The sequence below is a fragment of the Corythoichthys intestinalis genome, chromosome 19 (genome assembly GCF_030265065.1).
Source record: "Corythoichthys intestinalis isolate RoL2023-P3 chromosome 19, ASM3026506v1, whole genome shotgun sequence".
NCBI lineage: Eukaryota > Metazoa > Chordata > Actinopteri > Syngnathiformes > Syngnathidae > Corythoichthys > Corythoichthys intestinalis.
Window position 1 is genome coordinate 13,871,946 of NC_080413.1, and position 144,179 is coordinate 14,016,124.

Here is a 144,179-nt window from a genome sequence, read left to right on the forward strand (position 1 = left end):
CTGAATTGCACTTTCATTTAAAAATATAAATATTTATTTAAAAAATAAATGAGGATGTAAGTACAACAAAAGAACAATTGGCTAACTTGTATAGCAAAAGCCTGCTAGCATAAAGGCTATATAATGCTAACTTTTTTTTTTTAACAATGCTCTTAGCAAATCAGTCAAACATAGATTCTCGCAAACAAAATAACTAAATATACCTATAAACTAGGGCTGTCAAAATTATCGTGTTAACGGGCGTTAATTAATTTTTTAAAATTAATCACGTTAAAATATTTGACGCAATTAACGCAGATTACCCGCTCAGACAGATTTAATGACGGTACAGTGAAACGCTCATTTGTTAATTGTGTTTTATGGAGTTTTGCCGCCCTCTGCTGGCGCTTGGGTGCGACTGATTTTATAGGCTTCAGCACCCATGAGCATTGTGTAAGTAATTATTGACATCAACGATGGCGGGCTACTAGTTTATTTTTTGATTGAAAACTTTACAAATTTCATTAAAACGAAAACATTAAGAGGGGTTTTAATATAAAATTTCTATAAATTGTACTAACATTTTTCTTTTAAGAACTAAAAGTCTTTCTATCCATGGATCGCGTTAACAGAATGTTAATAATGTTAATGCGATCTTGTTGATTTATTGTTATAATAAACAAATACAGTCCTTATGTACCGTATGTTGAATGTATATATCCATCTTGTGTCTTATCTTTCCATTCCAAAAATAATTTACAGAAAAATATGGCATATTTTATAGATGGTTTGAATTGCGATTAATTACGATTAATTAATTTTTAAGCTGTAATTAACTTGATTAAAAATTTTAGTCGTTTGACAGCCCTACTATAATCTACATTACTAATGCGTTAAAAAATCATAGTAGCTCAAACAAAAACTTACCTTATGTTGATCTTAACAGGGAGCAGCTGGATGTTAAATGAGTTATGTCATACTCACTGTTGCCACCAGGGGGCAGTGTATCCACCCAAATTAATATAACTAAATGCAAACACTTTCAAAACAAACCATTACAACACCAGTCTTATTAAACGAATACTCATAGCAGCAAAATTTGATTCGAAGCTTTTTTCGAATCGAATTGATCGATTAATGGTTGCAGCACTACTAAAATCTATGTAACATATGTACTTATGCACACTTTAAGATCAGAAAATATACAAAGATCATCCTGATATTTTTCATTTTGTCAATGTTAGAAATGGTCCAGGCTAAACATCCATCTTGCTTGCTATATCTATTCTATATATGATTATATTTTTGCCTTGCTATTGCAATTTTCTCCATGCAGTAAAACATAATCATGGTCAGGATTTTGATGTACTCAAGTGAAAAAATATTATGTCTCCCACTTTTCATGAAATTGGGTGAGTTGGTAGTCAACCTTTGTCTTCCTTGCAGGAATGTCTGGGTGACATGATACATTTTCCTCTTACCCGGTGTCACTTTGGAATTCAGTTTCAACTAATGGCTAACTTTTTGACAAACACAGCTGAAAACTGTCTTGAGGCTAAGCTATGCTAGTTTGTACTGTATAGGAGATTAGGCAAAGACACGTGGGCTCTGTATACAAACACTTAAAGTAGTGTACTTGCACACTAGGGCATGATGCCCAATTCACGTTTTTTGTTAATTACGTTTATTTATTTATTTCTGTGTGTATAGCTGTTAATCTTTCAAAAACATGTGACTCTCAGTGTAAGTGAGCGGCGCAAAATACTGTTGACCAGGCAAGTTTGAGATTCCTGCTGTATGGTCATTTTTTTCGCCTTGTAATACATGTTGATTTTTCATTGTCTTATATTGGCATTTTTACGTCGTATTATTCATATTTTTGCCTTGCTATATATATATACGTCCATTTTTATGCCTCGTGATTTAGATATTTTTATGCCTTTTCATGACATTACATGGTCATTATCATGTGTTCAAGCTGATGTTCCCAGATAAAAGTTGGATCAACATTCCGCTGTCGAGCTTATATCATTGAATCAACTTGTGCACCGTCAATTAATGTTGTTTCAACGTTGAAATCCTACACCTAAACGTCATTTCGATGATTTATAATATCGGAACAATGCTGTATCAATGTTATTTTTTCGACCAAAACGCCCGCTCATCCATAATTCAATGACTTTTCAATCATATTTCCCAGTCAATCATAAATCAACTATTTGTCAACATTAGTTCATCAACTATAAAACAATGTTAACCCAACCATCACCTGACATAGAACAACGTTGTTTTGATTTTGATGTCAACCATACTGATGATTTTGATGGAAAATCAACGTTTATTCAATTCGGTCTGCTATCTGGGTTCATACTCGTCAATAGCAGTTAAGGAGTACGTATAGGGAATGAGTTATGTGTATATATTACACCGTGAAAAATGTGCTTTAACATATATAGGAAGTAGGGGAGTGATTCTAAACGACAACGATAGGTTTGAACCGTCGTCCCAAAGTGATTGACAGGGGACCAATCCTGGTAGGGACGTATGAATGAGAGCGTCTCCCGCTTGTGTTTACACTCTGCCTCCTCGGTAGTGAGCTCCAGCACGCCGCGGGACCGCTCGTAGTATCGCGGGGGCCGAGGGGATGGGACGAGGGGGGCTCGCGCACAATCTCCCGTGACCAATGAGCGGGGTGCTGTCAGGGGTAACCGCACGTGTCAGCCACTCTCGGCCAATAAAGAGCGGAGCGAGGCGGACCACAGGTGCGCGCCTCTGCGTCCCCTTGGCACGGCGCCCCGGAGATGCTGGAGAGAGACGGCTGGCTGCCCCGTGGCGCGCACCGCTCTCCCGTCAAAGGCAGCCGACTCCCCCCTCCTACTCCCCACTCGGGCGGTGATGGCGACCGCCACGTCCAACCACTTTAGCGTCCTCAGCAGCCCCGGCAGCCCGCCGCCGCCTCCTCCGCCGCCGCCGCAGCAGCAATCGGAGCCCGGGACCATGCAGCAGCAACAGCAGCAGCAGTACAGGGACGCGCACGCCCTGCTCCACAGCGACTACGGCGCGCACCCGCTCAGCCACGCGCACCAGTGGATCGCGGCGCTCTCTCATCACGGGGACGCCGGGGCCCCGTGGCCCTCCAGCCCGCTCGGAGAGCAGGACGTCAAGCCCGTGCTGCAGCAACAACAGCACGAAGGAGACCGCGCAGAGGAGCTGCGCGACTCCGGCGGCGACGCGCAGCAGCAGCAGCAGCAACAACGACACCCCCACCAGCCCGCGCATCACGACGCCAGAGCATGGCGCACCGGCAGCGCCGCCATGGCGACGTCTGAGGGCCAGGGGCTCCTGTACGCGCAGTTCGGCATGATGCCCGGCGGCGGGGAGCAAGGCGGCATGCATCACCACGCGCACCCGCACGCGCACCATCACCCCCTGGCTCGGGACGACGAGCAGCACAGCCACAGCCCGCACCTGAGCGACCACGGAGGCGGGCCGCCGCCGCAACCGCAGCCGCCGCAGCACCACCAGGACCACTCGGACGAGGACACGCCGACCTCCGACGAACTGGAGCAGTTCGCCAAGCAGTTCAAGCAGCGGCGCATCAAGCTGGGCTTCACCCAGGCCGACGTGGGTCTTGCCCTAGGGACCCTTTACGGCAACGTATTCTCGCAGACCACAATCTGCAGGTTCGAGGCTCTGCAGCTGAGCTTCAAGAACATGTGCAAGCTCAAGCCGCTGCTGAACAAGTGGCTGGAGGAGGCCGACTCCACCTCGGGCAGCCCCACCAGCCTGGACAAGATCGCCGCGCAGGGCCGCAAGAGGAAAAAGAGGACCTCCATCGAGGTGGGCGTCAAGGGTGCCCTGGAGAGCCACTTCCTCAAGTGCCCAAAGCCCGGCGCGGCCGAGATCAACTCGCTGGCGGACAGCCTGCAGCTGGAGAAGGAGGTGGTCCGGGTTTGGTTCTGCAACCGGAGGCAGAAGGAGAAGCGGATGACGCCCGCCGGGGGGGCCCTTCCGGGCGGGGACGACGTGTACGGGGACAGCCCCCCGCACCACGGCGGACAGACCCCGGTGCAGTGACCCACAATCAAACTGGCTGTAGGACACCACTAGTGACGGGATTTACAGTGCGGACGGAGCTCCCCGATTCCATGGCGACTATTATGGGATGTATTCTTCTTATCGTTATTATTCATTATTATTACAGGACGCCGTGGGAGCCAAGCGAAACGCCTTTTGTGCGTCACTCTGCCAAATCGTCTACACACACACTCTCTCACACACACACAGAGAAACAGAAAGGCGTCGTTCGTGCAGGACGTGCCCACGGGGGGTGTGGGAATGTTCTCGCGTGGGCTGGAAGAACCGCAGTGAGGCAAAAGTGGGGAAATAAACGCCATCTTTGCGGGGAACAAAAGCAACAGGGCTGCCTGCACACATAAATACAAGCCAGCAACAGCACTATTATTATTATCCTCATTGTTATCATTCGATAATGTTATAAAGTTATATATATATATTTTATTTAAACTTTTCATTTTTGGTCGATATTTAACCTTTTATAGGGTGCTCATTTGAACTCATCATCTGCCATTGACGGCGCTAGACGTCCAATCTAGGCTGGCATCGAATGACAGTTATCATCCTTCCCAATTTAGATTAATTGGAATTGAGTGAAATCCTATAAATAAAAGCTTTGGTGTTCGCATGATAATAAAAAATAATTTAATTATATTTGGGACCTGGTGTCTACATATGTAGACATGACATTTTGGGTCATGTAGGCCACACTCGTATCCCAAATGTTATTATTGTGGCCTAAAATGTGAATTGCACATATGTGAACGTCAGGTCTTTATGGGCTGAAGTTTTTTTTTATTACCAAAAATAGTCCCTGGCCTTGTATAGGGTTAAAAAAAATTAATTACCAAAAAGAGTCACAAATATATCACCTGCTTGCAAGCCAGCAACAGCCCTATTAATTATGGTTTTATCATCATTATTGGACCGACATTATAACGATTACTAACGTAATTCTTCTATTTGCATCGTCATTTCAATGCAATAATTGCTTGAAAATATCAAACTATTTTTGCTTGGGACCACATTTATATTTGAATCCAACAAGACCGTGATAGTTATATCATATATAAATAATGATTATATCAGCATCAATTCAAGGAAATCAATTTTATAATAATGATGATGATAATAATGATAAAACGCTTTTTGTCTGTTTGTTATTTCTGTACTTTTTTTTCTGTGAGACTCTAAAAGCAATCCAGCCCGTTTATGCCTTCCTCTCCTATGAAGATGGAGGACATATTAAAAACAAAAAACAAAACACACACACACAAAAAACTATTTAAAATTAAGCTGAATTTGACTCTCCATTCAGCCTCGTTTGTGGGATGTATCTCATTCGTTTTTGTTTTTGTACAGGAATCGTTTTGTATATTTGTCAGTCTGTGCCAACACACACACACATACACACGTTCTTGTGCTACTGTGATTTTCATAAGCTTACCTGGTGAGGATAAGGTTATACATGCAGGTTTTAATGGCCCTGCGTTAAATGTGGAAACTCAGACTTGAGGACCCTGTCGTCTTTTCAATATGTGTGACGTCAACAAAGCTCTCTGAATGTATGAACAGAATTCCCCAGCAATGTTTTATAATAATCTTCATGATGGAAATCGTAATAATAATAAATATTGTAGGCGGGATTTTTTTTTTTATTATTATTTTTATTTTTGAGTCCTCTGCTGTGGCCTCAATGCTTAATTTGAGTTTCTGCCTGAATACAAAAACCAAAAGAAAACATTTATCGACCTGAAATCTGTGACGAGGAAGAAAAAAAAAGGAGAAACAAAACGACAATTGCACAATTTCTACATGCTTTTTTGTCATTAAATCCTATTTGTTTTCTATAACAATTTAGTCTGTGGGTGGTTTTTAACCTAACTTTGTTTTCATGTTGGTAAAAATTGACTTTCAATACATTGGGATTTTAATTTTAATTGGGATTATGAGGGAAAGTGGCGAATAAAGACATAACTCTGTGCTTTTTAAACGAATTTAAATTGGAAATGTTGATTTATTCAAATTTTTCTTTCTATGACGTAAAAACATGTTTTTATTTTAGTTTTGGTTTTGTTTTCAAATCCATAACAACTGCCACTATTGACATATAAGCAAATAATTATTCATTGATGGCAAAACTGGTAACGGGAAGAACAACACGTGTTTTTCCTGGCATTTGTAATGTTTCTGACGTATTTCCGCTGTGGTTTGACTCACCTTGTCGTCCTATCACATTACGTCATAGATTTGCATGGAGCAGGCAACGAGCGCCATCTGGTGGAAGATCAAGATACACCAAATGTGAGTTTTGCCAAAAGTTCAATGTTAAAGGGAACCACGGATAGAAGGACATGTAGTTCTTAAAAGCTAAATCTTAGTACGAGTTATAATAATTTGATATTAAAACCCCTCCTAATGTTTTTCTTTCTATAAAATTTGTAAAATGATTTTAACTAGTAGGTCGCCACTGTTGTTGACGTGGCAGGGTGGTGAAGTCACATGGCCACGCTGCCGGAATTCACCATGTCACTCTTTATTTATCTAAGGTAGTGATTTAAATACGCCACAAGGTGTCAATGGTGAGTTTTAAATTAATTAGGGATCAAGCTAATGAGTGCGTTTTGTCCCTTGACTGACGCAGTAGTTTTCCTTGAATCCACAATGGGGTGTAAGGCAGAGAGAAAGGAGAGTGGACACAGGTGTCTGCACCGTTTATTGGCATAAGCTAAGGCAACTCCTTCACAACAAACATAAGTACCATATGTGAAAAATACAAAACAATACAAAAATAACATTCATACCTCTCGAAAAATAAAGCTCACAAAAAGAAAAGTGCTTCAATCTGCATTAATGAGGCCCTATTCTTACAGTTAAACAGTAATGCAAAGAGAACTGGCATTCGCAATCAAAACAGATATGCAAAATCCACATAAAACTTACTCATACTTTGGTCAAACTTTATTTAACCATTTTAGCACCTCGTTTAGCTCAACAAATACACTAGATAGATAGCAATATTTTGTCACAATATACAAACCATGATGCTTGTCTTGTTTGTTGTGAAGACAACACTCCAATGAACGTAAATCACAGTGGACCCGCACTAAACAGGAAACTACGGCATTAGTCGAGGGACAAAACGCAGTTATTGGCTTGATTTCTTATTAATTTAAAACTCACTATTGACACCTTGTGGTGTATTTGAATCACTACCTTACAATGTTAAAGAGTGACACTGTGAAGTACGGCAGCGTGGCCATGTGACGTCACCGCCAGTGTTGTTAATAACGGCGTTAGAATATAACGGCGTTACTAACGGCGTTATTTTCTTCAGTAGTGAGTAATCAAATGAATTACTTTTCTCATCTTGGCAACGTCGTTACCGTTACTGAGGCGGGAAAGGCGTGCGTTACTATGTTGTTTGACTGACGCGAGAAAAGTCTGAGAAAGACGGACTCACGGAGACGAGAGAGCAGATCAGGAGTGGGGTGGAGGCAAGGGAGGGTGACGCCGTTGCAAACGCGATGCTACTATGCTAGGTGGCTCCAATAATACCTGACTGTAACCGATAGCCTACAAACTATGCCCACATGATGCTTTGGTAGATATCACATACATACAGAACTAGATGCAAATGACAGACACGGCTGCATTAGCAACATGTATAATAAAGAACTAGATGCGTTAGCAAATAGCCGCCATCTTAAAGCAGTAGACTTCTCAGGAAGGCTCTGATGTAGAGAACATTCCTAGCGAACCTAAGTAACTTTTTATCTAAAATGCTCCTAAATTGGTAAAATCTTGACTTAAATCTATCTTTAAATGATGAAATAGTTATAAAACTTACAGTCAAAAGTAAAAAGAAGGGAGGTAATGCAATAACAGGAGCAATTTTAACCACTTTAACGGTTGATTCCCAACATTAAATGACTTCCACACATAGCAAAGGTTACTATCTAGTTATCGCAATATCCGCAATACCCCTATGTTTAGTTAAGTTAAGGGTAAAGGATTGGGCTAGAGCCAATTGTCCCAAAAAAAACCTTTAAATTCACATTGTGTGACCTGTTTTTTTTTTTTTTTTTTATCACCAGTTACTTTACCAAGTAACTCATTACTCTTACATTCAGGTAACTGAGTTACACAATTACTTTTTGGGAGAAGTAATTTGTAACTGTAATTAATTACTTTTTTAAAGTAAGATTAACAACACTGGTCACCACCCTGCGACGTCAACAACAATGCAAGCTACTAGTTTATTTTTTTCATTTAAAATTTTACTAATTTTATTGAAACGAAAACATTATCAGGGGTTTTAATATCAAATTATTAACTCGTACTGACATTTATCTTTTAAGAACTACACGTCTTTCTATCCATGGTACCCTTTAAGAAGTAGACTTTTAACTCGTTGGCTGCCATTGATGGCGAAGGATCGTCGTCAACGGCTTCCTAATAATTACTTTGTAATGTGTTTATCGTATTTCAAGGCTTTTATTTTCTTTTTAGTTTGAAACAGGATGTGCTAGCATATTTTAAATTATCTGAACATATACTGTTTTGTCTAATATAGATCAGTCGTTCTACGCAGAGGATAAAGATAATACAAGAGTAAAATTTCACACATTTATTCTGTTATCTCTACATACATTCAGAACGTTTACATCATGATACACAGCATTGTCTTGATAAGGAAAGCCATTTTAACATTTAGTCCATACCCAGTTGGTATGGAATAAATGTGCTTTCCACAGTGTATTTACAGTTCATGAGATGACATAATGCACATAACATTGAACAAGACAGTGTAATATGGCTTCTAAAATCTACAAGCAGAATAGGGTGCCTGGAAATTTTTGATTTTGCTCCCCCATGACACAAATGTTGATTTGGCAGTTGGCGAGGAAGGAAAGCTTAAAAGTTTACTCTTGATTGCACACAGCAACAAAACGCACAGAAACACAAATAATCCAAGAAATACATTTTTTTTTAAATGATGGCAAAAAATTCAGTTGACCAAAATGAAAAAAAAATACAAAATGATATGAAAACATATTTTAAAAATGATAATTTAATATGCACTTAAAATACATATAGAACAAAATATACTTAAGGCCCTGTGTGAAAAGGATGGCACAAGGCAATAATGTCATTAACATGAACTAAAAAGATAGATGGAACTGTTGTCAATTCATGTATGTAAAGTCGCGTACATCTGCTGAATGACAGAAGCACAGAACGACTCATCCTAGCACATCTTCCTGTTGCAGTTGTCAATATGACACTTTCAGTTGGTCTAGCTTTGTTTATACTGGCGTGTTTCGCATCAAAATAAAACTCTATTAAGGCCCAGCAATCGCAATTTGGATCAAGTTGTACACCTTTCGAAGGTGAAAAAAAACCACCAAAACAGGGAAGGGGGAAAAAAAAAAACATGAAAAATATAAATTGAAATCCTACTTCAAGGTTCCAACACGTGAAATTTATGACCTTTTTAAGACCACTTAAATTTCACAACTAATCTAATATCAGTTACTCCTAAAATGTCTCTGGTACAATTTCACACAATGCATCATAATTGAAAATCTAAGACCTACCAGATGAAATTCAATACCTTTTTAAGACACTATGTAAATTGGTTAATTTAGGACGTCCTTGGAGCATGTGGGAACATTTATACTTATAATAACATGAAAAAAAAATGATTTGGTTCTGTAGGTATTTTTTCTTTGCAAATGAAAGGAATTTCAGTGAAGATTTAAAGAATTCATTGTAGTCTTTGTGGTTGGAAAAATAAACAGAAGGGGCTTGTCTAATTCCGTGTGGGAACGTATTTACACCGTCACGAAGGGACCAAATATATTTGCAGACTAGGTATACTATGATTATATACATATATTTCAGGGCTACAGACTAGTTGTTTTTTTTAAACTAAGAGCACCCAACCTGGAACATTAAAGATGCGCAACCGAAATCAATTTTCAGAGTACAGTGATCCCTCGTTTTTCACGGTTAATGGGGACCAGAACCTGCTGCGATATGTGAAAAACCGCGAAGTAGCGCCCCCCCCTCCCTCAATTTTTTGTGTGTGTGTTCAATGTATTCAGATTTAGCATTGGAAACAGATACATATAAGCAGGTGTGCACATATTTTTTGCCCAGGTTCTCAGAGGAGGACCTGGAGATGTGACTTGGTCCTCAATGAGCTTGAGAGCCGACCCGACTGATGCGATAAAATTATGACAAGCTTTACTTTGAGCCAATTACCTTTAATTAATCATATTAACAATTAATGCTTGATTATCAACTGGCACAACGAAATTGCCATTACTTTGAAGTGAAATGTAAAGAAATAAACATAAAAGCACTAATTCAAAATAAAGAGCATTATGCGGCTCCCACATTAACTCCAAGCCTTTGTAAAAGTGGGATGTCCTCCTCATAAGAGCTCATTGAACGTGCATGTTTAGCTTTGTGAAATGCGAGCAAAAACACGTTTGTCAGTGCATGGCGCTGTTCTTCATTAACTTTATTCCGCCACTTGTCCATAGGGCGAGTGGGGTCCTGTCTGACATCGATAGTTTGCTTAATTGCCACATGCTCTCTGTTTTTTTCATGCTTTTCAAAGTTTGGATGGCTGAAATTCTTTGACCCTACATAAAATGCGCTGCTCTTATCGGCGGCATTGGGATTCTCGTGGCAAATTTTGTACCACATTTCCATGCGAGCATCATTTGGTTGTAGCCATGATACCTCCTGCAGCCACTTTTCAGCAAAAGTCCTTTTTTTCGGTAGCTCCGGTGACGTCTCTGTCGTCTGTCTTGTCTTTTGACGGGGATGGGGAAACATGGAAATAATTACTCAGTGGAGCCTGCCTCTTTGACATTTTGAGAAGTGATTTTTTCGTGTCCGTCGCAAATACAGTGGTCAGCCATCGGTACGCAAAAGCATAGGGAAGCCGTTGAGGGCCAGCGCGTTTGTCTACATCCAGTACGCAATCGCGCATGCGGACCAATTATGTGCACCCCTGCATATAAGACATGTTTTTTTCCACTGTTCCCCCCCCCGAAGTATAATAAAAAACACAAAAAAATAAAACCGTGTATGTATATATATTTTAAGAAATTGATTTGAAGCACTCCAAATGTAATAATTACGATAACTTTTAGGCTTGTTACTGTCTCACCGAATTATCTTTAAACAAGACTAAAGTAGAAAAATGCTTGTCTTTATTAAATGCCTCATTGACTGAGTCCACTCAAATCCGCTCAAGCTGCACACAATGAGTTGCCACAGCAACTGTTTAACAAGCTAAACGATGATTGACGCATGCGGCGCTTTGAAGTTTCGAAAGTTCAAGCAAGATCAAACCTTAACGTCTGTCAATCATCGTTAAGCAACTCCAGTGTACTGCCAGACCAAGGGGCAGTTTACATGGAGACTCTGCGACACAAAGATGCAATGACTGAGTAGCGGAATTGCCTCGCGTGCATATGGTGTTGGCGAAGACGAAAAATTTTGAATCCTGCCTCCAAAGTGGAAGAATTCGATTGCAGGGGCTTGAGGGGGGCTTGCTCCGCATGCATATCAAAAGCTCCTGCCGCACGGGACCCGCGCCGATAAAGTTAGCACTCGTACATGTAACATTGGGCGTGCACAGCGGAGCTATTAAACATTAAAAACAGCAAATGACGGAACGTCTGCTTTAGTTTACTGTTTTAATAATATTTTTAAATTTAAATTTGTTGAATGTTTCCTTTTTTTTGCCTTTTGGAGCAGAAGGAAAATGCCATTGCTTGGAGTGGGCAGGCATGTTTTCTTCCGGGCTGAGGAGCTTGGTGGGGTCAAAGTGCATCATTCGCTGTCGCCTTGTAAATCGACACTGCCCCCCAGGGCCTGGCATTAATACTACATCGTTTTCATGCGGAATTGCGACATTGTTCGAATGGAGACGGAACCATATAAATGCAAATTTGAAATTTTTCGTCTTCTCGGAGAGTCACCATGTAAACTACCCGCAAGAAAAGCAGCAGGAGGGAGAGGGAAACTACGTGATCTGATCGGGACAGCTCATCCGTATTTTTTTTTTTTTTAATTGAGAAAAAAATCCGCGATGGACTGAGAGCGCGAAGTAGCGAGGGATCACTGTACTCAAATTAACAATAGCTTTTTTTGTGCATGACCACCAACAAAGCAAAAAAGAACAATAATGTTTAAATTAGTTTAAATCTGCAAAGTATATACTCTGGAGCCCTGATATACATATATAAATGTACGTATTTACAGTGATGAGCAAGTGTCCATACGAACGACATCTCGTCTGCACAAGAGGATGCGGTGTCATCGGCTCACAGGGGGCACACAGTTGCCATGGTTACGCTAATGTGACAAACGCACACACAAAAGTAGCTGCGGCGCAAGACGTCATTTTCCAAACTGGTGCGTTTTTCCAACTTTGGTCAACACTTGAGCGGCTCCATTTCAGAACACTCCGTATCCATGTCCGAGTCGTACAGCGACACGCCCGTCGGGTCGCTACCGGGCGACTCGGGTCGCGTGTGCGCCGTGTGGGACGAGCGCGTGTCGTCATCCTGGAAGGTGTCCGTGCGAGAGTAGAGGCCGAGGTCGGAGGGCGACACACTGCTTTCTGACGTGTCGCCGCGGAAGCGCAAGTCCTCCAAGTCTACGAACCACTCTGGCCAGAAGCGGCGGCGAATTCGCTCGCAGTACATGGCCAAATTGATAAGCTCGCCTGGATGAAAAAGACGTACAAATTGATTTGTAAGATTAATTTATAAGATTGTAACTCTATTAATTTCTGACATACCTTTGATGAGCTGTTCTGGTCGTGTTCCAGGTAGAGTCCACATGGCAGGCGCTAGGTGCCCGAACACCGTGGCGTCGACTGTTGAAATCTTGGAGCCCATAAGGTACTTTTTATTGCCTGCGACGTATAAAAACGATCATTCTCTGCCAGATGCTCACAGTCAAAATGCGTTGGCATCGCCGTCAATGGCACAGAAACATGGTCGCTAACTACCATCCCTCCTTGTTTAAATGGATTGAATGTCTATCGCAATGACAACATTTTAGTGCTCGTTTTGACCACAGGAGGGCGGTATTGTACAGTTTAACCCTAACACTATGTTCATAATCACTCATTATTTACCCCTTTCAGGGACGGTGGACAGCTACTCAAAAGTTGTCACTTTTACCTTTCATAAAGCAAATGACTATTTTTGGTAATTTATATAGTGTGGTGACCCTTTATTATATATTTATTATAATTCACCCACAGAACTTGTGTGTACATTTGGCCGAGCGCGTTCCGGCTGAGTTGAGAGTTCACGTGAGTTCACAGAGAGCAGCAGTGTTACTAGCGGCTGGACACAGCAACACGAGCTAACAAGACCCTCAACATTTCAACCGCTACAATAGCCTAGCATACATTTCTGACCATTCAGATCTTTAACCCTTTATAAGTGACTATTTTAATCATTTGCAAATACTTAAATATTAGCAAGTATATACTAGTCGTTCTCCAAATATTTGCATATCGTGATAAAGTTCGTTATTTTCTGTAATGTACTGATAAACATTAGACTTTCATATATTTTAGATTCATTACACACAACTGAAATGGTTCAAGCCTTTTATTGTTTTAATATTGAGGATTTTGGCAAAAAAAGTAAAGAAAAAACAAAAAACCTTTTCTCAAAAAAATTGCATATCATGAAAAGGTACTCTGAAGAAGCTACTAACCTAATCATCTGAATCAACCAGTTAACTCAAAACCCCTGCGAAAGATTCCTGAGGCTTTTAAAAACTCCCAGCCTGGTTCATTGCTCAAAACCGCAATCATGGGCAAGACTGCCGACCTGACTGCTGTACAGAAGGCCATCATTGACACCCTCAAGCAAGAGGCTAAGACACAGAAATTTCTGAGTGAATAGACTGTTCCCAGAGTGCTGTATCAAGGCACCTCATTGGGAAGGAAAAAGTGTGGCAGGAAACGCTGCGCAACCAGAAGAGGTGACCGCACCCTGAGAAAGATTGTGGAGAAGGGCCTATTCCAGGCTTGGGGGACCTGCAGAAACAATGGACTGAGTCTGGAGTAGAAACATCCAGAGCCACTGTGCACAGGCGTGTGCTGGAAATGGGCTACTGGTGCCGCATTCCCCAGGTCATGCCACTTTGGACCTGAAACAGCAACAGAAATACCTGACCTGGGCTACAGAGAAGCAGCACTGCACTGTTGCTCAGTGGGCCAAAGTACTTTTTTCAGATGAAAGCAAATTTTGGATGTCATTCAGAAATCAAGGTGCCAGGGTTTGGAGGAAGACTGTGTAATGAATCTAAAATATATGAAAGTCTAATGTTTATCAGTACATTACAGAAAATAATGAACTTTATCACAATACGCAAATTTTTTGAGAAGGACTAATACATGTCTATATAGCTATATATAAATATATACTGTACATTTAAATTATTATTGTATTTTTATCATTTTATAATTATGATGTTTTAAAATTAATATGTTAATAACTAAATCAGTGAAATTTAAATGAATAAAAGCAGAAATACATACTGGTTACGACCCCGATTAACACTCTACAACAGGGGTCGGGAACCTATCGCCATAGCCAGATTTTTAAAAAAAATTTAAAAATAAAGTTTTGTTATACTCTTTTGCGCATTGCGCAAAACGGCGACGTTCACCGGTCATACGCTGGTGTTGTGCAATAATGTGCAGACGTGACTTTTGCGGCGGATGTTAACTTTTTTAATGCTCCGACAACACTCCTGCACTTCGCATTAGAGATCATCAAATAGCAACCTAGATGTGCTACGTTAGATCCCCCCAAGTCCCATGCCATTGGCTGCGTGAGCCCAGGGTGATCATAGGACATGTAGTCCATATACTACAACCAGACTACAAAGCCGGTTCGCAGTAATTTTACTGGGAAAGTGGCAAACGTCTATCTATCTATCTATCTATCTATCTATCTATCTATCTATCTATCTATCTATCTATCTATCTATCTATCTATCTATCTATCTATCTATCTATCTATCTATCTATCTATCTATCTATCTATCTATCTATCTATCTATCTATCTATCTATCTATCTATCTATCTATCTATCTTACAGGCAACGCAGATGAGGCAAGACACTATTCAAGTGGGGTTGCCGTATTTTGCTGTCAAAAATAGCAACTGATGTGTGCGTGAGATCAGGAAGTAAACTTTCCTCGTTTTCAGTTTCGTTTTCCGCGTTGCCATCTAATTTTAGAAACCCTTTTGAGAATACAGTATGGCAAAAAGAAAAAAAGACGAGGAGTATCGTACTTTTCAGCAGGACATAAGGCATAAATGTGGCACCGTTTTTTTCTCCCGCTTTGGATGAGTCAACAGACGTAAGCTATTTATCACAGTTCAGCGTGATGTCAAGGTTTTGACTATGAAAGGGACAACAAGAGGGGAGGATTTATTCAAGTCCTTCACTGATTTTGGTAAAGAAAAAAAAATCTACCAATGGATAAAGTTGTTTCGGTGTGCACTGATGGTGCTCCGTGCATAAGTTTCTCAACGCCTGCATGAAGCATACATGAAGTGTCAACCAGACTACAAAGCTATCAACAAAACCATGCAGCACCAGAAGTCACATTAAGGGTAAGAAATACTTATTATTGATTGGCAACAGCATAACTATGTTATTAAAAAGAATTCAGAGACTTACTGTACTTTAAAAGTGTTGAAGTTACACAAAATGCACACATTACTTGTATTTTTAGTTTTAAACAAATTGTATGGCTCTCACGGAATTACATTTAAAAATATGTGGTGTTCATGGCTCTCTCAGCCAAAAAGGTTCCCGACCCCTGCTCTACAAGTTGATATTAATTTTTCCATAGTATTTAACTCATTGCATCCCATTAATGTCGCTAGAGGTCCAATTCATGTGCTATTTACTTGACTGTACTGGTAAAAAGAAAAATAAATCCTTATTTGTGCATGAAAGTGCGAAATAAAAAAAATAATTTCATTATAGAACACATATTTTTAAATTAGGTGTATTTTTCTGTCACTGACTACACACATTAGTGAGAAGTAAATAGATAGTTTTTCACCTAGCAGTGTTGCCAGCGTGCGCATGTCCTTCTCCATCATGTCATAGACTTGTTCCTTAGAGAAGCGTCCCATGCCGTGCCCGTACATCTCCCGCTCGACGATGCCGCCGGTCACGTGACTCAGGATCCACTTGAGCGCGTCGCTCAGCGGCCCGCTCACGGACAACATCTTTCTTGTCTCCTCCAAGTTGTCTACCCACTGGCAGTAAGCCACAGTCCTGCAGGTGAGAATCAGATTTCAACTATGGCTGGGCACCAATTTAACGTAATCGTGATTAATACCATGTCACTAACATCAGCTAGTAGAAGCTCTAGGGAGAACAAAGTTGACATCCTTTAAAATCAACACTAGCAAATACGAAATACAGTGGTACCTCGAATGTCTCTACATACATTCTTGTTACGAAAGAAATACAAAAATACAGTATGGGCTGCTACTCGCAGTTCCCAGAGTTTACTGAACGTAACATATAGCTGCTCTGCTATTGGCTATTGCCTAGCATCTTCCTGGCATCCAATTGTCCAATTGTAAGTGTGCCCCAGCGTCTTTTTTATTCGCTCCTCGGGCCATGTGGTGTTCCGACAGCTTTATGTGAGTGTATTAACGTTTATTCTTTACTCGATTCTTTGTTTTTTCATTATGCTCAACTCTCATTTTATGTTTATTGTGCAATAATCTAATTGTAACATGTATTTGTTACACGTTTGGATGCATTTTTATGCTTTATGAAAGATTTCTGTCTGAATTTTGGAGGGCCTGGAAAGTACCGTATTGGCCCGAATATAAGACGGTGTTTTTTGCATTGAAAAGACTGAAAAAGTGGGAGTCGTCTTATATTCTGGTCTAGACATTATACCCATTCACGACGCTAGATGGCGCCAGATATCACTGAAGCGAATGCTGAACTTGAGGAGTAATGTTCTTTCATGACAGATCTCAGCTACTCTCAAGTTTAACCAGTTTGCATTATTTTATTGCAATGTTTTTCCTAATTCAGATTTGTTTCAAGACTACAGTTAAAGTTAGATCTCACTTAATGGTTAATGCAGTTATTGCAATTTTGTTGTTTTATCACAATAGATTATTTACATTTCATGGTTTATTTACATTTCAAAAAACAGAAGCCATTCATTTACGAATGAGATTGCACTTTAGTTTACATATGTAAATGTTCAGATATTAAGATTTGAATGAGGCAAAATAACGTGCTTTTTCCCTCAAATATATTGTTATAATCATTTGTTTCCGATGTACTGTAATTATTTTCTGTATAAAAATGAATTTGGTGTTCAAAAAGTCTTTTTTCAAACTTAAGTCTTGAAAAAGAGGGTGTCGTCTTATAATCAGGGCCATCTTATATTCGGGCCAATACGGTATTAGAGCGTTTACATGGAAAACTCGTCCCTACTTATGAAACTTTTTAACTTACAAAACTACTTCCAGAACCAATTAATTTCATAAGTAAAGATAGAACTGCACTAAGTGTGGTCTGGAGGATATATTGCAGCTCCCTTAGGAAGTGTAAAAATAGGCTAAATATTGCAAACATTTAAAGGGACACGGATAGAAAGACATGTAGTTATTAAAAGATAGATGTTAGTACAAGTTCTAATAATTTGATATTAACCCTTCCTAATGTTTTCGTTTTAATAATATTTGCAAAATTATTTTAACTAGTAGGTCGCCATTGTTGTTAATGTCGCTTGGCGGTGACGTCACAGGACCACACTGCCTTACTTCACAGTGTCACTCTAAAACAAAAACAAAAAACGTGTCTTTAATTATGTAAGGTAGTGATTTAAATACGCCACAAGGTGTCAATGGCGAGTTTTAAATTGATTAGGGATCAAGCCAATGAGTGCGTTTTGTCCCTTGACTGACACCATAGTTTTCCTTTAATGCACAATGGGGTGTAAGACAGAGATAAATGCGTTCAGATTCGTAGCTCGGACGGCCCCGTTTATTGGCATGAGCTTCAGCAACTCCTTCACAACAAACATAAGTATCATATAGTGAAAATACAACAAAAATAATATTCATATCTCTCAAAAAATAATGTTCACAAAAAGAAAAGTGCTTCAATCTGTATTAATATGACCCTATTCTCATACAGTTAAACAACAATGCAAAGACAACTGGCATTTACAATCAAAATAGATATGTAAAATCCACATAAAAGTTACTCAGACTTTGGTCTAACTCTATTTAAACATTTTAGCAACTCGTTTAGCTCAACAAATACACTGAATAGCAATATTTAGTCACAATATACAAAATATGATGCTGGGAGTCATTATCAGAAGTCTTGTTTGTTGTGACTGACTCTACAAGGGCGTCAGTCGAGGGACAAAATGCACTCATTGTCTTGATCTCTTATTAATTTAAAATTCACCCTTGACACCTTGTGGTGTATTTAAATCATTACCTTACATAGTTAGAGTGACACTGTGAAGTATGGCAGCATGGCCATATGACGTCACCGCCGTGCGACGTCAACAACAATGGCGAGCTACTAGTTTATTTTTTTATTTAAAATTTTACAAATTTTATTAAAACGAAAACATTAAGAGGGGTTTTAATATCAAATTATTGGAACACATACTAATTTTTATCTTTTAAGAACTACATGTCTTTCTATCCAAGGTACCCTTTAAAGTAGAAATGAACGGGGCGATATTTTGTTGACGCGGATGTCTTCCACTAACTCCAGTATATTTGTTGAATCTGCGCATGTCAAAATAATTTGGTCCAAAGTTTGATGCTTAAACCTAAAAAAAACGCATCCGATCAATATTTTAATCCAACCTCTGATTGGATTAAAGACGTTTTGTCCGTGTAAAAGTGGCCACTGTCACATACATGATGCATAATGTAGCATCACAAGTGGTAACTAAGGCTGGTCGAGTTAACTCGGAGTTAAAACACTAATTAATTAACATTGATAACTATTTTAATCTCACATTAACATCGAAATCACCGAAGATTAAGCCTTTTGTATGCTTCTTCAGAATGTGATTCTGAACAGATTCAGTTGAGAATATACAATAGAGGAGTTCCAAAAAATCGATGATTACATGCATCACGATTCGACACGTGACGATTCGATTATTATTCATAAAGGTTCAAAAACGATTTTTCCTTATAACTTTATGACAGCCGCTCATAGCAGAATGAAATTCAAGACACGTTTGCCGCCCGGACACCGTTAACGGACGCATGCACAACGTTTTGATGGATGTTGCCGGTTACTGGGAGAGAGATTTACTCCTTTTTAAAAGACTTGAAAATAAATTTGTGTATGAGACAGGCAGGTATGAGACAGACGGTTGCGCTTCTGTGCGCGTTATTTTTTAGAGTGAGAGGGGAAGAGAGATAGTTTGTTGCTCCTTGTCTTTCAGATGTCCAGCAGTAGTTTTAAGGCACTTCAATTGAAAATGTCCTGAGTGTGTTGCTAAGACCTGTGTGCGTCTATAAGAGGTGAGTACACGAACCCTCTTGTACGGTTTAGCCTTTATTGTTGTTTTTGAGATGTTAATCGTTAGCGCCAAGCGCTGACCTAATTAGCTAATTCACTAACGTGTATTTCATATGCAGAACGTGTAAAACCATGATGAAGTACAGCGGTAACACTACAAACATGCGAAATAGTACAGAAATCTGTTGTTCCAAGTGCTGCCTGGGAGCCGACAGGCGTGTGTGCGAGTGGGCGGGCAGGGAAAGAAGAAAGTGCGCACGCTGTAATGAGTGTTTGTGTGGCGATATTGGAGGCTGCCAAACTTATGTGCCCGGCAATAAACACCACAAGTTAAAAGTGATCAAGAGCTGTTTTGATTTCCACCTGTCACTCCAAGAGTTACACAAGGGAGGTAACACTGTGAAAATTTTATTTCTAAATTGTTTCGAAAGACACTTTGTTTGTGTCCAGAAAATGTGAAATTCATCCCACCAGTGTAAATTTTATTGTATTGTCGAGAGAAATAAGTACTCCCATTAAAATGGTTAATATTTTTGCACTTTCTTGTAAAAAATAAATAAATAAAAAAGCAGCTTAAGGGCAGCTTTTTGTTGTATGGGCATGTTTCCATCGTTCCTGTAGAATCATAAGGATATTTTAAATAAATGATGGACATAAATTATTATGGCTACTTTATTAATCAGTAATGTACGATGCATTGATAATCCATAACCGTGATCATCGTCAATACTGCGATCATCGTTCAAAAATCGAATGGTAGCATCCTGAATCGTAATCGAATCGAATCGTGGGGAGCCTAAGACGGCACACCCCTAATATACAATACAAAGCAACAAATGGAATGGATGCCTCTCACCATTAATAGCACTGAAATGTGATCGTTTACTACTCACCAGTAGAAGTGCTCCTCCACCATTTTGGAGACGGCGCGGGACACGGCCTTCTCCTGCGGTGTTAAACTCTGATTAAGGTTGACGCCCAGCCGCTCCTCCAGGAAGTCGATGATGAAGTCTGAACCGCACGCGCGCTCGTGGTTGTATTCGATCCAAGGCATCTTGCCCTGCGGCGACAGCTTCCCGTCGAAGTAGTTCTGGGCATCAATGTGAGTTTTAGCCTTCCTAAATACTTTCAAAAGTTGTTTAGATACATAAATAACCATATAAACCTGGTAGGGCAGGTCCACCATGCGGAGGTAGGTCTCCGTCTTAAGGCAGAAGGGGGACAGCGACGGGGCTCCGCTTTTGGGTCGGGAGAACTGATGCAGAATGATGGCGTCTGTGGAGTCCAACTCTTCCTCTTTTCTTTGATCACAAAGAAAACATTTAAGATGTGACAGTAAAACCATCGTGTTTGTCCTGTTGCGTTGATTGACAGCTCTTTGGCTTGTCAAAAATAATAAGCAACAGTCCCGTGACACATGACAGTGTACGGGTCACGTGTGTCCTCGGTCAGTGAACACGCAGCAGTGTGGAAACCGCACGTGTAGTATTCCCAGACGAGAAAAGGAAGTGAATTTGGATGAGTTAGGGACAAATTAAAATGATAATATAAATCTTTGACTACTGTCAATATAAATGTCAGTCTTTTACTAACTACTACAACACGTACTCTGTCATTACACCACATATACCCTCCAAATTTTCAATACTCTTTTTAAAACTGCCCACATTGAAAATCACAGATATTACAGTGTAAAATATGATATGGGGGATCAGTGGCGTCGTTAGGGGTGTTTTAGGAGCCCCCCTATATAATTTGTTGTTTTTTTTAAAAATAAATAAATAAATAAATAAAAATACAAAAAATGCTGACATATTCACTATAAAGATGCCAGAATATTAATTTATTTCAATAATCATATAACCTGTCATTATTAACTTAAATATGATCATAAATAGAGTAAGCTTAAGAGTAGAGCTGGGAATCTTTGGGCACCTAACGATTCAATTATGATTCAGAGGCTCCGATTCGATTATAAAACGATTATTGATGTACCCCCCTCCTTTTTTAATTTTTTTTTTTAATGTTTTATACATTAGTTCCAAAATTGTTCAAAAATCCTCTTAGGCTAAACCAAACTACTATTTCAGTATCATGTTAACATATTACAGTAAACAAATATACAAAAATAACAGTAAATAAAAAACTCCAGTCCCCATTCTGTATCAGCAGCTTTAAACTATATTCAATTAATTTAATGTGGTGAATCAACTGTTACAGTTGTTAAAATTGCTCCCGTTATTCCATAATTTCCCTTCTGTCTACTTTTGTCAAAGTTTTAACACTATTTCATAATTTAGAGATAGATTCAAGACAAGATTCCGCCGATTTAGGAGTATTTTGGATAAAAAGTTAATTAGGTTCGCTACAACAGAGCCTTCTAGAGAGGTTGCCTTGTGTTGAATTGTGCTATATAAATAAATTTGCCTTGCCTTGCCTTACCTTTAAGATGGCGGCTGTTTACTTACGCCGGAAAGTCTGTCATTTCGCATCTCTGTTCAATAATACATGTTCTAAAACCAACGTCGTTTGTCATTTTGCATCTAGTTCAACATATATATGATCTCTATTGTAGCCGTATGTTTGTAGCAACTAGCTACTTGGCGTTGTATGTAGCGGCTGTCAGCCGCAGTCAGGTATGATTTTTTTTTTATCTAGCGGCATGAGTTGAACATGATATTTACTCTCGGTCCGTTCCTCATTGCGTCCTGAAGACCGCGCTGACTGTGTTTTACTTCCGCTTTACCTGGTATAATTCAATAATTGGAATTTGGATATTTGTGAATCGTTCTCGAATCTTCCACGGCCGAATCGCGAATAATCTAAGAATCGGAAATTTCGCACGCCTCTAGTAGAGAGCCCCTTCAGTGCGTCACTATCCAATCCATTCCACTTGTTCATATAGAGAACGCCCACATCGCTGAAAACCCAGTTCGCGTTTTACCTGTGACTTAACTAGCTAGGTACTACCTTTTTTTTCCCGCAGTCGGTCTCTGCGCACGTCTTTTACCTTCCTTGTTTTGCGGTCAAAAGTTACATCCCAGCTCTAAAATAACGCTGCTATATAGCTGCTGCTAGCTAGTTAGCCTGAAATGAATTGTGAAAGTCCTAGTAGAGTTAAGTGTGCGCTCTTGTTGCCACTATCTTTGGGGTGACTTCCTTCTGGAGCATCAGCTGTGTTTCTCACTTTACGCAGATGAGTACAGGAGCTGAGCTCATTCACGTATGATTATCATCAGTGGATAGTCATAATAATATACTGATAATAATAAACACCCCACCACCTTTATTGACATGTAGCAGTCAGAGCAGAGGAGCAAAAAGGGTGACGGGGGAGACCTCTACTTCAAAGGTGAGTAGGAGAGTAATGATTAGAAAGTGAAGATTATTATATATAGCGTGATTAGAAAGCCAAGATTATTATATATAGCATATCCCCCACCCCACAGACACACACACCCGTACACAGACATGTACAGTAAAGGCCAAACGTTGGGACACAACTTCTCATTAGTGTGTTTTCTTTATTTTTTTATGACTATTTAATATGTGTTTAATAGGTTATGTAATTTGTGTGAATTACAAATATTTGGGAACAAACAATTGCTCTGTTGTGGGTAAAAGTCATGGCATTAGCCTCTATGATTAAATGTATCTATATACATATGGCGGAGAACACAGACAAGGCTGAAAAAGCAGTTTCTGCTCTTGCACTCCTCTTTAAAAGAAACTGCTGTATTTTAAGCCAAAAGAACTGTTGTGTTTGATAGAACAATATATCTATATGCTGCCATAGCAGATTCATGGCACATTAAGCCCCCGAACTATTTTTAATTTGTCCATTTTAACCTGAAAACCTAATTTGTCCGTCTTGCCCTGGAAACCCCTGTTTACAGACGTTGCGCAACCACTTTTGTTTCAACCCAGCCATAAAACGAAGGTAATTAATTATATTTATTATTCAAAACATCTGTCGTTTTTAGCTTTGAATAATTAATTGATGTCTCATATTTCGGTTAAAAAAAAAACGACTTAAAAAAATTATTCACTCCCATATTTCAAACTTTTAAACACATTATGTCACAATGAAAAAAAGTCTTGACACTCAGTGATACATGCTACAGGGAGTTTTTGGATATAAACAAGGTAAGTACGCGATAATATGCATTAAAGTTATGGCGTCTGTAATTCTGCTCTCGCGTGCTCTCACCTCCACATAGGGTTTAGCTGTTTAAAAAACATTTTTTTTTTTTTTTTAAAATACCCTCTTGTTCAAAAATTTTCCTTCCCCAGAAAGTTGAGATTTTAAGCTTTCCAATGATGTATCACACATGCATATCAGACAATTTTGAAATTTGGCCAAATTGGGGGTCTCAGAGTGGAACTTCAAGTCACCTGAGTGTTTTCTGCCATATACATATACTACATATAGTAGTGTATATATATATATATATATATATATATATATATATATATGTATAAATTATCAGTCTTTGTTAGCTGTTTCTGAAGTTTTGTGTTTGTACGCTACGTTCACTTACATCCTGTGTAACTCCTGGGAGCTAAGCCCCCCCACCCCCTCCGTTTTTAAAACCTAGTGACACCCCTGTGGGGATCACAGGTTGACAAAACTACTCCAATGCATATTTTGTAGGCTATTGGTATTCTGTGTAAATATTGAAAATACTTACATGCAAAAAAATATGATTTAAAAAAAAAAAAAACTCGTTTAGCTCATTAGTTGAATGAATTCACACCTCCTAGTCAAAATGGATTGGACGTCTAGCGCCGTCAATGGCAATGAAACAAGAGTATTCACAGCCAGTCTTCCCGGTTTCAATTATATGGCCATCAATAGCATGCAATGAGTCAAATACTATGTGGGGAAAAATACACTTTAAATGCACGAGCTTATTACGTAGCGTGTGAGCGCCCGGGGGTTCCGTTATGTCACAGCCGCCCACTCACGAGTCCATATTCTCCACGCAGTCTCCGCTTTCACCCCGCCCAACCTTGACGACATTAAGTAAGAACAGCCCCACCCCCCACCCCCCTGTGTTGTTACCTGATGGCCAACAATTCGTGCAGCAAATAGGCAGCGGCGGCTAGCAGAGCCCCTCCGGTCAAATAGAGCGTCTTCCGCCACCACGAGTCGGAGCCTAAAGCCGACATGATGGCGCCGCGCTCGCCGCCCAGGGGAAGGGCGACGATGGCCCCATAAAACGGTGGCTTCCCGCCGGCCGAGACACTCTGGCTCCGGCCGAGGTCAACCGCGCACGACCGCGTCCAGGCAAAGCCCACTTGCCAGCAGCAGCACATTCTCGTGGCCGTCAGCGGCCGCTTTCCGCCTCGCTGTCGGCCTCATTGGTGCCGCGGAGTCCGGGCGCGGGGCGACGGCGGCGGGAGGCCCACGGTCACAACAAGCACCCCGGCCGCGGATGGTACCCGCAGCGGGTTCCTCCGCATCCTCCGTTACACCACCCCGCTCTTCCTCCTCCTCCTTGAAGTGACTGTCAGTGTAAATGTAAATACGTCAATCGGGCTGCTTCCGGTTTGGATTTTCGCAGTAAAGCTCCAATCTGGACATCAGCGCAGTCACGAAGCACATTGGTGCCTTTGTGGTGTAACGGCGCTACACCTTTAAGATTTGTCCCGTGAAATTTTTTTTCGAAGATTGGACGTCTAGCGCCGTCAATGGCACCCAATTTAATGTAATCGTGATTAATACAATGTCTGTTACGTCAGTAAATGGCGGGAAAACACAGACAAGACTGAAAAAGCAGTTTCTGCTCTTGCAACCCTCTTTAAAATAAACTGCTGTATTTTAAGCCAAAAAAACTGTTGTGTTTGAAAGAACAATATGTCTATATGCTGCCATAACCATTCATGGCACATTAAGCCCCCGAACTATTTTTAATTTGTCCGTTTTACCCTCAAACCCCCGTTTACAGACGTCGCGCATCCGCTTTTGTTTCAACCCAGCCATAAAACGTTGGTAATTAATTATTTCTAATTTAAAATGTCTGTCATTTTTAGCTTAGGATTGATGTCTAATATTTCGTTTAAAAAAAATACTTCAAAAAATTATCACTCACATATTTTAAACTTATAAACAAATTACGTCACAATGAAAAAAAATGGTGTCTGTAAAAAAGTCACAGATATCTACCTCATAACTGTCGCTTAATTGTATTTTTTTGCTACTATCGCACTTTCTCCGATATCTTACATGATAAATAATCGATCCAAACAAAGGAAAATTGAAAAACAACGTTTAAAAGGGTAAATATATGAAAAAGAACATCTCGACCACTCCTTGATGTCAGCGATTTCTGCATCGCGGCCCTTATTATATTACCATGTTTCACCCATAAAATCCCAAAAAAATCCAGCTGTGGCCATTCACATCTGTGTCTTGACACTCAGTGATACATGCGACATGGAGTTTTTGGATGGAAACAAGGTAAATACGCGATAATATCTCGTTAAAGTCATGGCGTCTTTAATTCTGCTCTCGCGTGCTCTCACCTCCAGATAGGGTTTTGCTGTTTAATTTAAAAAAAAAATTTTTAAATGCCCTCCCGTTCAAAAATTTTCTTCCCCCAGAAAATTGAGATTTTAAGCTTTCCAATGATGTATCACACATGCATATCAGACAATTTCGAAAATTGGCCAAATTGGGGGTCTCAGAGCAGAACTTCAAGTCACCTGAGTGTTTTCCGCCATATGCATTTGTTATGCCTGGAAGCTAGTTGATTAAAAATGAGTACTCTGTAAGTGTAACAAATAATTCAATATCATTTTACTGAGAGGACTGACTGAACGCTCATGTTTCAGTGCCATTGTCAGCGGCAGGGGAGCCAGGCCCCCCCAGTGGTCGAAACGTGTCATTGCATGTAGTTGACTACATATATAAAAGTTGTAAAGCAATAAAACTGCTATAAAAATGAATTGATTGAAAATATTTTTTTTGATTCAAGCAACTTTGAATGATTTAGACACAAATATTCTACCCATAATATGGCCCAAACACAAAAATAATTGCTTCAATCAAAGAAAACTTTTTCAATGAAAAATTAAGTGTTCAAATGCAAATTTTTCAATCTCAAATATTTTTTCGCATTCAAGAACTTTTTCTATGATTGATTTTTTTCTTTTATTGATTGAAGTGATTTTTCTTTTTGTAAATATATTTTTTATGAAGCAACATCTTTTTTTTATTGAATAAAAAAAGACAAAAATGTCCTAGCCAAAATGTGGCCCAAACACAACTCAATATTACTTCAATCAAAAAAGTTTTTTGAGTTTCAAATTTATTTTTGCATTCAAACATTTTTGATTGAAGGGGCTTTTTTTGGGGTTGAAAATATATATTTTGATTGAAGCAACTTTTTTTGATTGAATAATAAAGACACAAATCTACCCCCATATGGCTCCACCCAGGGGATACAATTTTTGACTGGGGTAACTACATTGGCACGACACCGGCGATCGCACCATATTCAATGGATGATGATCTTGGCGAAATGTATTGCCTAAGCAGCCTGATTTAGAATTACCCTCAAGAATGGTGGGAAACAAACAACGCTCATTGTCAACTTATTATTATGAATATTCTTGTTAATTAAGTTAATTTTATTGCTGACACTGCGTTTCGGGGTCATTAACATGTTGTGCCCCCCCCCCCCCCCGCCCCATAAGTCAAACTCCGCCTATGATTGACAACCCTCAACGTCCAATTCAATTTGACTCGGAGGGTTGGCAGACATTTATTGGCTTCCAGTGAGTCAAGTACAGTGGGTAATTACATTTACTTCGTTACATTTACTTGAGTAAAATTTTGAGAAAAATGCACTTCTTACAGCAGTTTTACCACGCAATACTTTTTACTTTTACTTGAGTAGATTTGTGAAGAAACAATACTCCTTCTCCACTACTTTTGGGCGACATTAGAGTCGTTACTTTTTTCTTCTTCATTCTACATATTGATTATTTTTGCCAGAGATGCCGACAGTGGTTGTCTCAGTTTCACCAATGAAGAAACACTGGTTCCATTATAGCAATCAGAAGTAGCAATGTTTTTTTCCACTAGAGGACACTCATGTTCTTTTGACGAGTCATAGAGTTGTTCTAGTCTGAATTTGATGATTTTTTGTTATCTTCAGTGGAGCCTCCAGAAATTTTTCATAGGGGTGGCCAGATGGGGCCACTTAAAATCTTGGGGTGGCACACCAAAACTAAAAGCCATAATTTCATCTTTTCATTATATTATTGCAGTAAAAAGGTTAGGGGAAAACTATCAGAAAGACTTAAGGACACGGCTACTGATATACTTTGGTGTATTGTGCAATATTTGATATTACTAATGATTTAATATGCATAGTCCATAACCATCCAGTCAACATTTTGTGTTCCACAACAATTGTATTTTATTGTGTTATGTATATATTAGGCATAAGATGTACATTTAACTAGGGCTGTCAAACGATTAAAATTTTTAATCGAGTTAATCACAGCTTAAAAATTAATTAATCGCAATTCAAGCCATCTCTAAAATAGGCTATACAGTATGTATGTATGTATTTTTCTGTAAATTATTGTTGGAATGGAAAGATAAGACAAGACGGATATATACATTCAACATACTGTACATAAGTACTGTATTTGTTTATTATAACAATAAATCCACAAGATGGCATTAACTTTATTATCATTATTTCAGTGAAAGGGATCCACGGATAGAAAGACTTGTAATTCTTAAAGGATAAATGTGAGTTTGTATATTGTGACTAAATATTGCCATCTAATGTATTTGTTGAGCTTTCAGTAAATGATCCTGTAGCGACTTAACTGTTCTGCCAAAATGCATGATGGGAGGTGGTGCAACCATGACTGTGTGTGGTGGCTGCAAATGCTATATCTTCTCTGCGTTGGGTACACTACAGGGTGTTAAGAAAAAGATAATCTCCTGTCATTCTTCCCTACGTCGCTTCCCACAATATTTATGGTTGCTGTGGGAGAGATGACAAAGCTTTCGCCTATTAAAAGCATGGCCCCAATGAATATTTGTATGTACTCCACCCTGCCTCTTATCTCTGTATATAAGTAAAACGGCGCCATTGTAGGCTGTTTGCGGCAATGCGTGAATGAGTCGTACAGCGAATGTGTTAATTGCGATAAATATTTTCTATTGGGTAATTTTTAAAAAATTAATTACCGCCTGTTAATGTGATAAATTTGACAGCCCTACATTTAACAAAACAAAATAAATGCATTCATTTGGGATGAAATGCATAACTGATGCTACAACAATCTAACGACATACTGGCAAGCGGGGTGACCAGTGGGGTGGCCAACCAATTTATAGGGGTGGCCGTGGCCACCCCCTGGTGGCGCCACTGGTTATCTTTTTGGCATAATATGGTAATGTAATACATACGTTATAGTACAGTATACTAATATAAGTTCATATAGATGAAGTGCGGAGAAAAAATACCATGACAGTGATAACTGTACATACGAAGTTAATTCGTTCAAGGACCTTGTTTGTGAGTCGAAATGGTTGTATGTCGAACAGGATTTTCCCATAGGAATACATTATATTTCTATTAATTCATTCCACAGCCCAAAAACCTACACTAAATCCTTAAGAAATACTGCTGGTACTATTAAAAATGGCTATGACACATAGCAAAACAAATAAATTATAAAAATGACTTTCAATGTTGTCTTGAGAACACCGTCATCTGCGGCGGACAGTAGGCGTTTTGTGTAGGATAAGTTCTGAAATAAATGATAAAAACCTGACGAAGCTGGCGATTTTTTGGGCTGTTACCACAATAATAATTGTCACCTTAACTTATAAAGACTGGCAAACGGAGGTCGGAGGAGGACCACGGAGATGTAATGTTGAGCCAGTTCACGGATGTGCACCCCACGCTCATGTTTTTCGATAATTTGCATCATTTCAATGGTAAGCGTCACATTTTACCTTGTTTCACCATTTGAACTAACCTTTTTAAAACCTGTTTTCTCTCACAAGAAAATCCATGCGTTCAACTGTAGTGCTGTGGATATAGAAAAAAATGGGAGTGTCAAATTTTACGTCGGATGTCGAAAACATCGTGTGTCGAAGCAATCGTATGTTGAGGTACCACTGTATTTTAAAAAATCAGACATTGTAAGCAGTCACTCACAATGTTAATTGAGTATTCTTTTCAATGGATACAATTCGAGTCCATTTTTGGATGACAACTTTTACTTTGGTAATATGTAAAGTGACGCTACCCCTGGCGAAGTGACACAATATTGTACATCAAACATTTTATTATCATATATTCAAGTAGACAAAACAGATTCAGGTGACGGAATATTCCGCTTAAAGTGAAAGAAAAAACAAAAAAAGCCCTTTTTTAAAATTAGAGACTCAAGTGAACAGTCATGTGGCAGATGGACATTGCCAGAAGGGAACGCTACGTTTCTCCCTGTGCCTCCAAAACACATGAATAGTAATGTCATTTAATATGAAGCAACACAGACGTGCGCCAAATAGAAGTCATTCACGAGGGAAACCAACAGGCCTCATGAGTCCGATAGAGCCAACTTTTTTTGTTTCCACCAAAAAACCTAACGTGTGCTCCCTGTAATTTCAGCAGCTTTCATTTTGTAAGGCTTTGTACCTGGTTGGTACGCACACAAACGCACAAACACCGCAAATCTACATTGACACATTTGTGCACAGGTTAATGATTCCACGATTAAATAGACATTAAAAAAATGTACAAAGAAAAAAAGCATGAAATATAAGAAATTAAAACAACAAAGTGGAATTGTCACAAATGAATGTGGGCATATTTAGAAAAAAAAAAAACAGTTGGATTGAAAGAATCACATTATTCTAAGTGAACAATACTACACACCCTGAGCAATTCACACACTCACACATACGTGTAACACACATTCATGCAAACACAGACGCACCCAATTGTGATCAAGTTTAGTTGTGTGATGTTCTAGGACGTAACATCATTTGAATCATCAAAATTCATCTTGACTTTGCGTCAGAAGTCCTAAGCGCTTGTTGTTTTTAATCTTCCCAAGTCAGTCGGCTGGCCGGCGCTATGATTGGCTGTACGAGTTGCTTTGGTTGCCGTTGGAGCTCTGATCGTTCTCGCTGTGGAGGAAAAATAAGAAACACTGAGTTTTTGCATTTAGTCGTTCTGTGTTGATATACGGAACCTGTTAGGCGGCGGTTTGGGTTTGGGCATCTTGTTGAGCACGGCGGCGATTTCCTTGCGATCATCAAAGTTCTTCCACTGGTCGTACAGTTTGAGGATAACACGGATAATCTCCAGAATCTCAAAAATAGAAAAACATGGATGATGTTATTTGGGTCACAAAAGCCTAGTAATGTAATTTGGCATGAATAAACAAAAAAAAAAGTCTAATGTGACAAGATTGCAGCTGCTTATATTTTGTTTATATTTTCCATTTTGTATGTACCACATTATCATATAGCTTGTGTAAATTTTGTTATTCAAAGAAAAAACTTTAAAAACATTAATTTAAATGTTTGACTTCATCATTTGACATACTTTATTAAATGGAAAAATCTTAAAGATGACACATTTTACATGGTCATATAAGTTGAATCTAGTAACTATTAGGGTTGTTCCGATCATGTTTTTATGCTGCCGATCCCGATATTTCCCGATCCAATTGCTTTTTTTTTTTTTGCTCCCGATTCAATTCCAATCATTCCCGATCATTTTTCCCGATCATATACATTTTGGCAATGCATTAAGAAAAAAATGAATAAGGCTCGGATGAATATATACATTCAACATACATTACATAAGTACTGTATTTGTTTATTATTACAATAAATCCTCAAGATGGCATTTACGTTATTAACATTCTTTCTGTGAGAGGGATCCACGGATAGAAAGACTTGTAATTCTTAAAGGATAAATGTGACTATGTATATTGTGACTAAATATTGCCATCTAGTGTATTTGTTGCGCTTTCAGTAAATGATACTGTAGCCATTTAACTGTTCTGCCCAAATGCATGATGGGAAGTGCAACCATGACTGTGCGTAGTGGCACCAATCGATATATCTTCTCTGCGTTGGGAAATAACATTGGGTGTTAAGAAAAAGATCAACTACTACCTTTCTTCCCCACATTGCTTCCCACGATATTTCTAACTGTTGAGAGAGGGATTGTAAGGCTTTAGCCAATTAAAAAAGGCTCCAAAGGCTGCCTAAATTCTCTCTACTTATTTTACGCTGCCTTTTAGCTCTATATACAGGTAAAACAAATATATATATATATATTTAAAAAATGCACGTCCGATATTTTTTTGCCGATTCCGATACTTTAAAAATGACGCGATCGGACCCGATCGATCGTCTATATAAAGATTAGGGGTGTCAAACGATTAAAATTTTTAATCGAGTTAATTACAGCTTAAAAATTAATCGCAATTCAAACCATCTATAAATTATGCCATATTTTTCTGTAAATTATTGTTGGAATGGAAAGTTAAGACACAAGATGGATATATACATTCAACATACGGTACATAAGTACTGTATTTGTTTATTACAACAATAAATCAACAAGATGGCATTACCATTATTAACATTCTGTTAAAGCGATCCATTGATAGAAAGACTTGTAGTTCTTAAAAGATAAATGTTAGTACAAGTTATAGAAATTTTATATTAAAACCCCTCTTAATGTTTTCGTTTTAATAAAATTTGTAAAATTTTCAATGAAAAAATAAACTAGTAGCCCGCCATTGTTGATGCCAAAAATTACTTACACAATGCTCATGGGTGCTGAAGCCTATAAAATCAGTCGCACCCAAGCGCCAGCAGAGGGCGACAAAACTCCGAAAAACACAACAAGTACACATTTCACTGTGCTGTCATTTTAATCTGAGCGGGGCATGTGCGTTAATTGCGTCAAATATTTTGTGATGAATTTAAAAAATTAAGTACCACCCGTTAACGCGATCATTTTGACAGCCCTAATAAAGATGCATTTTTGTAAAAAAGTTCGCATACAGTATTTGTTACACATTAAAATTATAAAATTTAAATGATGAAACTTCATAATGAAATGGAAAAAAATTTCAACTGCGACAAGATACCACACAAGTTGATAGAAAACAAAAACTGCAATACCACAATTTTTGTTAAAATTTACAAAAAAAAAATACCACCAGTTAAGAAGTTCACACATGCCATTAACAAATAGCAGTTATATCACACGTATGTTGAACATCATGTTCTTTGACCGACTTGTTGTTTAAATATTCATCCCTACTTAATTATATATGATCAATCTTTGTGCGTGGGACACTCCAAGCCTCTCCCATTTCTCTATTTTTCTCTTTTTCAGACACATACGCCAGTCTCACCTTGTCCATGTCCACTGAAAGCTCTGCAAACCACTGCCTGGCGTCCTTCTGCTGCACCACGCAGGCCACGTGCAGACAAGCTTTTGTGAATGTAAACAACAACAAGGTCAACATGGCTCATGGGAAACGAGGGGATGCGTGTTGTACCTAGGGCGATCATGAAGGGAGGGTAGAGCAGACATAGGTCGGTCCTGTACGTGTCATTGACGATGCGCCTGGTGGGGAAACAAAAGCTACAAATCACGACAAAAATGCACTACACTAATGCAAAACACTAGAAAGGAGGAGCCACCCACCAGGCCAACGGCAACAGCATGTCCTCCTGACCCATATCCTGCACGTACTGCAGGAGCGGGCGGTACGGGTGGTACACAATCAGGCAGCAGTCCTAAAACGACAAAAATAAACCCATTTAATCCCTTGTCAATGTAAATTGAATCTTTTAATCAACTCACCATCAACTCTAACAGGTAGAACTCACACTCTAGTATCTGTAAAGACAATTATGACCATGAGTTATAAGTTGTCATAACTAGAAATAAAGTCAACCAATGTTATTCTATTTTCAAGTTTTGATGGAAAGCTAAAAAAAAGAATTTACATGCCAGTTAATCCAACTCATTTAATCAAGTTCACAATATTAACTTGATAAAAATGAATTATAATACTGTAATTTTCAGACTATAAGCCGCCACCCACCAAATTTGACACAAAAACGCCATTTGTTGATCGAAAAGCCGCACTGGACTCTAAGCCGCAGCTGTCCTCACTGTATTATCGGATCTTTACACCAAAAGATATTAACTGGTAACACATTATGTGACAGCGGTATCATAAGACCAAATGAACCACCAGGAAGCATTAATTAAGAAGCTTCATTTGGCCATCACTGCGCCCTTGGGGGGAGACAGTCAACCTCTGCTGCCACCTGTTAACACTGTTGTTGTCCAGCATGCCTCCTGGCCTGCATTGCAGCGCTACAGATGTAAATAACAATCTAAATTTATGTTCTGTGCTAAATATTTCTTCAGTTACTGTTCCAGTTGTTTCATTAATTGCTAGTTATGGTATTTGGTAACACTTTATTTGACAGTAGCGTCATAAGACTGTAATAACTGTAACTGTATAACTGTAATAATTATGAAATTACTCTGCCATGAGCATTAATGAATGCTTATAATAGATGTCATTTTGTTTCATCCTGCAAATTATCTCACATTTGAATGGATGTAAAAGATCCAAGCAGGACATAAATGGAGTTAGTGACATAAAAATACCAGATGACACTTAATGACATCTATTGTAAGCATTCATTAATGCCATGATAGTGTCATGCCATAATAATTACAGTCTTATGGCTGTCTTATGGCGTCGCTTTCAAATAAAGTATTACCTATTAACCCAAATAACTCAATTAATAAGCTGCACAGCACTATAAGACACACAATTCAAAATGAGGGGAAAATGTAGCAGCTTATAGTCCAAAAATTACGGTAAGTCGAAATACATTTTTTAAGAATTTGACTTACTGTATGTCTTTGTTTTGTTTTTTGTTTTTTTGCAGTATAACTTTTTTTTAGGGCTGTCAAACGATCAAAATTTTTAATCGAGTTAATTACAGCTTAAAAATTAATTGACCGTAATTAATCGCAATTCAAACCATCTCTAAAATATGCCATATTTTTCAGTAAATTATTGTTGGAATGGAAAGATAACACACAAGACGGACATATACATTCAACATACTGTACATAAGTACTGTATTTGTTTATTACAAGAATAAATCCATTAACATTATTAACATTCTTTCTGGTAAAGGGATCTGCGGCTAGAAAGACTTGTAGTTCTTAAAAGACAAATGTGAGTACAAGTTATACTAATTTTATATAAATTACTTAGAGATCTAGCCAAGGCAAAGTCTGAGTAAGTTTTATGTGTATTTTCCACAGCTATTTTGATTGGGAATGCCAGTTCTCTTTGCATTGAACGCTTTTCTTTTTGTGAAGATTATTTTTTTGGGAGATGGGAATATTATTTTTGTTGTGCTTTCACTAAATTATACTGTAGCGACTTAACTGTTCCGCCCAAATGCATGACGGGAAGTTGGGCAACCATGACTGTCAGTGGTGGCTGCAAATGGTATATCTACCCTAATTTTCGCACTATAAGGCGCACCTGACTATAAGCCGCAGCCCACCAAATTTGGCCCAAAAACGGCATTTGTTCATAGATAAGCCGCACTGGACTATAAACCGCAACTATCCTCACTGTTTTATTGGATATTTACACCAAAAGATACGTAGTAACCGGTCACACTTTATTTGACAGCGGCATCATACGACTGTCATAAGACCACCATGAATCTTTGAAACAATTGGCTGCAAAGCTTCAGAGGGACAAATAAACATCCCAGTCAAAATGGATTGGACATCTAGCACCGTCAAAGGCAGCCAATTAGTTTATCTTGTCTCAATACATTATACAGTCATAACCACACGCTCTTGTCATTTTGCGCTCTATAAATAAAGGTTTACACATATGTCTCCGTGGCTTGTGCTTTGACGCTATGTCGAGAGATGTCTGACTTACGTGATTCATCCTGTATGGGAACTCCTTCGGAAAGGCGTAGGAGAATCGTGTTTTCACTAGTTGGAGGGGGAATTATGAAATATTATGTTAACAAATGTTATGTGAGCAAAATGTGTGTGTTTACTTACACACAGATGTTGCCGCGGAGATTAGCCTTGTGTTGGAAACAACTCCAAATTCCTACAAAAGAAAAAAAAACTTCAATCACAAGGTTACAAGTTATGAAAAAAAAAAGGCACGCACTTACCTCCACTTTTGATGCTAGGAAAACACATGTAGGTGCCATGAGAACAGGGTCAATACTTTTCAGGGAATATCTGAAAATTATGTCTTACAGTGTTAATATCACACATGATTTAAGATAATACTTCGATTATACCAGTACTTCTCAAATAGTGGGGCGCGATGCCAGGGGGGGCGCATGTGTCCTCGGGGAACATGCTTTCTTCTTTTTTTTTTTTTTTTTTTGCCGTACTGGATTAAAGTGTACTTGCACATCCACTCAGTGGGTGGCAGTGGCGCTCTCATTTTCAGAGTGCGTGCAGTATTTTTGAACTAAGGAAGAGCACTCAGCACACAGAAAACAGATATGAAGAGCAGTGCGCCGCCGCCGTTTTCGAAAACCGTTTTCCGACCGGACTCACTCACGCAGCGACCCACTGTCTTGTCCGGTTCTCACGTCGCCGCTCGAGAAGTGCCATTTTCGGCTTGGGATCGTCACGACGACCGCCCTCACCTACGGTTCTACCTCGGCCACAGAGAATGTGCTTTTTTCGTGCCGTTTGCCTTTTAGCTTTGACTTTTAGTACAGTGGGTGATGAGGAAAGACCACTGTTTACTGTGTCTAAAAATAATTATGGCGGACTGCCAGAAGCCAAATCAATTAAGACGCCACTTAAAGACATTCGACCCCAATCTCATTGATAAGCCGCTTGACTGTTTTTCAGCGAAAATGTGCCGAATATTGCCAACAATCGTCCTGCTTTGTCAGTGTTATATCAGTAAACCAGTGAGCATTGTTAGCATGCTCATTGCAAAATGACTCCACACCATTGCAAAGGAGGTAATACTGAGTGTGAGCAGCAAAAATAAAAACTGTCCTTCTGTCCACGGACACTCTTTTTTTCCTTTATTCATTTTTGTTTTTTCGGTCAAATTTTTTGGCATACTGTCCTCATGAGTGAATGTTTCTAATCAATTTGAATTTGTTATGATTTACGGATTTTATTACATTTTATTTTTCTGTATCAAATGGTCAAAAATGTACCTTGAGTGTATTTTTACAGTTTGAATGTGACTTTTTTTTTTTTTTAAATTCAGGCAAATTGATGCACGTCGAGTCTTCTCTGTTACAAACAAAACAATGTTAATAAAGCTATACTTTATAATAAGTTGATCTATGTTACTTTTTTTCTTTATCAGAAAAAAAGGACACAATGTTAGGCAGATGCGTATTTATAATAGTAATTTTATAGAAAAATAATACTATTTACAGTGGCGGCAGAGAGTTTTGGGGGGGCGCGAAACATTTACGTCTTGCTTGGGGGGGGCGTAACAGAAAATAATTGAGAAGCACTGGATTATACTAAGGTTCACCTTGCATAGAAGCGTTTAAAGTAGACAGTCGCAGTGGCGATAACCTGTTGCCTCAGCTTCAAATGTTCTCCCAAAGCCTGAATGACTAAAATAAGACAACATGGACATTGTCTTATCACATTAATTCAATAAAAGTTTCAACCTTAAATGACTGATGGTGCACACCATTGGCAAAAAAGATCTGCAGCTTCCAGTATTCCTCCTCCGAGAGGAGCTTGAGGTCCTTCTGACGTTCCTTTGTGAGGTCCTGCTTGTCCAGCACCCACTGCAGACTTAGAATTTTAGGGTAATAAGAAAGAATGCTCAATATTTCAGTGCCATTGATGGCAATAAACGTCCAATCCATTTGGACTTGGAGGGCAGCAGTGATCAAACAAAACATGATCGTTCAATAGTAACCATCCTAGTTCAAATGGATTTTTTGTTTATTACTGTCAATGGCAGTTAATTGTACATTTGGACTCGTAGGAAGGCTTTAATGCCACAAACCTGACACTAATAGTTAAATATATAATTTTCATTACAATTGAAAAAGATAACGGTACGACTCAAATGTGGGTGTTTGTAATTTCTTGTAGTAAAAACAACAACACAATAAAATTATTTCGCCGTAGCTACATAAGGCACTACATGATGGGGCGGAAGTAATTCTGATCACTGTCATTAGTACCAAATAAGCGACAAATATTGACATAACCACTAGTAGCCATTTTTTGCTGTTACTACGCGCAAGTGATTGTTTAAAAAAAACAGATAGTCCGAGTAAAATAGTCATTTACTTTGAAAAAATAGAACACTATTAAAATAATAACATTTTACGAGATTTTACAAGAAGAGAATTTTGTTATGAAGGAAGAGTTAAATGGCGGCGGTGGCGGCTAATGCTAGGCCATGCTAAAAAGACGGCGGCTCCCGCGATAAAAACGTTTGGAGTCCGTTTCGTTAGCTCAAACTTACTAGTGAGAACTTTGCCAGAAGTTTCCAGCCATTGCGGAAGAGACGAGGTAGAAGATGACACTTTAAATAGGCGTTATTTTTCTGCTAAGAAGTAGACGCCGGAAACAGTGGAGTAACGAGATAATATTTCCGGAAGAAACGAGTGAAAACAAAGTTCCACTTGGAACAATTCCAGCGATAGAAATATTTGTCAGTGATGGTTAAATCCATGGACGGCTATGCCAGTCAAATCAAATGACATATGTACTTGTCAATTCCAACTTTGGATATACACTGCTGGTCAAAAGTATTGGCACCCCTGCAATTCTGTCAGATAATGCTCAATTTCTCCCAGAAAATGATTGCAATTACAAATGCTTTTGTTAGTAATATCTTCATTTTTTTGCTTGCAATGAAAAAACACTAAAGAGAATGAAAAAATTAAAAAAAATAAATCATTTTGACTTTTACACAAAACTCCAAAATGGGCCTGAAAAAAGATAGGCACCCTCAGCCTGATACTTGGTAGCACAAACTTTAGACAAAATAACTGGCAACAACCCCTTTCGGTATCCATCAATGAGATTCTTACAATCCTCTGCTGGAATTTTAAGCCATTGTTCTTTGGCCAACTGCTCCAGGTTTCTGAGATTTGAAGGGTGCTTACTCCAAACTGCCATTTTCAGATTTCTCCACAGGTGTTCTATGAGATTCAGGTCTGGACTCTTTGCTGGCCACTTTAGAAGTCTCCAGTGCTTTCTCTCAAACCATTTTCTAGTGCTTTTTAAAGTGTGTTTTGGGTCATTGTCCTGCTGGAAGACCCATGACCTCTGAGGGAGACCCAACTTTCTCACACTGGGCCCTACATTATGCTGCAAATTTGGTTGGTAGTCTTCAGACTTCATAATGCCATGCACACGGTCAAGCAATCCAGTGCCAGAGGTAGCAAAACAACCCCAATACATCAAGGAACGTCCACTATGTTTGACTGTGGGGGCCGTGTTCTTTTCTTTGAATGCCTCGGTTTTTGTCCCTGCAAACTCTATGTTGATACCTTTTCCCAGAGAACATTCTTCCAAAACGTTTTTGGCTTTCTCAGGTAAGTTTTGGCAAACTCCAGCCTGGCTTTTTTATGTCTCTGGGTCAAAAGTGGGGTCTTCCTGGGTATCCTACCATAGAGTCCTTTTTCATTCAGACACCGACGGATAGTACAGGTTGACACTGTTGTACCCTCGGACAGCAGGACAGCTTGAACTTGTTTGGATGTTAGTCGAGGTTCTTTATCCACCATCCACACAATCTTTCGTTAAAATCTCTCGTCAATTTTTCTTTTCCGTCCACATCTAGGGAGATTAGCCACAGTGTCATGGGCTTTACACTTATTGATGACACTACGCACTGTAGACACAGAAACATTCAGGTCTTTGGAGATGGACTTGTGGCCTTGAGATTGCCCATGCTTCCTCACAATTTTGCTTCTCAAGTCCTCAGACAGTTCTTTGGTCTTCTTTCTTTTCTCCATGCTCAACGTGGTACACACAAGGACACAGGTTGAGTCAACTTTAATCCATTTTAACTGGCTGCAAGTGTGATTTAGTTATTGCCACCACCTGTTATGTGCCACAGGTAAGTAACAGGTGCTGTTAATAAGACAAATTAGAGAAGCATCACATGATTTTTCAAAGAGTGCCAATACTTTTGTCCGTCCCATTTTTGGAGTTTTGTGTAAAATGATAATGATTTAATTTTTTTTCCCCATTTCCCACTTTTGTTTTTTCATTGCAAGCAAAATAAATGAAGATATTACTACCAAAACATTTGTAATTGCAATCCATCTCTGGGAGAAATTGAGCATTATCTGAAAGAATTGCAGGGGTGCCAATACTTTTGGCTAGCAGTGTCGCCATAAATTCCAATTGCACTTGGGAAAAGGTAAAATACCAGCAGGCTTCATTAAATTTGAATGAGTAATTGTTATTCTAACTAATTATCATCATGTGCTTTTCAGCAATAATAATAATGTAAAGCAAAATTCACATCTGAATGTCACATTAAGTCAACTCCACATTTAGTTATGAGGTCAGTCTGCTTACTTGGCATAACCCCGATAGATGCTTCACTTGCAGGCAATGTCATGCAGCTTCCACATTCCTGCAGAATTCCAGGGAAGGGCACAGGATAAAAGGACCACCCTCCTCAAAGGTTCCTTTCAAAAGTGTGCGAGGCGTTCTAAAGTATCAAGATGTCCTCCTACCGCCGTCATTTTGAGAGCACCCTACCAACCACCTACCAACTCCAGGTGTTTCAGGATGTCCAGCATCACTCCGCAAGCCAAAGTGGAGCCAAGGGGCCATCTGAAAACTCCCAACTAATCAGGTTGCTCACTTATGTAGGAAATATTGAGTTATTATTTATGTGCGTTTTCTTGGCAGTGCGAACAAGGCAGCCAAATGCTACAGTGCATCCACAGGATTTGGACACAAACTGGACTTGGACGTAGCTTCGACTGAGAACGCGGCTTTCAAAACAACGCGCACCGGTGAGAGACGGGAGATGGTGGCCCTTAACGATCGTCTAGCTGTATACATCGAAAAGGTCAGATATTATCCCGACTTGTTTGTGAATGTTGTAGCCAAACATGGACTTTTTTTCCCCCCAATGTAGGTTCGTTCGCTGGAGTCCAAAAACAAGATGATGGAGGCTGAAATTGAGGCCCTGAAGAGCCGAAATGTCCGCCCGTCAGGTCTGAGGCAGCTTTATGAAGCCCAGCTGAGGGACCTTAACCGGGCTGCAGATCAAATTCGAGTTCAGAGGGTGAGGAAGACAAAAATATTTATAAATGCTATGGAATTGGGAACTCATCTAATCACGTTGTCTGTGTAGGATTTGTCTTTAGCTTCCAAGGAGGCCATATTGGGCCAGCTGGACCTGCTGAAGACCAGATATGACGAAACGGTAGAAGCTCGGAAAAACGTGGAGAGCGAGATCAACAAACTCCGCCCGGTAACACACTGAAGACTATTTTTTTAATCTACCGTATTTTCCACACTGTAACTCCACACTAAAGCCTTACATTTTCTCAACGACAGTGCGCCTTATAATCTGGTGCGCCTTATATATGAATCAACATTGAGCCGCAACAGGTCTCACAGCAACTCGAAGTGCAGCTAATGGATGCATAACCATAAGCGGAGTTTGACTTTTGGGGTGGGGGGGGGGGGGGGGGCAACATGTTAATGACCCCGAAACGCAGTGTCAGCAATAAAATTAACTTACAAGAATATTTATAATAATAAGTTGAAAATGACCGTTTTTTCGTTTCCCATCATTCTTGAGGGGAATTCTAAATCAGGCTGCTTAGGACAGCTATACTTTTCTCCAAGATTGTCATCCATTGAATATGGTACGCCCGCCAGTGTCGTGCCAATGTAGTTACCCCCGTCAAAAATTGTATCCCCTGGGCAGAGCCACTGCGCTGCACTGATTTGCTTGATTTCCGTGTTTTGGGGATGTACTTATCTACGAGGTTTTAAAACATGGCCCATCCATAAAAAAATTTTTTAAAAACTTTTTTTCTGTCTAATGTAACATATGTACTAAGCCTGAACGATATATCGTTTAAACATTGCCATCGCGATGTGTGCGTGCGCGATAGTCCCATCGCAAGGACGTGCGATAGTTTTTATTTTTTTTAATCCACATACGCCCTACTTTCTGCTCTACGCACAGCCTCGCACCCTCCCTCTTCCAGCTCTCTGAACCTCAGTCACTGCAGCACTTGCTTATTAAAGTTAACGATGCTGGTATCTTTGATCTTGCCAAAGAAGCAGACATCACAGCGCAGCAGCTGTCAATCATCGTTTAACTTGTAAAACAGTTTCTACAAGGAAGCCGCTTTGGAATGAATGTGTGTGTGTGTGGAAACGTTTGAGACATATAAATTAAATACCAGAAGTGCTCATGAGGAGTTTGTAATTTCTACATGTCCACCAAGAGTCACAGCTAAGGTAGATAAACAGAAATATTAAATAAAGCCAAGCATTTTTCTACTACAGTACTTTATTCTTGTTTAAAAATGATTTGGTTGGACAGTCATGTTTAAAACTCATCATAATTATTACATTTGAAGTGCTTAAAATCATCATACTTTGGGGAAAAGTGAGAAAAAAACATGCCTTATATGTATCTCTTTCCAATGCTAAATCTGAATAAATACATTGAGCACACACACACAAAAAAAAAAAAAAAAAAATTGTGGGGGGGGTGCGCAACTTCACGGTTTTTCACTTATCGCGGCGGGTCCTGATCCCCATTAACCGCGAAAAACGAGGGATCACTGCACTCTGTGGTCATTGTGAGTCATCCAAAGTCTTTCCAAACAGCTATTCAAGTCATGTAGTGAAAATTTCCTTAAAAAAAAAAAAAAAAAAATTTATATCGCAATATAATATCGCAAACCACAAAAAAATCGCAGCAATAGTTTTTTTCCAATATCGTTCAGGCCTAATATGTACTAAATGTAAAAAAAGGCAATGTTTTACTGAGCTTTCTTGTAGGATGACTTGTAACATTTATTACTGTAATTCAACTCCTGTATGGAGTTACTCCAGTTTTATAAACGTCGACGTCCAAAATATATAACTTTTGTTCTTTTCTAGCTTCAATTAATTGTTTAAGTCGACATAACCCATAACTAATGTGTGTGTGTGTGTGCGCTCCCGCGGCCAGGGAATACAATTTTTCACGGGAGTAACTACATTCGCAATACACCGGTCGTGTGGCTCTGTTTTACAATTAGTGTCTGTAGTCGGGCAAATTGAAACTCCTCTCACCATTCTGGCGTTTCATGGTCCACATTCTCAATCCTTGGTTCTTGCTCAGTAGTTTTTGTCGCTTTTGAAAGCCTTGGTTTGAATAAGTTATGTAACTTTCTTGCCTCCTTAGTCCTCGGGTGGTTTTGGCTAAGCAAAGCAAATGACCGTCTAAGGTGCTAGTCACATGATCTGTTTGAAAAATAATTTTGACCCATTATAAAAATCTTTTTTTGTTCATTTCATTCTTTTTGTTGTTTGCTTTATTGCTTTACAACTTTTTCGACAATATTTTACCAGAAAATTCTTAAAATCATACATAGGAAAGTCAATTACATGCAATGACACTTTTGGCCACCGGGGGGGGCGTGTCTGGTCCCCCTTAAACTCCGCGTATGTGCATAACGTAACCCTAACCTCTACTGTAGCATCTATTTTTTGCGCCTTATAATGCGGTTCACCTAACATATGAAAACACTTTTAAAATAGGCCATTCCGTAAAGGTGTGGGGCGCCTTATAGTGTGGAAAATACCGTATTTGAACTTTCAAAGCCCACCAATTTTCCTTGAATTTTCAAGTTTTGATGGAATACTGATGGAAAAAAAACAACTAAATCAGTTAAGTAGTTTAAACTCAACATTTGAAGTATATGTAGGTATAATAAATTGCTCATGGGAGCGGAATGCGCTGACAACTGAGCACCTAAGCTCAGGTGAGGCTAAAGCTATCACGTCTCATGGAATTTTTATATTTTACAATACATACTTATATATACTTTATAATACCTATAACAGGTGGTGGACAAAGCAACATCAGCACAAATCAACTTGGACAAACAGCTAGAGAACTTGGAGATGGAGCTTGCTTTCTTACAGAGGGTTCAAAAAGAGGCAAGTCTCTCAGCTCATACGGATTTGACGTCTGTTACCATCAATGGCTGGAAAGGTGTTATTAACCCATTAAATATTTAACTTTTGTCTTATTTGAAGGAAATAGAAGAGCTGTTGCAGAAGATTTACACATCCAGCTCCAAAATTGACCTGACTTTCGGAGTACCGGACCTTTCGCTGGCTATCCGACAGATTCAGTCTCAGTACGACTGCATCGCAGCGAAAAATTTGCAGGTGGGCTTTCCACAACGTTGCGGTCCCCCAAAAAAGTGATGTGGTTTCTCCTGCAGGAAATGGACACTTGGTACAAAGCGAAATTTCAAGACTTGACCCACACGTCCGCTAAACGCCTTCACGGCGTGAGAAGCTTGAGGGAGCAGATGGGAGGTTATAAGAAAGATGTGAGGAAATATTTGGTGAAATTTGGAATTTATCCATCTTTGACTAATGTGTGTTTCTGTGCGAGAGAAGATTCTCAACAAAGAGCAAGAACTTGACGCGATGAAGACCAAGAATGCCAATTTGGAGACTCTGATCCAAGATTCTTCAGCGAAATACAAGAAGAAAGAGGATGAGCTACAGGCATGTAAAAACTAAAGCTTGGACAAGTTGACTCACATATTAAATAACGGCGTTAATTATTTTAACTGTGCATTAACTCTTTGTTAGTTAAGATTAATATTTCATTAAAAGAACAGTGTATTTAAAATAAAAGTGTGCCAACTACTACTTTTGAATTCATTACTATACAGAATGTGATTAATCGCAATTAATCTGTTATTTTAACTGCATATTAACTTAAGTCTCCCATTGACGGTGTTGGACACGAATGATCGCTGCCAGCCTCATCCAGTTCAAATGGATTGGACGTCTATCGCCATCAATGGCAGCCAATGAGTTCATATAAATTTATTAATTAATATGGCAGTATATTTAAAGTAAGTGAGCTAATTAGTATTTTTTAAAATTCATTATTATACATACATAGCCGTTAATGTATTGACGGGACACGGGGTCGATTCACAGGGGGTATATCTCCGTCAAAGCTGACCGAGTGGAAACACAAAGAGCTTTTTCCGTTGAAAATTCTTGTGAATAAATGCTTAAATCCCTGAATTCTTTATAAATATGGACGTAAAACAGTCTCGATTCTTGATTTAAAGCAAAAAACAGTGCAGGTAGCATTTATTTTACGTAAATATTGCAAAGTAAAATGCCAATGCTGTAGCGGCTAATTTCGCCCATTGATTTTTTTTTCACGTTTCAAAATGCAAGCATGGTATGAAAAATATCATTACCTTGAGTCCTCGAACAAATCACTCCTGAGACAATCCTTCCTGTTTGTATGGTACAGCTTTCGTACCTTTTCAACCTAAACCCGGCATTAGATCGCTGCATGTGACCGACTGCTAATAAATGAAGCGGAGTGTTGGACGGCCCCCTTCGGGAAGGTGTGACGCAGTGAATGGGGAATGTGTCAATACATTATGAAGTATATGATACAGAATGCAATCACAATCTCAAACCCAATAAAAACTTTGTAGTGACAAAGATGTCTTAAATGACTACGTTTTTGCACCACAGGAGCGATTTGAAGCACTTAAAATGGAGCTGAAGGTGACTAAAGAGAAGATTGCCTCACTTCTGAGGGAATATCAAGATTTACTCAATGTCAAGATGGCTTTGGAGATTGAAATTGCTGCATACAGGTAAGGATGCACGAGTGAATAGTGGTCTCCCCAGCTTGGGGCCTCTCTTGTGTATCTCAGCGCAAGCTACTCATCCAACTGTGGAGATTTTATGCAATATCCGTGAAAAGTTCATTGTTTATGCAAAATGTTTGTGTAAGATTTGCATAGAATTTTCCATGAGACACAATCCTTCAATGGACATTTACTGTTCTCTCTTTCATTCACGAGAAAACTTATTGAGGGTGAAGACCACCGTCTCAGTGCCACAGTCTACAGTCTGGATCTGGTGTCCTGCGATGCTTCCACAGCAGAGAAGACTGTCTACTCTTTGAAAGACTCTGACAGACATATGTTGGAGGACAAGAAGATTGAGGTAAAAGAGGTTCAGGGGCTAGATGAGAAAATTGATGATGAGAAAATTCAGGAGGTGAAGTTTGAGGCTAACGTTCAAGAAGATGTTGAGGTTGAGGAGGAGGGTGTGAAGGAAGAAAAAATTCTGGAGGGTGTAAAGGTTGAGGAAGAACTAGTTGTAGATGAGAAAGTTCAAAAGGAAGAGGGGAAATTTGAGCAAGACTGGGAATCACTAAGTGTCAGTCAAGTTCTTACAAAGGAGCCATCACCACCCGACACCCAAAGTGATGTAATAAACCACATGGACCAGGCCTAAGATATGTCTGAGAACAAGACACTTGTCATCAGGTAGAAAACCATAACATCATGATTATCAAAAATCCATACTATAAAAAAAACTTTTAATTTATCCTCTGCTTTTAGCTCCATTTCTGAAACGGTCAAGATGGAGGACACTGATGAGAGTGAAATTCAAGAGCACACCATCATTTCTTGAGCGATCCTTGAAGAAATGATCGAACTAACCCAATCATTCTAACCAAATTTTTGACAGTGGATCATTACTAAAATGGCTTTTCCAGCCTCCTCGTGTGTGGACAAGCTTTTTTTTTTAACCACAATAAACCACAGGCAAGTAATCAAAATGTTTACACTGTGTATTTAAATCAGAAAGTTTATTCCATGATTTATTTGATGTAAACATGATTTCTGTCGTATCGATGCGGGCTGAGGTTAGTGTTAAAAAAATAAAACCATTCGTAAACCATGATTTGATCGTACACAAGCATTAGCTTCAATAAGGAAGAACTTGCTGTTCTAGTGCAAAGGTTTTGGTTCTTCTCCCACCCCGCCAGCGAGGTGATATACCGCCAGGCTCACTTCATGTGCGAGGGAGTCTGCGCTCTCCTAAAACACAAACGAAAAAGAATGTAAGCAAGAAATAAAAATTGTGATGGAGCAGCCTTCACCTGTGTATCCGCTTCAGCATAAACCCTGACCACGTCCTCAGTGCCGGACGGCCTCACAAAGGAGCGAGCGCTTCGGTACTTTGCCACCAAGACGTCGATGGCCTCCTGCAGGCCAGCCGGGCTCACTGCGCGCCTCTCGGCGTCGGTCGTCTCGATCGCTCGGCGGTCTGACACCTGCCGCGCATGCGTGTTACAAGTTCTAAAGCACGTTAAAATGTGTTTTCTTTTTGTCTTGCCTTGACTTTAAGCTGCCTGTTGGGCAAGTCCGTGTAGATGGCGTCCCACTGCTGCACGGTCATTCCCTTCAGGGCCAATATGGCCTCAATCAGTAGCATGTCAGAAATGGCGTCACCTACTGTCTAAAGGAGAGAATGCAAGAAATGAAAGCTCATTCACAGTTAAGAAGTGCCAAGAATAATACCTGGTTGATGACGTTTATGGTGTGCTGAAGAAGAATGGCCGCTTGCTTCCTAGTGTCGTCTGTGTTGACGTCCTCAGTTAATTGCCTGATTTTCTCCTCAGCGGCACGGCTGAATAACACCTAAACGCATGGGTGTATGTAAATACAGTGGTATGAAAAAGTATCTCAACCTTTTGGAATTTCTCACATTTCTGCATAAAATCACCATCAAATGTGATCCGATCTTTGTCAAAATCACACAGATAAAAAAAAACAGTCTGCTTTAACTAAAACCACCCAAGCATTTATAGGTTTTCATATTTTAATGAGGATAGCATGCAAACAATGGCAGAAGGGGGAAAAATAAGTAAGTGAGCCATCACATCTAATATTTTGTGCACCCGCCATTGGCAGCAATAACTTCAACCAGACGCTTCCTGTAGCTGCAGATCAGTCTGGCACATCAATCAGGACTAATCTTGGCCCATTTTTCTCTACAGAACTGCTGTACTTCAGTCAGATTTCTGGGATGTCTGGCATGAATTGCTGTCTTTAGGTCATGCCACAGCATATCAAAGGGGTTCAAGTCCGAACTTTGACTTGGCCACTCCAGAACGTGTATTTTGTTCTTCTGAAACCATTCTGAAGTTGATTTACTTCTGTTTTTTCGATCATCGTCTTATTGCAGCATCAATCCTCTTTTTAGCTTTATCTGTCTGACAGACGGCCTCAGGTTTTCCTACAAAACATCCTGATAAACTTTTGAATTCATTCTTCCAAGGCCCTGAGGAAGCAAAACAGCCACATATCATGATGCTCCTCTACCATGCTTCACTGTTGGAATGAGGTGTTGATGTTGGTGAGCTGCTCCATTTTTCCTCCACACGACGTTATGTGTTACTCCCAAAAATTTCAACTTTAGCTTCTTCAGTCCACAAAATATTTTGCCCAAACTTCTGTGGAATGTCCAAGTACCTTTTTGCGATCATTAAATGTTCTAAACAATGAACAATGTTTTTTTTGTTTTTTTTTTTGACAGTAGGGACTTCCTCCGTGGAGTCCTTTCAAGAACACCATTTTTGGCCATAGTTTTACATATAGTTGATTTGTGCACAGAGATATTGGACTGTGCCAGTGATTTCTGTAAGTCTTTACCAGACTCTTTAGGGTTCTTTTTACCTCTCTGAGTATTCTGCGCTGAATTCTTGGCATCGTCTTTGGTGGATGGCCACTCCTTGGGAGAGAAGCAACAGTGCCAAACTCTCTCCTTTTGAAGACAACTTCTCTGACTGCCGATTGATGAACATACAGACTTTTAGAGATGGTTTCGTATCCTTTCCCAGCTTTATACAAATTCACAATCCTTGATCGCAGGTTCTTTTAACAGAGCCAGGATGCACATCAGACAATGCTTCTCATCAAGACATTTCTTGCCAACTGTGTGTTTTATATGGGGCCGGGCAACTTTAAACCACTCATTAGTGATTGGGCACACACCTGACTTAAAATGTTTGGTAAAAATTGGTTTCAAATGCTCTTTAAGTCTCCTTAGGCAGAGGGTTCAATTACTTATTTTTCCCCCTTCTGTCATTGTTTGCATGCTATCCTCATTAAAATATGAAAACCTTGGGTGGTATTAGTTACAGCAGACACTGTATTTTCATCTGTGTGATTTTGACAAAGATCAGATCACATTTGATGGTGATTTTATACAGAAATTTGAGAAATTGCAAAAGCTTCAGATAGTTTTTCATACCACTGTATTTAGAATGCTGTGAAAATGCTGCCGTTTTGGTTAGCAAAAAGCGGGTGTTCACTTACCGTCCCGTGGCCATTTGCCTCAAAGTAAACACTCGTGTCAAACTCCTGCGCCACATGATGGAGGTGCTTCACCCCCGTCTTAGTGCATCTCACAATAACCTGAACCACGAGGCAAATCCTATTGTTAGAAACTCTTCTTTTTGTCATTAAAGTGACATGCTAACCTTCATGGTGTCTTGTAAGTAGCGTGTGGAGCTGCCATTGGCGTACGCAGTTTGCACCACTGCAATTTTCAAATTTAGACCAGCCTGAAAGATAGACACACAGAAAAACTTTGAGGACTGACGCTTTCCTATGCACTCGTTCCTGAACATACCTGCGTGAGCAATTCTTTGAGGAACGTACTAATGAGAGTCGCTATCTTGTCTCCATCCAGCAGGTGGAAGCGACCGTCTGGGTCGGTGTAGTAGTAAACGATGCGGTCAGCATCGCCGTCAAATGAACAACAGCGCTCGCCGCTGTTGACGTTCATGCCTGCCATGAAAACAGGAAAAATAAAATGGTTTGTTTTTGCTGTGTGCAAATTAGAGCTAAAACGAATACTCGAGCAACTCGAGTAACTCGAGTTTAAAAATTGATCCGAGTAATTTTATTCCCCTTGAAGAATCGTTTAATTTTGCCAGCTCTAAGCATCCCGTTTTGCTGGGACTACTTTTAATGCGGGACAACGCGCTGACGTCACGTGCGTAGAGGAAGAAGCAAAAAAGGAAAAAAAAAACTTACCGCAGCCGACAGCCGCTACAAACTACGCCGACGTTGCTAAAAACTACGCCCGCATGATGCTAGTTTGTTACATGGTAGTGTCCGATGCGTCTCATAGATATCACATGCATTTAGGACTAGATGCGCAATGACAGACTCGGCCGCGTCTGGGCAGCGTTAGTAAACAGCCGCCATATTTCAGCAGTGGACTTCTCATTGCTAATAAATACAACGTTACTGTCACAGCTCATGTAACGTTAGCCCTTCGGAGGGCTAGGTTTCCATTGATTATGACCACTGTCGACGCGTGGCTAACGTGTCTTACCTACAGGCTTTATTTAATCTGTAAAAACACAGCGCTGTAGAGTGATGAGGGTGTAAAATTAAAACATAATAAAGCTGTCAGTTTTAGCTCAGTAGTCATTGCTGAATAAATGTGCTCCAATACTTGCCTGGTACACCAGACTCACCGCTGTTACAGCTATTGAGTCTGGCCACCATTCAGCGGATACAATTTCCAGGGCGGAGCAAGCCACAGCAAACAGACAGCGGAGTGGACCAATCAGCGACGGACAGACGTGACGTTAGTAAAATGACGAGGGACTTGCGCGCGGAACTAAACATACGAGGAGAGCAGAGTTTATTCAACATGGCTAGCGCGAGACAGACTGTTGTCAATGACTCGTGTCTATGTGTTTTTGGTCATTTAAAACTGATTTTACCGTGGATTGGAACACATTCTCGGCTCTCCTGTTCACCATCTGTGTTGTTGTGGAGACGACGCCCAAGAGTGACGTTGCTCGTTAAGAACACGTCACGCAAATAAACTAATCTGATTTGTCAATTGATTTTGTACCTGCTCGAGAGGCCGTTAATGGGCTGGTTCCTAGACCTTTCTCTCAGTGTTTGAAAAATACAGGGAGAACAGTCTGGCCGTTCCAGGCTACTCCAATACAGCAGGTATCATACATTTATTTTGAACACTGCAAAACCTCAAAATCCTACCAGTACTTACAGTTTAGACTAACTTAAAACTTAACTTAAAAATATCTTGACACAAATGGAAACTAAATTGAAACACGTGGGAAAAACATGTAGCTTTCAAGTGATGTGTGTTATCAAGCGTAATTATATTTTTAGGTAAGAAATGTTTTTTTAATATAAGGTCTAGAAGTTTTTTGAGAGAAAGCAGTGAATTTTTTTTTCTAGTCACATCTTCGATGCAATTGTTGGCTGTTTTCAACAATATACATCGAAAATAAAGACATTGATTGACTGAAAATGGTTCAATATTGGATTAAATGTCTTTTTTCTCATGTATATGTATAATTGCTCTTTACCTAAAAAAAAAAAAAGTTTTATCTGATTACTCGATTCATCGAGACTTTTCAGTCGATTACTCGATTACTAAAATATTCGATAGCTGCAGCCCTAGTGCAAATACACGAAAATCTCACCTGTGGGTGGCTTTTGCTGCACTTTGACAAAGTCTGCGCCGCACTCGTAGTTAAGCTTCCCTTGTCCTTCATTGAAGAGCGAAATCTGCAGTTCCTTCTTTAGGTGACGCTCCATCTCGCGCAATTTTAATGCGCCGATCCCGTTGGCGCCGTCCACTGTCAGATGCTTCTGGTCATCTGTGCGATTATGTGTCTAGACAAAAGCAAATGCAGTACTTGAGTACGACTCAACTTTTTTTACTTTTTGCTTGCTTTTTCTCTTATTATTACATTTTTGGTGAGCTCAATGAATGCCTGGCAGAGTTTGCTGTAGTATCCTTCCAACGTGGCCTCGCCATAGCGCCCCTTTGTGTTGTGACAGCAAACCATGTAGTGGAGCTGCGGTGTGGTCACCAAGCCGTAGTCTTATTCGGCAGAGAAGGTAAGATTTCAAACTAAGGACATACTGTAAAGTGTGAGTATTTGACACCAACCTTTGTAGAGTCCTCCCACTGAGGAGACACCGTCTATTACTAATTGTGCCAGGCTGACGCTGCTGCTCCTGCAGTCGTTATTCAAAATTTAAATACTCTGATTTGGTCACTGACTGTACGTATACATTACTATCAGAGGTTCCACTGCACCTGGTGTCTCTGCCCACAAACACTAATGCGGCTAGGTTCCTGTCGATGTCTTCTTTCTTCATGATGTCCTCCAGCAATGGAAGCAACTGCTCCAACTCGGCATTGGCCAGCTGCGTGGCATAGACCTCCCAAGCGGGGTTCAACATCTCGCCCATTGGGTCAATCAATTTCACCCCGTTGTCTTCCTGCAAGACCATCGTCAAGTTAAAACATAAGGAGGGTGTCAACTTTGACTCGGGTTGATCGAGGTGCACCTCAGGGTTGTGGGAAGCGGTCACCATGACGCCGATGGCCGCTTTAGTATGTTTGGAGCGCAGCGTGGCTAGCAGGCCCATGCGGAACATGACGTGTTCCAGTAGACTGGCGTTTGTCCTAAAACCGGCCGTGCCATACTGCAGGACTAAACCGGGGGGTTTCAGGGGCACACAAGACTGTTTGGACATTTCCTCGAAATTGGCCATTGCTGAAACAAATATGCACTAAAATTTTAACAAAATGAACAAATGCATTTGGGAGCAGACACACCTCCTCAATTATGATGTGATATAATGTCGTGTTACACATTGCATTTTTTTCATATCAGTGTTTATGCGGGTCATTAAAAAGCATTATAAGTAAATAAATTGATTTTGTCAAAATTCAGGCCTTAAAAAGCATTAAACCAAAAGTTTGCGGCATTCAAAATTATGTAAACTTGATGGTTAAAAACGTTTTTTGCGTAATTCATTCGAGTTGTCCAATATTATCGGGTAGCCAATGATATCAGCCGATAAAAGCATTTTAAAATTATATCGAATAATATCGACATCAGTTTTGGGCCAGTATGCATGTTGACTTCAAAGTGATTGTAGAAGCCTACTGCCTTTGTACAAGGGCTGGTCACCGCTTGGCACAGCAGTTATGCTTATTCACCATTAGATGTCTCCAAACTAAGATGCTTGGGATTTGTTATGTGAGAAGACCATTTGCATTAATAGTGCAAAATTAAATGAACAATATTTGATTGAAAAATAATGAATTAAGAACTCAGTACATACTGTACATTATTCACTGCACCAAAACTGGGTGCTTTGTTGTTATTTTGAGCAAGAAGCACTGTGTGAGCCATATGTGGTATGGCAGTGACTTGATCCAAAAAACTGATGCATCCACTATTTTTATTTCAACAATAAATATAGCGGTGAAATATAGGCACTATTCCCCATAACTTCAGTTCAAAAATAGACCCTTAGGTAGACATTTGTAAAATTACCCAGAAATAAGGAGAGAAGACACTCAGTTTTCTTGGCTAAGGAGAGCATTCGCGGCAGAGGAATGCTAGATTTCGCTGTCCAGTCACCAAAATTGATCTAAAGAAAAATCCTCCTTGGTATTTTTATTTAGGGGTTTGTCCTAATACAAAATGGATGCCGCCCTGAGGGAGGGGGAAGCAAGCTGGAGACACCCATGTGATTTTTATTGGATATGTGTGTGCATGTAGGTGGAACTAAGTGAGTACACGTATGTAAGCAAAAGCTCATGTAAACAATGGTCAAAATGACCCAGACATTTCATTTATGAAACGCTGCGGCCATGGAAGATGTCCTCGGATGGAAAATTGTCCTCGAAGGTCTAGACTAAAGTCCAGACGCCAGGTGCTGAAGATGTCTTGGAAGGTTTAGTTACGCAATGATGCGGCCATGAAGCAAGGCAGTTGTCATTCCGACCCTCTTTTACTCCTTGTAACACTACAACCGATTATAGAAAGCAATAATCATTTACTGGTTATATCAATAAGAAAAATATGGCAATATGTATTATTTATGGTATATATGAGCACAAGCAAATATTCAATCAATCAATCAAGCAAATAGTTAATTAATCAAACCTTGATAATTACCTCAACAGTTGTTCTCTTATTTTTCACAGAATGTTTATTGAAAAACCTTGAAGTTGTTACATTTATCATTATTAAAGCATCCGGTGGGGCATCACAATATTACCATACCATACCTGTCAACGCGAGGCCGTTGGCAATCTTACAAATAGTGACGTATGCCCTTACAACGTTGTATATTGCGTGCAATATGAAACAAAAATAAAACTCAATTTTTTAAATAATATGTAATTATTGGTAATATTGTAACATATAACCTGGTGCAATCAAAGACCAATATCTTCAGCTACATCATGATTACTAAAATTTAACAGTGACGTTTGTTATAATTATATGTAACACTTTTGGCCATTTCTATCATGTCTTGATGGCTGCACCTCATGGCACTTCAGCTCGTGATTCAGTTTGACTTGAAGGTACTTCGTTAGTGTGTCCAATTATAAATTAAAAAGGTCAGTTGATAAAATTAATTTACCGATGCAATCTTTGAGTCAGGGAACATTTGCTAATTCTGAGAAGTGATCAGCAATAGTTGCGGGCAAATTGTGTTCAGGAACAAACTGGCCGAATAAAATCTCCGCTTTCGTCACTTTTCATTCTGCAGACTTAATCTTCATGACCAGTGTTGTTAATCTTACTTTTAAAAGTAATTAATTACAGTTTCAGTTTACTTCTCCCAAAAAGTAATTGAGTTAGTAACTCGGTTACCTGAATGTAAGAGTAATTGGTTACTTGGCAAAGTAACCGATGTTACCTTTCATGTTTTTTTTTGGGTTTTTTTTTCATTAAAAAAACAAACAAAAAAACATAGTAACCTTTGCTATGTTTGGAAGTCATTTAATGTTGTGAATCAACTATTAAAATTGCTCCCGTTTTCGCATTAGTTCCCTTCCGTTTACTTTCGACATGTGGAAAGTTTTAAAACTGTTTCATCATTTAAAGATAGATTCAAGTCAAGATTTTGCCGATTTAGGAGTATTTTGGATAAAAAGTTACTTAGGTTCGCTAGGAAAGTTCACTACAACAAGGCTTTTCTGAGAAGTCTACTGCTTTATAATGGTGGCTGTTTACTAACGCCGCCGAGTCTGTCATTTCGCATTTAGTTCTATATGCATGTGATATCTAGGCATAGATTGTAGGCTGTCGGCTACAGTCAGGAAATATTGGAGTCACCTAGCCTAGTATCGCGTTTGCTACAGTGTCACGACAAACACTCTTCTCCGTGTCTCTGACTTTTCTCGAGTCATTCAAACAACGTAGTAACGCATAGTAATGCACATTGTCTCGTGGCCGAAACGGTGACAAAATCCGAGCGGAGAAAAAAAACGTACGGCGTACACATTTAAAAATCAGTGCTCACTTGTACAAATTACGCTGAAACCGTACAACTTGACAGGTATGAATTACCCATAATATGTTAAGTACACAACCGCATATATCAGTATTGGTTTGATATTGGTACCCGATTTTTGGAGTTGGACAATATCGGTTATCGTTTAAAAAGTCATTATCGGACAACTCTACTTACAATTTGTCTGTGTGAAATGTAGTGATGTTACGCTCGAAGCAGACGCTCGAGACAAGTGTCGAGCGCTCGCGGCAGAAGTATCACGAATCAGTCGTCCCGATGTCTCGCTGGATCCGGTGGAACAACTCGTGACGTCACGCTCGAAGCAGACGCCCGACAAGTGTCGAGCGCTCGTGGCAACAAGTATTCCGATACGTTGTACTGATGTCTCGCTTCATTCAGTGGAAAAACACCTGGCCGCGGAAGCAAAGCGTTGTGATGTCACACGCGTGTCGGCCGTGACCGTGGACGTGTCACTCAGGTAGCGAGGGGTCGAGTCAGTCAATTTGGTTCAGTCAAACTCACAATGCTTATAAAAAGGGGATATATCCCTCAAAATATTGTGGGTTGTGAGGAGAGCTTTTGCGCGCATTACGTCATATTGAGAACGAGGGAGAGTAAAGTGAAATTAGATCAGATTACACATTAGATTAATTCGCAAATGCACATAGTATAGGCATTCACTGACACACTATACACTGATTTATATAATACGTACACACACACGCACCCTCCCCCCCACACACACACGTTACTTTTTGTGTCTGTCTGTTTGTCAGTTTTTGTGTTTGTCTATCTGCCAGTTTGTATATTTGTTCGTGCCATGTGAGAATATTCTCAAAAGCTGGAGAGGTCATTAGCAAAAAGAGGAACCGGCTGAAACCAAATGCTGCTGAGATGATTTTGTTTTTAAATAAAAATGTGTGAAACACCCAAATCCCCATCCCAGTGTCACTAGCATTCTATACACCTACCATCAAGAGTTCCCTATTCCACAAGCATTTCCGGTTTTCATTTAAAAGTAACAAAACAGCTTTTTTTGTTTTTGTTATTATTATTATTTTTTAATTAATCTGGGGAAGAATAAAGAATACATTTCACGCTAGGGGTCGAACCCACTACTGCTTGCACACTAGGCAAAGTATGTACGACCCACATATTTAGTTGCTCAGATGACACTTGGTTATATGAAAGTTCAATATATTTTTATCCGACAGATGTCATCAAACTGAATTGTGTCAAACGCCACGTAGCACTGAACCATTTCAACACATTTGCTTCAGTGAACGCCTCGTAGCACTGAACCATTTCAACACATTTGCTTCAGTGATACAGAAAGCAGTGGTGAAGCACATTTGCTTCAGTGATACAGAAAGCAGTGGTGAAGCACCGTGTCGTGACTCACCACACTGATTCGTGGGAAATGCTTCATAACACTGAACCATTTCAACACATTTGCTTCAGTGATACAGAAAGTAGTGGTGAAGCAGTGTCATGACTCACCACACCAATTCATGGCAAATGCTTCATAACATTGAACCATTTCGACACATTGCTTGATATTGATTCACTGCTTCAGAAAGCTTCGGTTTCTCCATCTCCATCTTTTCACTGAAAAGATCTGCAGTTGGGCATGAGCATTAAATTAGTTTAAAGTGGTATTTTAAAAAAAGATTAAATGATATTTTCTTTACCTGTAGAAATCCTGTATATGTGAAATGTGTGTATAAAATATGGGAATAAAATAGCAATATCAATTGGGGGTTGGGTTGAAATATATTTATATTGCTAATAAATGCCTGAGTACAAAGTCCAAACTCCGTGAAGTCATTAAACATAGCATGAAACGCCCAATTCAATGAGATTTCTTCTAAAATCTTACAGAGCCAGATGCCCAAACAAAACGCTGCTCAGCCTGTAAACGAAAGCACCCGAACACAATTTCCACACCATATTTTCTCCCGCACTTACTTATTGTTTTGAGATCCTGTCGTCTCCAGCAAGGATCCGCTTCCTTATTCTCTGCTATTGCCTTGTTGACGTGGCTCCACTTCCGGGTATGTCATGAGGCTGGGCGTGATTTCTCGCGACAGCAAGACCACAAATCACCACTCGGCGACGAGTTATATTAATTCGTCAAGGTAAAACATTAACGCATTTTGTCTTTGCGCCGAGACTGGAAATAATGTGAAAAGACAGGAATAAAAGGAAGTTTGTGCTCGGACGCGAGAGTACCATTTCCGGTTTACGTCAATTTATGCGCTCATGCCTCAGTGTTAAAACTGTACTAAATGACTTAAAGAAGAGACAATTTGAACAACTAATAATGGATTCTTGTGAATCAAACCGGCATATTGAGATGAGCGAACCGAAAATTGTGAGAAATAGAATGCGACGTATGTGACGTCATGACGCTAGGCGTGCCTCTCAAGGAGGAAAACCACATAAACACCTTGCAATTTTTACGGAATCCCTAAGGCAAGGTTCACTAAATCCGGACCTCGGTGCCACTTTTCCTGTCGTGTTTTCCATATTTCCCTCCTCCAACACACCTGAATCAAAATAATAGGGCTTCTAGAGAGGTTGCTGATGACATAATTTGATCCAGGTGTGTTAGGGGAGAGACGTGGAAAACACGACAGGAAAAGTGGCACCGAGGTCCGAATTTAGTGAACCCTGCCCTAAGGGGACATGGAAGAAGAAAAAGAAGACAGAGAGGAAAAATAAAAAAGTTGACGTGGAAAAAAAAAGTGCCCCGAAAGGGACACAGAAGATTTTTTTTTTTTCTGTCAAAATAAATGCCTGGAAAAATAAATACAGGGTAGTAAAAAAAGAAAAAGTTGAGGGCGAAGCAAAAAAAATATTGTTTTTTACATGGAATCCATAAATATACTTTTTTTTTTTTTTTTACATGGAAGCAAAAAATTCCGCTAATTTTAAACGTGCGTTGTGCGGCTCAATTTCCAGGTAAACTATGGCAACAATGGAGCTTGTTCACCCTTGGGGGAGATTGAGTTTTACTTTGAAATAGGCCTAAAATATGATGACATAAGATCATTTCTTGATATTAAGCACGGTTTCCAAATTAGCAGAAGACATTTGAAGCAAATCCTAAACTCAACCGGACATTTTCATCAGAAAACGTTATGTGATTTGGCGATCCTCGTTGACTTCATAGCAACCAATTGCTATACTCCGGACAGCTACATCAGGGGTGCCCAAGTCCGGTCCTCGAGAGCCCCTATCCAGCTTGTTTTCCATGTATCCCTCCTCCAACACACCTGAATCAAATGATCAGCTCATCAGCAAGCTCTGCAGGAGCATGATAACGATCCTGATTATTTGATTCAGGTGTGTTGGAGGAGGGAGACATGGAAAATAAGCTGGATAGGGGCTCTCGAGGGCCGGACTTGGGCACCCCTGATGGTTACCGATGGATGTACAGCAAATGCAGAGAACACAGGCTCAGTGTTTTTTTTTTTTTCTTTTTGTGCTTCGATGTAAAAAAAAAAAAATTTTTTTTTTTTTGCTTCGATGTAGAAAAAATATATATTTTTTGCTTCAATGTAATATTTTTTTTTCCAATGTAAAGAAATATTTTTTTGCTTTGACATCTATTTTTTTTCTTATGTGTTTTTTTTTTTCTTCCTCCGTGTCCCTTTAAGGACACTTTTTTTTCTTCTTCCATGTCACCTTAGGGGCTCTGTACAATTTTGTACTGCTAATGACAATGTTTTTCCCACTTATTTCCAACAATAAGAAATATGACGATTAAAACTACATTATATATTTAAAATAGAACTGAAAGATGAGTATTCATAGGCAGCCTTCTCGTTTTAATGAATTGGACGTCTGTCATTCTTAATGGCTACCAATGAGTTAAAAAAGTGTACTATAATGGGTTAAGGGACGTGGGCTGGTCCAAGTATCCTCTGTTGGAGGGAGGAGACCGTTAGATAGACGTGAAGAAACGGGGGGGAAAACAGCGTAAGAGAAGGAGAATAGGGATTTCCGCCGTGTCTCCTCTACTCCTCCTCCATTTTTTTTGCGCACACGTTTTGCGCATTCGGTGCCGCAGAATAGCGCCGCACATTTTGGACGATTCGAAGGAATTATCTTGAGCCGGATAACGACCGCACCTATGGAGCGTTGATTCCAAAACCCGCAAAAAAAGAAGGTCGCGTGCGATATTCTGAACGATTCGGTTGCGGCGACTTGTTACATAACCGTGTGGCTTTAGCTGTCCAGGGTGCTGAAAAGCGCACATCCGCGTAAGTGACAACCCCCACACGAGCTCATTTTACTCCTATGACAAGCTCAATTCTTCGCCAAATTAACCATTTTGCGGGCTGTTTTTCTACACATACAGGGAGAAGGTCACGGGCTCGTTTGCTGTGGTTCTGTAGCTCTAGATAGATCGATTTTTTTCTTTGAAGCAATTCCGGAGAAGGGGTCCAAATGTCGGGTCAGACGCTCACGGACCGCATCGCCGCGGCCCAGTACCAGCTAACGGGTTCGGATATGGCTCGGGCCGTATGCAAGGCCACCACGCACGAAGTGATGGCGCCCAAGAAGAAGCACCTGGAATGTGAGTACAAGTGCCCGATTCCATTCAATGAGGCCCTTTGGTGCAATCAGGCGTGCTGTTAGTTCTCTAATGAATTGTTGGAAACGTGGGGATGACCCTAAAGGAGGATACAGCGTAAGGATGAAACCGTACACTAAATGATGGGCGTCATAAAAGGAAGGGAAAAAATGCAGGCAGACAGGTTAGCAGTTAGCATGTAGCATCTGCACAGGAGAATCCTTCTGGTGGCACCCTGATTTACGAGTTGAATTCATTGCAGGGCCCAGCTTGTAATTCATTCAAATGAATGGAAACGCCTCTGAAAGCATGATAAAATTAAATAAAACATTATAAATGAAAGCTCATAATTCAAAGAACGTGTATGCTGGGGGCATTCATAAGTCAAAATATGGCTGTTTATCACCAGGAATGCACAAATAATAATGGACTTTATGGTTTAGTGCGGGGGTCAGCAACCCGTGGCTCTAGAGCCGCGTGCGGCTGTTTAGCACTACCCTAATGGCTCCATGGAGCTTTTTCAAAAATGTTTGAAAATGGAAAAAGATGGGGAAGGGAAATATTTTGTTTTAAGATGGTGTCTGTAGGAGGACAAACATGACACAAACATTCTTCTAATTCATTAATATTGGAATGAAGTTAAACTTGAGGCGGCATCGTACAACAGAGTAATCATGTGGTGCGTCATTCTCTGTAGGATCCACTTTAGGCAATATAAACATTTAATCATGAAAGCTCATTATGTATTTGTAGCCAACTTAGTATTTTGATGGTAGCTAATATAGCTAATATAAAGACAGCGTGTGTTGCCTTCTTTACAAGGCTTATTTATTTTTTTGTGGCTCCAGACATACTTGTTTTTTTGTTTTGTTTTTTGGTCCAGTATGGCTCTTTCAACATTTTGGGTTGCCGACCCCTGGTTTAGTGTCTTTAAAAAGAACTAAATAATTGGTTGAATTATACTTAACAGATATTGATGTTTAGTGTAGTTAAACTCGATGTAGGACTTAAAGCAATAAATATATAATTTATTCATGTGCCCTCTCACCTGAACAACTTCATTTTGTAAAATTGATACGCTTGACCATCAATTTCTGTGGAGCTTGCAATTATCATCGGATGCAGTTAAAATGACTTTTTCATATATACTTGCCGCAGTGTTTTGGACTGGCAGGGAGAGCTCAAGAAAAGAAAAGCCTGGCAGCCCGCCAGGTTTATATAGCCCTGGAATGTAATGCCTAAACTTAAATAGTTTCAGTTGGTCGAGAAATATGGAAGGAGGAAGTAAATGTGTAAAACATTTAGAAATTTGAGAATTGTACTGTGAAATTTGGGTTTTGTGACAAGTAATTTTGTGTGTTATTAATAAGATGGTGAAAATATGTGGAAAGAGTTTAAAATTAGCTGATTAAAGCATAGATATTGGTGCGTACAATGACAATTTGGAAATGGGCAGTATGACTAAAGTTAGACACGCTAAATTGACAGCTTTGAGATATTCACCGTGACAAATGATTGTATTTATAGCCCAGCCATAATCCATAAATATTGAGTAGTGGCCTGACCACACAGACAACCAGACAGAAACCAACATTTATTTATTTATTTTTTTGCTCTCTGATCTTTCTGGCCACTCGTGCGCTGGCGTCTTATGTTGTGATCCGCTCCCCTTGTGAATAATTCACTCATCAGCCAATGACTACCCTGCATTATTTACACCACAAAAGGCGACAATGTTCAATAGTTTTTCTTTACTTGTCTTTGAACTGAGCTTAAAATCGCAGGCTCAGACTACGTTGTCATCAACGCCATGTTCAAGCTAGTATTCGCCACAAAAAGCCAATTTCCACATCCAACAAGTCTTACGGGATCAATTAGCTCAACGCAAGTTGTCGTTGAAGACTGTGCGTGCTGTGTGTGTTTGTATGCCAGCCTGCTTGTTTTATGTAGGCCAGCGGGTTTCTTTTGTATTCTGGCAGGAGGACGTTTCTAACCTAGATATTGCTGACACACATTATGACTGATATTATCTCAAATATTTCTGGTTTTATCAGTGGCAGACATGGTCCAATACACTCCTGAATTATCACTGTATCATATGCTTTTTACCAATGCTAACACACTTTTCAATCTCACAATATAACGGTGGGATTATTATTAAAAATAAAAATTATAGTGCAGGAATATCAAATGAAATGTACTAGAGATGTCCCGATCGATCGGGGGGTCCGATCACGTCATTTTCAAAGTATTGGAATCGGCAAAAAAATATCGGCCATGCCTTTTTTTAATATATATGTTTTTTAATTAAATCGTTTTCTAATTGTATTTAACATTACAGACATTATGTGTTACACTCATCCAGAGTCTTTTGTTTAGGCTTAAGGTAGGGTTATCAAAAATATCCCGATAACGGCAGCAATTAATTTATTAAAAAATGTCACATTAAAATATTTAACGCTATTAATATATGCGCTGCACGACCCTCTCACTCATTATTGCGCTCAATCTGTAATGACGCCGTTTTACCTATATAGAGAGATAAAAGGCAGCGCAAAATGAGTAGAATGAATTTTGGCAGCTTTTGGAGCCTTTCTTCAATTGGGTAAAACCTTGCAATCCCTCTCCCTATGATTAGAAATATCATGGGAAGCAATGTGGGGAAGCAAGGTGGCAATTGATCTTTGTCTTAACACCTTAAGTTATTTCCCAAAGCAGAGAAGATATATCCATTGGTAGCACGACACACAGTCATGGTTTTACATCCCATCATGGTTCCACTTCCCATCATGCATTGGGGCATGGCTGCAGTATCATTTACTGAAAGCTCAACAAATACACTAGATGGCAATATTTAGTCACAATATACAAAGTCACAAGTCTTTCTATCCGTGGATCCCTCTCACAGAAAGAATGTTAATAATGTAAATGCCATCTTGAGGATTTATTGTCATAATAAACAAATACAGTACTTATGTTCTGTATGTTGAATGTATATATTCGTCCGAGTTTTATTCATTTTTTTCTTAATGTATTGCCAAAATGTATATGATCGGGAAAAATTATTGGGAATGATTGGAATTGAATCGGGAGCAAAAAAAAGCAATCGGATCGGGAAATATCGGGATCAGCAGATACTCAAACTAAAACGATCGGGATCGGATTGTAGCAAAAAAACATGATCGGAACAACCCTAAAATGTACTTAAATGGGACTTTAATGCACCTTTAATCACTCATTTCAGGTGAAAACCCTGAACACCCTGAAAAAAGTTTTTTTTATGTTTTTTTTTTTCTCGTCATTTTTTGAGGTGCTTACATTTTTCTCCTTTTTCTTAAAGAATTGCGAACACCGCGAAAAGCAGGGGAATACAGTGAAAATTTTTCACCATATTCTCTCGTTTTTTGCGGCGTTCGCAGTTTTCGCAAAAACTGCGAACAACGTGAAAACCGGGGAACTAGAATGAAACATTTTTTCGCCATGTTCCACCGCTTTTCGGGGCATTTGTGATTTAAGTGAAAAAACCACGAACACCGGGTGAATACAGTCATAGACTGCATAATGTATTGACGGGAAACGGGGCGCGGAGTCGATAAATAGGGGGCCTGCATTGTTGGCGAGGCCGTCAAAGCTGACTGAGTGGAATTACAGACAAAGAGCTTTTTTTCGTTGAAAATTCCTGTGAAAAAATGCTTAAATCCGTGAATTATTTTTAGGTATGGACATAAAACAGTCTTGATTCTTTGTTAAAAGCAAAAAAACATGCAGTTAGCATTTATTTTACTTAAATATGTCGAAGTACAATGCTAGTCTGTTAGTAAATGTAGCTAGCGGCCACCTGATGTAAACAGAGCTTTTTCAGTGATAATTCATGTGAATAAATTCTTAAATCTCCGAATTCTTAATAGATATGGACGTAAAACAGTCTCGATTCTTGGTAAAAGCAAAAAAAAAAAAAAAAAAAAAATGTGCAGTTAGCATTTATTTTACGTAAATATGTCGAAGTACGAAACTAGTCTGTTAGTAGCTAGCGGCCGCCTGATGTAAACAGAGCTTTTTCAGTGATAATTCATGTGAATAAATTCTTAAATCTCTGAATTCTTAATAGATATGGATGTAAAACAGTCTCGATTCTTGGTAAAAGCAAAAAAAAAACAAAAAACGTGCAGTTAGCATTTATTTTACGTAAATATGTCGAAGTACAATGCTAGTCTGTTAGTGAATGTAGCTAGCGGCCGCCTGATATAAACAGAGCTTGTCCTGTGAAAATTCTTGTGAATAAATACTTAAATCTCCGAATTCTTTATAGATATGGACATAAAACAGTCTCGATTCTTGGTTTAAAAAAAAAAAAAAAGTGCAGTTAGCATTTATTTTACGTAAATATTGTGAACTATTATACCAATGCAGTAACGGCTAATTTTTCCCTTTGATTTTTTTCACGACGTTTCAAAATGCATCCATGGTATGAAAAATATAATAATTACCTTGAATCCTCGAACAAATCACTCCTAAGACAATCCTTCCTGTTTGTATTCGGTACAGCTTTAGTACTTTTTCAACAGAAATCCGGCATTAGATGTGAATAGCTCCTCTTGATGTGGGCAGCCCCCTACTTGAATGCAAGGCGCAGTGCATGACCAATTTGACCCGTCAATACATTATGAAGTCTATGATAAAGTGGAATGTTTTTGCGGTATTCCCGCGGCCTCTTGTAAAAACCGCGAACACCGAGAAAAGCGGGTGAATACAGTAAAAAAAAAAAAATTCCGCCATACTCCCTTGTTTTTAGCGGTGTTCGCGGTTTTTACGTTTTTCGTAAAAGTAGAAAATAAAACTATATTTTAGCCTTGAAGGTAACAGAGTATTGCAGCTTTGCGTTAAAATCACCCAAATTTCGCATTTCCAATTTAGAAATATGTTGACATGAGGAGCAAGAGAGCTTCAAGCTGCTGGATTACCATAAGAGTCTTTATATAGCTCAGCCAATCCTTATTACACACACCCAGAATGTGTTTGTTTACTTCAGGTGCAGATACCGTTACAACTTAAGACGATTCAAATAATGATCATATAAATCTACTGGTGGTTTATAAGCATGCATACTGTTGAATGAACTCACTAACCTATGTTGTTATATAAGCAGCCATTGCTTGAATAGACCCCAGGCTGCAGCTGTCAGCCATGTTGCACGTATATTATGTTGACTTCAAGGATCAGGATATTGTACAATTCGGTGGACAAAGACAGACGAGTGATTAGAAATAATCTCTTTATAAAGGCCCCTCAACAGGCCCCCTCGTAAACAAAACATGCCTTCCTGTTGGATGGTTAAAACAGAGCACTGAGACACAGTCATTTAAATGTTGATTAGTTGAAATGGACAGAATTAGTTAAATTAGGGAATATTTTTCGATACTGGTGGTAAGCCTGTCGCAATATGCAATAATTCCATTTATCGCGCGATAAATAAAAATGAAGGCGGTAATTTTTCCGCTGCGATTTATCGCCTCGTGTGCACGTGCGTGCGCGCGTGCGGAAGAAGTGCTGTTAAAAGTTCGGATTCCTCGTTACCAACTGCGCAAAATGCATATTCGTTCCAGGTCCTGCAAAAACTTGCGGCGGAGCCAATCGTTCCCATTATATCCTATACGTATACCGTATAACGTATACCGGCCGCGTCAGTGCTCCGGAGTGACTGTGGACCATCTACGGCGCGCCGGTGTTGTTGACGTGTGAGCGCACCCTTCAGGAGTGACATTTCACGTGGGGCGGCTATTTTTCGGTACAACGCCGGATATTTACAACAAAGTCCGCCAAAACATTGTTACCGACTTGGCTCCTACGAACAACCTCGCTTTGACAACGAACAGCTGAATGAAATTAAGAGCGCTGTGCTTCAAACTCGTCCTGTTTATGAAGGTCGATTGTCATATGCTGGTGATGAGCAGACGTGACCTTAGCGGCGCTTGCTCACATTTTTTAATGCGCGCACACACTAGATATCATGAAATGGCAAACTAGATGTGCTACGTCCCATGGCATTGGCTACGTGAGCCCAGAGTGATTATGGGACACGTAGTCCATATACTACATCAATTCGAATTCTAAACTGTCATTACTAAATGGAAGTTAAGAAGGCCAAATCAATCCATACCAGTGACTATAGATAATGTTGCAAATATTGTTAATTTAGTACGTGACACAGATGGATTCGGACCACAAATAGGATGTCTTGCTCCTGTAGTAAACCTAGCTGCTAAGAGAGCTGTAGCAATCAACAGTGTGCCCTGCCTCACTTTACAAACAGTAAAGATTGTTCTCAGCACTTTTATACACAATTTTTTCAGATCAGTAAGAAGTAAGCACATAAATATTATGCACTAAAATGCATGTTTTTATGGTGGCAATTTAATTTTTGCTCGTTAGCAAAAAAAAAAAAAAAAGAAACAAAAAATATAATTGTTATTTTTTTTACAGAGCATTAAATGTATTTAGGGCTGTCCCAAACGACTAATTTTCTCCCGATTAGTCAGCCGACTATTTTTATGACTAATCTAATAATTAAATTAATTTTTTTTTTTTTTTTTTTACTAATTTCGCGATGAAATTTTTGTTGTCGCTTATCAATTCACAAAAACATATTGGAACTAGGGCTGTCCCAAACGACTAATTTCCTCCCGATTAGTCAGCCGACTATTTTTACGATTAGTCGACTAATCTAATAATTTTTTTTTTTTTTTACTACTTTAATAATGACATTTTTGTTGAAGCTTATTATTCACAAAAAACTTTTTGGAACAACTACATTCTTTATTAATGTATAAATAAATAACATAAATCAATATAATACATAATAATAATAATAATAAATCACAAACAAAGGTCAAATGATGCTGGCATTAACTAGTGCAAAAAAATGTAAACGGAAACACTGAGACTTCACCTCTTTAACAGGAGTCAAAACAATTCTCACTCTTTTTGTGGTATGTCATTGTCTATATTGTTCTAAATGTTAAAATGAATTGAAATGTCCCGGACAACCATTTTCAGAATACTTTGTGTGAGTTCAGATGCTTTTTTCTGGTGTGCATTCTGCATTTTTGGGGGAGGGGAAAAACTGTTCAACTTTTGTTTGTTTTAACCTGAAAATAGATAAAGTAGAGGGCACACTGAAATATTACAACTATTTTGAATGAGAGGCACACATACAGTAACAAAAATTAAATATACAGTATTAATTTTATAGTATACTACTATATGTAAAACTTTATAATATTAAATAACTAACATTAGTGCAGTCATGGATTACAGTAAGCAGGCCAGTGCTGTTTCCATATATATTTTCATTATATTATGTATATACAGGATGTATGTATATATTTTCCCCAAGTGGGAGCTTCCATTATCCTAATAAATATAATAATAATTTTAAAAAATATATAATTATATATATATAGATTAATTATTTTATTAAATTAAAATGCACGTTGATACGACGCACATAAAGGTAACTTCCATTTTAAAAAACATCGTTAGAAAGATGTATGGACTTACAATCCGCTAGCTTGTTGTTTCTTGTTGTCTTCGAAAATTATACAAGTGTTCATAGCCGACGTGCTACTGTTGTATGGGAGCTCAACTTAGCAAAGAGTACACACAGTGGCACCCTCCATATTTTCCTTGATATAATTCCAGGCTCTGGCTATTCTGGTCCGCTTTTTTGGCTTTATGCCACTTTCTCGTGTCACCAATTCTGCCCTTTTTGGTAATTGGCGGTGTTTTCAACTCCTCGCCATAGTGAGGAGTGAACCGGTGATTCACTTGGCTCGTTGTCGTCGGTTCGGCCCATGTCCTCCTCAGGAAGGCGGCGGCGTGCATAAAAACACCGAGAGGTGTCGGATGGCTCTTTATAGATACTTTTAATGTCCAAAACAAAAACGCAGGGGCTGCAGCCACTGAACTCCGCGCTAAACGCGCAGTCGCGCACTTTCCAAACTCACCGATCTCACTCCCTCTCTTTCGCTCCCTCTCTCTCGCTCGCCCACTTTCTTCCTCTTTGCTCAATCTGACAATGCCGGTCACATTGAAATAACAGCAGCCCCCTTGGGGGTGTTAGTAACAACCGCTTGTATCGCAAGCGCCCGCCATTCTAAACTTTATCCGCATGTAATTTTTTTTTTAACCCCTCAATACCCATCGACGGTATGTTTTGCCCGTCGACGCATTTACGTCATCGATGACGTCGACAACGTCGACTAGTCGGGACAGCTCTAAATGTATTGACTTGTGTTCCCGTATCAAAAATCGTACCGAACCGTGACTTAACTGTATCGTTGCATCCCTATGGAACACCATTGCAGATGCTATGACGGGAAAAGTTTTCATTTGCCTAAATGCTTAAGTTATTAAGTGCAATTTTTTTTTTTTTTTTAAACACATTTTATTTATTCTGTGTTTCTGTGCGGTAACAATATTGTTGTTTTTTACTTAAGAGGCATGGTCTATTGTTTTTAGTTGTGATTTCTTAAAAAGTATTTTTTAATTTAAGAGTAAATATTTATCGCGTTTAAATGGGTGTACTTGATCTATTAATATATACTGTATTCTCACTGTGTTATTGAAAATTGGTTAAAAAAAAATTGGGGGAGCGCAATAATATCACATATTGCAATCATTTATGAGAATAATTATCACACACTAAAATTTGTTATCACGACAGGCCTAACTGGTGGGTGGGGATGAGGACTGAACTTGACTGCAAATATCAGTCGACACGCCTTGTAGTTGTCATGAAAAAACATGAAAGGGTTTTTGAATATCTTCCAAAAAAAAGTTAAGTTTTCGCTGCTGAACCACAAATATGTAGGAGTCCACTGAAAATAATAATTTTACGTATCAATTGTGGTGTGTCACTGTAATAAAATTAACGGGTCTTAAAACAAAAAAATATATATATTTTTTTTTACTGTCATCATCTCCCATCACAGTATCCACGCAAAATCAATGTTAAATTAATCTAAAATAAATCTCGCTAATTTTTAATTTGTTTATCTTTAATGATTTAAGTATTAAAGTATTTAAGAAGTTAATGTTAAATTTTAACTTGTAAATTACGACAAAAAATTTTAACTAATTGTTAACCCAAATTGTTACTAAAATGTTAAATACTTTATATACAGTATTTATTTGAATAATTTTCCTCACAGTATGTCTGTATATGGCTATTCTGACTATAAAATACTACTGCTCGTCTACAAAACATTTAATGGCCTTGGACCAAAATACGTCCTTGATTTGTTGGATCACTATGAAGTATCTAGGGGGCCGTTTACATGGTGACTCTCCGAGAATACGAAAAAATTTCAAATTTGCATTTGAATTTGAGTTCCCATTCGAACAATGTTGCAGTGGCGTACCGCAAGCAACACGTCACTTCCGCTCATTAATATTCATGACATTAGCTACTGTTGCTAGGTAGTGACAAGCCACCGTTCGTCCCTAATAGGAAATGAATGGAAATCGTGTACGAAGGAGATGTTTACAGAGCTAAACCTACCAATTCTCTCCGAAAATGAGTGCCAAATGGTGCCAAATTCACTGGCAAAGATGTGGAAGAACATAAAAAATGTTCAGTTAAAGAGATGGCTTGAGTGTCGAAGGCTGAAAAAGACGAAAAAAACGAGCCGACCTAAGCATAGCCTTAGCTTTTTTACCGACGCGACTGACAATGACATTCTCCTGTTTCAACAAGCTATCCTTTACCATCAGCCCCGTCTTTCTTATACATCCTCTGGTTTTCCTACGTTTACCCATGTTGACAATTACAGGCCTCTCTAATATTTTCAAGTGGGAGAACTTGCACAATTAGTAGTTGACTAAATACTTATTTGCCCCACTGTACATTGCGAGTTCATTTACAGCATGTGCTCAAACTGACTTGAACCCCATTGAGATGCTTTGGCATGGCCTAAAGACAGCGATTCATGCCAGACATCCCAGGAATCTCACTGAACTACAGCAGTTTTGGAGAGAAGAATGGGCCAGGATTAGTCCTGATCGATATGCTAAGTCTAGATCTGCAGCTACAGAAAGCGTCTGGTTAAAGTTATTGCAGCCAAAGTGGGGAGGGGGGGGGCACAAAATATTAAATGTGATGGTTCACTTAGTCATTTGTTCCCCTTCTGTCATTGTTTCAATACTATCCTTATTAAAATATGAAAACCAATAAATGTTTGGGTGGTTTTAGTTAAAGCAGACACTGTTTTTTCATCTGTTTGATTTTCACTAAGATCAGATCACATCTAATGATGATTTTATGCAAAAATGTGAGAAATTCCAAAAGGTTCAGATACTTTTTATACCACTGTATAGGGAATCCAAAAGGCTTCACATTGTTTTTTCGCCCCAATTTTAGAGTGTGTGAAAGGCTAAATAAATGCAACAAATAAAAGAGTACTCTTGATAAATTCTGGCTTGGATAAGTGGACTACAGCGTCGTTGGCTATTCCTGTTCTTGACTGCTTGTCTGCATTTGAGTGGGCGAGTCTATTTTAGGCAAGGCCAAGGCCTGTTTAATGTGACGACCTTCATTGGCTTCCATTAACGAAGTCGCCTGCCAATACTAAATACTTGCCTCTTCCCTGACGTCAATGTCACAGCCTTCGAGACGCTCTTATTATAAACTCAGTAGACACGATATTAGTTGAATGATGTCATTTTTTTAGTTCGAGTTTTTCCAAAAGTCACATCAGTTTTGACGTCTTTTCAGACCTGGTGTCGGCCACCAACACCACCAACGTGAACATCCCCCAAATGGCCGACACGCTTTTTGAGCGGGCCACTAACGCCAGCTGGGTGGTGGTCTTCAAGGCCCTCGTCACCACTCACCACATGTGTGTGCACGGGAACGAGGTGCGTACTGTACCCTTTCTTGACATACCTTTGCATATGTGTGCTTCTTTCTGAATTTCTTCATGCCTGCAGAGGTTCATCCAGTACTTGGCCTCCAGGACTTCGCTGTTCAACCTCAGCAACTTCATCGACAAAACCGGATCTCACGGTAAAGACAAAATGTCTGATTTTACAGTTTTTGGTGAAAAACAGGTTTTAAGAAGGAAAGATGTTCTCTTTGGAAGGCTACGACATGTCTACATTCATCAGACGGTACGGCCGCTACCTGAATGAGAAAGCCTTCGCCTACCGTCAGATGGCTTTTGACTTCACTAGAGTCAAGAAGGGGTTCGTCCATATTTGGCGGTGATGCTCAGCTTGACACATTTACTTAAAATAATGTTTGAAAACCAGGGCTGATGGCGTAATGAGGACCATGACCACAGAGAAGCTCTTGAAGGGCATGCCCGTCCTGCAGACCGAGATTGACACGCTCCTCGAGTTTGACGTGAGTTGATTTATCAACTTACGTTTCATGAATTTGCTATGGAAATTATAAAGAATGGTTTCTGCTAGGTTCATCCCAAGGAGCTGAACAACGGCATCATCAACGCAGCTTTCTTGCTGCTTTTCAAGGACTTGGTCAAACTCTTCGCCTCCTACAATGACGGCATCATCAACATGTTAGGTCAGTTCGAAACGCACAGTGAAGCTTCTCAAGCGTGAATGAGCTAATCTATGATTTTTTCAATGCAGAGAAATACTTCAAGATGAAAAAGAGCGACTGCAAGGAGGCATTGGAGATCTACAAGCGGTTCCTGACTCGAGTGACAAAAATTGGCGAGTTCATGAAGCTGGCCGAGGTAAAGCATAATGATAGTAATGATGTTTCCAAGCCTATTTTTACAAGTGTTGCACCGATACCATTTTTGTTTTTTTAGTCATCGATGACCATAACGAAAATGTGTCGTCAACAAAGAATTTTGTGACGATGACGTGCTAATGATGAGCTCAAAATGTGCTTTGCCAGACTGAAATATAACGAGACGAATGCCAGTTTTCGTCTGAAGAGATGACAACAAGATGAAAATATGACATAGTTTCTGGCATGTGTTCACAACCTGTGACATTTTGCTACTGTATGTGGTAGCAGTGATCACCAGTGTTAGAATGTGTGTTCAAGCTGTGTTTCAGGCTTGCTTTTTTTAAAAACACGGGACAAGATTTATTTTCGTATCATGGCAAGAGAGAATATGCAATGTTTCTTTAACCTTTATAGGTCTGTGCTGAGTGATCATCACACATTATATGCAACTTGTAGTGTTAGCGTAGTATTCGCGTTAGCAATTAGCATTTAGCTTGGCTAGCATCGGCTTCAAACCAGACTTTTTTTTTCTACATATGGTTCGTGGCGTCCAGAGGGATGTAATTAGCAATTAATTGAAAATAATGTAATAATAATAATAATAATAATAATATTGTCATCACAAAGTGGGTGTTGTCCTTGTAGATGCTACAATATACAGTATGCTCATCTGTCAATGTTCATTTGAAATAGTCGGAAACCTTTAATTAATTTATTTTTGGACTAAAAGTCTTACATTTTACAGATGAAAATATGTTTATTAATCATCAACTAAAACCAGACAAAGACGAACATATTTTGAAATGACTAGGATATGACTGAGACTAATAAGTATTTTCGTCCAAAAGACTAGGATGGAAAATTAAAACGGTTGCCATAAACAACATTGCTTCCCATACCGATTCTGACATTTGGCTGCGTGGTATCGGTACCGATGCCAAAACTGTAAAGATTTTGTGTTTTTTAAGAAAAAAACCCAAAAAAAAAAAAAAACCATTTTTTTTTCTTTTAATCTAACAAAATGCCATGCTCATAGTTGACCAAGAGAAGAAAAGTAGAACGAAAATCGCCGTTTCAATGAGGAATGGACTGACAAATATGCGTCAGTTTTACCACTTGCAAGTACCAAACCTATGTGGTTAATATGCTTAAAGACAGTTGCTCTGATAAAAAGTGAAAATGTAAAGCGCTATTATGTTAAAGAGCATAGCTCTTTTGAGGAGAAGTGTTGTGGCAAACTTGGAAAAGTCGATGCGGACCAAAGTGCGACCAGGAAACGGAAGTGGAGTGAAGGGTGTTTATTGAACAATGGCTATGGCTGTAGCTGTGGCTGCGGCTCAGTCTGTGGCTGCGAGGGCTTGGAAGGTGGGTGTCCTGATGGCAAAAAACAAGATTAGTCAAGAGTTCAATGAATGACTACAGGCTAGTTGGCCGATGTACCAATGGTGACTGACGGAATCATCTGGCACCTGCTTGCTACCCAGGCCGCACCCTATAAGCAGTGTTGATTGCGATGAGCTGCATGTGCACTCCCAGGTCTGCCACACCCAGCCTGCCAAGCTTGAACTCATGCCACATAACAGGAAGTGTAACAACAATAAAAGCCAGTAGAGGGGAGTGTTGGCTAGGACCACCACAAGAAGTTTCCTCCTAAATCAGAATTGAGAAGGCAAGAAATTGACAGGTTGAAGCAGTCATATCAAGAGTCAAGCAAGGTTGTTGGTAAATCTATGTCAATAGTTATTGTTTGCACCTTAATGGCAGATCTTGTCAATTATTTAGTGTACATGTTTAAACATTGTACTTGCATGTTTTTATTGGTATTTTTTTAAGTCAAGAAAATGTTTTGTTAATTCATTTTTATTTATTCAGAATGTATCTTTGTTTGGTTTAAAGTAGGGCTGTCAAACGATTAAAATTTTTAATAGAGTTAATTACAGCTTAAAATTTAATTAATCGTAATTAATCGCAATTTAAACCATCTATAAAATATGCCATACTTTTTCTGTAAATTATATATATATTCTGTAAAATTAATTGTTGGAATGGAAAGATAAGACACAAGATGGATATATACATTCAACATACGGTACATAAGGACTGTAGTGGGTATTTCACTCTACTGTCATTTAAATCTGTCAATGCTGTCCTCACTCCGAAGCGTCTACTTTTTCCAAAGCTAGACAGCTAGTGAACGACGCCTTAATAATCAGACTTCTTCCTTTTTCATCTGATTTATTAATAAAATGGCCTCAAACCATTGTCCTCTTTAGACCGTCGTAAAACTACAAAAAAAAAGTACACAAGCATTGCATTAGCAACAACGTTAGCTTAGCACGCTATACAGGTTCACTAAACATAAACAAAAAGCATCTCATACAAAAAATATAACATTTCGCTTACTAACATAATATGTACATTCTTTACAACAACCATACTTACGGACAAATCTTGTCCAAGGATCATATAAGCACAACATTACAACGTAGGTGTCAGCCCGAGATGTCGTGCAGCCATATTGAACTGGCAAGAAAACAATAAACCATGTCGCAAAGCGACCACAAGAGTTGGCTGTTAGACAGCACAAAAAGCCTTGCTGTAAAACTTACCAAAAGGCAGAATACTGTCTGAGCGGGACATGTGCGTAAATTGCGTCAAATATTTTAACGTGATTAATTTTAAAAAATTAATTACCGCACGTTAACGCGATAATTTTGACAGCCCTAAGTTTAAAGAAAACCACCTTTAACCTGCCATGTACTTGACTGACATTAACAAATTGCTTGTATGAAAAAAAACTATTGTGGACCTTCAAGATTTGTATTTGAGGACCCCTGCTCTAAGTCTTTTGGACGATAATAGTTATTAGTGTTAGTCATATTTTAGTCATCTCAAAAATGTGTTTGTCTTTGTCTAGTTTTTGTGGACGAAACTCAAGACTAATTCCGTCTAGTTTTAGTCGTGGTTTACTAAAAATGTTTTTGTCTGTAAAATTTTACTCCAAAATAAATAAATAAAGTTTTCCAACTATTTCGAATGATCATTGACAGACGAGCGCATGTTGCAGCATCTTAAAGGACAATGCCAACTTCATGTCTGCAGGAAAACAGTACATTATTTTCAATTAATTATACCCACCTGGACGCGACGAACAGTATGTAAAAAAGGTACTGGTATGTAAAAAAAAAAGTTGTATGAGAGTTTAACGCCAATGCAATGCTAACGCTATAAGTTACATTTAGTGTGTGATGAGCACTCAGCACAAACCTTTAAAGGCAGCATTGGCCAAGATAAAACAAATTTTTACCGTGTGTGTGTGTGCAAGCTTGGAGACTGGAGAGCACTCTTTGCACACATTGTGAACATGTGAATTATTGCACATCTACGTCTTGTTCTTGTCCCGTCAGATGAAAACTGGCATTGGTCTCGTCATGTATTGGTCTCCGAAAACACATTTTCAGCTCGTTATCGTCTCGTCGTTGTCATGAAAAAATTGTTCGTCGATGAAAACAACACTGCTAGTATGGTATCAGTCCAGCACTACTTTTAACTCAACTTTTCTTCTCTTTAGACCGTCGGAGTCGACAAAAATGACATTCCCGACATCAATTATGTAAGTATTCACCAAACACTCATGTGCACGCATACAGTGAGGACAATAAGTATTTAGTCAACCACCAATTGTGCAAGTTCTCCTACTTGAAAAGATTACAGAGGCCTGTAATTGTCAACATGGGAAAACCTCAACCCCGAGACAGAATGTGGGAAAAAAACAGAAAATAACATTGTTTGATTTTTTAAAAATTTATTTCCAAATTAGAGTGGAAAATAAGTATTTAGTCACCTACAAACAAGCAAGATTTCTGGCTGTCAAAGAGGTCTAACTTCTTCTAACGAGGTCTAACGAGGCTCCACTCGTACCTGTATTATTGGCACCTGTTTTAACTCATTATCATAAAAGACACCGGTCCACACCTCAGTCAGTCACACTCCAAACTCCATAATGGCCAAGATCAAAGAGCTGTCGAAGGACACCAGAGACAAAATTGTAGACCTGCACCAGGCTGGGAAGACTGAATCTGCATGGGTAAAACGCTTGGTGTAAAGAAATCAACTGTGGGAGCAATTATTAGACAATGGAAGACATACAAGACCACTGATAATCTCCCTCAATCTGGGGCTCCATGCAAGATCTCACCCCCGTGGCGTCAAAATGATAACAAGAACGGTGAGCAAAAATCCCAGAACCACATGGGGGGACCTCGTGAATGACCTACAGAGAGCTGGGACCACAGTAACAAAGGCTACTATCAGTAATACAATGCGCCGCCAGGGACTGAAATCCTTCCACTGCCAGACGTGTCCCCCTGCTGAAGCCAGTCTGAGAGCATTTGAATGATCCAGAAGAGGACTGGGAGAATGTGTTATGGTCAGATGAAACCAAAATAGAACTTTTTGGTAGAAACACAGGTTCTCGTGTTTGGAGGAAAAAGAATACTGAATTGCATCTGAAGAACACCATACCCACTGTGAAGCATGTGTGTGGAAACATCATGCTTTGGGGCTGTTTTTCTGCAAAGGGACCAGGACGATTGATCTGTGTAAAGGAAAGAATGAATGGGGCCATGTATCAAGAGATTTTGAGTGAAAATCTCCTTCTATCAGCAAGGGCATTGAAGATGAGACGTGGCTGGGTCTTTCAGCATGACAATGATCCCAAACACACAGCCAAGGCAACAAAGGAGTGGCTTCGTAAGAAGCATTTCAAGGTCCTGGAGTGGCCTAGCCAGTCTCCGGATCTCAACCCCATAGAAAATCTGTGGAGGGAGTTGAAAGTCCGTGTTTTCCAACGACAGCCCCAAAACATCACTGCTCTAGAGGAGGTCTGCATGGAGGAATGGGCCAAAATACCAGCAACAGTGTGTGAAAAGCTTGTGAAGAGTTACAGAAAACGTTTGGCCTCCGTTATTGCCAACAAAGGGTACATAACAAAGTATTGAGATGAACTTTTGGTACTGACCAAATACTTATTTTCCACCATGATTTGCAAATAAATTCTTTAAAAATCAAACAATGTGATTTTCTGTTTTTTTTTCCACATTCTGTTTCTCATGGTTGAGGTTTACCCATGTTGACAATTACAGACCTCTCTAATATTTTCAAGTGGGAGAACTTGCACAATTAATGGTTGACTAAATACTTATTTGCCCCACTGTACATGTCTCACTTGTACCACGCCCCATTACACACCCAGTGTCTCCACCCCGGCGTGGTGGTGGACCTGGCAGACTCGGATGACGACGACTGCCCATTTAAACCTCCGGAGGAGCCGGTAACCGTGGCAACGGCTGAGTGCCTGCTTGCAGGATGCAGTGTCTGCATGCTGAGTCTAATCGAGTTTGACACACTAGCCAGACAAACACACACTCTCGAACGTGGGCTGTCTTCAAATAGCCTCGTCACGGTTGTTGCAGGTTGAGTTTTATGCTCTTTTTTTGAGTAGTGGAACAAAAATTAAGGAAATACTGTACCTAAAATAGAAAAAAAAATTTGACCCAGTCAAATTTCAGATCTGTCCTCACAGGGTTCGAATTTCATTGGCACTAAAATATGATCATTTTTGTCATTATACATTTTTCTCTGTTGCTAATTTGTGTTGCTTTGTGTCAGGCCCCCAGCAGTATCCTGGAATCCCTGGAAACACACATGAATGGCCTTGAGGACGTCAAGGGTGGAAAGAAGGGGTAAATGGAGCGTAAAAATCTTTTTATTATTTTGTAAATTTTTTATAGTTGGGATTATTTTGTATTTCTATCATTTCCTTTAACCTTCCTTCTCTCTTATCCCCTTTTTCGTTCATTTGGGACCACCAGTGAAGGGTGAGCATAAACTGCGTGTTGGTTTGGGGCCCATCAAAATCTTCGAATTCGCTGCCAGTGACGACCGTCGACGTAAAATCCATTTTAACTCCCAGTTTACATATACGTCTATCGCCGTCAATGGCAGCCTATGCCTTAGGAATAGACAATAGGTCATTCAACAAATGTGTGTTTGTGTGGTTTCAAATACATGTGTGAACTCTACAAGACGCACATGCTATGGAAAGTCGACTTATGCAGTCCTGCAATATGCATGCAGTGTTCTCACAAGAATTTAGTCAAAAATTAAGGATAAAAAAAAAATCATTTGAAGAACTATATTTGTCACACACAGTGGTTTTGTTTCATCCCTGCTGACTGGCAGAGGCGGTGCTAAAGCACTGAATGATAAATATAATTAATATTATGATAGAATATATTACATGCAGTGAATTTAAATGTATACATTACAATAAATGTCAATGATCTGACATGTTTTGAGGTACGAAATGCTGCTAAATTCTTGTGAGACTAAGCTGCATAATGTTGAGTTTTATACCCATGCTTGTGGTATTTTAGCCTAAAACCGACATATTGATGATTTGTATTGCTTCTGGGATAAACCCTTCATATGATCACACTCCAGTTTTATATTCCCGCAGTCACCCATTTCTTCTTTTCCCATCCGAAATGCAAGTAAGATCAATGATGATTCTTCTTTTTTTCCCTTCTACTCTTTTAGGTCTCCAACTAAGGTAAGTTTGCTAAATTCTTATCATACAGTGGTATGAAACAGTATCTGAACCTTTTGGAATTTCTCACATTTCTGCATAAAAACACCATCAAATGTGATCTGATCTTTGAAAAAATCACACAGATGAAAAAAACAGTGTCGGCTTTAACTTAAGCCACCCAAACACATTTCATATCTTAATGAGGATAGTATGCAAACATTGACAGAAGGGGAAAAATAAGTAAGTGAACCATCACATAAAATATTTTGCACCCCCGGCAGCAATAACTTCAACTAGACGTTTCCAGTAGCTGCAGATCAGTCTGGCACATCGTTCAGGACTAATGTTGGTCCATTCTTCTCTGCAAAACTGCTGTAGTTCAGTCAGATTCCTGGGATATGTGGCATGAATGGCTGTCGATAGGTCATGCCACAGCATCTCAATGGGGTTCAGGTCTGGACTTGAACTTGGCCACTCCAGAACGTGTATTTTGTTCTTCTGAAACCATTCTGAACTTGATTTACTTCTTTGCTTTGGATCATTGTCTTGTTGCAGCATCCATCCTCTTGTTAGCTTCAACTCTCTGACAGACGGCCTCAGGTTTTCCTGAACAAAATCCTGATAAACTTTTGAATTCATTCTTCCATTGATAAGTGCAAGTTGTCCAGGCCTTGAGGTAGCAAAACAGTCCCAAATCATGATGCTCCCTCCACCATGCTTCACGGTGGGGATGAAGTGTTGATGTTGGTGAGCTGTTCCATTTTTCCTCCACACATGACGTTGTGTGTTATTCCCAAACAATTCAACTTTGGTATCATCAGTCCACAAAATATTTTGCCAAAACGTCTGTGGAGTGTCCAAGTGCGTTTTTGCGAACATTAAACAAGCAACAATGTATTTTTTTAGACAGCAGTGGTTTCCTCCGTGGAGTCCTCCCATGAACACCATTCTTGGCCATAGTTTTACATATAGTTGATGTGTACACAGAGGTATTGGACCGCACCAGTGATTTCTGTAAGTCTTTAGCAGACACTCTAGGGTTCTTTTTTTACCTCTCTGAGTATTCTGCGCTGAACTCTTGGCGTCATCTTTGGTGGACGGCCACTCCAGGGGCCAAACTCATTCCATTTGTGGACAACTTCTCTGACTGTCGATTGATGAACATCCACTTTTAGAGATGGTTTTGTATCCTTTCCCAGCTTTATACAGATCAACAACCCTTGATCGCAGGTCTTTGCATCTCGACAGCTCTTTTGACATCAGACAAAGCTTCTCATCAAGACATTTCTTACCGGGTGTGTGTTTTATAGCGGACAGGGCAGCTTTAAACCACTCATCAGTGATTGGGCACACACCTGACTTAAGATGTTTGGTAAAAATTGGTTTCAATTGCTCTCTAAGTCTCCTTAGGCAGAGGGTTCACTTATTTCACCCTTCTGTCATTGTTTGCATGCTATCCTTATTAAAATATGGAAACCTAGAAATGTTTGGGTGGTTTTAGTTAAAGCAGACACTCTATTTTCATCTGTGTGATTTTGACAAAGAGCAGATCACATTTGATGATGATTTTATGCAGAAATGTGAGAAATTCCAAAAGGTTCAGATACTTTTTCATACCATTGAATCTATTACCATTCTATCCTTGTGTCTGAGCATATTCGTGCACCCCTCAGGGTTCTCCTACAAACAACGTGTCTCCAACTTCCACTCCGGCCAAATCCTCAAACGCCGTCCCCACACTGCAGCCTCCGCCTGGGGAAAGCGCCGCTGCCGCCGCTCCTGCTGCACCCGAGCCTGCGGAAGAGTACGTCACAGCTTTGTGTTCACTTGTATACGATATGTACATCTTTAGTACGGTGCTTTATCGCCATATTCCGTTCCGTGTGTCGTGTCAAAATGAGATTTAATGCACTTTTGATGCAGTGAGTGTATTTGATCCGTTTTATAAATTATGAATAAACTCTCACCACAGACACTTTCACCTCAAGGTTTGCATCCTAAGCTTATTATCGTGATTTCTTCGCCATTTCTGGTCGTATTTTAAATATCTCCTTTTTGATTTTTTTGTGTGATTTTGCTTTTAACTTTACTGTGCAGTTCCTTGCTGGACCTGGATCCTCTATCCTCTTCTGGTCCACCAGCAGCATCTGCCGGCACCACGTCCTGGGGAGGTAAGACCCTACGACTACTGCAATTATAAGATTAATTTGAAGGAACGGCAAATTGAGGAATAATTTTCGGCTTACGTTGCTCTTTTACAGATCTCCTTGGATCAGGTGAGTGCTTTCAAGTGTATAATTGCGACATAATAGCGGTGATGTAAAAATTGGATTGAGTGAGGTAAGTTCGAAATGAAGGACCTTCACGATTCAAATGTGTAAATGTGTTTTAGTGTGTTCCCAATCTTGTTGGATCTCCTTGTTTGTCTCCTGGAACCTGTTTTTCTCTCCATTCTCAGTTCTTGTCTCTCTCTCTTCCCTCCACATCCACCATCGTCTCAATTTGTTTTCCCACCACGGGGGCAATTTTTTGTTTCTTTTCAAATTGCTTGACTGGAATTTTGCTTTAATTGGGCTTCATTTGAATTTTCTACCCGCTCGACACGGGTTGGGTTTACTTTATTTGGGGACTGCAACCCCTCCTTTGCACAACCCCCTTCACCCCTTTTCCTCAGAAATGGGCGATTCCTTGCTAGCCGAGCCCGCCCTGGCAGCGGAGGCCGCTGCCCCCTCCCCCACCGCATCTACGCCCGCCCCCGCGGCGCCAGAAGCCGGAGTCCCACTAGTTCCTCCCACTAGCACGGCGGGCGCTACCTCCCCTGGCGCCACCAATATGGATCTGTTAGGAGGTTAGTGGGCTTCCAGGGGGAGAGGGGGTATCTCACCTCACCTCCTCTCTGCGAAGCTCAACCCCCCCACCCCCCACAAAACCCGTCTGACACTTAGCTGCATGCACGTTAAGTCTGTGGACTGGCATTTAAATTACAGCCCTGTTTAGTGTCGAACTAGAGGCTTTGTGTGGAAGGAGCGGCGATTTATTTAACTCATTTATTGCTACTGATATCGACAGATGTCTTGACTTTGGTTTTAATGCACATTTCCTGCTAAAATTTTAAACCCACAGTAATATAACATAAATAACGTGATTTATATGTGACGCGATTAGTTGATGTATTGGTAAGTACTAAAGATGTCCCGATCGATCGAGAGTCCGATCCCGTCATTTTCAAAGTATCGGAATCGGCCAAAAAATATCGGAACTGCCTTTTTTTAATATATATATTTTTTAAATTTAAATCGTTTTCTAATTGTATTTAACGTTACAGACAAAATGTCTTACACTCATCCAGAGTAGTTTTGGCTTTAAGTAGGGCTATCAAATTTATAGCGTTAACGGCGGTAATAACGTTTTTTAAATTCATCACGTTAAGTAATTAACGCATGCACTGCACTACTCACTCACACATTGACGCGTTCAATCTATAAAGACGCCGTTTTACCTATAGATAGCGCTAAAAGGCAGCGTATAATGAGTAGAGAGAATTTTGACAGCCTTTGGAGCCATTTTTTATGTGGCTAAAGCCTTGCAATACCTCTCAGCAATTAAATATAATGTGGGATTGTAGGGAAGAAAGGTAGTAGTTGATCATTTTCTTAACACCCTATGTTCTTTCCCAACGCAGAGAAGATATATCAATTGATAGCCCTACGCACAGTCATGGTTGCACTTCCCATCATGCATTTGGGCAGAAGTTAAATGGCTGCAGTATCATTTCCTGAAAGCTCAACAAATACACTAGATGGCAATATTTAGTCACAATATACAAAGTCACATTTATCCTTTAAGAATTACAAGTCTTTCTATCCATGGATCCCTCTCACAGAAAGAATGTTAATAATGTAAATGCCATCTTCAGTATTTATTCTCATAATAAACAAATACAGTACTTATGTACTGTATGTTGAATGTATATATTCATCCGAGTTTTATTCATTTTTTTCTTAATGCATTGCCAAAATGTATATGATCGGGAAATATTATCGGGAATGATTGGAATTGATTCGGGAGCAAAAAAAAAAAAGCAATCGGATCGGGAAATATCGGGATCGGCAGATACTCAAACTAAAACGATCGGATCGGGAGCAAAAAAACATGATCGGAACAACCCTAGTAAGTACCTCTTAAAACAAACCAAAGAGATATATGTTATTCCTTAAAGGGACAGAGAACACCCAGTATAGTCTGATAGTGGCGAAAATAATGTTTAAACATAGAAAATGTGGCCACTTACAAACACAGCCATTTTGTGATGTCAGTCATACCCCTAACCCATGCACATGCTGTACACACTGATTGACTCGAGCACAGATGCAAGTGAAAATGAGTTTCTAACGAGGAAAAGCAGGAAATCTGGGACTTTAAAATATGATTGGTTGAAATAACAGTAACATTATCAAAAAGACTATAATGAGCTAAAACATGTTTTGGTAGACTAAAACATAACGAGACGAATGCCCGTTTTTGTCTGATGAGACACATTTTACATTTTACCGAGACAAATCTTAACGGTAAGATTAGTTTTCTTGGCCAGAGAGAATATGAAATGTTGCTTTAGCCTATAAAGGTCTGTGCTGAGTGTTAATCACACACTAAATGTAACTCGTAGCGTTAGCATAGCATTAGCGTTTGGCTAATGCTAACGGCGAGCGTCCTCTTAAACTCTTGGAACACTTTTTTTACTTAGAGTTTGTGGTGTCAAGGTGGGTATGATCTACAATATGTGCTCGTCTGTCAATGTTCATTCGAAATAATTAGAAACCTTTATTTTGTGAGTACAGTTTTTTTTTTTTTTTTTACAGAGGAAAACATTTTTAGTAAACGTCAATTAAAACTAGACGATATTCGTCTTGCGTTTTCGTCAACAAAACGTAGACGAAGAAATCCATTTTGAGATGACTAAAATTTGACTAAGACTAACGTATTATCGTCCATAAGACTAAGATGATAATTAAAAGGGCTGCCAAAAACAACACTGCTTCCTGGAAATACATATTGGCTTTATTTACTGTATGTTTTTCTACACTCTTACTATCCTACTACTATTACTACTTACAAAAACTCACAGGCTGTAATCTAATGTGCAACCACAGAAAAATTTGCCAATACAGTGGAACCACTCATGTTGGACCTGCTGTTGATCCACCGTTGCTTGGCAGGATTCCGAACAATTACAGACAAAAATGTGATTCGGAAATGCTTTTAGCAGGGTAGTGACATGAAGAAGTTGTAGGAAAGGAAAGTTGGACTCCAAGATAAGGACAACAGGAATATTTTGGAAGGTTCCACTCTATTTGCAAATGCATCAAGCAAAGCAATGAACTCAAGGCGATGCCTTGATGTTCAAACTGGCCAACATAATCAGCTTCTCAACACTAGTTGAAAGCCACTTAAACATGTATTCGATGTCTGTGATATCCAGCTTAACTCATTGGTTGCCACTGACGGCGATGGACGTCTAATCCATTTGAACTCCCAGTTATATTGGATTTGACGTCCATCGCCATCAATGTTACTGGAACTCAAGTTGGATAGCAAGGATATGGAATAACTGCTCAAATGTCTTTCCGAAGACACTTATGTTTGATAGAAGCTAGGCCCGTCTATCAAACGTGTCCCGACTCTTCGTGCGCTAGCATTAGAACGCCTCCTCGTCTGTGCTCCCATTCGTTTGTCCACATTTGTGTCCTAGGCCAGAAGCTGCGTTGTATTTTCATCTTCGTCTACTCACTTTCTCATTTTCTCTCCCGTTTTTTTCACTCTTTTCTCTGGCCGGTTTCTTCCTTCTCGTCTTAAAACTTCAGACACCTTCGCCACCCCTGCCGCCACGGCCACTGAAACCCCAGCAGCTGAGGGTGCAGCCGCCGCGCCAAACGCCGCACTGGTTGCCGGAGCCACTGCCGGAGCTGGTGGGTGACTTCCGGTTATGTAAAGTCAAATTTCCGACGCTCCAGGTTTGAATATTGGCTTTGGCCTTCCAGCCTGGCCTATCTGTGCTTCTCATGTTGCCACGGAGACGGAAGACAATGCACTTCCCGCTATGTTTCTCACTCGTCTTCACACGTCCGTGTAACAAAAGGACGGCCGCATCTGCTGCCAGTCAGATACACTTCGCAGGTGTGAAAGTAAGGGTTGCCATCTTTGATGGTTGGTGGAGCAAGTCAACAAAAAGCTCAAATTCACCCAATAATTCCATATACAATGGACATACTAGAAATATGACACATTGGCTTGTGCCAGTGCATGCGGTCCTATGGGACCACCCAAAAATTTATTCGACCTTTTACAACATGTACAACGAAATTAACAAAATTTGTGTCCCGCATTTTGTGTTCTTTGGTGGGATGTCAATTGTCAGCTATTTCATCATTGTCCATTTAGTCTATGTTGACAAAACTGTGAATCAAGATGTAAAATTACTGGTATAATGGCTACACAGCTATCCATTCTTCTCCGCGAGACGATCGTCAGTCGAATGTCGTCCATTTTGTTGGCCGGCGATCTCACATTGGTGAGGAAGGGACATGGAAGAGCATTCTGACGGGTATGACAGTCTGACAGTTATAGCATTGCGATGGGTATGGCATTTTGAGGGGTATAGCATTCCAACGGGTATGTCTGACAGGAATGGTTAACAAAAACCTCAAATTCACCCAACGATTCCATATACAGTGGACGTACTCGAAATATGAACCGACCGTTTGGTTTTGCATCAATTTTTTTTTATTTGGGCCAAGGTCATTTATGTGGTTGTCAAGGTCGTCTGGGTGGTCCTCAAGGTCGTTTGGCCTGTCGGTCAAGGTCATTTGGGTAATCGTCAAGGTCGTTCGGGTGGTCCTCAAGGTCATTTCAGCATTTGGTCAAGGTCATTTGGGTGATCGTAAAGGTCGCTCGGGTGGTCCTCAAGGTCATTTCGGCAATTGGTCAAGGTCATTTGGGTGATCTTAAAGGTCGTTCGGGTGGTCCTCAAGGTCATTTTGGTGATTATCAATGTCATTCGTGCTGTTGGGTATAGCATTTCGACGGGGATACTATTCCGACTGGCATTCCGACATGTATGGCAATCTGAGGGGTATGACAGTCTAACAGGTATCACATTCCGACAGACATAGCATTTAAACGGGTATTCTATTTCGACGGGTCTAGCATTTCGCTGGGTATCTTATTCCGACGGGTATGGCATTTCGACCGGTATGGCATTTTGAGGGATGTAACAATCCGATTGGTATGGAAGTCTGATGGCATTCTGACGGATATAGCATTTCGACGGGTATAATATTCCGACAGATATAGCATTTTGACGGGTATCCTATTCCGACGGGTATGGCACTACGACAGGTATGGCATTCGGACTGTGTATGGCATTACGACAGTTATGGCAGTCTGACGGGTATACCAGTCTGACGGGAATAGCATTCCGACAGTTATGGCTTTCTGAGGGGTATAGCATTTCGATGGGTATCCTATTCCAATGAGTGTAGCAGTTCGACGGATATGGCAGTTCGACGGATATGGCAGTCTGACATGTACAGTCTGACGGGAATAGCATTCCGACAGTTGTTCCGACGGGTATGGCATTCTGGCGGGTATGGTCGTTTGGTTGGTCCTCAGGTATTGTATACAATTTCAATTACAACTTACTTACAATTACAAATATGTAGCTGTTATGGCATTCTGAGGGTATAGCGTTCCAACAGGTATAACAGTCTGATAGGTATGGCATTCCAACGGGTATGGCATTCTGAGGGGTGCACTATTCCGACAGGTACACTATTCCGATGGGTATGGCATTCCGGCGGGTATAGCATTCTGAGGGGTATGGTCATTCGGTTGGTCCTCAAGTCTTATATACAATTTCAATTACAATTGTAGATGTTGTGGCATTCTGAGGGGTATAGTGTTCCGACGAGTATAACAGTCTGACAGGTATGGCATTCCAACGGGTATGGCATTCCGACGGATATAACAGTCTGAAGGGTATAGCATTCCGACGGGTATGGCAATCTGATAACAATCTGACAGGTATGGCATTCTGACGGGTATGGACGTTTGGATGGTCATACACAACACAACACAATTTCAATTACATAACAACGATTCATACTCAGACTACTACTACTTTGCATCTCGACTTCCTTCACTTCTTTATTAACTGTCCAACTTCCCATTTTTTCCTCAATTCAGAACTTCCTCACCTTTCATGAGAGCTAAAACACATAAAACCTCCATTTTGTGTGTTTCGAGAATGGCTAACATCAATTCATCACTTCCTCCACATGTCACCTCATGTCTTCTGACAAGACCCCTTTGCCTCTTTGGACGAGTGCCCCGCTGCCACCACCACAGTATCTTCAGGTCTAGACCTTTTTGGTGTGGAAAATTCATGTTTTAGCTCTGTGGCGGCGCCCCCTACCCCGTCGTCGCTCCTCACCCCTGCATCCAGCATCGTTGTCACCACGGCGACAGTTTCGGCGCCTGACACTAACCCTTCAGTTGACCTTTTCAGCGGTAAAATGTTGGAATCACTTTGCATGAACACACCGAGTACTTGCCTGCTGTAACGTTTGAGCATTTTGGTGGTGTTTGTAGCCTTCTTTGCATTGACGCCAGACACCCAAGCAGATGCCACGCCCGCAGTTGACTTATTTGCAGCAGGTACCACTTCCTTTGCGCACGTGCTATCCCCTCTGGTGTGCTCTCACTTTCCGCTTTGTTGTGCCACATTGTGGCCTTGGAAAGAGAATGAGAATTTTTGTGAGCATTAGTAAATCAAGCTTTGTTTCCTCTACTGTATTTTCCGCATGATATGCACGCTACGGATTTGCAAATCCTGTATTTCCTCAAATAGTTGCCGGTTGAAGACAGCGCACGAGTCGTTTGAGTGTGTAGTCTTCTTTGAGTTAAAATATTCGTACATTCCTACTTGTGTGTCTGGTTATTCTCTATAATGCAGTTTGGCTAAGGGATAAATAATTACAACAAAGTAAACATCCACTCGTATACTTTGGTTTGTTTTAAAAGGACAGAAAAATTATAAGCATGCAAACAAACTTCATTTGTCCCAATTTATTTACGAGTGCAATTTAAAAACATGTGGGACTCGAAAAGAGCCGTGTGGAACACCTTTAGTATTAATCTACAGGGGATCCTCTGTAATTGCTTTGCAGCAATGTAACCATATTTTTTTCCCCATTTTTATAGTTTCAGAACCATCAGAGGTATGATAACCTGTGTGTAGTAATTTTATTTCGCTTCGGTTATAAATCCACGTTAAAATATAAAATACGTATTAAAATTTTAGTAGCCATTATTTGAGGAAATACGCCACATATGTACGTCAGGGATTATTATTTTATGTAAAATGTCGTTTCAATAATCCCTCCCTCCCCTCAGCGGATTTATTCAACTCCTCAGCCATCCCACCCATCCATTCCTCTGCACCCCCACCCAAAATTGACAACAGGGACATCATGAGCCTGTTTTGTGGTGGGTAGCTTCACACATTGGTGGAGATGTCAAAGTTTCAATGGAAAAAGAGGCTAAACACGTTTTTCTACAAGTAGTATCGTTCCTAAGTAGACTGTATCACAAATATGGTGTTCATTTGGAGCAAAATTTTATACGTTCATTCGTGTCTGCCCTGTCTAACTCTGGTCCTTTTTTGGCATTAGCAGTGTGACGCTCCAAGGCTGACTGTTCCCCTTCCCTTCTTCTCCCTTAATGCTGCAATGGACTTGATGTGTTTGTGCGGCTCTGTTCGGTTGGCCCTACAGAGTCCGCTGGAGGAGGAGATGCCCCGGCAGCAGCCGGCACCGCTCCTGGAGCAGAACTCGCTTCAGGTAAATGAATCAGTGCATGAATTTCACTTCATCTCAATTTTGTATAAATAGCCTTGTCAGCATTTGTTCCATGTCATTAATCACGCTAAACTACTGCTAGTATTGAGAATTTATGTGAGTGGCAAATTTTTTTGTATCGACTTAATAGCTAACTAGGATTTATCTTTTTTTTTTTTTTTTTTAATTCAACTTAACACTACATACAGCATATGCTAATCGAACCCATAAAAATCCCAAACACTATGCAACAAGGTTTAGTCTCAACATTGGTAGGGACGCTATAAAAGCATAAAGCATGTAGACTTTTTGTTGTGGACAGGACATTAATATGACCAAACAGATTGGGTTGAACGGTAGGTCTGCAACTAACAATTATCTTTATAATCAGCAGCATGTTTTTTTTGTTTTTGGACTGTCAACACTTTCCTGTGAAACACAAACTGGGATCCCTCCCTCTAAGCAGCTTCTGTCTCACGTCTTGCTGGTTCTATAGTTTCATGCAGAGTTCACTACATTTCTCAGAGTTTAATTAACATTAACAGTAGAGATGTGCGAAATTTCCGATTCTTAGATTATTCGCGATTCGGCCGTGGAAGATTCGAGAACAATTCACAAACATCCAAATTCCGATTATTGAAATATGTCAGGTAAAGCGGAAGTCAAACACACTCAGCGCGCCGCGCGGTTTTTCGGGACGCAATGAGGAACGGAGCGAGAGTAGCTAAACATCATGCTTGTCATTACTCGGCCCCTCGGGTAATGCCAATGCTCAACTCACGGCTCTAGCTCAACTCATGCCGCGAGATAAAAAACAAACAACATACCTGACTGCTGCCGACAGCTGCTACAAAGTATGTCCACATAATGTTACGGTAGATATCATATTTATATAGGACTAGATGCAAGATAGACGCGGTGGCGTTAGCAGCACATGTACAGGCGTTAGTAAACGGCCGCCATCTTAAAGCAGTAGACTTCCCTGCAAGGCTGTTGTAGCGAACCTTCCAAGCGAAACTTATTAACTTTTTATCTAAAATACTCCTAAATCGGTAAAATATGGACTTGAATCTATCTTTAAAATAGTTTTAAAACTTTCACATGTCGAATGTAGACAAAAGGGAAATTACGGAATAACGGGAGCAATTTTAACAACTTTAACTGTTGATTCACATTAAATTAATTGAATGTAGTTTAAAGCTGCTCATACAGAATGGGGATTTGAGTATATTATTTATTGTTTTTAACTGTTAACTTGATACTGAAATAGTCGTTTATTTAAGCCTGCGAGGCTTTTTTTTAATTTTTTTTTTTTTTTTAGTTTTTGTAACTAATGTACAAAACATTAAAAGCAGCTAATAGCAGGGGGGTGGGGGGGTCATCAATAATCGATTTATCATCGAATCGTAGCCTCTGAATCGTAATCGAATCGTTAGGTGCCCAAAGATTCCCACCTCTAATTAACAGTAGAAAACGCATAAAGGAGGACACTTCTCTCTAAGCAGCTTCCTACTCGTGTTTTGCAGTTTAGCAAGTTCACGCAGTTTAATGTTATGTTGGACTTTCTGTAGCAAAATTTGTGGCATGTTCCCGAGTTCCAGAACATTGCCATCTTTTTAAATTACTTACAGTGACTGCTGCTGGCCGAAAAAAAACCCTTTCAATATACCTTCTCTTTGAAAGGGGTGGAGGAGGCGAAATCGTGACATGTATTTCTGTCGGGGAGCGGGGGTTGAGCATGTGTGTATGTGTGCTTGGGATGGGGGGGGGGCGTCTAGTCATCAGCCAATCAAGCGTGCGTTTGAGGGAAAAAAATGGACCGGTACATTCAGCAAGTAAAAAGGGGTAAATGTAAGTCTGAACATAATGAAAATAATTCACTTTATAATAGTAGGGTCAGTTCTATTCTTACAACATATGGGATAACTTTCTTACCTGAACTCATTATATAATTCAAATAAGGTTGCTTAAAAGTTGGTGGGGACAACTTGAGCATCGTGAAAAGTTGCTAATGTTGCGTCCCTACCTTCCATATGTAAACCTACATCCTTGCGAAGCAGACTTCCTCCTAAGTAGCCAAATTCAAAGCATTGCCATATTTCTGACCTCTGACCTTTTCTATTCTCATCATATTACTTACCCAGAAAATATGTGTTAAACAGGCTAATCTGTTATCAAGTTCTCACAAATGTCCTTTTCTGACCTCTGTGACCCTTGACCTTAGCACCCCCAAATTTAATCACTTCCTCCGTTTCATATTACAAACATATCACTTAAGTTTGAAAACAATCCCTTTTTTCGTCATCTGATCACCATAGCAACTGTCCCCAAACACTAATGTCCAATTTGAGTCGTCAACGTTTTCATCACCTCCACTATTCTCTCATTCGGTCTGTGTTTTTCTCTGCTAACACTCTCATGGTCTTCTCTTCTCTCCCCCGTGTTTCTCTCGGGTGGCTCGATGCTCTCTTCCTGACATCTGACTCGGTGAGTCCTCCCTCGCTCTTTCTAACACGCGGCCGTGCGAGTACTGCATTGCAGTGTGGGAGAGCCGCACTGGTCTCTGCTTGACACGCACACACAGATCCACACACACACACTATGACACACAAGCACAAAGTTACACAATCTCATAGACACAAACTTACACAATGACAATAAAATTACAGATCCAATTTGTTACCAGTGAAGTGGGAGGGTGGTTAATTCGCTGCCAACCCTACCACTTTAATCAGATTGGACATTTAGCGCCGTCAATGGCAACCAAAGAGTTAAGAAATAAAGCATTGGGGGAATGCATGAGTACATAATAAATAGTATAAAATACTGAATAAATTTTATTGGAAAATACAGCTAAAAATGTGAAAATCCTGAAATATTTTTTTTTTTTAAGTAAATGTAGAAAATTAATTTAAACATATATAAATATGTTTGTTTTGATTTTTAATTAATAATAAGAAATATAAAAGGAGGAATTTATCAATAAATTTCCCCTTTTTATTAATATTTTATATCCTCCCGTCGATAAAAAAATTAAGTCCAGCCAAAAATGGTGCACCTTTGGCAACGATGAGATTGAGATGTAGTGGGCGGAGGTTCCCAAATGTATTTTCATCCAAAACCCCTTCATTTTAGACTTTTTGGCTCAAAAAAATTTCACCTGAGAACCAGGATTTGACACCGACCCTTCCTGCGAGCCAAAGAAAAAAACAAATCACCCTCGTTGGCCAGGTTATGTTACTGCTTCGCTGGCCCTTTCTTGGCCCAGCAAGGAGTTGGTGCCTGCTAAGCACACATTTTCAGCCCCTGGAGCCTGTGCTTGGAACTAGTACAAGCACCACCTCAGTAAAAAAGAGCCCACAGACACACATAATCATAGGCACACAAGCACACTCTTTTCCCCATCACCACACTGCCATCTTTTCTTTTGTAAGAATTCGTGTAACACTGCTGAGTGTTCTTTACTTTCCCAAAAAGCATTGTCATATTGAAATATTTACAAGATTACTACTTACAAAACTTCAAAATTAATACAGTTTAATGATTGAATGCAATGCCATTCAATCTTTTGTGAAGTGCATCTAAACAAATGAAAATATGGTCGAAAATTGGATTCTGTCCTTTAGATTTCCCTTCTTGAGTTTCAATTCCTCAAAATGGTAGCTTGTGTGTTTTTGGTGCGCTTCCACGCACGCTCTATTTAACCAGGTGTCCCAAGCTCGCCTCCTTCCGTCGTCATGGCAACACAAGAACTGTACGAGTAGTAAGCTAATGTCTCCCTTTACCTCCCTTCTTCTCCCGAAACGTCCCTTTTTTTGCAATCCCCCTTCTTGCCTCCATGTAGCATTTGACGGGCTAGGGGACGTAATGAAGCCCTCCCTGACCCCCCAGGCGGGCGATGTTGACACCTCCATGGCTAATATGGCGAGTAGTAAGTAGGCTTTAAAAACTCGTGAATCGGCCCTGCTAAGAATTCCAGCATATGCTGGCTTCTATAGACCCTACTCACGTGACGTCACAACTCCGGCCTCCTGACTGGTGCCGCCCAATTGTCCGTCAACACATCGTGTTTACCTGTTACGGCTACGTACATTCCTCCTATTTACGGCGTGTTTTTCTGCTCGTTAACATTAATCATCAAAATGGTGAAGGCGTGTGTGGCGGTCGGTTGCAATAACAGAGAAGATAGACGGAGAGACTTGAAGTTCTACCGGATTCCGAGAGACCCGGAGAGGAGAGAGCGAGATGGGCTGCTGCAATTCGACGAGAAAACTGTGCTCCAAACGATTACCACAGATTATGTAGTAGTCATTTTATATCTGGTAAGATGCATTTAATATATATTTAGAGGGTTTTGGGCTGACAACCACAATTAAGATCATTGCTAGGCTAATCGCCGACAACGTACACGTATGTATGTAGTGAGAGTGCTATCGCTAAACCATATAAACATTGACAAATGACATGAAATACATTGAACTTGACAGTGGATGTTAGCAAGAACAAAAGATTTTGAATTGAAAATTTCGTAACTCACCTTTCCAAGCACAAGATAGATTCCTGCCAAATTTTCGTGGACGAGGACCTGTTTCACCCAACCAGCAACGAAGTATTTATAAGCCTCCAAGCTCTTAAAGATTTTCAAACTTTCGTGAGAATAGGCTGATTTTGTGTGGACAACATAGTTGTACATATCAGGGTAGCTAGCAGATGTCAGGCAAATACGGCGAAGACGGGGGGTCGAAAAACATCGATTTAGGCATCGAATATGGATCTGGCGAATGGATAGACTGAAGCTTTTCCACATAACGCCTTTTATGCAACGCATCAAGTGAGTTCACAGCATCCGAAAGCACCGGGTCTTCCATGAAATGCATTATAAATTGCTCGATCAATTTAGACCATTGATAATACAGACACAAAATGACGGACAAGGGGGCGGAACAATACAGCGATCACGTGATTTTGTGACGTCGGTGGGTAGGGTCTACACCAGCAACACTAGTACCAAAACAACAAATCCAGCGTAGTTCTGATGGATTTTTTGTGTTTTGGGCAAAGATTGGTAGAGCAGCCAAAAATGCTACTCAATTAAGAGTAGCGTTACTTAAAAAAAAAAAAAAAACTTAAGTAAAAGTAGTCATCCAAAAAGTGTACTCAAGTACAAGTAAAAACGTACTTGTTGAAAAGAATACTCAAGTAATGAGTAACATTGTGCGTGACTGCTTAAGATGTTTTTTTTTTTTTTTTTTTTTTAAACAATGTTTTTTTTATTTTATTATGAAACTAAAAAGATATCTCTGGTTTTCCGTGGTCATTCGGTGCCAAATAAAAACTGGGAGAGAGGTTAAATTCCGCGCTTTGAAGTCATGTAGATGGCAGCGCTCTATGTCAAATATTTTTTTACGGTGCTTTAAAGGCGCAAAGTGATTGAAGAGGCTAGCGTGATCATATAACTGCAAGTTTGAGTCTGATTGGTATCATGGAGTCATGTAATTATTGCTGCGACGTCTCATTGGTGAAACTGGTAGCGCCATGGTTGGCGTCTCTGTCAAAGAAACAAAAAAAATCTAATGTAGGATAAAGAGGAAAAATGTAACGACTAGTGTAGCCCAACGTAGCGGAGTAAGAGTAGCGTTTCTTCCATAGATTTCATAATGTACACGGGGCGCGGGGCCAATAAATAGGGAGCCTGCATTGTTGGCGAGGCCGTCAAAGCTGACCGAGTAGAATCACAAAGAGCTTTTTTCGTTGATAATTCTTGTGAATAAATGCTTAAATCCCTAAATTCTTTATAGATATGGATGTAGAAAAGTCTCGATTCTTGGTTAAAAGCAAAAAAACAAACGTGCAGTTAGCATTTATTTTACGTAACTATGTCGAAGAATGATGCTAGTCTCTTAGCTCTTTGTTGTGATAAGGGGGCTGCCACAATGGCTTTTTCCGTTGAAAATTCTTGTGAATAAATGCTTAAATCCCTGAATTCTTTATAGATTTGGACGTAAAACAGTCTTGATTCTTTGTTAAAATAAAAAAAAACGTGCAGGTAGCATTTATTTTACTTAAATATTGTGAACTATGAGGCTATTCTCCAAGGAAATTTGCAGCCGCCATATGTAAACAAAGAACTTTTTCCTGTAGAAAATTCTTGTGAATAAATGCTTAAATCCCTGAATGCTTTATAGATATGGACGTAAAAGAGTCTCGATTCTTGGTTAAAAGCAAAAAACTGGGCAGATTGCATTTAATTTACGTAAATATGTCGAAGAATGATGCTAGTCCGTAGCGGTTAATTTCTCCCATTGATTTTTTTCACAATGTTTCAAAATGCTTGCATGCTTCAATCCTCGAACAAATCACTCCTGAGAAAATCCTTCCTGTCTGTATGCGGTACAGCTTTCGTACTTTTTCAACCTAAATCAGGCGTTGCATCACTGCATGTGTTGACTCTGCGACCGACTGCGAATAACTGAAGCGGACTGTGTGGCGGCCCCCAACTTAAAGGCGTTGCGCAGTGAAGGTGGAATCTGACCCGTCAATCCTTATGAAGTCTATGCTCCTCCACAAATCTAATCAAGTAAAAGTAAGCAAAAGTATGACTCAGTAAAACTACTTTTACATTTATCTCAAAAAGTTACTGAAGTAAATATAACAAGTTACTACCCACTTCTGGTTTTGAGTCCTGGTTTTGCTAGTACATTAACAAACATATGCTGGATTTTGTAGCAGGGATGTCACTCGTATCTCAAGGCACCACTCCCACCAAAATGTTTTTATAAAAAAAAGTGCTGAACAAAAAGTTATTTTGCAGTTCCTCATTTTCTCTCATTTTCTCTTTTGCCGAGTCAGATCTGACGATGGGATCCCCAGCGGCCCCTCAGGTAGCTCCCCCGAGTTGGGGTGCCCCCATGGTAAATGTTGTGTGTGTATTACGTGTGAGCACGGAGTGAAACTGCATGGCAGGACCCAGCCGTGTTGCCTTAATATACCTCTCCAAGGCCCTCTACAGAGAAGCAGACAGAACGCATCACAAATGCTTTAAATCACTTTTAGGATTATCTGATGGAGAGTGATAAAATGGCAAATTATGGACAGTTTGAAGTGCTTAAAGGCTTCAAAAAAGGCATGACGAGCACCCTTCTTTGTAGTAAAGGTGGGCAAACTTTGGTGTAAAATTTGATTTTATTTAAACGGAAGGAGATAAACGTGATATTAGAAGAAATATTTCAAATGTTTCAATTGGAATATGTCAAGTTATGAGTGAGGGCTTATGACAGATGTGACTGAGTGTCATTTAGTAAATTATGTCACTTTTGATGCAATATCGAGATTTTTTTCAAATGTATTTGGGTTGGGATTAGAGTTTAGGAATTGTGTTAAGACTCTTAATTACATCTGTCATAAGCATTCATTAATGTTCATGACCGTGTCATGGCATAATTATGACGGTCTTATGACACCTAGTTCAGATAAAGTGCTACCAAATAACAAAACCGTTATTATCAGTTGATATTTAACCAACGATGTAGTACTGATTAAACATACTGTACTGTAGCTCAATGTTATTACAACTAAAACAAGAAAATGAATTATTTAAATGATTGACAGGGATGCACCAAGGACCATAATACTCGACAGTTCAGTTCAAACAAAAGTGTTGATTTTCCAGTCCTTAAGGTTAAGAAGGGGAAAAAAAGAAAAAAAAAAGCGAAAAATCACAGCAATAGCTGAACACCAACCAACTGAGTAAACTCCACAAAGTACTGAAAAAGCATTGGTTCAAAACATAAATTGTGGTCAAAAGGAGGTGGCGTACGACGTGGTAGGATAACAGACGAACCGACAAAGGGCAAGGTTATACGCAGACTTTTTATAAACAGGGTCACAGGTGGGTACAATTTGCCTGATTGGGAAGAGCAGGAAGTAAAGTTTAAACAAGGAGGAACGCCACTACCAAAATAAAAGCAGAAAATCCTGCATGAACAAACACAAAACATGAACAAGAATTACGAAACATGACAATGATTTAAAGAAATCTACAGTAAAAAAAACTACTCTAAAATTTAAATACAGTACACATGTAATTCAAAGTTTTATTTTATGATTTACATTTAATGCAATTAACAGTTTTGTATGTTGGACAATTTTATTTCTTGTCAATAGCAATCCATTGAATATAGATGAATTAATGATTTAAAAAAATAAAATAAAAAAATGAGCATATATAGGGGAAAACCCAAAGGCAACTAATATTAAAATAACTAAAACCAAACTTTGCCCACCTTTTTTGCTTGTCATTTAATTTTCTTTTTTTTTTTTTTTTTTTTTTTAAAAACATAACCAAATTAGTTGTAATTTAAAGATATAAAATTTTTCACTAGTTCTTTGAAATCAATTTATAACCATTTTTTGGGTTATCCTTAATATTGAGCTGAAGGTCTGTCTACTAGCGCACTCTTATAAACAACATTGGCAAACTAGTATGATAACTATTGTAACTAGAGTTGATAAAAGTATTTCAAAATGATATTGGATAATATGGACATCGGTTTTTAATTATCGGTTTTGTGTCGATATGCATGATGCCTTCAAAGTAGGGGTGTAACGGTACACAAAAATCTCGGTTCGGTACGTACCTCGGTTTTGAGGTCACGGTTCGGTTCATTTTCGGTACAGTAAGGAAACAAAATGCAAAATATAAATCTGCTAGTTGTTTATTACACACCTTTGTGCTTTCAACAGCCTATACAAAGCTAGAATTCTGCTCATAAAGTAGCAGATATTTAATGATAATCCAACAACAATTTGCCTTTCAGACCCCGCGTATTGGTCAGCTTTCTTTCTGAAAGAAAAGAAAAAAGAAGTCCTGTGCTAAAGAGAAAAGCAATCCCAATGACAAAGATTTTAACATGTATTTTACAAACGAAATGTCTCAATGAATTTTTTTTTTTTTTTTTTTTTTTAAATGAACGGTTTTCAAAAGCTTTATTGGTGGATTTTCTCAAGTTAAAGCACCACACAGAAATAAATTTAATTGTGTAAGCAGGATCTGTTTATCATTCTTATTATTTAATTACAGGTGTTTTAGCTCATTTCAATTTATTTTATTTAAATGGGCTATTATTTATTTTATTATGTGTTTATATTTTACAAATGTGATGTAGTATTCATTTATATTGTATATTTTATGTTGTATAACTTTAGTTCCTATGTAAATATTAGTTCCTACTTGTTTTGTTGTGGTAGGAGGGTTTTGTACTGAACACTGGGCCGTGTTGGTTATTATTATAGCAGAGAAGACAGCAGTAAATCAACAAAGACAAGTCAACTGTGCCCCAATCTACCACTCAAGAGATCTGATGGACTCAAAAAGTGGGTTACGATTGCATATTAGTTTGAAAATCGACTGGATCCACCGTATTTTACATGAGTGACTTGCGCGTGTTGTGACTTGAACGTCGTGTTGAGCCGCTTCTGGGACACTTCTAACACGCGGCCGCACTGCGACTGGTGTGCATTGGCTGATTGACTTTAACGCCCGCGTTTCACTGCGTTCTCGCGGCGGCCACGTTGTCGCGCCGTTGGCGTTTCTGGGTTATGATATCCTACCGTGTTGGTCATCATTATAGTAGAAAAGACAGAGTAAATGTAATCTACACAAAGAAACTGTAACCCGATCGACTCACAGCCTCGAAAGGTAAGGGTTACATTACATCAGAAACTCGTTCAGTACGCCTCCGTTCCGAACCGAGCACCACGTACCGAAACGGTTCAATACAAATGCATGTACCGTTACACCCTTACTTCAAAGTGAATATAGAAGCCTTTGTATAAGGACTGGTCACAGCTTAGCACAGCAGTTATGTTTATTGACCGTTAGATGTCTCCAAACTAAGATGCTTGTGATTTAAACTAGCTAAATTTAGGGATTTTAAATTAGCCATAATATGTTAAGTCCACGACCGCATATAACAGTATCGGATTTTTGGAGTTGGACAAGATCGGTTATCTGTTAATAAGTCATTATCGGACAACTCTGAATTGTAATATGTAGTTAAAAGCCCCTTTCACACACATATCCCGGTAAATTCCCGTGTAAGGTGACGCAGGATTGACTCGAGTCGTTGCCTGCACACATGGAGAAATCCGCGGGTTGGGCACTTTCACAAACTTGTCCCGTGTTGCCGAATCGGCGCTCTCTGTGCGGGGAGGGCTGCTGGCGCGATTTATAACCCGGACATTATGTTATTTTCGGTCGGCATAAGCTGTCACTTTCTGTTTGTCAGATCATGTTTTGTTACAGAGAGTTGTGGGAGAGTTCCCGATGTTGTACCTACAGCCAATTCAAGACTGTATTCCAGCCCAGGCGATCCAACAGAAGGGTGCCGAGATATTAACTTGCTGGGCGCCATTCAACACTTTGTACTCGCGAATTTCATGCATTTTCTAGCTTGTTCGTTGGCCGCCCTTGTTTTGAAATCCCCTACATTATGATGGTATTTGAGTGTATTTGTTTTTGGTGTGGGCGTCCTCTCGGTTGATCTGCTCGGTCGTCCGCCACCTGGCATCCTTCCGCCGGTGCCCCGGCCGTTCGTTGCCGTTGAATCAGGTTGCGGGTCTTACCAAATGCGCTACTGCCCTCCATTGGCCAGTTTTATTCCTTTAAAATGGATTTTCAACTTTGTGCTTTGGGTTGAATCAGAACCCAGAGATGTCTCTTATGAAAAGAAACGTAAAAGGGACACTGCAACAATAAAAAATAGAACGTATTTATACGTTTTTGGGAGCAAATGCGTTAACCTGGGTTCAGTCGAACCCCAGTAGTTCAGTAAGTAAGTCTAAGGGGTTCGGCCAAGGCTAAGAAACGCAGAGCCCTATTTTCGTATGCTGATTAAATCGAGGCAAAGTGGCTTTTTAGACCAGGTTTTGGACTTGTTTGCTCCCAATTTACAGACTGATTCCATTTCTTTTAACTGCCAGTCCTTGATCTGATGTGAGGAGTAAGTGGTTTGCTCAGTGGTAGGTTGACTCGCACTTGGTATGAGGGAATACAACAGACCAATGGGCAGCGTGGTCTCAAATTTTTGCTTATTTATAAAACATACTGTCAAAATAAGAATTTTGAATGGGAATTTGCTAAATTATTAGCGTGCTAGCTTAAGATATATCGGTTTTTAATTTGAAAAAAATTGCTTTATTATCTAATTCCGAAGGGATAACCTCTAGCAAGGTTAAGAACCACAGAGCTACACATTTAAATTAGGGCTGTCAAAATTATTGTGTTAACGGGCGGTAATTAATTTTTTTTAATTGATCACGTTGAAATTTTGATGCAATTAACGCATGTACGGAATGACCCGTTCGTTTGTTGCCTCAAACAGTTTACAATGCCGCAGTTTTAGCACATTGGGAGTGAAAAGGAGGAGAAATGCGAGTGGACACAGGCGTTCATTCACAACCAGACAATCTTTTTCTTAACACGCTTAATTGAACACAACGCAGAACATACTGTATACCTTTTGCAGCCACTACTCACAATCATGGTTGCCCAACTTCCCATCATGCATTTGGACAGAGCAGGAGACGATCTTTTTCTTAACACGCCTAATTGAGTACAACGCAGAACATACTGTATACCATTTGCAGCCACCACGGACAATCATGGTTGCCCAACTTTCCATCATGCATTTCGGTGGAACAGTCACTACAGTATCATTTAGTGAAAGCACAACAAAAATAATATTCCTATCTCAAAAAAATAATGTTAACAAAAAGAAAATCGCTCAATGCAAAGAGAACTGGCATTCCCAGTCAAAATAGCTGTGTAAAATACACATAAAACTTACTCAGATTTTGCCTTGGCTAGATCTCTAAGTAATTTAAAACTCGCCATTGACACCTTGTGGTGTTTTTTCAATCACTACTTTACTTATCTTTGCATTCCAACAATAATTTAAAGAAAAATATGGCATATTTTAGATATGGTTTAAATTGCGATTAATTACGATTAATTAATTTTTAAACTGTGATTAAGCCCTAGTTTAAATCCAGGGATTTAAACAGTGTTTGGGTGTGTGTGAAAGGGGCAAAAGTTTTCCAGAAATATCGAACACTAGTGGGGGAAAAACACCACCAAGAGAGTTCTACCAATATTTCCCCAAACATGAGTATAAGGACAAGAAGTATACTAGTACACGGACCTGAAGCAGGATATGAAGGATATTAAATGAATGTAAAAATGTGTTTCAAAACACAAACCTGACTGAACTTCACTCGCACCGTTAGAATTGTGCTGTTTTGTGTGTCATTTTGGTTTGCTGTTCGTCTTGTATTGTCTTTGTCTTCACTGTAGTGATCCCAACTCCACCTCCTCTACCCCCCTTTACACCTTTAGCAAGCACCCATGGGTGTCCCTCCGTTTATGGGGACTCACCCAGGCTACAGCATGGTAAGCCCTTTCCCCACCCCAAATCAATACATGTGAACATTATCAAGAAATTGTTGGACATCAAGCTGTGTTCGAAATCACGATATATCTGTGATATACTGTACTATTAACTCATGGGGTGCCATTGACAGCGATAGACGTCCAATCCATTTTGACTGGGAGGGGCGAATGAACATTCGTTCATTCGCCCCTCCCAGTCAAATTGGATTAGATGTCTATATCCGCCAATGGTAACACACTGAATCAACGAGTGACTGATTCCAAACACAGCTTCAGTTTAAATGTCATCCTCGTGTTGTAGCGTCTCCTGTCTTTTGTGTCTCGTTGAAAAGCCCGGGGCACCGTGTGTTAGCGCTCCCATGATGCCTTTGGTTAGGCCGGGCTTCCCCGCCACTGGCGCCCCGGTAACCCAGCTCCTTAGATTCGTCCACGTAAAGTACAGTTGACAGCATCGCTAACATAGCGAGTGTGTTCGTGTGTACGCAGATGTCTCCAGGAGTGACCCAGAGCCCTAGAAAGCCTCCTCCGCCCAGGAACGCTCTGGATGACCTTAACATTAAGGACTTCATGTAGGAGGCCCACATGCAGACCTTCTCAAGGTAAGCATAAGTTTTTACATCAATATACATTTCCTCAATTAGTTTGGTTGGCATTTAAACACTGGCAGCTTGCGGGCCAAAATCAGTCCACTAGGGGGTCCAATCTGGCTTGTTTTGTTGTTTTCAATGAATACCACCTGGGCAACCGTAACAAATTTTAAAGAATTAATAGGGCTGTCAAAATTATCGCGTTAACGCGCGGTAATTAATTTTTTAAATTAATCACGTTAAAATATTTGACGCAATTAACGCACATGTCCCGCTCAGACAGTATTCTGCCTTTTGGTAAGTTTTACAGCAAGTTTTTTTGTGCTGTCTAACAGCGAACTCTTGTGGTCATGGTTTATTGCTTTCTTGCCAGTTCAATATGGCTGCACGACGTCTCGGGCTGACCTCTACGTTGTAATGTTGTGCTTATATGATCCTTGGACAAGATTTGTCCGTAAGTATGGTTGTTGTAAAGAATGTACATATTATGTTAGTAAGCGAAATGTTATATTTTTTGTATGAGACGCTTTTTGTTTATGTTTAGTAAACCTGTATAGCGTGCTAAGCTAACGTTGTTGCTAATGCAATGCTTGTGTGCTTTTTTTTTGTAGTTTCACTACGGTCTAAAGAGGACAGTGGTTTGAGGCCATTTTATTAATAAATCAGATGAAAAAGGAAGAAGTCTGATTATTAAGGCGTCGTTCACTAGCTGTCTAGCTTTGGAAAAAGTAGACGCTTCGGAGTGAGGACAGCATAGACAGATTTAAATGACAGGAGAGTGAAATGGCCACTACAGTCCGTATGTTGAATGTATATATCCATCTTGTGTCTTATCTTTCCATTCCAACAAATTATTTTACCGAATATATGTATAATTTACAGAAAAATATGGCATATTATATAGATGGTTTGAATTGCGATTAATTGCGATTAATTACGATGAATTAATTTTTAAGGTGTAATTAACTCGATTAAAAATTTTAATCGTTTGACAGCCCTAATAATTAATTGTGTGAGATTAATTACGATTATCACATTCTTTATAGTAATGAATTCAAAAGTAACTATTAGCACGCTCTTATTTTAAATGACAAAATAGGCTAATTGGCGGCCACTGACGGCGATAGACGTCCAATCCATTCGTTCATTCGCCCCTTCCAGTCAAATGAATTAGACATCATCACCGTCAATGGCATTAAAAATTGAGCGTTCACAGCCAGTCCTTCCAGTTTAATTAATTGAGTGTCTATCATTGTCAATAGCAGGCAATGAGTTATAGTGGTATTAAAAAGTATCTAAACCTTTTCGAATTTCTGACATCTGTGTATAAAATCACCATCAAATGTGCAGGCAATGAGTTATAGTGGTATGAAAAAGTATCTAAACCTTTTCGAATTTCTGACATCTCTGTATAAAATCACCATCAAATGTGATCTGACCTTTGTCAAAATCACACAGATGAAAAACAGTGTCTGCTTTAACTAAAACCACCCAAACATTTATAGGTTTTCATATTTTAATGAGGATAGTATGCAAACAATGACAGGGGGGGGGGGGATAAGTACCCTAATTTTCGCACTATAAGACGCACCTGACTATAAGCCGGCGCCCACCAAATTTGGCACGAAAATAGAATTTGTTCATAGATAGGCCGCACTGGACTATAAGGTGCAGCGGTTTTCACTGTATTAAGGGATATTTACACCAAAAGATATGAACCGGTAACACTTTATTTGACAGTGGCATCATACGACTGTCATAAGACCAAATGAACCAGCATGAAACTTTGAACCAATTGGCTGCAAAGCTTCAACGCTTCAAGAAACTTTATTTGGCCATCACTGCTGCCTTGGGGGAGACAGGCAACCTCTGCTGCCACCTGCTGTCAACACTGTTGTTGTCCAACATGCCTCCTAGCATACACTGCAGTGCTACGGATGTAAATAATTAAAAAAAAAAAGTAAGAAATCATCTTTATCACAAAAAAAAGTAAAACATTATATTCTGTGCTAAACATTTCTTTAGCTACTATTGCAGTTTTTTCATTAATTGCTAGTTATGGTATTTGGTAAGACTATTTGGCAGTGGTGACATAAGACTGTCATTAGACAATCATAATTTTGACATGACACTGTCCAAAGCAATCATGAATGCTTATAACAGATGTCATTTAGTGTTAACCGGCCAATTATTTCTCTTTTGAATGGATGTTAAAGATCCAAGCTGGACTTAAATGGAGTTAGTGACATAATTTGCCAGATGATACTAAATGACATCTGTCATAAGCATTTATGAATGCCCATGATAGTGTCATGACACATTTATGACGATCTTATGACAGTCTTATGACACCACTGTCAAAAGAAGTGTTACATATTAACCCAAATAAATCCACAAATAAGCCGCACTTGACTATAAGCCACAGGTATCAAAATGAAGGAAAAAAGTAGCGGCTTATAGTCCGAAAATTACGGTAAGTGATTTATTATTATGTGACCCCCCCTTTGGCAGCAATGACTTCAATCAGACGCTTCCTGTAGCTGCAGATCAGTCTGGGAAATCGATGAGGACTAATCTTGGCTCATTCTTCTCTACAAAACTGCTGTAGTTCAATGATATTCCTGGGATGTCTGCCATGAATCGCTGTCTTTAGGTCATGCCACAGAATCTCAATGGGGTTCAAGTCTGGACTTTGACTTGGCCACTCCAGAATGTGAATTTTGTTCTTCTGAAACAATTATAAAGTTGATTTACTTCTGTGTTTTGGATCATTGTCTTGTTGCAGCATCCATCCTCTGTTTAGCTTCAATTGTCTGACAGACTGCCTCAGGTTTTCCTGCAAAACATCCTGATAAACTTTTGAAATCATTCTTGCATGAATGATTGCATGTTGTCCAGGCTCTGAGGCAGAGAAACAGCCCCAAATCACGATGCTCCCTCCACCATGCTAAACGGTGGGGATGAGGTGTTGATGTTGGTGAGCTGTTCCATTTTCCTCCACACATGACGTTGTCTGTTACTACCAAACAATTCAACTGTGGTCCCATCAGTCCACAAAATATTTTGCCAAAACTTCTTTAACTAAAACCACCCAAACATTTATAGGTTTTAATATTTCCATGACGATTGTATGCGAACAATGACAGAAGGGAGGAAAATAAGTAAGTGAACCTTCTGCCTAAAGAGACTTAAAGAGCAATTAAACCCAATTTTTATCAACCATTTTAAGTCAATGTCATGTTAAGTCAATGTTTAAGTCAGTGTGCCCAATCACTGAGTGGTTTAAAGCTGCCCTGTCAACTATAAAATACACACCTGGTATGAAATGTCTTGATGAGAAGGATTGTCTGATGTGCATCATGGCTCGGTCAAAAGAGCTGTCTGAAGACCTGCGATCAAGGATTGTTGATTTGTATAAAGCTGGGAAAGGATACAAAACCATCTCTAAAAGTCTGGATTTTCATCAATCGACAGTCAGAGAAGTTGTCTACAAATGGAGAGAGTTTAGCACTGTTGCTTCTCTCCCAAGGAGTGGCCGTCCACCAAAGATGATGCCAAGAGTTCAGAGAGATAAAAAATACCCCAAGCGTGTCTGCTAACACTTACAGAAATCACTGGCACAGTCCAATATCTCTGTGCACACATCAACTATATGTAAAGCTATGGCCAAGAATGGTGTTCATGGGAGTACTCCACGGAGGAAGCAACTGCTGTCTAAAAAAAAGCATTGTTGCACGTTTAAATGACCAAAAACACATCGACACGAGTCATTGACAACAGTCATTCTCGCGCTAGCCATGTTGAATAAACTCCGCTCTCCTCGTATGTTTCCTTTCGCGCGCAAGTCCCTCGTCCTGCCCTCGTCATTTTACTAACGTCACGTCTGCCCGTCGCTGATTGGTCCACTCCGCTGTCTGTTTGCTGTGGCTTGCTCCGCCCTGGAAATTGTATCCGCTGAATGTACCAGGCAATACTTTCACACCTTGATACTGGTTTTAAACCCTAGTATGAAACCCTAATACTGGTTTTAAATCCTAGTTTGAAACCCTAAAACTGGTTTTAAACCCTAGTTTGGAACCCTAATACCGGTTTTAAAACCTTGTTTGACAGCTTATTACTGGTTTTAACCTAGGTTTGACACCCTAATACTTGTTTTAAACCCCAGTTTTAAAACCTAGTTTGAAACCCTAATGCTGGTTTTAAACCCTAGTTTGAAACCCTAATACTGGTTTTAAACCATAGTTTGAAACCCTAAAACTGGTTTTAACCCCTAGTTTAAAATCCTAATACTGGTGTAAAACCCTACTTTCACACCCTGATACTGGTTTTAAACCCTAGTTTGAAACCCTAATACTGGTTTTAAACTCTAGTTTGAAACCCTAAAACTGGTTTTAAACCCTAGTTTGAAACCCTAATACTGGTGTAAAACCCTACTTTCACACCCTGATACTGGTTGGAAACCCTAGTATGAAACCCTAATACTGATTTTAAACCCTTGTTTGAAACCCTAATACAGTGGTACCTCTACATACGATCACTTCGACACACGATCTTTTCGACATCCGACGTAAAATTTGAGCCGCCATTTGTTTCTACATCCGACGAGTTGCTCGAAATACGACGACATGACAGCACTGCAAACGAACGCACGGTGGATTTTCTTGTGTGAGAAATCAACAGTTTTCAAAAAAAGTTGATACAGTTGGAGAAACGGAAAAAAGTGATGCTTACCTTTGAAATGAAGATGCAAGTTATAGAAAAATATGAGCTTGGGGTGCGCGTCCCTGAACTGGCTCAACAATACAGCTCCGTGGTCCTCTTCCGACCACCGTTCGCCACTATTTATAAGTTAAGGTGACAATTATTATTGTGGTAACATTGCCAAGGAAATCGCCAGCTTCGTCACGTTTTTATCATTTATTTAAGAACTTATCCAACACAAAACGCCCATTGTCTTAAGCAGTTGACCGCTCTCAAGAAAACGAAAGTATTATCTCTACCGCACCGACCTATCTCACTGAGACGTCACCTTCGCGGTGCGTTCAGGGACAGTAAAAAGTGTCCGCCATATTAGAATCCGATTCGTTACATTATTTACAGGAATAATTATTAATTATTCTTCTTATTATTATATTATTCTGAATTATTTATTAATAACTTATTTGTTTTTCTATGTTTAATTGCCATTTGTAACAGTGCCAGCAGTATTTATTAAGAATTTAGTGTATGTTTTTAGGCTTTGGAACGAATTAATGGAATTATAATGTATTCCTATGGGAAAATCCTGCTCGACATACGACCATTTCGACTTACAAACAAGGTCCTGGAACGAATTAAATTCGTATGTAGAGGTACCACTGTACTTTTTTAAAACTATAGTTTGTACCCTAATACTGGGTTTAAAACCTAATTACAAACCGTAATACTGGTGCAAAACCCTACTTTGACACCCTAAAACTGGTTTTAAACCCTAGTTTGAAACCCTAATACTGGTTTTAAACCCTAGTTTGAAACCCTAATACTGGTTTTAAACCCTACTTTGACACCCTAAAACTGGTTTTAAACCCTAGTTTGAAACCCTAATACTGGTTTTAAACCCTAGTTTGAAACCCTAATACTGGTGTAAAACCCTACTTTCACACCCTGATACTGGTTTTAAACTCTGGTGTAAAACCCTACTTTGACACCCTAAAACTGGTTTTAAACCCTAGTTTGAAACCCTAATACTTTGACACCCTAAAACTGGTTTTAAACCCTAGTTTGAAACCCTAATACTGGTGTAAAACCCTACTGTCACACCTTGATACTGGTTTTAAACCCTAGTATGAAACCCTAATACTGGTTTTAAACCCTAGTTTGAAACCCTAATACTGGTTTTAAACCCTAGTTTGAAACCCTAATACTGGTGTAAAACCCTACTTTGACACCCTAAAATTGGTTTTAAACCATAGTTTGAAACCCTAATACTGGTGTAAAACCCTACTTTCACACCGATATTGGTTTTAAACCTTAGTATGAAACCCTAATACTGGGTTTAAACCCTAGTTTGAAACCCTAATACTGGTTTTAAACCCTAGTTTGAAACCCTAATACTGGTTTACAACCCTACTTTGACACCCTAAAACTGGTTTTAAACCCTAGTTTGAAACCCTAATACTGGTGTAAAACCCTACTGTCACACCTTGATACTGGTTTTAAACCCTAGTATGAAACCCTAATACTGGTTTTAAACCCTAGTTTGAAACCCTAATACTGGTGTAGAACCCTACTTTGACACCCTAAAACTGGTTTTAAACCATAGTTTGAAACCCTAATACTGGTGTAAAACCCTACTTTCACACCCTGATATTGGTTTTAAACCTTAGTGTGAAACCCTAATACTGGGTTTAAACCCTAGTTTGAAACCCTAATACTGGTTTTAAACCCTAGTTTGAAACCCTAATACTGGTTTACAACCCTACCTTCACTTGCCTGGCACGGCCAGACTTTTCTCCCTATATTTTTCAAACACTGAGAGAAAAGTCTGGGAACCAGCCCATTAACGGCCTCTCGAGCAGGTACAAAATCAATCGACAAATCAGATTCGTTTATTTGCGTGACGTGTTCTTAACGAGGAACGTCACTCTTGCGCGTCGGAAGTCGTCTCCACAACAAAGACGGTGAACAGGAGAGCCGAGAATATGTTCCAATCCACGGTAAAATCAGTTTTAATGTTCGCAAAAAGGCGGTTGGACACTCCACAGACGTTTTGGCAAAATATTTTGTGGACTGATGAAACCAACCATGTTTGTCATGTGTGGAGGAAAACTGGAACAGCTCACCAACATCAACACCTAATCCCCACTGTGAAGCATGGTGGAGAGAGCATCATGATTTGGGGCTGATTTGCTTCTTCAGGGCCTGGACAACTTCCAATCATTCATGGAAGAATGAAATAAAAAATTTATCAGGATTTTTTGCAGGAAAACCTGAGGCCGTCTGTCAGGCGGTTGAAGCTAAATGGAGGATGGATGCTGCAACAAGATCCAAGATACAGAAGATAATCAGCTTCTGAATGGTTTCAGAAGAACAAAATACACGTTCTGGAGTGGCCAAGTCAAAGTCCAGACTTGAACCCCATGGAGATGCTGTGGCATGACCTAAAGACAGCAATTTGTGCCAGACATCCCAGGAATCTGACTGAACTACAGCAGTTTTGTCGAGAAGAATGGGCCAAGATTAGTCCTGATCGATGTGTCAGACTGATCTACAGCTACAGGAAGCATCTGGTTGAAGTTATTGCTGCCAAACGGGGGGCCATAAAATATTGAATGTGATGGTTCACTTACTTATTTTTCCCCCTTATGTCATTGTTTGCATACTATCCTCATTAAAATATGAAAACCTATAAATGTTTGGGTGGTTTTAATTAAAGCAGACACTGTTTTTACATCTGTGTGATTTTGACAAAGATCAGATCACATTTGATGGCGATTGCATACAGAAATGTAAGAAATTCCAAAAGGCTCAGATTCTTTTTCATACCAGTCTGCGTGATGTCACGATGATGTCATTTCGCATAACAACGTGATGCCATTTTGAGTGGGGGGCACGCACAGGTAAACATCCGTTGACAAACGTTGTCTGAAATTCATATATTTCAGCTGTGTTTTGCGTCTTTTTTTTTTTCATAAAAACGTCTTAAACATGACTTTTTATTATCACGAGTCACTGCCGATAGATGAGAGTAGGCGATACAACTTAAAATTAGCGTGTATTGGCCTGCAAATCTGCAGCTGATAGCTGGATAAACAATCCAAAGGAATTGCCTGCAGTGGAGTTCGGAAACATCTACAACTACCTCATAAAGTCACTCAGTGAGTTGACCTTCATCAATTACGTGGAATATGTACTGCGTGCAACTAAGAAAACTGGTAGTATATACAGAATGATTATTTCTGCCGCAACCGGTAATTCGCCTCCAAGCGTTATTTAGTCATGAACACGTCACGGCAAAATAACCAATTCCCACTAGGCCAATAATATACCGATTGACCGAGCAGAGCAGTTCACGGCAAAAGAAAAATAACGCTTTGCGAGTTGTCTGTTCCGGTAATAATAACCACTGCCTACTCTCTTGAATCCTAGCAGCTAATTGGGGCAAAAAAAAAAAAAATCGATTTAATTTTACTCACCAGTAATAAAATGTTGGCTGCAAACGTGAATGTGCCTGGTCCACGGAACCGTCTTCTTTTACTGTTCCTCGATTGATTGCTTTCAGCCAATTGCTTGTCCTTTTCTTCTCACGAGGAAGAATGAAGAACTTCAAATGCGGCTCCGAACTCTTCCTTGCGTTACAACCCGCAACACGGCAACTTTTAGTCATTCCGACGGAAAAAAGACCGCAAATAAGACAAAAGTTCAACGCGTTTGTACTACAATGCACGACAGAGCAACTGCTTGTGACTCGTGTTTTGACCCAATTTCAATATGGCGACGCTTTGTTGTGGCTGGTGATGCCATTAATGCCCGGATGTCCGACTGCGAGAACATGGAATAGCAACAAGCAAAAAAACTAAGTTACGTTTTCCAAATTGGCTTTAAACTAAACTAAAAATGTACTGCCAATTATTTTCATCTCCATTTTAAACACAAGCAAATCTGTTGAATTTTAGCTGGAAATGTTTGAACTTCTCCCTCTCATTCCAGGTGTACTGCGTGTAGCACTCCGTGGGTCCGCACTCCCCCACTGCCGACCATCAGCGCAATGCCCCTCCCCTTCTAGAGGCCACAACCCCTGAAAGACCCTCCCTCCCTCGGCCCCCATGAATTACTGTTGTAGCACAACTGTGAATGTGAACCATAGATACAGAACACTGTTTTATGTGTGTGTGGGTGTGCGTGTAAATCAGTGTTAAACTTTACTTAATATACCATGGCGGGTGGGGGAATGAAAAAGACAAAAAAAAAATGCTTATTTAGATTTGTTCTGGAAAAAGCTGACTTGAATGGAATGGTACAGTGTTTTCTTTGCGCATCTCGCAGATGAGGACTGTGTTGTTCAATGTGGACTGTGTTTCGCTGTGTGTAACTTCACTGGCCACCTCCCTCAAACAAACGCTCCTTAACGGTCCCAACTAATACTGAGCTAAACTCCTCGTCGTCCCGGCTAATACTGAGCTAAGTGTATGTCATGGTCTAACTACAGTATGTCAAGCTTAGCCACCCGCGCTCCCGATTGGTCACGAAAACGCGCCTTTTGTTAACCTACGGGTTCTCAAGATTTGAACTCAATTTGAAATATGCACTGTTTTATTGATAGATTATACTTATTTTCTTTATTTTGAGGGAATAAAATACCATATTTTAGTTACATATCTTGGGGAAAAAGCATGTAGATGTAAAATAACATACTTGTCAGTTTGCTAGAATCAGTATTGTTTATAAAACTGGTGATTTGACGTGGCGCCCTCTGCTGGTGTGGAGTACATAGGTTGCTGGCATTTGTGCATGCAATTGGACGACGTCCGGTACATTTGCTCACTTGGGAGACCGGCTGTAAAGCACTCTCGTATATGCTGGATGTTCTGTGTGTTGTTTATTTCCAAAAGTGACTGTATCTTAATCCATTGTGGCAAATACATGTTGAAAAAAATAATAAAGGCGACAATGACATTTACATACAAAGACAATGCGGATAGATTGTTTGTTCAATATTCTCATGAAGACTGTATTGATTTGGGGTGGGGGAGTGGGACTCAAAACGGATGGTGTTGTTCTGCCCGATTCTCCCTGACAACACCTTCTTCCATCCATCACCATTTTTACTTTAACCTGCATGTAAGTCCTTTGAGATGCAATAAAATACAAATCATCCAAATGACCCTAACAGTTTGTCACATTTGATCCCTGTTCAGTCTCGTGCTGTAAAATCCGATGCATTTATAGCTTCATTCATAAAGAAACATTCCTTTTTCAGGATATTTATTCGAACAGAAATTGTGGTTTTTTGTCATATTTTAGCAAAACCAGACTTTTCCTGCAATGTCAGAATGAGTTGTGACGCTCTCTGGAGAAAATGCGCATAAAACTCATTGACTGTCTTTGACGGAGCATAGATTTAATCATTTATTGATAGGGCGCGGGGCCGATTAATAGGGGGCTTATCTCCATTAAAACTGACCGAGTGGAAACACGAAGAGCTTTTTACGTTGAAAATTCTTGTGAATAAATGCTTCAGTCCCCGAATTCCTTACAGATATCGACGTAAAACAGTCTCGATTCTTGGTTAAAAGCAAAACAAAAAAAGAACGGGTAGTTAGCATTTATTTTTCGTAAATATGTCAAATAAGCTTCTAGTATTTAAGCCACTGTGGTGCCGCCTTATCACCACAAAGAGCTTTTTACGTTGAAAATTCTTGTGAATAAATGCTTAAATCCCTGAATTATTTATAGATTTGGACGTAAAAGTCTCGATACTTGGTGAAAAGCAAAAAACAAAAAAACAGGCAGTTAGCATTTATTTTGCGTAAATATCGCGAATTATGATGCCAAAGCCGTAGTGGTTAATTTCTCCCATTGATTTTTTTCATAACGTTTCCAAATGCACGCATGGTACGAAAATATAATAATTACCTTGAATTCTTGAACAAATCACTCCTGAGACAATCCTTCCTGTTTGTATGCGGTAAAGATTTCGTACTTTTTCAACCTAAATCCGGCATTGGATCGCTGCATGTGTTTGAGAATAAATGTGACCGACTTCGACCAACCGAAGCGGAGTGTGGGACGGCCCCCTACTTGAAGGCGTGGTGAAGTGTCTGGGGAACGTGTCCCATCAATATCATTATGAAGTCTATGAACTGAAGTTGAAAACTGAAATTTTTTATCCAAAAAAAAAACACGGTTTACGGATACGTGTTTCAAGAAAAGTTTACGGCAAGTGACTATTTTTGGTAATAAAAAAACAAAAACAAATTATTATATTGTAGCATCTACAAGGAGAACACCCACTTGGTGATGATATTGCATACTGAAGAAGACAACAGTCCATTATTTTTAATTAATTGTACCCATCTGAACGCCAAGAACTGTATTTAAAAAGTTTCCCGAGCGTTTAACATGACGCTCACCAAGCTAAAAGCTAATGCTAGCGAGAATGCGAAAGCTATGCTAACGCTGTGAGCAACCTAGCATCGCATTTGTAACGGCATCACAACTACCTTCTTCTTCTGCGTCTTCCCCTCTCATGCTCTGCTCTCTCCGTGTCTCTCAGACATTTCTCGCGTCATTCAACCAACATAGTAACGCACGCCTTTACGTCCTCAATAACGGTAACGAGGTTGCAAAGATTACAAAATTAATTAATTACATTACTCATTACCAGTGTTGTTACTAACGACGTTATCTTTTTCAGTAATGAGTAATCTAATCAATTACTTTTCTCATCTTGGCAACGCTGTTACTGTTACTGAGGCGGGAAAGGTGTGCGTTACTAAGTTGGTTGAGTAAAAAAAGTGAGATAGACGGACTCATGGAGACGAGAGAGCAGAGCAGGATTGAGGAAGACGCCGTTGCAAACGCGATACTAGGTGGCTCCGACAATACCTGACTGTAGCCATAGCCTACAAACTACGCCCACATGATACGGTAGATATCACATATTATAGAACTAGATGCAAATGACAGACACGGCTGCATTGGCAACATGTTTTAAGGACTACATGCGCCATTTTAAAGCAGTAGACCTCTCAGGAAGGCTCTGATGTAGATGTCCTCCCTAGCGAAACTAAGTAACTTTTTTTTTTTTTTTTAATCTAAAATGCTCCTAAATCGGCAAAATCTCGACTTAACTCTATCTTTAAATGATGAAAAAGTTTTAAAACTTACACATGTTGAAAGTAGACAGAAGGGAACTAATGCAATAACGGGAGCAATTTTAACAACTTTAAATGACTTCCAAACATAGCAAAGGTTACTATCTACCGGTAGTTATCGCAATACCCTTGTGTCTAGTTAAGTGGAGGGTAAAGAATTGGGCTAGGGCCAATTGTTCCCAAAACCCTTTAAACTTCACATTGTGTGACCTGTTTTTGTTTTGTTTTTTTGTCGTTGTTGTTTTGTTTTGAGGAAAAAAAAAACATGAAAATTATCACTAGTTACTTTGCCAAGTAACTAATTACTCATACATTCAGGTAACTGAGTTACTAACGCAATTACTTTTTGGGAGAAGTAATTTGTAACTGTAATTACTTTTTTTAAAGTAAAATTAACAACACTGATCATTACTGACAAAAAGAACGCCGTTAGTAACGCCGATTATCTTCGGATTCCTACTCAATTTTTTTCCCCGAAAGTCACAATTTCCGTTTGTATATTCAGCGATCCCTCGTTTTTCGTGGTTAATGGGGACCAAGACCCGCCGCTATAAGTGAAAAACCGCAAAGTAGCGCCCCCTCCTTTTTTTGTGTGTTCAATGTATTTATTCAGATTTAGCTTCAGACATAAAAATATATGACACTTCAGTCCTCATTAAAAAAAGTATTTTAAACAGTCTTGCACTGAGTGGGGTCTTTGTGGATCCAGTGGCAAATCTGCGCATATTTGGCAGGAGTGATCCTCACCGCCACGTTAAAGTCCCTCTGCTCACCGCCCCCAACTTCAACCCACCGATGACCCGAGAACACTCCGATCACTCTTCGGCGCCACCTTCCCTTCCCGCCGTCCTCTCTCAACCGGACATAAACCCCCGCCCCGGCGGCACCTGGTTGAGCGTCGCAATGCTGGTACATCAAATCTTTGGATTCTTTCGCCACCGAGCAGAAGCGGTAGACCACCTTCTCGCCCCCTTGGGTGCCTTCTAAGCTTTTATCGTCATCGTAGCCTGAGAAATGGATCCGGGCTGGTTGAAAGGTGCGGGGCGCCACCCCGATGTCCATAAACTTCTTCTGTTTGACGCCCCGTTTAAGTTCCAGAAGGGCATAGTCGTAGTCTGCGGCTAGGGACGTTGTAGAGTTCTTGGAGTGGATCCATCCTTGAGGGATACGCGTTTGTTTGACTCGAATCCAGCGAAAAACAGGCCGTTTCTTCATGTTTTGCTGATTTATTTTGCTCACAGCCCTTTGCCGTCTCCTCTTTCCTCTTTTACTTTTGAGATGTAGCACTCCAACTTTCAGATATTTCACGCTTTCCAAGTAGTAGCGACCATCGTGGATGCAATGAGCCGCCGTCAGCACGTGCTTGGAGGAAACTAGGACCCCGGAGCATCCTGTGGAAAGACGCACGGCGGTGGCGAAAGGGTAGTTGGTGATGAACTTCAGGTCGGAGATGACGAAGCGACCGTCAGCACCGAAAACCTGCCGTTTTGTGCGAGTTAGCGACGAAACATATGAAGTCGATTCCGTCGTATTCAGACCTCGCAACCTGACATCGGTGTGAGTACGCGTGCCATTATCGTACATCGTCTCGTATCCCAGAATTCTTTCTTGCTCGCTTTGGTTTAAGGGCGGTAGGCTTGTTTGACACTCGATTCCACAGAGCTTTTCAAATTGCCCGACATTCATATTTTCCACTTGTTCTCTGAACAAAGATTGCTCAAGAAGCTGGGTGTTTTGATCCATCAGCACTGGCAGATTCTGTCTTGTCCACTTGTACCCCTCAATGCATGCCAGGTTGACAGTAACATAGAGCAGCAGACAAAGTAGCTCCATGACTCTTGAAAAGAGAAACAAGAAATTAGGTCAGAATGAAGACAAACAGGGAAAAAAAATCATTGGCTGCCATTGATGGTGTAATCCATTTCGACTGGGTTTTTTTTTTGGCAGCGAATCGCTCCCAGTCGATATGGATTGAAGGTTTCTCACGGTCAATGGCAAATATCTTAAAGCAACACATGCTTTTCAGTTTTGGTTAATTTTAGCGACGCCGATGGACATGAGCAATAGTGTTTTGCCTTAAGGAAGACTGCGTATCCAATGAGGACCAGCGCATACCTGCACAGTACGGTTGTTCCGATCATGTTTTTTTGCTTCCGATTCGATCCCGATCGTTTTAGTTTGAGTATCTGGCGATCCCAATATTTCCCGATCCGATTGCTTTTTTTTTTTGCTCCCGATTCAATTCCAATCATTCCCGATCATATACATTTTGGCAATGCATTAAGAAAAAAATGAATAAAACTCGGACGAATATATACATTCAACATACAGTACATAAGTACTGTATTTGTTTATTATGACAATAAATCCTCAAGATGGCTTTTACACTTTTAACATTCTTTCTGTGAGAGGGATCCACAGATAGAAAGACTTGTAATTCTTAAAGGATAAATATGACTTTGTATATTGTGACTAAATATTGCCATCTAGTGTATTTGTTGAGCTTTCAGTAAATGATACTGTAACCATTTAACTGTTCTGCCCAAATGCATGATGGGAAGTGCAACCATGACTGCGTAGTGGCACCAATTGATATATCTTCTCTGAGTTGGGAAATAACATAGGGTGTAAAGAAAAAGATCAACTACTACCGTTACTACCGTACCGTGGGGATGGCGTGGCTAAGTGATAGAGTAGTTGTCCCCCAACCCAGAGGTTGTGGGTTCGATTCTCTTCCCTGATGAACTCGCCTAAGTATCCTTGAGCAAGATACTGAACCCCACATTGCTCCTGGTGCTGCGTCACCAGTAGGTAGATGGCGATGTAGTGTATGCGCCTTGAAAGGTGGAAAAGCGCTATACAAGTAAACACCATTTTACCGTTCGTCCCCACGTTGTTTACCCATGATATTTCTAATTGTTGAGAGAGGGATTTTAAGGCTTTAGCCAATTAAAAAAAGGCTCCAAAGACTGCCGAAATTCACTCGACTCATTTTACACTGCCTTTTAGCTCTATTAATATAGGTAAATTGGCGCCATTATAGATTGAACGTGACAATGCGTGAGTGGGTCGTGCAGCGCATGCGTTAATTGGGTTAAATATTTTAACGTGATTAATTAAACAAAATTGATTACCCCCATTAACGCGATAAATTTGATAGACTTGCTTTAAGCCAAAACTAAAGACTCTGGATGAGTCTAAGACATTTTGTCTGTAACGTTAAATACAATTAGAAAACGATTTAATTAAAAAATATATATTTATTAAAAAAGACATGTCCGATATATTTTGGCCGATTCCGATACTTTGAAAATGACGTGATCGGACCCGATAGATCGGGACATCTTTACTGCAGAGTGTTGTAAAATCATCAATCAATCAATCAAAAATAAATCTCTCGGTCAAATGCAGATGGATGGATGATGGCTAACCACCGTTGGGCTTAAGGCTGAGTTATGCTTCTTGGGCAGACCGACGGCATCAAGGCAGACCCGATTTAGGACCCTCCGCCGTAGCCTGTCGTGCACCTCCATATAGATTCTTGACAAAAATGGACTGTGATTGGTCTGCTCAGACATAGTTTGCTTCTCGCAAAATTGGACCAAGCCGACAAGAGTATCATCGAAGAGGTCCGTAAGTATGACAACCTCTACAGTGTCTTGTAAAGGCATTATAAAGATTGTCAAATGGCAAGCAATTCGTGGAAGGAGATTGCTGAAAATACGGGGCTGGAGGTCAGAGGTTGCATACAAAAAAATGGAATAACCTCCGAGAAAAGTATGAGTATGAGTGTGTTCGGAAGCAAATGGTCACACGAAGTGCTGACTCGGTCGCTTTTTTTCACTTTATGTCGTATTTTTGGTTGGTTGGTTTGCTGTGAGTCTGCGACTTATTTACATTTTACACTTCAAGTATATAAAGAATAAAGCACAGGTTTGGTGTCAAAAAAGTTGTTTTGATGTTTAATTTTCAACTACAGACAGTTCACACACTTGTTACATCATCACTGATTGAGAGTGCCTCGGTGCTTTTATGATAATGGATGGGGGAAAGAAGGAGAGAAGTCGATGATAGCTTTCCCTACTTATTGTGGCAACAATAAAATAAACAAATAACAAAATAATAGCGGGCTGCCGCAAGATGCGACCGCTAACTTTCGCTTCCCCCCGTTCTTTCCACTCGCTTTCCGTCACCGCTCCCCAGTCTGCTCGCTTCATAAAGTATACAGTATGATCAACATTTGTTGTTCAATGTTAATGAGCTGAAGATTCTTATTCAAGCATTCCAACACCGTTGGCAATGTGGTGTAACCGGAAGAAAACTAGAGGAAGTTGACAAAAGTCCCCCCAAACCATACAAACACAACACCACACCCCTCTAGTGGCTTGGCGGTGAATTACAGGCTGCGTTTCAATCGCGGTTTAAATGAGCCCTCGCTCACTTGCCCTAGCCACCGCCCCCCGGGGGAATCCCTGCCGCCATCTTAAGGGCCGTTCCAATTCCCAAAGTGAACTTGGCGAGATGGACCCCCAGAGGGCTCAGTGATCGAGTGATAAACGATGGTCACTCCGGAGCTCCCTGTATCCCACAATGCATTGCAGTGGTACACGGAAAATATGTCCATGTGGTGGTGATAATGAAGCTCAAATACCGTTGGCTGCTGTCTATTTATCACCAAAGAAGAAGAAAATGAATGGAGGAGCCAGCACGGTGTTTGAATGTGATACCAAACTGCCTTTGGAATGCCTGTTGTTCATAAATAAAAATAAAAAAAATAGACTGTATGTGGCAGTTATGGCAGGATGTATGGAATAACAGGAGTGCCAAAAAAAAAAAAAAAAAACCATAAAGAGAAATAAATAAAGACTAAAGTTACTTTTTTGTTGACTTTCTTTTTTGTTGGTAAGATAAGGAAAAAACAATGACAATTTTTGTCATTGATGTTTCTATTTCTATTTTGCTTGTAACGAAAGGAATAGTCTGTCAATCAAATGGCGTTGGGAGGGACTGAACTTAAACTTCAAATAGGTTAAATGTATTTGTACAACACATCTGTTTACAGATTGTAAGGTATAGACAAATAAATAAATAAATAATGAAATGCCCAAATAAAATTTGATCTAAAACTTATAATTCTGATAATTCCCAGGTACCAACGTATTGCCGTCAAGCGCGGAATACTTCTCCGGCTTATTGACATGAGTCGCAGTATATTTTGTGCGATGTGGAATAATGGTGGCACCAGGGGGTGGTGAGGCCTGGCTACCCCACTAGTCACCACACTCGCCAGTATAATGTCAGATTGTAGTAGCTGCGGAACTCAAAATTTTGACTGGACTATTATGGACTATGTACATTAACACAATATAATAGTATACAATAAACAATATAACACCATCAACAAAAGTATATCAGAAGGTGTGTCTTGAAGTCTTTCTGACAATTTTCTACTGGCCTGTTTAAGACTACAAAATAGTAAAAACCTGATAATATGGCTTTTATTTTTTGGTGTGCCACCCCAAGGTTTTAAGTGGCCCCATTTGGCCACCCCTATGAAGAATTTCTGGAGGCGCTACTGATTTGAAATAGGCAGTATAGCGCTACTCCGACACCTTGTGGTTGGTTTACGTCTTTCGCTCCCCCTCCGCCCACTTTCCCTCCACCCTCCAAGTGGCCTCAGTGTGATGTCATAGCAAGTGCTCAGGGCAAGTGAGCGAGGGCAACTCAAACCGTGATTGGAACGCAGCCACAGAGCAATGTGTTCCCTTGCTCCGTAGTCGCTACGCCGTCACCGCAACGCAGCAGCATAGCTCAGGCTTTAGTGTGGCTAACTCTTATTATTTCAGTTGGGGGGGCGAGCGTCACGCCAGCGAGTGAAAGCCGGGCCAATTTTTATTCTGTATATCCTGGTAGCCTTTTTTCCTCCTCAGACAAAACATTTTGTCTCTTGTTGCTCTGCCATCTTTGCAGAACTCGCGCGAAAGGGTTCGCATCGACTTCCGTCTTTATCATGAATGGGGAAATGGGGAGGTGACGGATGCCGTAAATCAGTCAGCTTATTTGTAGTTTGTGTTTGTGTGATAGGGTTCCTGCCACTCTGGTCAAAGTTAGTGCCGGTGAAAGCGATACAGACCCCCTCAAGATATAAAAAGAGGTGTCATCCAACTAGTTGTCAGACGACATATTAGAAATGAGAAATGTGATCAAAACATTTTATAAGGGTTGAAAAGTTACCTAGTGTTGCTTTAAGCAACAATGTCAAAATTGCTTTGTATTTTTTCATGTTGCTAATTGTTTTAAATGTGTACAGTGCATAAAACCCTTTGGATTAATCTGTAATATCGGCAAACATTGTATAGTATAGATTTTGTTGGAGTCACGATGCTGTTGTTTGTTTAGAAATAGTTGAAATTTTTTTTTTGAAGAGTTAGCATCAAACGCTTCGAGCAGCAGATGGCGCCAATACTAACATTTACTATGCAAATGCTCACTAATCATGATTACCTTATCTACATCCTTGCAATTAATCCCTAAATAAAACAACAATTTTTACTATCTAACAATATTAATATAGTTATGATCCTCAATTAATAAATTTTAAACTTACCTGAAATGTGTTTGTCCACTTTCCAGTAAAATTTAGCACAAATCCACCACGTCCATCCACGGCTAAAAATGCAGCAACCTTTCTGTAGGGGTTCCTGTACTGTACTGTACTGTACATCCCACTGCTGTGATGCGGGGGGCCGAAGGGGAGGAACATGATGATCACGAAAACATCACACAGTGGCGCCACATGCAGAGAAATGCTGATATTTTGCATTTGCATCAAAATCTTTAGTACAGTCAGCTTTTATTTCACAGAGTTATGATTTGATTTGAAAGTCTAATGCAAGTTCAACCGGATATCCAATTTCCTGCATTTTGATTTTAATAGCATTTCAGAATTTGATTAATATCTTATTATGAATTGTGTTTTGTTATCCTATTAGGCAGGATTTATTTTCAGGTTATCGTCATGTTATCTAGGGATTGATTGTTGTCTCTGTGGGAGAGTTTCATCCACAGGCAAGCAAATTAATGAAAACGCTGAATAAATGTTTTGCTTGGAGGGCTTCCACTGGAACAAATGAGAAATGCGTGTTTGCTTTTTTGACAAAGAGGATGGGGAGGGAGGAGAAAACAGGGGGAGGCATGCTTTCATTCATCTTTAATATTCTATCTGTTGATTCATTCAATAAAAATAAATAACAAGGAGTTGTTTGTAAAGAGAGGCGCACCTCCACTGGGGGGTGCTAAAGTACTTAAAGGGGAAAAATATTTTATTTGTGATTCAAAAATGAGTTTAATACCCCGGAGCATCCTTTGTTTAGTTTCATTTTGCCTCTATTTTCAAGATGAGCTGTCTAGACAGCGTTGTTGTTCATTTAAAAAAAAAAAAAAAAACAGAAAAAGAAATACAGCAAGATTGGGTCAAGACAGCTGCACTTTATGTTTGTGACTCACTCTTCTTTGCCCAGATGTTCACCTCATGTTTTGGACCGCTGTCCTGCCATCTCTGCTCTCTTTTAATAAACATGAATGAACAGTATGAGTTGCATAAAATATGTCCATGTGCAATAGGGCTGCAGTTATCGAATATTTTAGTAATCGAGTATTCGAATGAAAATTCTATCGATTAATCGAGTAATCGGATAAAACATTTTTTTTTTTAGGTAGAGAGCAATTATAAATATACATGAGAAAACAAGACATTTCATCTAATATTGAAACATTTTCAGCCAATCAATGTCTTTATTTTCGATGGAATTTGTTGAAACTAGGACCGCAGCTATCGATTATTTTAGTAGTCGATTAATTGATGAACTAGCAGGGCCGGCCCCGCCTATACGCAGACTATGCAGCTGCCTAGGGCCCCTGACTACTAGGGGGCCCCCAATCTGGCAATTGTTCAATTTATATTCTATTTTGTTGACTACAGTTTTCTTTATTTGACTTTTGTGAATACAAGCTTAAAAAAATAAAAGTTCTTCCTTAACTTCTTTCCTCTTTTAGAAAAAGGTTTGGCGCTATCTACTGTAAGTACTGACAATCATTTGGGGTGAGAAGTTTGACGTATGCAGTGCAACAAAATCTTGATTAATATACAAAATATGGGCGTATGGGTTGGATTGCATGTATGGGTTTCACAGTACACTGTGACGAAATGGTGGGCCAAAAATATGGGCCCCTTTGCATTATTTTGCTTAGGGCCCCCAAATGGCCTGGGCCGTCCCTGAAACTAGTTAGTTCGAATAATCGAGTAGTCGGATAAGGAACATGAAAAATTAAAATACCTGAGCTGATCCTCAAACGGTATAAAAAATTAAATAAAAAAGGATCTATGAATAACAAAAGAATAATGGCTAACTTACATAGCAAAAGTCTGCTAGCTTAAAAGCTATAAAACGCTAACTTTTTTTGGGTGTTTTTTTTAATGCTCTTAACAAATAGTTCGGACACATATTCCCACAAAAAAAGGCTAAATATACCAATAATCTAAATTACGAATGCACTAGTAAAAACATTAGCTCAAACAAAAACTTGGCTTATGTTGGTTTTAACATGGAGCAGCAGGGATTCAGCCATGTGAAATGAGGCAGAGGGCAGTGTATCCACCCAAATCAATAAAACTAAATGCAAACACTTTCAAAATAAACCATTACAACGCCGCTTTAATTAAACGAAAACTCGAAGCAGCAAAATTTAATTCGAATCTTTTTTTTCTAATCGAATACTTGAGTTAATCCATTAATCGTTGCAGCACTAATGTGCAACCACGTTGATGTACTTTTCTAATTTTGGTAAAATCCATGCTAATTTCTATTAGCATTTCAATGGTGTGTTACATTGTGAGTGTTAAGATACATTTTTTTCACCTGTCCTGTTCAGCTGCTTAGACACCCAAGATAAGAATCTGAGTGTCCTTATGGTTTGGGCAATTTAAATGTATCACATGGGAATTTCCCATTGTGGTTGTTCATGATGTTTTATTTATTAGGAAAAAGCAGAAAACATGAAGAGGTTATAGGGGGACAGAAAGGAAGGAAGCAGACAGAAGAGGAAATACTTCTAAGAAGTGTTGTTTTCGTCAACCATGACTATAATGGAAATATTTTGTCAGCAACTTTTTTTTCATGACGACGATGACACACATAACGAGAAACATGATGAGACATTTGTCAATTTTTGCTTGACGAGACGAGAACGAGACAAAGATGCACAATAGTTTCATATGTTCAGAATGTGTGACATTTTATGTGTAGTTACCGTGCATCGTAGCAGTGTCTAGTTGTATCACTCATGGGATGTGCGTCGTCCCATGCCTGGACTCACCAGTGTGTCCTCTCCAATCTCCAAGCTTGCACACACGGTAAGATTTGTTTTCTCATCTTGGCCAGAAAGAATATGCAATGTTGCTTTAGCCTTTAAAGGTCGAAGCTGAATGACACTAAATGAATTCGTAGAGTTAGCATAGCATTCACGTTAGCATTACCGCATCCTCTTAAACTTTTGGACAGCTTTTTTTACATACAGTAAACTTTTTTTTTTCAAATTTTCTTTGTTTGGATCGATTATTTATCATGTAACATATTGGAGAAAATGCGACAGTAACAAAAAAAATACAATTCGGCGATAGTTATGAGGTAGGTATCTGTGACTTTTTTTTTTACAGACGCCATTTTTTTCATTGTGACATAATTTGTTAAAAAGTTTAAAATATGTGAGTGAATAATTTTTTAAAGTCGTTTTTTTTTTTTTTTTTTTAAACAAAATTACAGACATCAACAAATGATCCTAAGTTAAAAATGACTGATATTTTGAATAATAAATATAATTACTTACCTTGTCTTCATGGCTGGGTTGAAACAAAAACGGTTGCGCGACGTCTGTAAATGGGGGTTTCCAGGGTAAAACGGGCAAATTAAAAATAGTTTGGGGGCTTAATGCGCCATGAATCTGCGATGGCAGCATATAGACATATTGTTCTATCAAACAACAGTTGTTTTGGCTTAAAATACAGCAGTTTATTTTAAAGAGGAGTGCAAGAGCAGAAACTGCTTTTTCAGTCTTGTCTGCGTTTTCCGCCATAACCTTTTGGTATACAAAGTATCACGATAAATCACCATTTTGATATTTTGTCACACTCCTACTATAAAGGGTTAAGAATTTCCCCTGTGGCAAAACTGCTGTTGGTGCATCATGTGTGTGGTCCATTAGTGATGTTTACAGCAGCCCTGCATTTATCACACAACAAGACCGTCAGACCACCGCGCGCAACACTTGACGAAATACGGACGTGCATCAAATCGTCTATGGGAGGAACCCATTGAAGTCTGTGGAAGCGAACGCAGCTGTGTTGTCGCAGCCGTTCTTTGGAGCTCGGGGGGGCTGATCTCTGACCGCCCATTCAAAGCTGTACACAGTCCTCTTTATAGCTTATGGCTATATTTCCCCCGGTCAATCTTGAATGAGTCATCATATTTCTTTTGAGTGATATCCAGTTTGATATGACTGAGAAGAAATATGTTTGGGAAAGGAGCTGAATAGCCGATTCTATCAGTGGGATACATTTTGGATGTTCTTCTTCCATCTGTGTGAAATGACGTTTGTACAATATCGCCAAAGGTTTTCCCCGCGAAATATCTTGTTTGTGAAAATTCTGGACTTGATAGAAAAGAAAAAAAAACAGGCAGCTGCTGATCTCAATCTGGATTATTCCGTTCCCATGCTTGTCCAGGAGGAATGTTGTGATGTCTTTTTGCATGTGAATCAATATGTTAACCAATTTTAAGCACCCTAACATCTTCCATCTGTTGTCATGCCATACGTACACATCGCTCACCGTCAAGCGTCCCGTCGCCGTAGCTTTAAACAGGAAAAGGCTGTGATTATAAACATGCCGCAATTATTTATGACACGAGAGAGAAGAATGCGGCCCGATAAATAATTCTGATATTGCGCAGACGTGGTGATACAATGTTTGACTGCACTCTTTGACCTTATTGTTGCCGTGTGAGGCAATGTCAATAATCTTATTTTTAAACTGAACGTGTACACGAACACACAGCAGCGACTATTCGTTTGTTTTCTGACTTTGGATGGTTTGTGGACGTTGATTATCGCGAGGCGTCAAATTAAAGATGAGCGTGTCTGAATAACACAAGATTTTAAAAAACGTATATACAAAAAAGATAGGGCAAATAGGGTAAAGTCAGTTAGTATAACCCTCAGAGCAGTGTTGTTTTGGCAGCCATTTTAATTTTCGTTTTAGTGTTTTGTTTTTTTTTCCTGTTCAGCTGTTTGACACGGAGAATGGAAGTCTAAGTTTCCGGTTGGTCTGAACAGTTTTAATATTTCACATTAGAGTATGATGTACAGTGGGACAAATAAGTATTTAGTCAACCACCAACTGTGAAAGTTCTCCCACTTGAAAATATTAGAGAGGCCTGTAATTGTCAACATGGGTAAACCTCAGCTATGAGAGACAGAATATGAAAAAAAAAAAAAAACAGAAAATCACATTGTCGGATTTTTAAAGAATTTATTAGCAAATCATGGTGGAAAATAAATATTTGGTCAATACCAAAAGTTCATCTCAATACTTTGTTATGTACCCTTTGTTGGCAATTACAGAGGCCAAACGTTTTCTGTAACTCTTCACAAGCTTTTCACACACTGTTGCTGGTATTTTGGCCCATTCCTCCATGCAGATCTCCTCTAGAGCAGTGATGTTTTGGGGCTGTCGTTGGGCAACACGGACTTTCAACTCCCTCCACAGATTTTCTATGGGGTTGAGATCCGGAGACTGGCTAGGCCACTCCTGGACCTTGAAATGCTTCTTACAAAGCCACTTCTTTGTTGCCCTGGCAGTGTGTTTGGGATCATTGTCATGCTGAAAGACCCAGCCACGTCTCATCTTCAATGCCCTTGATGATGGAAGGAGATTTTCACTAAAAATCTCTCGATACGTGGCCACATTCATTCTTTCCTTTACACAGATCAGTCGTCCTGGTCCCTTTGAAGAAAAACACCCCCAAAGCATGATGCTTCCACCTCCATGCTTCACAGAGGGTATGGTGTTCTTCGGATGCAATTCAGTATTCTTTCTCCTCCAAACACGAGAACCTGTGTTTGGACCAAAAAGTTCTATTTTGGTTTCATCTGACCATAACACATTCTGCCAGTCCTCTTCTGGATCATCCAAATGCTCTCTAGCGAACCGCAGACGGGCCTGGACGTGTACTGGCTTCAGCAGGGGGACACGTCTGGTAGAGCAGGATTTGAGTCCCTGGCGGCGCATTGTGTTACTGAGAGTAGCCTTTGTTACTGTGGTCCCAGCTCTCTGTAGGTCATTCACTAGGTCCCCCCGTGTAGTTCTGGGATTTTTGCTTACCGTTCTTGTTATCATTTTGACGCCACGGGGGGAGATCTTGCATGGAGCCCCAGATCGAGGGAGTTTATCAATGGTCTTGTATGTCTTCCATTTTCTAATAATTGCTCCCACTTGTGGACAGGTGTCTTTTATACCGATAATGAATTAAACAGGTGCCGTTAATACAGGTAACGAGTGGAGCCTCGTTAGAAGAAGTTAGACCTCTTTGACAGCCAGAAATCTTGGTTGTTTGTAGGTGACCAAATACTTATTTTCCATTTGAATTTGGAAATAAATTCTTTAAAATTCAAACAATGTGATTTTCTGATTTTTTTCCCCCCACATTCTGTGAATTTCTGTCTCTCATGGTTGAGGTTTACCCATGTTGACAATTACAGGCCTCTCTAATCTTTTCAAGTAGGAGGACTTGCACTATTTGTGGTTGACTAAATACTTATCTGCCCCACTGTACTTCCATTGTGATCATTCAGCATAGCTCATTTATTAAGAAAAAACAGCGAACAGGAAGGGGTTATGGGGGAAGAGAGGAAAAGAAACCCGAGAAAAGAAAGAAAAAACACAAACAACAACAAGAAATACATTGAACGCATACACGAACTATGAATATGTTGGTGCTATCGTCAGCTGGATGTATTTCCGGTTGACACCATGTGGGGGGCTTGTTGACAAGGGAAAGAAGTTGGGGAGGGGGGGGGTCTATAAAATAAGTGATTGGGAGGGGGGGAGTGTACATAAATCAGCTATGTGATCTAGAAACCAGTAATCGTGTGAATCCCTTGTGAGTGTAAGCCTGTTGGCAACCGACCCTACGCTGCCCCATCGCCAATCCTGGCACCTAGGCCCCCCACCCGAGCACGCCCAATCGCGGATGGCCCCCACCCAGCCAGCCCGGGGGTGGAGAGGAGCCAGCGCAGTCCATCCCTCCTCTCGCAGAGTGGCATTCCGAGCCACCCGTGCCCCCATCAACCATCCTTCAGGGATGGGAAGAGAGGAACGCACCCCCAAGGAGTCTGGGATGCGCACACGCTTAAGCCTGTGTGTGTGGCGACGGGGGGCGGGGAGCGCTGCACGTCACATTAGCGACACGACCAAACGCAGCCAAATGGGTTCTAACTACACATATAACAAGAAAATATCACATATTGTGAATTGATGACGGAAACTATGGCGAATTTTCATCTCGTTTTCGTGTCATCAGACGACAACTGGCATCCATCTAGTTATGTTTTAGTCTCCCAAGACACGTTTTCAGCGCGTCATCATGACGTCATCGTCATGAAAGAAATCGTTCGTTGACGAAATATTTTGGTTACCGTTCACGAAAACAACACTGCTTCAGAGTCAATACAAATACATGTACCGTTACACCCTTAGTAAACATTGACGAAAACTAAGACATTTTGAGATGACTAAAATATGACGAAGACTACTAAGTATCATCGTCCAAAAGACGAAAATTAAAAGGGCTGCCAAAAACAACACGGTTTCTTACCATAGATGCCTGTTGTTGCTAATTTGCGTAGTAGATAAAATTATATGTATTTCATTGTTATCATTGTCTTTTAATATTTTATTATTCTTTATTTATTATTTTATTGATTATATTTGTATGTATTTTAATTAAGATTCTCAAATTGGTTTAGCATCCACTTGAAAGCAAAAACAGTTGAAGTAAAACATTTTTAAATCTGAATTTTTAAAATCTCACAACAAGGGTTTAAAAATCAAATACACACATCGCATTTAGAGGGTGTGTATTTTCAAAATTGGGCACTGAGCGACAGATGACAAGTTTCCGTGGAACAGTTTAGATTATTGTGGTTTTTTTCTTGCTGAGTTATGAGTAATTGCTAAGTAATTAAAATTATTATTCATTCGTCATGAGGCGTTTCATTGACTTGATGTCCCAATGTAAAATCGTTTTGTATAATATTACGCGATATATAGTCCCTCATTTATCATGAGTCTACTTTTGAAGAAAACCGAGTGAGAAATGACAATACTATAATTTACTTCAATTATTTAAAGTACATATATTTAAAAACTTCATGCATATCAGCATACTTTGAATTTTAATGTGTGTGGCTTTAAAATGTCCTACTCAATTTACACCTATTTCAAATCTGTAATAATATAGCATATGCAGTGCTGTGAAAAATAATCTGAGCCTTTTGGAATTCCTCACATTTCTGCACCATCAAATGTGATCCGATTTTTGTCAAAATCAGACAGATGAAAAAACAGTGTCTGCTTTAACTAAAACCACCCAAACATTTATAGGTTTTCATATTTTAATGAGGATAGTATGCAAACAATGACATAAGGGGGAAAAATAAGTAAGTGAACCTTCACATTTAATGTTTTGCCCCCCCCCTTTGGGAGCAATAACTTCAACCAGACGCTTCCTGTAGCTGCTGATCAGTCTGTCACATTGATCAGGACTAATCTTGGCCCATTCTTCTCTACAAAACTGCTGTAGTTCAGTCAGATTCCTGGGATGTCCCACATGAATAGAGTCTTTAGGTCATGCCACAGCATCTCAGAGGGGTTTAAGTCTGGACTTTGACTTTGCCACTCCAGAATGTGTATTTTGTTCTTCTGAAACCATTCTGAAGTTGATTTAATTCTGTGTTTTGGATCATTGTCTTGTTGCAGCATCCATCCTCTTTTTGGCTTCAACAATCTAAAAAAACTGAATTCATTCTTCCATTAATGATTGCAAGCCGTCCAGGCCCTGAGGCAGCAAAACATCCCCAAATCATAATACTCCCTCCACCATGTTTCAAGGAGGGGGATGAGGTGTTGATGTTGGTGAGCTGTTTCATTTTTCCTCCACACATGACGTTTTGTTACTCCCAAATAATTAAACTTTGGTTTCATCAGTCCAGAAAATATTTTGCCAAAACTTCTGTGGAGTGTCCAAGTGCCTTTTTGCATAAATTAAAGGATCAACAATGTTTTTTTTTAGACAGCAGTGGCTTCCTCTGTGGAGTCTTCCCATGAACACCATTCTTGGCCATAGTTTTACATATTGTTGATGTGTACACAGAGATACTGGACCTTGCCAATGATTTCTGTAAGTCTTGAGCAGACACTCTAGGGTTCTTTTTTACCTCTGAGTATTCTGCACTGAACTCTTGGCGTCATCTTTGGTGGACGACCATTCTTTGGGAGAGAAGCAACAGTGCCAAATGATGAACGTCCTTTCCCAGCTTTATACAAATCAACAATCCTTGATCGTAGGTCTTCAGACAGCTCGTTTGACCGAGCCATGATGCAAATCAGACAATGCTTCTCATCAAGACATTTCTTACCAGGTGTGTGTTTTATAGTGGGCAGGGCAGCTTTAAACCTCTCAATCAGTGATTGGGCACACACCTGACTTAAAAGGTGAACTCACTCTAATCGACAACATTGCTTCAGTGCCATGGCAATTCATAACTTTTGGGAAGATAATTCATGTGAAAAAGAAAAAAAAAAAAAGGAAACAAAAGCTCATGTCATGTGATGTATGCAAATCTACCATGTTTGGTTGTGCGTCCTTGGCTGTAGGGGGACGGGTAATGATAAGCATATGCTTCTCCCGTCTGTCCTTGTCTTTCTTTGGTTCTTTCTTTCTTCGGGAAAATCATATCACATTTTGTAATTGTCAATGATACCGATGATGATGACAATAAACATTTCATTCATTCATTCATTCAAAATGTGTGGTAAAAATCTGTTTCAATTGCTCTTGAAGTCTCCTTAGGCAGAGGGTTCTCTTACTTACTTTTCACCCTTTTGTCATTGTTTGCATGCTATCCTCGTTAAAATATGAAAACCTATAAATGTCTGAATGGTTTTAGTTAAAGCAGACACCGTGTTTTCATCTGTGTGATTTTGACAAATATCAGATCACATTTGATGGCGATTGCATACGGAAATGTGAGAAATTCCAAAAGGCTCAGATACTTTTTCATACCTGTCTGCGTGATGTCACGATGATGTCATCTCGCATAGCAACGTGTTGCCATTTTGAGACGGGGGCACGCACAGGTAAACATCCGTAGACAAACACCGTGTTTTCATCTGTGTGATTTTGACAAATATCAAATCACATTTGATGGTGACTTTATGCAGAAATTGAGAAATTTCAAAAGGTTCACATACTTTTTCATACCACTGTACATATCGAGTTCTGATATCCAAACTGTCAATTTAATGTATAAGATGATATGATGCCACAAAAATAATTTACATTTGGATAGGGCAGATGACAACAAGATGGCCCGTGAGAAAATACATTTGACACACCTGGCCCATGGAAAGAAGTTATTTGGAACAGGTGACGTAAACGTATTTGTTTTGGTAACAAAATAAATAGTGAATTAATGAGGCAATGCTCAATCAAGGTGAGTCATTGCACAACATGTACTTTATGAAAGGCTGGGTCAGCATTTTTTCATGAACAAAAGACAGTCACCGTGAATCACTGTACATATGCATACAAGATGTGCTAGATGAGTATTTGTTTTCCAAATTAACTCAATGGCTGTCGCTGACGGCGCTCGACGTCCAATCTATTTTGACTGGGAGGGGCCAGCGGATAAAAAAACCTTTCAACACAAACAAACAAATAATTTGCTCCCAGTCTAGCGCAGCAAATACCACTGAATCGTGAGCGTTCAAATGAATCGTATGTCAATCGCCGTCAATGGCAGGCAATGATTTTGGTTACCATCAACCGGGATTAAAAAGATGAACAAATGGGATGGTGAAACAGCACCTCCTGCCTCCAGAGATACTGCCATTTTAGATAAAGTGCCCTGCAGATGGCGCTGCAGCTCCTTTACGCAGTTGGAATGAGGCCTTTTGCCCAAATAGTCATTATTCTTGGGTCGTTGCCTAAACGTTATCAGGGTGTCAATGTGACACTTTTCGACTGATAAAAACTTTATTTTAGAAAGTGGGAAAAATATGCTCTATGATATGATTTTCGCTTTATTTTGGAAATATGTTCTTTTTTGACAATGAATACAAAAATACACACTCTAAAGCAGACATGTCTAAAGTCCGGCCCGGGGGCCAAATGCGGCCCGCGGTCAAATTTCATCCGGCCCCCAGCCTCTGTCATAAAATCAATAACGTCTGGCCCGCACACAGATCTAATAAATCGGTCAGCAGTACTGCTACCATGCTACTCCTCATTTACCCACTAAAAGGCAGCAGTACTTGAAGTTAGTTTAATTTTACAGCAGCAGTATTTTGCAAAAGCCCGAGAGATGAAAGAGAGCGCCACAAAGGCTAGTTGCAAGATTGTTGAAATTATTAACTAAAAAAAATAAAATAAAATAAAGCAAATGTGATACACAGAATGGCTAAAATTTGCTTAAATATATTGTTCTACATAAAGGACGTCACTCAAGGTCGGCCCCCCACATTTTTACCACTCCAAATCTGGCCCCCATTGCAAAAAGTTTGGACATCCCTGCTCTAAAGTGTATAATTTAACAACATACAGTGGGGCAAATAAGTATTTAGTCAACCACCAACAGTGCAAGTTGTCCTACTTGAAAAAATTAGAGAGCCCTGTAATTGTCAACATGGGTACACCTCAACCATGACAGACAGAATGTGGGGAAAAAACGAGAAAATCACATTGTTTGATTTTTAAAGAATTTATTTCCAAATTAGAGTGGAAAATAAGTATTTGGTCACCTACAAACACGCAAGATTTCTGACTGTCAAAGATGTCTAACTTCTTCTAACGAGGTCTAACAACGTCTAACAAAGCTCCACTCGTTACCTGTAATGGCACCTGTTTTAAAAACTCATTATAGGTATAAAATACACCTGTCCACAACCTCTGTCAGTCAAACTCCAAACTCCACTATGGCCAAGACCAAAGAGCTGTCGAAGGACACCAGAGACAAAATTGTAGACCTGCACAAGGCTGGGAGGACTGAATCTGCAATCGGTAAAACACTTGGTGTAAAGAAATCAACTGTTGGAGCAATTATTAGAAAATGGAAGACATACAAGACCACTGATAATCTCCCTTGATCTGGGGCTCCATGCAAGATCTCACCCCGTGGTGTCGAAATGATAAGAACGGTGAGCAAAATTCCCAGAACCACATGGGGGGACCTAGTGAGTGACCTACAGAGAGCTGGGACCACAGTAACAAAGGCTGCTATCGGTAACACAATGCGCCGCCAGGAACTCAAATCCCGCACTGCCAGATGTGTCCGCCTGCTGAAGAAAGTACACGTCCAGGCCCGTCTGCAGTTCGCTAGAGAGCATTTGGATGATCCAGAAGAGGACTGGGAGAATGTGTTATGGTCAGATGAAACCAAAATAGAACTTTTTGGTAGAAACATAACTTCTCGTGTTTGGAGGAGAAAGAACACTGAATTTCATCCGAAGAACACCATACCCACTCTGAAGCATGGGGGTGGAAACATCATGCTTTGGGGCTGTTTTTCTGAAAGAATGATTGGGGCCCTGTATCAAGAGATTTTGAGTGAAAATCTCCTTCCATCAAGGGCATTGAAGATGAGACGTGGCTGGGTCTTTCAGCATGACAATGATCCCAAACACACAGCCAGAGCAACAAAGGAGTGGCTTTGTAAGAAGCATTTTAAGGTCCTGGAGTGGCCTAGCCAGTCTCCAGATCTCAACCCCATAGAAAATCTGTGGAGGGAGTTGAAAGTCCGTGTTGCCGAACGACAGCCCCAAAACATCACTGCTCTAGAGGAGATCTTCATGGAGGAATGGGCAAAAATACCAGCAACAGTGTGTGAAAAGCTTGTGAAGAGTTACAGAAAATGTTTGGCCTCCGTTATTGCCAACAAGGGGTACATAACAAAGTATTGAGATGAACTTTTGGTATTGACCAAATACTTATTTTCCACCATTATTTGCAAATAAATCCTTTAAAAATCAAACAATGTGATTTTCTGTTTTTTTCCCCCAACATTCTTTCTCTCTTGGTTGATGTTTACCCATGTTGACAATTACAGGCCTCTCTAATATTTCAAGTGGGAGAACTTGCACAATTTGTGGCTGACTAAATACTTATTTGCCCCACTGTACACTCAAGCCATAAATTAAATGTAGTCACGGTGGAATTGGAAGTTGAATTGGAGTTGAACAGGTTTGCTTGCTGCACAAAGGTCAGGGTTCAAATCAATGGCAAATAGTGGTTAGTTTGCATGCGTGCTTTACATCACTGATGACTAGAATTTGGCGGGTGCAAAGACCAAATTGGAGAGACAAGTCAGCTTTATTATTACAGACATGCCTTAGATTACGAGTGGCTTGACTTCTGAGTTTTTTTTACGAACTTTCAAGGGCAACTCTATAAAGACATTATTCGATCGCTACCAGCCCCCAGTCAAATTGGATTGGCCGTCTGCTGCCTTCAATGGCAGTGAAACATGATCACTTAATTCCAGTCATCACAATTCAAATAGATTTGAAGTCTATCATTGTTCAGGAACTCATAAAAAACACATCTGATATTTTTTTTGTCTGTCTTAGAATGATTAATGGACTATGAAAATAGTTGTTAATTTTTAAAAAAAATCAATTAGTTGTCAATTGCACTAACTCACATATACTAGTATATATTCTTTAACCCATGCAAAAAGCTGCTAGTATGACTGTGCCTTAATGAGTATTTAAACTAAAGGCATCTCTGTATTTTAATAATTTGGGATCGGGAATAATACTAATAATCTACAGAGTTGTCTGATATTATCAGGAATCCGATAATAGCACTTTAAAATGATATCAGATAACATTCACATCAGTTTTTCATGATTGGTTTTGGGCCAATATGCATGTTGCTTTCAAAGTGAATGTAGAAGCTCTTCTTTTCTGTCTTTATGCAAGGGCTGGTCACAGCTAAGCACAGCAGTTATGCTTAATGCATGTCTCCAAACTAAAATGCTTGGGATTTGTTATGTGAGTATTATCATCAGTGTTGTCACTGACTTTTTTTCAGTAACGAGCAATCTAACGCGTTCATTTTTCCAAACTAGTTGTGAAAGAATATTTTATTTATGCTTATAAAACACATAACTGCTGTGAAACTATATTCATTTGTGCTGTGACTGTATCCATTCATGTTCGTGTGCTCTATCTATTTCTTCGAACATAATAAAAGAGTTTCTGTGGACTCCCTTATCTGATTTTACTCCCTCGCGTGCCAGCTACGGCTAAGTTCCCAAGGTCATAACTCATTATGTTTTTCTGTGGAAAGCCACTTGAGTTGATACTTAAGTTTCATTTTCGTAGGTATCGTTTCATAGTAAGCAACGCCCTTTCAACAAGCATATGTAAACCCTTGACTTGATTATTCTCTTTGTACTCCTGTGTGTTCACAGCACCTAGCTGGAGCACACAATTGTACCCCTGATATATATCTTGTTCATAAAGTCTTCGAAGCAGGCAATCCTTGGCTGGGTCTGATTCACTTCTCTCATATTTCAGCTATCGATTGGTACTTGTCTTGGGGTCCAAACTTGAACTTCCCTGACACTAGTAATCTGATTAATGTTAGTTTCCTTAGTGTATGTGTGTTACTATTTTGTTATTACCTCATAATGTATGTAGAATGAAGAATACTGTAGTCATGAATAAAGAGCATTTTAAATAGAAAATGTTAGGCGTGTGGGCGAGGGTGCATATTCGAGCCGAGTGCAACCACCTGTTTAGATGTGCGAGGGAATGTTGATCTGTGTGTGTCCATGAATGAAGTATTTTTCCTTCATTCTGGGGGGTTCCTGCGATAGGTTGGAGGCGCTACATGCGCGGCTGTTTCGTAGTTTTGCCGCTACAACGACGGGTAGTCCTCGCTCCAAGTCTGTGAGCATTGTTTACATCATATTTGTGTTACACATTTATGCCGTGAAGTGACGTGTTCGTTTTGCATCTTTGGGATGTGTCGCAAGCCCGATTGAATGTAAAGTGCTTAGTTGCCGCCACGTTTTATGACCAAATTGACTGTGTGTGTGTACGGCACATTCAAGCCCGCCCCCACCTTTGTTTTTATTGCACTGTACAATTCATTTGTGTGTTGTTGATTATTATGCAGTCAACTTGCCTTGTTTTACATTGGCACTGACACTGAGTTATGCTTCTGCGTCAGACCTACACCGTCAAGGTAGACCCGATTTATGACCCTCTGCCGGAACCTGACATGGAGCTACATAAAATTCTGACTATGCGTCGCGTCAACGCATGGTAACGTGACGCAAATGAATAGTGATTGGTCCGCTCCGACTGTTGTTTCTGGTACAGTGCGAAATTACCACCAATTACAAACATTCCTGCACTAACGACCACCTCTGCAACCTTCTTCTGCATCGCATGCGCCTCAACATTCGTATGATTACCGTTTGTTGTTCAATGTTGACGAGCTGAAGATCCACATTAAAGACTTCCATCTCAGTTGGCATTGTTGTGTAACCGGAAGAAAACTAGAGGAAGTCAACAAGAGTCCCCCAAAACCGTACAAACACAATGCCACACCCCTCTAGTGGCTTGGCGGTGAATAACAGAGCAACTCGTTCCCTTGCCACAAAACTATCGAATGTTCATTGACGCTGAAGTCGCTACGCCATCACCGCAATGCAGAAGCATAACTCAGGCTTAAATCTTAAACCCGAAGTTCAGGATTTTTTACATTAGGCTTAATCTTAGAGTTTGCTGAGGTTTAATTAGTCGGTGGAGTTGATTTCAACAAATTCCGTGCAGTTTGTCAGGTAATTGTTAGTTTCAGGGCTCAGAGTGGCTAAGCTAGTGCGAGTCAATGGTGGTTGAAATCAACTCCATCAACTAATTAAACCCTCGCTAACTCAAAGATTTAGCCTCATTTGAAAAATTCTGATCTTCCCCTTTAAATTCAACTATCGGAAAGTCAATTACATGCGATAACATTTTTCTGTTGTCATTCTTATGTTGAGGCAGCAAAGTGAGAAAAATTGGTGAAAAATAACCAATAAATTACTTTTAAAGTATCTTAGTTACTTTGATAATAAATAGGGCTGTCAAACGATTAAAATTTTTAATCGAGTTAATTACAGCTTAAAAATTAATCGTAATAATCGCAATTCAAACCATCTCTAAAGTATGCCATATTTTTCTGTAAATTATTGTTGGAATGAAAAGACACAAGGCGGATATATACATTCAACATACGGTACATAAGTACTGTATTTGTTTATTATAACAATAAATCACAAGATGGCATTAACATTATTAACATTCTCTTAAAGCGATCCATGGATAGAAAAACTTGTTCTTAAAAGATAAATGTTAGTACAAGTTATAGAAATTTTATATTAATTCCCCCCTTAATGTTTTCGCTTTATTAAAATTTGTAAAATTTTCAATCAAAAAATAAACTAGTAGCTCGCCATTGTTGATGTCATTACACCATGCTCACTCCCCAAACCCATCAAATCATTTGGACCCAAGCGCCAGCAGAGGGCGCCAAACAGCAAAAAACAAGTAACAGGTAACAAGCGGACATTACACTGCTGTTATTTTAATCTGAACGGGGCATGTGCGTTAATTGCGTCAAATATTTTAACGTGATTAATTTAAAAAATTAATTACCGCCCGTTAACGGGATAATTTTGACAGCCCTAATAATAAAGTAATTAGAAAAGTTAGAATTACGTTTTTGAGGCGTAATCAGGAATTAAATGACTTTTTCAATTTATCGGTGAGAACACTGGTTATTATTATTAAATAATCCAGTGGGGCATCACAATACAATTTGCCATAATATTTGAAGTCCATGACCGCGTGCATTGGTATCGTTCTGACATCTGTAACGGATCGGTTACTGGTTAAAAAGTCCGACAACTCTAATAATCGACTGATCCCAAACACATTTATACTTCTGAACTTTGTGTATGGCCATTTTACTCTTGGTAACTAACGGATAATTGATCGTCTGGTTGAGTTTCGTTGAACTTGCAATTAAAGGTTTAGCGGCATACTGTCGACTAATGAAAATCCAGACAAAAGAGTAAAAATAGGTGGGACCACATGAGGGTTGAGGGCACGTTCCTAACGGGCTCACTGTAATCTCTTAATGAACTTCCACATGGAATGGCGGAAATGGTGAAAGAGCTGATTGATGTAACAAAAAGTGGCATTGGGAAATTCTGTAACAAAAATTTCAATGTCTGCAAAATGGCACCTTGACTGAAGCGTGTTACTAACGTGACAGGCACGCAGGCAGCCACGTAATGGGCCGGCACACGCCGCAGTCCTTTTGGCAGGCCCACGACGGGTCCTGTCCGAAATCCCCTGGTCAATCCGCCGATGTCGTCAGACAACGCAGCGCAAGCCGGTGTCATCCACTTGTTGGGTCAGAGGGCAGGTAAGTCGCCGCTTGGCGCTGAGTCTGACATTGAGCTGCCTGATGAATGGGGAAAGTGGGAGAACGCGGGCCACTGTCTTGCTGCCGCCGGTACTGATGCCATGACAAAATTCAAACAGAATCGACTGTTTATCCCTCAATAATCAAACGGAGCGCCTGTTCACACACAGTACATAAATAGCTGTCCCTGCCAAAATATATTGTTACTTTGTGATATTGCAGTTCCGAAATCATAATTTTTAAAAAATTGTTTTTTGGAAGAGGCGAAAAAGAAATTGGAGCAAAAAAGAAATCCTAAGTGATATTTTTTTTCATTAGATAAATCTGCTTTTTCGTTTTTGTGAGCTTCCTACGGAGCCCCTAAACGGACATTGACAAAAATAAAATAAATTTAAATCATCTGGTCACACCAGATAGTATGTGGTGTGCACTAGAAACTATCTGGTGCGCACGAGAAACATGTATCATGTAAGATGTATAAATGTGGTAAATTGCTGGTGTTCGATGCAAGCCTGCAGTTTGTGGCCTATAAAAGGGAACTTTCTAGTGCGCAGCAGATATTTCTCATGTGAACCACATATTTGGTGCGCACCAGATAGTTTGAAGTAGAGATGTCCCAATCCGATATTTGGATCGGATCGGACGCCGATATGGGCAAAAAAATGGGATCGGCCGACACGGAAAAATTCCGATCCAGACTTCCGATCCAGTTTAAAAAAAAAAAAATCCTGTCCGGGTTTTCCAGCGCACCGATTTACATTATCGATTCCAGTTTTTGCTTCGGTTTCCCTAAAATCCGTTCCGCATTTTACGGCACACCTTCAACACACTACATTACCGTCTCCCAATTTACCGAGAGACTTTATCGGTAAAAATGTCAGCTGTGTGGGATCATTTCACCTTAAAGGACGACAAAGACGAAGAGGCAGAGCGCAACATTTGCCACAATAAAGTCAAGCATGGTGGTAAAGCTGTAAGTTTTAATTCAACCAACCTAATCAAGCATTAGCGAAATACCATCACAAACAATGTAAGGAGTTTGTTAAGAAAACCGAAGACAAAAAGAAAGGTCCTACGCAACTAACACAGGCAGAAACTTTTGCTATGCGTGACAAACTGGCTTTCGACAGTCCCAGAGCCCAGGGAATAACAAGAGTCATTGCCAAAGAATTCATTCTGGATGACGAGCCATTATCTCTCGTGAGTAAAGACGCACCATTTAACACTTAGAACCACGGTACAACATGCCCAGCCGTCATTACATCCTTGAGCGATTCGGCCGTGGAAGATTCGAGAATGATTCACAAAAATCCAAATTCCGATTATTGAAATATGTCAAGTGAAGCGGAACTAATACACAGCGCGGTCTTCGGGAACTAGTTGCGTTAGTAAACAGCCGCCATCTTAAAGCAGGAGACTTCCCTAGTAGGCTGTTGTGAACCCTCCAAGCGAACCTAATTAACATCTTATCTAAAATACTCCTAAATCGGCAAAATCTTGACTTGAATCTATCTTCAAAACAGTTTTAAAACTTTCACATGTCGAAAGTAGACAGAAGGGAAATTATGGAATAAAGGGAGCAGTTTTAACAACTTTAACAGTTGATTCGCAAAATTAAATGAATTGAATGTAGTTCAAAGCTGCTGATACAGAATGGGTACTTGAGTATTTTATATACTGTTTTAAAATGTTAACTTGATACTGAAATAGTCGTTTATTTAAACCTGAGAGGCTTTTTATACAATTATTGTAACTAATGCACGAAACATTAAAAGCATCTAATAGCTTGGGGGGGGGGGGGTTGTGGGATTTTCCACTGAGGTTGTGTGTTTTGCTTTTTTAAGACAGTTTACAATATTATTTGCACGTTTTACTGACTGACTATGCCATTTCTGTTATTTATAATGTTTTGTGTTTGTCACTGAATAAACAGGTCAGTTTCTTGTTACCAACCGTTGTGTGTTAATCAAACTCACCTAATTCAGCTGGTTAGTTGTTATCAAGAGTACTAAAACTCTTTTCAATATGAGTCTGACAACTAAGTAAGGAGGCTAAATACCTTTAAACTTTAACACATGCTCAGTTAGACCGGTATCGGTATCGGCAAGTATCGGTATCGGATTGGAAGTGCAAAACAATATCGGTATCGGATCGGAAGTGCAAAAACCTGGATCGGGACATCCCTAGTTTGAAGTGCACACCAGATGGTTTAAATGTATGTTATTTCTGTCAATTTTCCTTTAGGGGCTCTGAAGCTTCCCAAAACAGCAAACATATTCAAGATCAGATTTTTTTTCTTCTAGTTAAAATTTGTAGAAGTTCAAGATCCTAAAATTTGAGAATATAGCTTTAAAAATAGAACTGGAAAAAGTTTGGTTCTTAAAATCCCTGAGCAACTATCTTTTATTCAAATTAATGGACCTCTGATCCTCATTTATGGAAAATTGCCCCCCCCCCCCCCCCCCCCCACCCGCCACTCAAGTTATTGCATTTTATCAAAATCAGTTAGGAAATCTTTAATCGGCATTTTTGGGGAATTTTTCAAAGGATATTTTATCTTTTTTTTTTTCCAATGATCATTTGAAACTAGCTTAGATAACTTTAGCACACAAATTTTGACGTGAAAGTTTCTAAGGTGAGAGTTTATTCATACACAAAATATACAGTTTGTCACTCGAGGATGTCATATTTCATTTTGAAACCAAGAATGGTCCTTTCCAAGGTGATATCCCAGTAGCCGTCTACATTACCAGATATCCGGATTAGACAAGACGACTCGGCACAAACTCGCCATCCACTGCATATGATAGCGCCAATGTGTGTGTGACTGCGCACACACACACACTCACCTGTTAATCTGCAGTAATCTGGTTTATGGGCTCGTCTGCTGTGACGCAGGTACACTGGCTGACAGATTCTCCCTGACAACTAGCCAAGGCACACTGTCCAATCCGCACCTGAGCACAATTGTCGCACGTGAACATTTCCAATTGTTCGCCCGCAAAATTAGTAACAGTGTAGGCGATGACTTTTCAGGCCGTGCCTGGAACTCATACAATTATAATTAATCTTGTTATATTGTTTGAAAACATGCTACCTTCATAGTTGGGCTGTGCATTTAATTGTTAGGGTGTGTTTGTTTTGTACATGACAGGTTCAAATAAGAGTTTGTTCAACTCAATGCAGTGTTTCCATGCCAGCGACGACAACAGACGTCCACTCAATTTTGACTGGGAGGGAATGAATGCTGCCAGCAGTGGGGCCATTAAAGGTTGGGCAGGGGCAGCCACGGCCTCCCTATGAATTTACTGGCCAGCCCAAAGGTAAGTGTAGATTGTAGTATGACAGTGTGCCCTGAACAATAAAGTCTGTAGCTAGTAATAACTAGAGATGTTCCGATCCATCGAGACGCCGATCGATCGGGTCCGATCACGTCATTTTCAAAGTATCGGAATCGGCAAAAAAATATCGGCCATGCCTTTTTTGAATAAATATATATTTTTAATGAAATCGTTTTGTAATTGTATTTAACGTTACAGATATAATATGTTACACTCATCCAGTCTTTAGTTTAGGCTTAAGGTAGGGTTATCAAATTTATCCCGATAACGGCGGTAATTAATTTTTTAAAAAATGTATCACGTTAAAATATTCAACACAATTAATGCATGCACTGCACGACCCACTCACTCATTGTCGCGCTCAATCTGTAATGCCGTTTTACCTATATAGAGAGATAAAAGGCAGTGTAAAATGAGTAGAGTGAATTTTGGCAGCCTTTGGAGCCTTTTTTTAATTGGCTAAAGCCTTACAATCCCTCTCCCCACAATTAGAAATATCATGGGAAGCAATGTGGGAAAGCAAGGTAGCAATTGATCTTTTTCTTAACACCTTATGTTATTTCCCAACGCAGAGAAGATATATCAATTGGCAACACTATGCACAGTCATGGTTCCACTTCCCATCATGCATTTGGGCATGGCTACAGTATAATTTACTGAAAGCTCAACAAATACACTAGATGGCAATGTTTAGTCACAATATACAAAGTCACAAGTCTTTCTATCCGTGGATCTCGCTCACAGAAAGAATGTTAATAATGTAAATGCCATCTTGAGGATTTATTGTCATCATAAACAAATACAGTACTCATGTACTGTATGTTGAGTGTATATATTCGTCTGAGTTTTATTCATTTTTTTCTTAATGCATTGCCAAAATGTATATGATCGGGAAAAATGATCAGGAATGATTGGAATTGAATCGGGAGCAAAAAAAAAAAAAGCAATCGGATAGGGAAATATCGGGATCGGCAGATACTCAAACTAAAAACGATCGGGATCGGATCGGGAGCATGAAAACATGATCGGAACAACCCTAGTAATAACAGTAACTTCATGAGCTCATTGGCATTGAATATAGCACATTAAAAATCTGGGCTACATCAAGTTGCTAATTCACTATGGCTAACTTTACAGTACAGTAAATAAGCACCAAGTTATTATTCGCTTCAGTTATGTGAAAGAGCTAATAAATTAAAAATAACATTCTTTTTAAACTTATTACAATAAGTTTTAATTTGTTAAAATGAATTATTTTAGATACAATTATCGTAATTTCCTGAATATAACGCGCACTTTTTTTCCACCAAAATCAACTTGTTAAATCATGGTGAGCATTATACACGAGAACGGGGATGGAGACAGAAATATATATATATAAATATTATATATACATAAAGACAGATTTTTTTAAATTTACACGGCCATGTTGTGTTGAAGAAAATGTATGCGGCGATCCGTTGCCGACCATTACGGTACATGACGTCACCATTTTGTTTCGGTAATACTTAACTCTGATTGGTTGAATGATTTCGTCCGTGTTAAATTCTGCTTTTTCACTCTTCATAAAGCACAGAATTTAGTTTCTTGAACTCATTTGAGTCAATATTTATTGCAACTCGGCGACTCGGACCATAACAAACGTAACACAACACAGTCTTCCTGTGTCCGCCAATTATATCTGTCCCTCGGGAAACTCAAACCCAAATAACAATAGTTCCTCTCATTAGTCAAAAGCGATGCGCTCGTTCCGATTTCCGACTTCAGTCCCCACTTTTATTTTACCGTATCAATCCATGGAAGAAACATTTATTCATCATGATGAAAGGATCAAGTTATACAGCAGCCTTTAAAAGAAAAGTCACAACTGTTTTGTTTTCTCCTGCATTCTGGTAAGTTGGAGAAGTTGTCAGATCATATTATTACCGTGCATATTGTCAGTTTACGGTAATGTTTGAACTACCAATGTGCTATGCTTGTGCTGTGTTTCACCAATCAGTAAAATGACATTTCTGTATCTGTACACGAGCTCTGTTTTCTTGTATTCTTCTATTTATTGGTGCTAAAATTAGGGTGCGCATTATACACGGGTACAATAATTTTCCCTAGATTTTACAAGTAAATTTGGGGTGCACGTTATACACGGGTGAGTCTTATATTCGGGAAATTACGATATTATACTTATGGCTTTAAAAAAAAAAAAATTTTAATCGATAATTATTGGGGCTGTCAAAATTATCGCGTTAACGGGCGGTAATTAATTTTTTCAATTAATCATGTTAAAATATTTGACGCAATTAACGCACATGCCCCGCTCAAACAGATTAAAATGACAGTACAGTGTAATGCCCGCTTTTTACTTGTTTTTTGGTGTTTGGCACCCTCTGCTGGCGCTTGGGTCCAACTGATTTTATGGGTTAGTACCATGAGTGAGCATGGTGTAATTATTGACATCAACAATGGCGAGCTACTAGTTTATTTTTCGATTGAAAATTTTACAAATTTTAACAAAATGAAAACATTAAGAGGGGTTTTAATATAAAATTTCTATAACTTGTACTAACATTTCTCTTTTAAAAACTACAAGTCTTTCTATCCATGGATCACTTTAAGAGAATGTTAATAATGTTAATACCCTCTTGTTGATTTATTGCTATAATAAACAAATACAGTACTTATGTACCGTATGTTGAATGTATAAATCCGTCTTGTGTCTTATCTTTCCATTCCAACAATAATTTACAGAAAAATATGGCATATTTTATAGATGGTTTGAATTGCGATTAATTACGATTAATTAATTTTTAAGCTGTAATTAACTTGATTAAAAATTTTAGTCATTTCACAGCCCTAATAATTATGTATATATTTGATTTTAAAATCAGAACAACACGGAGAGAAGTTAGCCTCCTAACAGAGCTGAGCAAAGGCGTGAAACCTAAGAAACAACTGCCCAAGAAATACAGCAAGCTGTCCACAGCTGAGGCACTGGGGACTGCTAAGCAAAGGCTCACAGCCCTAGCTAGCCGCCAAAAGAGGTACATAGGAGAAGTAGAGGCCAGGAGAATAAACACAATGTTCTCCAATAATCCAGCTAAGGTCTACTCTCAGTGGCAGGGTACCAAGACCACAGTAGACCCACCCAGGGCTGAGACTGAACAATACTGGAAGAGTATCTGGGAAAAAGAGGCGTCTCACAACACTAACGCCCAATGGCTGGCAGACCTGCAGTCAGAACATCGCAACGTCCCAGAACAAGACCCAGTACTCATCACAACAGCAGACATCCAGACAAGACTGTCCAAGATGAAGAACTGGACAGCTCCAGGGCCTGACAAGATTTATGCCTACTGGCTTAAGAAGCTAAATGCACTCCATGAACGCCTAGCAGCACAAATGAACCAGCTGCTGAGGTCGGGGACCCACCCAGAGTGGCTAACCCAAGGTCGGACAGTCCTCATCATGACGGACCCCCAGAAGGGGACAGTACTATCCAACTACCGGCCTATCACCTGCCTCAGCACCACATGGAAGCCCCTATCAGGCATCATAGCGGCTAAAATGAGCAGGCACATGGAGCAATACATGCACAGGGCACAGAAAGGGACTGGCAATAACACCAGGGGAGCCAAGCACCAACTACTGGTGGACAAGGCAGTCGCCAGGGACTGCAAAGCTAGGAGCACCAACCTGTACACTGCCTGGATTGACTACAAGAAAGCCTATGACTCAATGCCACACACATGGATACTGGAATGCTTGAAGCTGTATAACATCAACAGGACACTAAGGACCTTCCTCCAGAACCCGATGGGGCTGGGAAGACACCCGTAGAAGCCAACTCGAAGCCAGTTGCACATGTGAGCATCAAATGCGGTATCTACCAAGGAGATGCTCTGTCACCCCTGCTGTTCTGCAAAGGCCTAAACCCCCTCAGCCGGCTCATCACCAAGAGTGGTTTCGGGTACCGGTTCCGAAGTGGAACAACTATCAGTCACCTCCTCTACATGGATGACATCAAGCTGTATGCCAAGAATGAGCGTGACATCGACTCCCTGATCCACCTCACGAGAATATACAGCAATGACATCGGGATGTCATTCGGACTAGATAAGTGTGGGTGAATGGCATCCAGAAGAGGGAAG

At 39.7% G+C, this 144,179-nt stretch overlaps 7 protein-coding genes across 18 annotated transcripts; 3 read left to right on the plus strand and 4 right to left on the minus strand.

Annotated features, from left to right (window-relative positions):
* Window positions 1-2,662: 2,662 nt before the first annotated feature.
* pou3f2a (POU class 3 homeobox 2a) lies at window positions 2,663-5,846 on the plus strand. Its single transcript, XM_057823154.1, is given in 2 exon segments — window positions 2,663-2,827; window positions 2,830-5,846. Coding segments are annotated over 2 exon segments (1,392 nt in total). The 3' UTR covers window positions 4,057-5,846.
* A 2,839-nt stretch (window positions 5,847-8,685) lies between these two features.
* On the minus strand, window positions 8,686-25,201 carry faxca (failed axon connections homolog, metaxin like GST domain containing a). Its single transcript, XM_057823178.1, has 6 exons — window positions 24,737-25,201; window positions 20,837-20,972; window positions 20,565-20,761; window positions 16,196-16,413; window positions 12,887-13,003; window positions 8,686-12,811 (listed from the first exon to the last, which is right to left on the minus strand). Exons 1-6 carry the CDS (start codon window positions 24,988-24,990, stop codon window positions 12,519-12,521), a joined length of 1,215 nt encoding a protein of 404 aa, XP_057679161.1. The 5' UTR covers window positions 24,991-25,201; the 3' UTR covers window positions 8,686-12,518.
* Window positions 25,202-29,979: 4,778 nt separating this feature from the next.
* Window positions 29,980-38,403, minus strand: ccnc (cyclin C). Its single transcript, XM_057823179.1, has 12 exons — window positions 38,242-38,403; window positions 37,450-37,556; window positions 37,285-37,369; window positions 35,936-36,005; window positions 35,817-35,868; window positions 35,689-35,744; window positions 33,555-33,590; window positions 33,396-33,487; window positions 33,247-33,314; window positions 33,100-33,179; window positions 30,910-31,028; window positions 29,980-30,844 (listed from the first exon to the last, which is right to left on the minus strand). The coding sequence occupies exons 1-12, from the start codon at window positions 38,271-38,273 to the stop codon at window positions 30,790-30,792; spliced, it is 852 nt and encodes a 283-aa protein (XP_057679162.1). The 5' UTR covers window positions 38,274-38,403; the 3' UTR covers window positions 29,980-30,789.
* Window positions 38,404-40,226: 1,823 nt separating this feature from the next.
* On the plus strand, window positions 40,227-46,719 carry ngs (notochord granular surface). Its single transcript, XM_057823655.1, has 12 exons — window positions 40,227-40,299; window positions 40,378-40,596; window positions 40,653-40,815; window positions 40,885-41,034; window positions 41,104-41,223; window positions 43,827-43,922; window positions 44,022-44,156; window positions 44,213-44,323; window positions 44,394-44,504; window positions 45,507-45,631; window positions 45,842-46,312; window positions 46,388-46,719. Exons 2-11 carry the CDS (start codon window positions 40,463-40,465, stop codon window positions 46,278-46,280), a joined length of 1,584 nt encoding a protein of 527 aa, XP_057679638.1. The 5' UTR covers window positions 40,227-40,299; window positions 40,378-40,462; the 3' UTR covers window positions 46,281-46,312; window positions 46,388-46,719.
* On the minus strand, window positions 46,622-57,638 carry pgm3 (phosphoglucomutase 3). Its single transcript, XM_057823654.1, has 13 exons — window positions 57,131-57,638; window positions 52,190-52,398; window positions 51,936-52,120; window positions 51,786-51,853; window positions 51,583-51,716; window positions 51,313-51,505; window positions 49,470-49,627; window positions 49,318-49,401; window positions 49,154-49,252; window positions 47,354-47,473; window positions 47,169-47,291; window positions 46,933-47,106; window positions 46,622-46,870 (listed from the first exon to the last, which is right to left on the minus strand). Exons 2-13 carry the CDS (start codon window positions 52,394-52,396, stop codon window positions 46,781-46,783), a joined length of 1,635 nt encoding a protein of 544 aa, XP_057679637.1. The 5' UTR covers window positions 52,397-52,398; window positions 57,131-57,638; the 3' UTR covers window positions 46,622-46,780.
* Window positions 57,639-58,689: 1,051 nt separating this feature from the next.
* snap91b (synaptosome associated protein 91b) lies at window positions 58,690-110,693 on the plus strand. 12 transcript variants are annotated; one of them, XM_057822515.1, is made up of 23 exons: window positions 58,690-59,430; window positions 59,529-59,747; window positions 70,516-70,658; window positions 70,731-70,806; window positions 70,883-70,985; window positions 71,052-71,145; window positions 71,214-71,325; window positions 71,394-71,500; window positions 75,074-75,115; window positions 77,173-77,246; window positions 78,103-78,115; window positions 79,768-79,898; window positions 80,192-80,265; window positions 80,356-80,370; window positions 80,769-80,942; window positions 83,956-84,060; window positions 87,925-87,990; window positions 91,832-91,918; window positions 94,837-94,898; window positions 100,382-100,435; window positions 100,768-100,839; window positions 100,922-101,034; window positions 109,711-110,693. In XM_057822515.1, exons 2-22 carry the CDS (start codon window positions 59,618-59,620, stop codon window positions 101,006-101,008), a joined length of 1,821 nt encoding a protein of 606 aa, XP_057678498.1. In that variant the 5' UTR covers window positions 58,690-59,430; window positions 59,529-59,617; the 3' UTR covers window positions 101,009-101,034; window positions 109,711-110,693. The 12 variants fall into 12 exon arrangements, with proteins under 12 accessions (XP_057678498.1, XP_057678499.1, XP_057678500.1 ...); XM_057822516.1 differs by having other exon boundaries at window positions 58,692-59,430; window positions 91,847-91,918; XM_057822517.1 differs by lacking the exon at window positions 91,832-91,918 and having other exon boundaries at window positions 58,694-59,430; window positions 94,858-94,898.
* Window positions 110,694-113,282: 2,589 nt separating this feature from the next.
* On the minus strand, window positions 113,283-119,581 carry LOC130907438 (inactive serine protease 35-like). Its single transcript, XM_057822528.1, has 2 exons — window positions 119,485-119,581; window positions 113,283-114,714 (listed from the first exon to the last, which is right to left on the minus strand). The coding sequence occupies exon 2, from the start codon at window positions 114,708-114,710 to the stop codon at window positions 113,547-113,549; it is 1,164 nt and encodes a 387-aa protein (XP_057678511.1). The 5' UTR covers window positions 114,711-114,714; window positions 119,485-119,581; the 3' UTR covers window positions 113,283-113,546.
* Window positions 119,582-144,179: the final 24,598 nt, after the last annotated feature.

What these genes read in the sequence shown, in the direction of transcription:
- faxca (XM_057823178.1), bottom strand. Translation starts at nt 24,990, where the DNA reads ATGTGCTGCTGCTGGCAAGTGGGCTTTGCCTGGACGCGGTCGTGCGCG. An exon ending in CACGAATTGTTGGCCATCAG is followed by an intron (nt 20,973 to 24,736) that starts GTAACAACACAG and finishes TTGTGATCAAAG; the next exon opens with AAAAGAGGAAGAGTTGGACT. An exon ending in TGGTGGACCTGCCCTACCAG is followed by an intron (nt 20,762 to 20,836) that starts GTTTATATGGTT and finishes ATTGATGCCCAG; the next exon opens with AACTACTTCGACGGGAAGCT.
- ccnc (XM_057823179.1), bottom strand. Translation starts at nt 38,273, where the DNA reads ATGGCTGGAAACTTCTGGCAAAGTTCTCACTA. An exon ending in TTCTGGCAAAGTTCTCACTA is followed by an intron (nt 37,557 to 38,241) that starts GTAAGTTTGAGC and finishes TAAAATTCTAAG; the next exon opens with TCTGCAGTGGGTGCTGGACA. An exon ending in CTCCGCGGCAACATCTGTGT is followed by an intron (nt 35,745 to 35,816) that starts GTAAGTAAACAC and finishes CCCTCCAACTAG; the next exon opens with TGAAAACACGATTCTCCTAC.
- ngs (XM_057823655.1), top strand. Translation starts at nt 40,463, where the DNA reads ATGTCCTCCTACCGCCGTCATTTTGAGAGCACCCTACCAACCACCTAC. An exon ending in AGAAAGAGGATGAGCTACAG is followed by an intron (nt 44,505 to 45,506) that starts GCATGTAAAAAC and finishes TTTGCACCACAG; the next exon opens with GAGCGATTTGAAGCACTTAA. An exon ending in ATTGAAATTGCTGCATACAG is followed by an intron (nt 45,632 to 45,841) that starts GTAAGGATGCAC and finishes TTCATTCACGAG; the next exon opens with AAAACTTATTGAGGGTGAAG.
- pgm3 (XM_057823654.1), bottom strand. Translation starts at nt 52,396, where the DNA reads ATGGCCAATTTCGAGGAAATGTCCAAACAGTCTTGTGTGCCCCTGAAA. An exon ending in TCATTGAGCTCACCAAAAAT is followed by an intron (nt 51,506 to 51,582) that starts GTAATAATAAGA and finishes GCTTTTGTCTAG; the next exon opens with ACACATAATCGCACAGATGA. An exon ending in CCATAAACGTCATCAACCAG is followed by an intron (nt 47,292 to 47,353) that starts GTATTATTCTTG and finishes TCTCTCCTTTAG; the next exon opens with ACAGTAGGTGACGCCATTTC.
- snap91b (XM_057822515.1), top strand. Translation starts at nt 59,618, where the DNA reads ATGTCGGGTCAGACGCTCACGGACCGCATCGCCGCGGCCCAGTACCAG. An exon ending in TTCACTAGAGTCAAGAAGGG is followed by an intron (nt 70,986 to 71,051) that starts GTTCGTCCATAT and finishes TTTGAAAACCAG; the next exon opens with GGCTGATGGCGTAATGAGGA. An exon ending in ACATTCCCGACATCAATTAT is followed by an intron (nt 75,116 to 77,172) that starts GTAAGTATTCAC and finishes GCTTTGTGTCAG; the next exon opens with GCCCCCAGCAGTATCCTGGA.
- LOC130907438 (XM_057822528.1), bottom strand. Translation starts at nt 114,710, where the DNA reads ATGGAGCTACTTTGTCTGCTGCTCTATGTTACTGTCAACCTGGCATGC.